At 47.8% G+C, this 143,008-nt stretch overlaps 3 protein-coding genes across 5 annotated transcripts; 1 reads left to right on the forward strand and 2 right to left on the reverse strand.

The window, feature by feature from the left end:
• Positions 1–324: 324 nt before the first annotated feature.
• On the forward strand, positions 325–46,029 carry HLF (HLF transcription factor, PAR bZIP family member). 2 transcript variants are annotated; one of them, XM_016207202.2, is made up of 4 exons: positions 325–467; positions 2,624–2,953; positions 40,609–40,829; positions 45,674–46,029. In XM_016207202.2, the coding sequence occupies exons 1-4, from the start codon at positions 353–355 to the stop codon at positions 45,890–45,892; spliced, it is 885 nt and encodes a 294-aa protein (XP_016062688.1). In that variant the 5' UTR covers positions 325–352; the 3' UTR covers positions 45,893–46,029. The 2 variants fall into 2 exon arrangements, with proteins under 2 accessions (XP_016062688.1, XP_016062689.1); XM_016207203.2 differs by having other exon boundaries at positions 45,677–46,029.
• Positions 46,030–77,919: 31,890 nt separating this feature from the next.
• Positions 77,920–99,661, reverse strand: MMD (monocyte to macrophage differentiation associated). 2 transcript variants are annotated; one of them, XM_016207204.2, is made up of 7 exons: positions 99,435–99,661; positions 91,941–92,022; positions 90,256–90,416; positions 87,044–87,118; positions 85,268–85,369; positions 83,391–83,460; positions 77,920–79,817 (listed from the first exon to the last, which is right to left on the reverse strand). In XM_016207204.2, exons 1-7 carry the CDS (start codon positions 99,458–99,460, stop codon positions 79,617–79,619), a joined length of 717 nt encoding a protein of 238 aa, XP_016062690.1. In that variant the 5' UTR covers positions 99,461–99,661; the 3' UTR covers positions 77,920–79,616. The 2 variants fall into 2 exon arrangements, with proteins under 2 accessions (XP_016062690.1, XP_087682347.1); XM_087826221.1 differs by having other exon boundaries at positions 99,456–99,466.
• Positions 99,662–141,338: 41,677 nt separating this feature from the next.
• On the reverse strand, positions 141,339–141,620 carry SMIM36 (small integral membrane protein 36). Its single transcript, XM_087825634.1, has one exon. It carries the CDS (start codon positions 141,618–141,620, stop codon positions 141,339–141,341), a length of 282 nt encoding a protein of 93 aa, XP_087681760.1.
• Between the last annotated feature and the right edge of the window lie 1,388 nt (positions 141,621–143,008).

Below are 143,008 nucleotides of genomic sequence, written 5' to 3' on the forward strand. Positions count from 1 at the left end.
CGCCGGCGCGGTGTCTTCCGCCCTTCTGCGGCCGTCTGCATATTTTGTCTTTCTTTTTTGCAATTTTGAACATTTTGCAAGACGGTGGGTTCAAGACAGGTAAGAGCATCCCGCACGTCGCCGAGGAGCCGGCGGGCCCTGGGCGCGCTCTCCGGAGACCGTCTGCACTGGAAACCTGAAAGTTTTTTTTCATTTTTTTTTTTTTTTAATGCAGATGCATTTATAAAGATATAAGTAAATTTTTTCTTCCCTTGTCTCCAAACGAGTACTTTTGGCAAAGGACGGAGGAAAAAGCTCAGCAACATTTTGGGGGGGGCTTTTTTTTTTTTAAAGAAAAAAAAATTGCATCGCGATGGAGAAAATGTCCCGACCGCTCCCCCTGAACCCCACCTTTATCCCGCCTCCCTACGGCGTGCTCAGGTCCTTGCTGGAGAACCCGCTGAAGCTCCCCCTTCATCCTGAAGACGGTGAGCGCTGCCCTCCCGCGCGTCCCGCTCTGGGAATGGACGGACGCTCCGTGGGCCCCCCGCCGCCGCAGGGCACCCCGCTAGCTAGCTCGCTCGCTGGAGCATCCATCTCCCTCAGTCCCCAGGCACCCTGGCCCTGCTTTGATGAAATAGAGGAGCTCACCCATCACCCCACCCCTCCTGGGAAAACGGGGACCCCCCCTCCCTGAGCAACGTTTAAAATAGCGCTGGGGACCCGGCCGGGCCTCGCGGGGTCCCGCTCCGGCGGCGCAGGTGGGAGCTGGAACTTGACAGGTCAGTGTTTCCCGCATCGAGGCCCCTCCGCCCGCGGGGTGAAGCCGCCTGCGCCAGGGCAGAGCTGCTCCCGCTGGGGAGGTGCAATCGGGGGGCTTGCTTTCGGAGGGGTGGGAGCTCGAAGGGGGGATCCCCCTGCCCAGGCCGGGTATTGGGGTCCTATCATTGCTTCTGTTATTAGTTAGGATTTGGCACTCGCGAGGTGTGATCGGAGACGCGCGTTCTCCGGTGAAGAGTATCTGAGAAAGGGGGGGTGCTTGCAGGAGGGGGTGTCTCTCGGCGGGAAGCCGTGCACGCCTCCAGCGCTGACACTTTCCCGGTGCGCTTTCTTGGTGGGAGGGGAGAGAGGAGCAGGCTCACGTGGAACCGCGCAGGAGCCTCCTCTGGCTCGAGCCCTTTCTTGGTAAGTCCCAGACCTTCCCCCAGGCAGCCTTGGCTGCAGCGGGACCGAGGGGCTGGACGGACGGGCCGGCGCCGCCAGGGACTTGTCCTTTGGGCTGATGCGGATTCTTGCTTTCTCTGTCACAGCAGCAAATTCGAGCCGCGGGGCTCAGAGTGCAAAGTCTTGAAGGATCCTTTGGCTACACATAGCTCGGGGAGTACTGGCATCTCCTCGCCTAGAAATGCAACCTGTTGCATTGCAAAAGTTGAGGGGTTTGGTTCTCGGCCTGCAGAGCACAGCTTTCCTTGTGACTCTCCTTTAAGGAGTAGCACTTGGGAGGAAGGTGCTGCCTGCAATCTTTTTTGCATCCGTGGGTGTTTTAAGTCACATTCTCAGGAGATGAGACTGTAGGGGATTAGAGTGGATGGCGGTGGAGGCTGTTTCTCTGGGGAAGAAACTCAGAAACCAAATTCCTTAATCCCAGATTCCACTGGCGCCTGAGCACTAGACTTGGCAAAATCCAGAGCGCTGGTTAAAGCCCTCATGGGGTGAGGCAATGCTTCCAGGTAGAAATAGCTGCGCACCTCCATCATAGGTATGTAGAGTAACTACCTTTCCCGTCAGTTGTGCTTTTAACAGGTTGCAAATGTGTATAGTGTTTGTGAACTGGGTCATACTTATGTGTTTGGGGAAAGTAGAGGAAGAAAACACTCTGTGTTTGTGTGTTTTTTTAAAAAAAAACACCTCCTTCTGTAAAATACAGCGTAGCTCAGTGGCTTTAGAAGCAAACGCCTGTGAGCTCAGGAGATGTTTTCTTCCTTACCAATATGAGGCATTAGTCAAGTTCCCTCAAGGCTCAGAGCCTCCATTTCTTCATTGTAAATGGGGATAATTGCTATTTGCAAGTTGACTGTGAGATTTTTGGAGATAACATATGGAAAGGACCAGGTATATAGTAGGTGCTCAATACATGGTTTCAAAGAAAGGTGGAGAGTCCCTGCTTTAGCAGAACTAGAATCACCAACTCACCAGCTTTCCACATCTGAACAACTTCATATTGTTACTATAATGACTTTCCTAGATGCTAAATCATGCCTGGTTATTGCCTGCTTTCTTAAAATACAAAAACCCAAACCATAGCAGTTGTATGTAATTGCAAGTGTTATTTTCCCACTGTGGATTTAAATTATTTGCCTCCTCAAATCATGCCCTGAAGACTGCTGTCTTGTTGAAAACCTAGAGCAGTCTGCAGCCCTGTCCCAAGGACTGGCACTTTCTTCCCAAAGTAAATAGGAAGATGTTGAAAAACAGGCAGAGATCCATGTCCTGCCTGAACTTTTAACTCTAGATCCACAAAGGCAGCAGCCAGACAAGCCCGGTGTTTGTGACCAGCAGCTTTGTAGCAGAGGCCAGGGGAGGTGGTGAAAAAGCGGCGCGTTTTCTTTGTTAAAGTCCAGCTCTCCCCTTTCTCTCCCTGCAGCGTTTAATAAAGACAAAGACAAGGAAAAGAAGCTGGATGATGAGGGTCACAGCCCGCCCGTCCCCCAGTCGGCGTTCTTGGGACCCACCTTGTGGGACAAAACCCTTCCCTATGACGGAGACACTTTCCAGCTGGAGTACATGGACCTGGAGGAGTTTCTGTCGGAAAACGGCATCCCCCCCAGCCCTCAGCAGGACCACAGCCCTCACCCCCCGGGGCTGCCGCCGGCCGCAGCGCCCCCCTCCGTCATGGACCTCAGCAGCCGGGCCTCTGCGCCCATCCACGCCGCCATCCCGTCCCCGACCTGCATGCAGAGCCCCATCAGACCAGGTAAAGCCTAGAAGGCTGCCCTCCGGGCGGGGGGAGGCCAACAGGAGGGCAGGATGCGGGCGGCGCAGACATCTTCACGGGGGCTCAGCTCACTCTCAGAGAGGAGCCTCGGACTGGGTGGGGAAAAAGGAGGTGCACAGTTGTTCTTGTGGGAGATGCTGCAATAATTAATAAGTAATAATAATACAAGAATAGGCTGTTCCGTGGACTCTCAACTATAAACCTACTTTTGCCCCACCCTGCGATTCGCCCACTGCGGTGGTCGTCCAGCTTCAGTGAGCATCTTTATCACCCGGAGAGTCAGCTAAATGCAGATTCTATGGACCTATCCTAGAAATGCTGATTTTTTTCAGGTCTGGGGTCAGGGCCCAGGAATATGCATTTTTAACCAGCTCCCTGGGGGATTCTGATGCAGCTGATCCAAGGACTGCAGTTTAAGAAATACCAACTTACAGTTCATGATTTAGGCAATTCAGGCATCCATCCAATCTCCTGTCTCTTTTCCACACCCCCAACTACACAGATAATAGGCTCCTGCTGAATGATTTGGGTGGACTGTCTATAAAGCTGTGGTTTACCTACATTCACTATTCTCTGGCCTAAAGGAAAAAATATGTGAGGTAGGAGTGTGGAGCAGATAGGTTTTTTATCATTTCATCTCGTGTTGTCATGGTTGAGAAATTGATTCTCAAAGCAGCTCTCATGTTAAGCGTGGCTTAGCCTTTTTCAGCAACTAGGCCCCATATTTCTCTCTTCAGTATTCCTATAAACCAAACTGTTCTTACATGTCCTTTTTTCATTTTCATCTGTCTAACACACTTAATCCACTTTTTATCAAAGCCCGCAAGACCACAAGGTCGGCTGTACATGGTGTTGAAATATTACAAAAACCATCACCCAAAATGACCAGTACTTCAAAACCCACTGCTGAATGCTGAGACATAAACACAAGTTGAGGCAGCCGTGGCTTCACGCCTTTAGCACCCTGTAGTGCAAAATGAACAGGAAGAAAGACTGTTTTATGTGCACAGGTAACCAGGAACAAAGATTCAGCCAGATAAATTGCCAGGAAGGTCGGGGAGCTGAGGGCCTTCGCTGCAGGGGAGACAGAAAGCAGGACAATGGGAGACTTGTGCTAGAGATCATTCCTGAACCTGGCGTCTTCAACGCGTGTAGAATTTCTGTGACACACAGAGCGAGATTAAAACGAAGGAAATGAGGCAAAGGAGGAAGAGCACACCCCTGCCTTGAAATATTAGTATTGGGGTTAAAGGTCTCCCATTCATATCTCTCTGTGCTGGCCCCTTCTCCAGCACCTACTCTGAATGATCACTCAGGGCTACGGGCTGGAATGGAATCAAGTCTTAACCTGTGACCACCCAGGAGGCTGCAGAAGCTTGGGGAAATACTCCTTTATGTGAACCTGAGCCCCTGTTACTAAGAACATACAGCGTCACTGTCATCTTTTTCCCCACAGCAGACAGGCAGCGAAATAACCATTCAAAGTGGGGGGAAATCAAGGAGAAGGGGACAGAGCCCCAGGGAGAAGGGACAGTTGTGCCCCAGTCATTCTGCTCTGCAGAATAGGACCTGCCGTTTTGTAGCTGCGTGACCTTACGAAGTGACAGCCTCTCAGAGCCTCAGTTTCCCTTTGTGGAGAATGGTATCATTTCTGTTTGACTGAGTTCTTGTGGAAATTAGAGGTAATAGGTATAAGTCCAATGACCAGCACACATGTTCTATTAGAGCAGCTACGATAGTTGTGATAAGTGTGTCAACTTGCATCATTTATTTCAATCCCTGTCTCCTGAAATACCTTCTTAGAGTAATTAGGTATAGTGTATAACTTCTTCTGGAGAGAAATATCAGGAGATTTGGACCAATAGTTATTGAGTTGGGGTGTTTGACCCCTAACACTTGCAGTCAGTTGAGAAATATGTCTCAGTCTTCTGCCAAATACAAGATATACCACGTTAGAGATACTGTATTTTTCCCCAAAAGGCATGAAGATATTGGGCTCCCACACTGTGGTTTCCTAGTGAGAATCAAGAACCGGGGTTTGGGGGTTGGAGGCTTCATAACAGTCATTTGTCAGAGCTCCTTAGGATCAGCATTCATCTGACTCAGGAAGGCGAGGTGCCCCAGTCAGATTTGCAGTCCATAGCGAAGGACTCTTGAATTTCAGTGTTTTGTTAGGTTGCGGAGGAAGGAAAGGCACTAGGATCAAAGGGGATCCTGGGATCTACAAACAAACTCTTCATTTACATGTCGGGTTTTTTTGTTGTTGTTTTTTTTATCATGGAAACACACTTCAAAATAATCTTTTTCTTTGAATTGAAAACTCAATGATACTCCTAACAAAAGAGGAAAAACGTGAAAGCTCATCTTCAAATACCAAACGCAGATAAAATACCCCTCTGCTGTTTACACAGTGTCGATCATCACAAAGATTATGATACAGAATAAAATTCTGGGAGGGGACTGGACCTGATGGAGGGTCTGGCACTAGCAAGCCTGGGAAAGGAGAAAGTTCCTACTGTTCTATGTAATCACAGTGGTGACCAGAATAGAAATGCCAGGTTAATCTTGAGGAAAGTAAGTCCTCAAGACTTACAGATGTAGCCTTGAGTGTTCTGGGAATTATAATCTCAGTCTAGAGCAGGATTTCTCAACCTTGGCTGTGTTGATGTTTCAGGTAAGTCTTTGTTGTGGGGACTGTCCTGTGCATTGTAGGAAGTTTAAAGACGTGTTCACACACATACACACAAACACATACAAACTCATACACACACACGCTCACACACACACTGACACACATACTCACTTTCACACACATAAACACACATACATAGTCACACTCACACACACACTTTAGCTGTGACAAGTGAAAATGAATCCGGTTGCTGCCAGATGTCCCCTGGGGGCACGATCGCCTCCTGTTGAGGACTATTGATGTAGACTGTCAGTGTGGGCAGCAAACTCGGGGCTTAATTCCAGACCCTGTCGCCCACATGGATGCTTTTGACCTCCTGGGATGCTCTGTGGCAACACTTTCGAGACTGTCAGGGGACATCAGGTTTCAAGAAATATAATGTTCATAAGAGCATAGTTATACACGTATAGTTTGTAAAACTCGGGAACTGGGTTAATCAGGAGACAATTTCAGAATAGTTCTATTAAACATTTGTTTTCAGCTATTGGGATCTTTCAAGTTATGCTCAGTGGCATCGTGTCATTAGGGCTCCCGGCCTGGCTGAAAGGAAATGAAGCCGTAAGGCGACATAGTAAGCACTTCTGGGTCTGCCCGGAACGCGTCCGGGAACGACAAGGCGCTCGTCCCTGTGACTGTACCCACCACGACTGCCCCAACCCCTTTCCTGTTCTGCGTTCCTGTCCTTACTCCTCTGACTAGGTGTCTGATCAAAAATGAGTCAAGTATCTGGAGAAATGTGCTTTTCCTTGAAGAAATAACCCAGGGGCCCGTCGGAACCTCCTGCGGCCCTGGGGTGATGCTCAGCTTTCTGGGCTGACGTCCTGATGAAGGAAGAAGGGTGCTGGTTGCCCGGTGCTCTCGCCACCTGCACGGCTTGTCAGTCATCGAGGTGCGGCATCCTGGGCGTCCCAGGCCAGCAGAGACGGCAGGAGTCGTCCTGACCACATCGGTGATTGCGTTTCAGGCGCCTTCAGAGGCAGTACTGGGAAGCGTGGGGTCCTGGAAAAGTAGAGTCTGTTTGCCCCGAGGCCTGAGCACTCGCTCTAAGGACAGCAGTCCCTTTAGGGAAAGTCGTCCATAGCAAACAAAGGCAGAGTTCTTTTTACGTCACATGCTCGTAAAGCCGGAGTTGAGGTTTTCTCTGGTGGCTTTTCTCTGAATAGCTTGGGGGTGTCCTGTACCGTTGCACCCACATCCAGCTGAGAACTGAGGAGGCTCTCTCCAGGCCCGAGCACAGCCTGGGTTAGGGTGGAGGCTGGCCACGGGTGGTGGACTGACGTGAAAACCCTCCCGTGGGGGTGGGGGGAAGGGGGGGCACAGGAGAGTGGGGAAGTCGGGGAGAACCCGGCCTACCTTTGCAAGAGGGAATCGACGTCGTCCCTGCTGACCTTCCTTGTGAGAGGGCTCTGGTGTGGAAGTAAATGCTGGCCGTGGGACCTGAGTGATGGCGGGAGTTGTGGGCTGGTGGCTCTGGGATGAGGGAGGCCCTCCCGAGGCACCAGCATTCTTTTGCTTTCCCCAAACTCATGAGACGAAGCTTCAGTTTCCCCTCCCCTCCCATGCGACGGTTCGTATGGTGTCCAGTCCAGCAGGTCGGAGCCTGCAGGCCGGGAGCGGCGTGATTGACAGCTGCGCCTCAGGAGGGGCATCGGGACCGGGGCCATCGCCGAGGGGAGACACTCAGCTTTGTTCTGGAGGCAGGCAGGCCTTCCTCTGTTTCTTCTGAGAGTTTATCCTTTCCACCGAGCCCTGCGCAGGAGGCTGGCCCTGTTCTCTCGGCTTTGTTTTGCTGTGATGCTCCCAGGATAGTAGTTCCCAGCCTTCTGGCAGGAGGTGTGTTCAGAGAGGTGTGTGAACTGCAAGTCAGGTTGGTTGTTGAGAGCATAAGGTGCGGACCCAGGGACTCGGGTTCACGTCCTGGACCCACACTGGCCTTCTGTGTAACTTTGAGTCAGTTTCTCAGTCTCTTTAAGCCTTAGTTGACTCATCAATAGAGTGAAGACCATAACTGGTCCCCCTCCCATGGGTTTCAGCAGGGCCCAATAAGATGGCACAGGACGGAGGATGGCGTGGTGTGTGGCATATGGATACCCCATGCCTGGAGTTGTTATGATGCCAGTGGCATGGGCATAGGGAAAAGATTGACTGCATTCCCAGCCTCTGCTCTTCATTTGGGATTTGTTTCATTCAGTCCCCTTCCCTCTGCAAAAATAGGACATGCATATTTTTTTTCCGGCATGCCCAGTATTCTCTGTAGCTGCTTGACTTTCCTCCTTCATTCTGGATTAGGATAAGTCACCCCTCCAGTGTTAGCCCAGCCACCTTGCTTCTGGGTTAGCACCTCCTGTCCTGCCCACGTGGAAACAGCCACTCGCTTGGTGCCCAGCCCCCCTGCCCACCCCCCCCAGCTCTCGTGAGAGCTCCAGCAGCCCTGGCTGCCTGCCCGCCTGCCCGTGTGCTGCAGGCACGTGGCTGTGCCCTGTGGAGCTCGCCCAGCTCTGGGTGGTGTGCTGGCTGCCTTCCGCCCCCCGCCCCCACGCTTGCTTCCCTTCCCAGGCGAACCGAAGCGCAGCAAGTGCCAGCGAGAAACTGTAACGCTGACCCTGGCATGAGAAAGCCGAGCTCTGTAGGGCCCTTCAGATGCCAGGGAAACCTGCTCTCTCCAGCATCCTAGCCAGACCTCAAACTTGGCCCTCTCTCCTGCCTGTCTGCCCAGAGGCCCTGTCTTCTCTGCGCCATGGTGGTGGGCAGGATTCCTGCAGGCCAGCTCCTGCCAAGGGTCTTGGCAGAGTCCTTCCAGTTCAGCACTGTGCCTACCAGACTAGAAAAATAGCAATATGAAGACAGAACTAGGTAGAGGAGAAGGAAAGGCCGGGGGGAGGCGGGAGGAATAAAGGCCTTGATAACATCCTAAAGTAGAAGCCAGGGGATGAAAAGACAGCGGTGATTTATTGGGTTTCTCAGAAACCTCGCTGCCAACCAGCACTAATCACTTTTACCCAGCAGTCATTTTTTATGTCTCAGCAGTGAGAATAGAGGGAAGAGGGAAGGCAGTAGGGGAAGTAATAAGATTTTAAAAAAAACATTGGGAAAGAATATATGAGAGAGGGCCAGGGAGGTACAGGGTCTGCATTCGATTCTGTAATGGGAATAGGTGAGCATATGTTTCATTTATTATAATACCTGGTATTGCCCCAGCAAATGTTGACCTGAAGCCACAGGGCCAGTGTTTTGGAATAAACTTAAGTTTTCTTAGGATGTAGGTGCCCGCTGGCTCACCCTTCACAGCGTCCATCGGATTGTTCTGTGTTTGAGACACAGTTTGAATATGGGCAGTGTAGCGATGTTTCAGATCCAACAAGCAAGCAAACCTGGCTGGACCCCCAACTCCACCATGCTTCCTCGTGATCTCAGGCAGGCCATTTAAATGATCCGAGCTTCTGATTCCCCATCGGGAGCTTTGGAACAATCACTGGATGTGCCTCAGGGGATTGCACACAGGAAGTGCTCAGTACCGGCATCCTCGCTCCCATCTGATCACATTTCTAGGAAGGGGGGACTAGCACCAGCCTAGCACAAGTGTCTCCATACTTTTCCCTTCCTAGCCTATTAGGGCCTTTGGTCAAGCAATTTAAACTTCTCCTCTGCTTCTCTACCTAAGTCTCGTCTGCTCCTCTTAGCCTCTGAGGCTTAGGTAACCGTGGGTTGCTAACAGTAATCTTTATTCATTCCTCCTGGCTCATGAGATTAAAAAAAATCTAAGAAACAAAATGCAATTCGAAGAAGTTCCTGATTAGAAGATCTCTCCGTGACGTATTTGCTAGTCTGTCAGTCAATCAATCAATGTTACCGTTGCATTAGTAATTATGCTTGAAGGCAATGGAATGGCCTCATGGTAAAGAAACTGTGAAGGCATGTGGTGGAGCTGGGAAAGGAGAAAGGTCTTGCTTACTAGCAAGACTTTGCATAGCATTCCAGAACAATAATTCCTCCTTCCCCCAAATGGCCCTTTATTGGGCAAGTCCTTGCTCTTTCTGAACCTCCACTTTCTCATCTGCAAAGCAGCATCTTCGCTGGGTTTATGTGAGCTTTCTAAAGCTAACGTGCACAAAGGGTCAAGGGTGGCACCTGGCACACAGTAGGCCAACCTCTGCCGCGAGTCAGTTTGCTTACTTTTCTCTAGTAAATGATATCAAGATTGGAAAATAACAGAGGAAGTTGTTGGAGCAAGGTGCCCTCTGGACGGTCCCCAGAAGTGGCTTTTGCTTTGTGTCATACCCCGGGGAAGACAGACAAGGGCACAGTTTGGCTGCTGGTCTCAAGGAGGTGGCAGTGTAGTAGAAAAAAATAGAACATTTAGGTAAAAGGATGGGTGACAGGGCAAACTAGCATGTTCCCGGCGCCAAACGATGGGTACAAGGAGGACCCCAGTACCTATTGTAAAGAGGAGAGTGAAAGAAAGTGAGTAAAAAACGTTCAAAATAAATAAGGGAGCAGTGCAGACAATAAGATCTGCCAGACCTCACAGGAAGCAGCTACTGCCCGGGGCAAGAGTGCCTGGGGCGAGGCTCCCTGGAAGAGTTGGACCTTCTGCTGGGCCTGGAGTGAGAGGCGGAGGAGCCAGAAGGGTGAGTGGGCAATGGTGCGGCCAGAGTTGTCAAAGCAGGAATGCCCACGGGGTGTTTAGGGAACAAGGTGTAGATCCAATTTGGCTGGTGCAGGAAATTCATGTGAGGGAGTCAGGGAGATGAGTCTGGAGGGGTGGGTGCCAGCCAGGCTGGCAGCCTCAGGAATGCCAGGCTCCAGCACTTGAACTCCATCCAGCAGGCGGTAGGGAGCCCTGGAAGGTTTTTTGAGTAGGGAAGTAGCATGTGGACATTTCCCCTTGGGTTCAAGGTTGGATTGGAAACATTTTTAGATACTTCACAATAGTTTCCTCTGGCAAACCGGGACTTCCTTATTATTATTGTTTTGAAAATAAATAATCAGCCCTGAACATCAAACAGCTTTTCAAAACACAATGTTCTAATGATCTAGACAAAGTAATGTGAAAACACAGGGTTTGGGTTTCACTTATGAAGCCCGTAATTTGGGCGATTGGGGGAAACACTTCTTTGGCAAGGAAATAATTTGAAGGATTTGAATGGTTCAGAATTTCAAAGTCTTATAAAAGCAGGCCTGGTGTCACAGGAGTAGAAAAATAGAGCTTAATAAACCCAAACCCACTAACGTTTATCACTTTTAAATGCTTCTGTTTTATAAAGCTCACTACGTTTGTAAACAAGAATATGGAACTGATTTCCGTGAGAGTGTGTGTGTGTGTGGTGTGTGTGTGTATGTCTGTGTGAGAGAAAGAGAAGCGAGAAAGAAGGCATTGCTGCCTCGGTGTTACAAAGAGTACTTGCCTGTGAGGATTACCTGCAGCAGGACTATCAAGCTAAAAATACTTAGCCATGTTTCCGGCCAGCTTATTAATTTTACTCCTGAGAGACAAAGGAATCATTATTGCAGTTTTGCATTCTTGAGTCCTGACCTTGTATTTGTGGCTTCCTTCTTTCCCGAAGCTGGAATTAATTGCACACGGCGCTGAGATATGGCAGCTGTGGGGGCGGGGTGCGTTGTGTGTCGGGAGTGCTGCTAGAGGAAGGAGCTTCGAGGGAGAGCGCAGGCCCTGGGGGGCAGGGATGGGAGCTGCTGAGTGGCACAAGCATGAAATGACTTGTTCAAGTACCCCTGAAGTGTGCTCTGACATCCAGCCAAGACGACAGAGAGCTGGAGGAGTTGTCATAACCCAGACGGGTTCACTCAAATAAAAAATAACAGTCAACGTGTGCAATTTCACCTCCAGCTATGGATGGTAGACAATTACAGGAGTGTTGGCAGAATCGAGTGTCTGTTGGGGGAAAAGATAGCAGCACTTGTTTCTGTTCCATTGGCTTCTGGTGGATGCGCACACTCCATGACTTCATGTGAAAATTCCTGAAACATTTTCCTTCTTTTCTGACTTTTAACAAATGATGTCATTGTCTCAACTCCCTACCCATCCAGCTCATCATGGGGATCCAGTCTCACTCTCTGTCCTGAAAAGTCACACAGTTCCCCTGCCACGCAAGGCTCCTAGAAGTTTTGTCTTGAGAAGTTTAATCTAGGATTTTGTGTTTTTCATGAATGATTTTTGGAAGCTGCTGTGGAATCTGGGGTCTTATAATCAGAGATGGCTCATGGCTAATTAAACCCCTTCCCCTCTCAAATCTTTCCCGGGAGACCCTAGATTCCTGAAAGCAATGAGTGCATGCTACAGAGAGATGCTCGAGGGAGCCACCACACTAAATCATCTGTGACAAAGTGTTCTCTCAGAAAGTGGGATTGCATAAATGGATCGGCAGAAATAAATGCTTTGGCAGAAACGCGCTGAGTGGGAAAGAGCAACGCTCTCTCCCCTAGTTAGCTCTGGGAAGCAGTGTGCTTGGGTGTCTGCTGCGAAACCCAGGCGTGGTCGGGAGAGCAGAGAAGGAAAGTCCTCGCTGCTCTGTAGGTGCGCTGCCCTTCATGGAAAGAGTTAAGCAAGGCTGTCCATTCATGCACAATAAATGCCTCTTGACTTGAACTGAATGGGAACGGCAAAGGCTTGCTTGGGGAAGGACGCCACCAGGCCCTGACCAATGGGAATCCATGCTGTAAACCAGATGAACAAGGTCCTCTGCTGTGCGGTAATCGGATTACCCAGAGTAGAGCTCACAGTACCCCAGGAGGGGCGGAGTTCTTCCAAGGAGAGTGGCCAGCAGCTAAACTCTGCCTGCCCCAGGAATTGAACAGAAGACTTCATTCACCTTAGAATGGATTCATTATGCCATGGCCTCCGTATCGCTGGAGGAGATTATGGAGGCCTTTACTAGAGAAAACTTACCAAAAAAAAAAAGTAGAATGGACATCTCAGAGCCAATCAAAATAATACTGCTTTTAAAAGACCAAAGGCCATGGAAAGATTTAGAGAGGGAAGAACAGATAATATAAAATGTAAAGATAGAAATAAAGCCCCAGTAGAGCTTCTAAGAATAGGAAAAGATAATTTTGTAGAACTGACTTTGTAAGAAATTCATAGAATTTATTTGATTCCAGCTAATTTCTTTATATTACTGTGCTTTCCCTGGGGAGATGGGTATCTTTTTTTCTTGGTAGAATATAAAGTATCTTTATTTCAAATGGCAAGTAACACCTGACTGAATTTAAAAACGTTTACATCCATGTAAAAAAAAAAAAGTTATTTTTTTTAGCATTGTAAGTGAAATTTACCCAAACCTAACAAGCCACGTACTGGTACCTGGTTGTTGAATGCCGTAGAAGTTTGAAGATGAATGACAGGAAGTTTCAGGATTATGAAAACTAGGCGTGACGAAGCGATGTGACTTGATTTATATTCCATTTCTGTTTTTACCTGCAAGCTTGCCTGGCAGTAACATGGCATTGGTTCAGATTTTGTGATCATCTGATCTTGAATCGATTACATTGAAATTATTATCTCTACATAAAGAAAGATATTGCCAAACACATTAATTATGCACACATAATTTTGGGAGGCACACTTATCTGAGTACAAAACAGGCATTAAAGCCCTAATTGTGTGCATATGAATTGATGCTGTTGTTTACAGTGTACATTACTGAACAGCAAGAGATCTTCTGTCATCTGCATGTCAGTAATTTGGGTTAGTATTCCCATGAAATTGTTGCAGCTTGTCTCCATATCTCCCCCTACTTTGCCCACCCCACTAACTTTTCATATTTAAAAAATGTTTTGTTGATTGATTCGAGAGAGAGGGAGAAAGAGAAACATCGGTTTGTTGTTCAGCTCATTTATGCATTCATTCGTTGATTCCTGCAAGCTTCAGTTTCCATATTATTATATGGAATCAAAAGAGCATTTTGGTTTATTTACCTGCCATCAGAGAGGATGCCATAGACCAGCCCCCCAGGATGCCGTCTCCTCTGCAGTTTCGCTAATGAAATAATGGCCCGTCTGAGCAGCCTCCGCTCATCCTTCCCTTCTCCCGGCGGGCAGCAGCCTGCGGGGGCTACCCCTCGGCCTCGGCTGAGACCTGGGCCCGCCGTTCACCCGCCCTGGGACCCCTCTGCCTGTTCTCTCCTCTGCGCGGGATGATACCCGCTCCGAGCACCCTGGGGAGCCGCCAGGCGCTGCGCGGACAGCCCACGAAGGGCGCTCACTAGGTGAACGGGAGCTTCATCTCTTACTCTGAGCGGCAGTTACTGCTTCGTCCCTTCCTCCGCCACACAGTCACCTGTGGATGCGTGGGTGGGAGCCCACCATGTGCTGTGGAATGATGGCCCAGGGCTGCTCCCCCCTTCCAAGCCGCTGTAGGGAAAGGGGGGGACAGAGCGGTGAGCAGCCGTGTGTTGGCCTCTGAACAGATGCCCCGCGCCTCGCGCCCCGTCCGTGGCCCTGCCTTGGGTAGCGTCGCTGAGACGCCTCTCATCTCCGTCCCCCCCACCCTCTGACTCCGCGCCCAAAAGACCTTGCGCGGCTGGGTCATGGGTGAGAGGGAACTTCTACCTTTCCTTGGGTGCGCTCAGCTTTTCCCAACATGCTATGAGATCTGTGACCAGGGTTTTTCTTTTTCCTTTTTGGTGGACCCTTCCGTCGAAGTGGAATGGAACCATGAGGAAACTGAGAAAACAGGAATAAATTATTTGGCAGACAAGTGCGGACATGGTTTTTACACGAAGGGGGAGGTTTGATTCCAGCTACAGCTCCCTCAGTGTATTTTTACATCCAATCGAATGTCTCTGAGTTTTATAAAGAGTACACCCAGTGTGCCTAAGTTAAATCAGCTAATACACATGAAACTATAGTGATACCGGTTGTGTGTTAAAGCCCGGATGGTGCTAAGCGCTCAGTGTACGAGGTTGAAGGAAATCAGCTCATATTAGAAATGATACTGGTTCTGGACTTCAGTCTGCTCCCAAGAGGATTGAATGTGTGGCTAACATTGCCAGAGTATGTTTCCTCTTTCCTTCATCAGCTCTTCCATTCTGATTACAGGCAGCTTAAAAATACATTTGGGCCTGTCTCAGTGGCCAAAAACCATGGAGATCAGAACGAAATCATTTTCAAGGCAGAAATAACAAGCTTGCATGAGATACTCAGAGACACACAGTCCTGATAGCATCAGCACGTCACTGTCAGACCCTTTAGGTGCTAAACTAAATGGAATCTGGAGTCAGAGGTCTCCAGAGAAGCCATTATACCCGGGACAAGTCACGTATATTCTGAACCCCTCGCTTTCTCACCTGGGACGCGGCAGCATGTTTCACAGGGTCGTCACGAGGGTTAAAAGACATTGAGTGAGCTAACCAGCAAACTGACCGGGACTGTGCCTGGGCAGAGTTGTCACCCAGCAAGTTTTAATTCAGAGTGGAAATCTGGTATTTAAAGATCCTTTTCTAAAACATACTTGTAGTTCGATCTTTGGAGCCTCACTTCCAGGTTTCTGAGTTGCAGGGCTGAGTCTTTGAGAGACCCCCGATGCTTCCTCAGGCCCACGGAGGGATCTCACTTATAGTCCCAGCGATGGTGTTCATTAGAAGTATAACCCTAAGTAAGTCATCAGCCTGTCTCGATTTTACATCTTCATCTGCAAGATGGGAACAGCCTGTGTCCTTCTAACTGACAAGTATGTCACAACATAAAATAAGAGAGCCAGTTAGAAATTGGCAAAGTGAAAGTCCAATCAAAGTATAAACTGGGTTAGCATTATTATTGCCATTGGGTTTCAGGTGGCAGGAGGGGAGACCCTGTAGCAACAATCGCAAGGTAGGCCATCCACAAAGAGCTCTGGGCTCTAGGGCAGGTTTGCCGGGATCAGGCTGTGTGTCACTGGACAGGTCACTGAATCTCTCAGGCCCTCTGTTTTCTTCTCTGTAAAACGTGGGCGTTGTTTTTAGCTCTGTCCTACAACTACTAGGAACTGGAAGACTAGCATTCAAATTTTGGTGCAGAACTATCAAGCCTCATAGGGCAATGATACTGCTCCCGAGCAAGTGGATGGATTCTACCTCCCATAAAGTATGACAGGGTTTAAAAACTTAAGCGAAAACTAGCTGTTTTGGCTCAGTGGTTAGAGCATCAGCCTGCAGACTGAAGGGTCTTGGGATCGATTCTGGTCAAGGGCATGTACTTCAGTTGCAGGCTTGATCCGTGCAGGAGGCAACCAGTTGATGTGTAACATCAATGTTTCGCTCGCTCGCTCACTCACTTGTGCGCGTGTGCTCTGAAAAGCAAAGGGAAAAATATCCTCAAGTGAGGATTAAAAAACACACACACAGAAACTTAAGCTGCAGAGCAAAAGACATCTGACATCTTTGGAGGGAAAAATGCAACATTAAAATCAAGTTATTTCTTTTAAAATGGCCTTCATTCTGAATAGGAGGCCACTGGTTTCCATCTGGTGTTCAGCCTTACAGACTAACCCTGAAAGCAAGTTATCTCGCTGGGATCAGTGCCCTAAGGCTTGGAATTTTTAGCAGTGGTTTGTTAGACAGAGAAAATAATTTTTAAACAAGAAAAGGAAAACCCCCAAGGCCCCCAGCTCAGTCTTCTGATGGCGGCTTTTCTGGAAGGGTGTGGCCAGCTGCGCTCCTGGGCTGCTCCCCTGGGTGGCTAGTTGCAGGACCTCCCACGGGATAGGTTTTGTCTCACCTCACAGCTGAGTCGCCAGTGGACTCGTAGGTGCCTGGAATGTCATCTTGTCAGATGGAGGCCTGGTCTGGGCTCAGTGAAGAGAGTTCTGTGATTAATTAGGATGCCTGCCATGGGCCGAGGTGGCACAGTCTTTGTGCCAGGTAATTTGCTGTCCTGACAGAGCAGGTTGGGAAGATCCTTCAGTGCTTGTCCCTCCACTGGGCACAAAGTCAAGGCCCCAGGCAGTGCTACTTCCTGTGTCCTGGAAAAGTGTTTTTCCAAGCCCCTGGCACGTCCTGTTTTGCTCTCTGAGGGAGGCTTATTCTGGTTAGCTGAACAGAGAGAATGGAAGAAGGGCAGCCTATTGATTCTGCTCCCTGGTCACAGGACAGGAATTGCGAGGTTGACGGAAGCTGTAATTCCAGCAGCCCCGTAGGATTCCCCTGGGTCCCGCGGAGCACAGGCTCGGTGCTCACTGCTTCAGCGACAAACCACAGAGCCCACCGGCTGTGGCCAGTGGTCACAGCTGCGGATTCCCTGGAAACCCTGCCGCTGGAAGGGCCAGGAGGCTGGCCCCCAGTACGGCACACCCTGTGCTCCTTGTTATTTAAGGCAGAAGTGCACTGGGGAGTTCACCAGTCTACTTAGGGTTGGGGCGACCTTCAATTACCCATGCTAATGGGACCCATGCTCTGAAGCCTGTTTCTCGTCACCTTCGGAATGTGCTTCGTGTTGATCTGCCTTCCTGGTGATATTCAAACTCTTCACATGTTTCTTTCTGTAAAGAACACTTGAGGGGGGGACTTGGTGCTCTTCACAGCTTCCCCCAATATGCTTCCCACAGCCAGCCCAATGTCCCAGAGGTCACCTGAGTTTACATCTATGAACTGCATCAGTGGGAGGTAATAGTTGCATTTTATTGATGGGCTTGCTATGTGCTCCCTGGCATCAAGGTTGCTCCTTGATGAGACAAGGAGGGGTCTAGGAGCGTGTGGGGCAGCGAGGTGCAGTGGGCTCGGGGTTAAACATTGCTACGGAGAATCTTTTACTTCCTCTGCTACTGCGATTTCCTACTGTTTCCAGTGACTGCACTTGAGCTCTGCATAAGATTAACCTTCCAATATCCTGAGGTTGGTTAACCGGTTTGCAGATTAACCATGGGGAAGGCTCACCATGGGCCTGGGAGGTGCCCCTCCACTCGGCCTGCTCGGTAATTAGCTGGTTTGGGCTGATTCCCTACCCATGGTCAGGGAGCAAAGGAGCAGTGTCTTCTAGAATCTTCCACTCCTCTCAACCAGAGGAGCCCATTGGCGCTTGAAATCCTGCAATCCCCAACATTGTCCCTGAGAGGTTCAGAAGGCCCTTGGGGTCCTGGCAGTCGGCCCCAGCCGCCTTTTGGCCCCAACACACTCTCCAACTTGGGAAGATCAGATTGGCTAGAAGGCACAATGAACTTGAAAGTCCTGGAGGTTGGTGACCTAATATGTTGAAATGAAGCCCCATGAGCAGGGCAGCTAATCATCTTTGCTTCTCAGCCTATGGAACTCCCTCACCCTCGCACCACACCCTCCTAAATGTAGATTGAGACACTGAGCACTGGATCCCTCCTGAGGTCAGAGGAGGCCAAGGCCACAGTGGCAGTGAGGCATGCATTGCCTACAAAAGCAAGCTCCTCGAGGTCCAGGCCTTCCCACAGTGACTGTTTGGGTTGCTATGAGCCCCTCCCCGTGGCTACATAGGTTCATAGAAAGTTGACTGCGTTTGCCGGGTCCTGGTGGGACGAGGGAGTAGAAATATGCGTATTTGCCACACCTCACACCAGACCAGAATACACCCAGTTTAACCTAGAGGTCAAGCTCCTGCCTTATTGGGAGTGATCTCCATTTTGCGGGGAAGGTTCCTTGGCTCCCATGTTTTCTGCAAATCCTGAGAAAGTGCATGAAGGACTTCAATCCGTGGCCTACCTACAGAGAAAGAATGAACATTTGCATGGGATCATGTTCGATGGATTATTTTTACGTCTTAAGCAGCATTCGCCTGAGCCACGGACATGTCTTTTCACCCCCTTCTCCTTTCCCCCGTTGCGTTTGGCAGGCCTGAGATGCCTGGCCCCGATACAGCCAAGTGTGCAGGCATCCGTGGTCCCTGTGCAGCCGGGGCCATGGGTTTCCTCGGGTCCTTCCCTCTGGCTCACGTTTTCCCAGGGCTGCTGGTGTGTACAGTCTATTTTATTAAAACAGAGAGATCTGCTTGGGCTGCCTGGCTCTTGCGGGCACGTGGAGAGACATGTGCTCCTTCGCTACGCCAGCCTGCAGCTCTCTGTGCAAAATACAGCCGCGAGCCAGGCACCGGGCCAAGCTTACATTTCACTCTGGAACACGCTTTCGCATCACTCCTTGGCAGAACATCCACGGTGGTGTCTATTTGGGGAGTAAGTTAGAGAAGTGTTGTTTCCCTCTGATGAGTGTCGAGAGATAGGACCTTTAGAAACACATTGACCTTTTCCCATCCCTGTTGTCTTCAAGGTGCCCAGGTAAGAAGGCGATCCAGCTAAATGTGGCCGCCTCCTCTGCAGAGATGCCTCCTCCCTCCCAGGCTCTCCCGTTTCCCTTGCTAAATCAGTAAACACACCCGGGACCGCCCGCCCGGGACAGAGAAACGTAGGCCAAGGTAATAACATCAAAACCAAAGTCCTGGAACTCTTGAGTCAACGAGTTACCCTCCCAGATAAAACAAGGTCGTTGTCCAAATCTTTGTTTCCAAAGATCTGAGACTTTTCAGATGTTGGTCGGAGGCCAACCATTGAAGGAAGGGACTTCAGCAAGCCTGGAGCGGCAAACCCTGTTAAAGTAAACAAACGGACCTCTTCCATTCAGTTTTCCCTCACTGGTCTATTTTTATTGCTTTTGCGATTTTGTAGTAGCCTCCCCTCTCCACCCCTACTCCCATCTCCCTCTCGCTTTTCTCAGGGAGCAAGCTGACTGGTTTACATTCAGTAAAACAAATATCTCATTTCAAAAAGAGGAGGTGGTGTGATTTTTTTATTTCAGCGTTCCCTCATGCTCGGTCCTCACAGGTGGCTGCCTGAAGCCGGACCCGGGTTCGGAAATAAAGTTGATTTTAGAATTTAAAAACCCTGCTTAAGAAAGGTCAGAATGGCTAGAAAACAAAGGTTTATTGGAAGAATATGACTGCTCTTTTCTCAATGAAACAGACCCCTCTTGTAAGAAACGACTGACAGACTAGTCCTTCCCCATGGATTCCATAGGGGTCTCCCAGGCGCCAGGCCTTACGCCGATTCCGGCGCCGACTGCCTTGGACAGCTGCTTTTGCTGTCAGTACGACCCAGCCGAGCAGCAACGAATCAAGACTTAGGGGAACTTTGCAGGCAAGGTGCATATACCAGGCTGCTGCTGCTCGGGCCAGGCCACCCCCGGAGGCCCCCACAGTGAGGAGGCTGCCCAGAGCCGCGGGGACCAGGGTGCTGTCTCCTGCCCATCACCTGGTGAAATTCTTGCCTACGCTGCAGAAGGGAGGTGACAGAAACCCATTCCACCCGTCTCAGAAACCTGCTGGTAATTAGCTTTAAAAATAATGCCAAGTTCTCACATAGCCGGTAGATGCACAGGCTCAGTGCGGGGTGGAAAGAGGGCTACTTCACAGCCTAATACTGTTGCAATCCCATTAATCATCCCTGGCGAGGTGAGATAAGGTTATTGGAGAGATGAGAGCCGCCCTGCTGTTTCCAAGAGGTCTCTCCTGAAAGGATTGAGAAAGGGTTGAAGTTCAGAAGCTTATTTGGAAATTTTGTTCCCCTTCCCCCTTATAAGCGAGATTGGTACTTTTTAGGCACGTTTCTTTTTTGAGGGACAGATGATCGAGATGATCTGTCGTCAGCGTCGGGTGTCCGGCCTCCACTGTACATTATCCGCTTCCCCGCGGTAAATGTGTAAGCCCTGGCTGGTGGCCATTTGCCACCCAGCCAGGAGACAACACCGCGAGGCTTGTACCCCTGCCCTCGGTTGGGGAAGAGTTCAGGGAATGTAATTCATTTTATAATTAACTGAAGCAATGCACAGTGCATTTCTTAGTGCATCATAATGTCAGGACAGTTAGCACTCAGAATGTACCGTGTCTGGCCTACTGTGAAAATCAGTAGGTTACATGGTTGGACCTGAGTTTGGACTATCCCCCTGCCAGTGTGAGTCTTTCAATCCTGCAGGATCTTTCCATTTTGCATAAAACAGGTGAAGGTATGTGAAACACACCTTCCAAACTGCCCAAGGGTTCCTGTGTCCTCTTAGTAGGTGCCTGTTGACTCTCTGCACTTTATCAGGAAGTTTCTCAGAGGCAGGGACTAAGGAGGTTTTTATCTCTAGCACCGAAGCACGTGATTTGCACCCCGGTTAGTACTCAGTCTAACAGTTTTTATTGAATGTATTGGGGTCACATTGGTTAAAATGACATAGGTTTCAGGTGTACAGTTCTATAATACGTCATCTGTATATTGTATTCTGTGTTCGCCACTCCAAGTCAAGTCTCCTTCCAGCACCATTTATCTCTCCTTTACCACCTTCTACCTCCCCCACCCCCTTTCCCTCTGGTAATCACCATTCCATTGTCTGGGTATGTGAATAATCCCCCTCCCTTCTGACAGCTGTCAGTCTGTTTTCTGTACGAGTCTTTTTCTATTTTGTTCTTTTGTTTACTTTGTTCATTAGGTTCCACATGTGAGTGAAATCATAGGTACTTGCTTTCTCTGACTGGCTTGTTTCACTTAGCACAATGCTGTCCAGGTCCATCCATACTGTTGCAGTGAATGAAATGACAAAGACCTTACTCTCATTAGTACTAATTTTAAAAGAGTTCCTGTGCCCACTTTATATCTTCAGTGATGCTGGCAGAATTCAGTTCAACACGGTGCATCTTTGCGAAGGGTCGTGATGATAGGACGAGCTTCGGGGCCGGGTGGTCTCAGGAGGCAAAGTGCAGACAGGCCCCTGCTGGCATGTGACAGGTCAGGGCTCCTCCGAGGCTTCACTGAGCTGCTCTCCTAGGTGAACCCTTTCCTGCTTTCTGATTGGTTATTTAATAGTCAGAGAGGAAGAGTGTTTTCAGACAAGAGGATTCAGGTTCTTACAAATACAGGTGGCTCCTCAGTGACGGACATAACTGGAAGTCAGTAGCTCCAGCCTACATGTTCCAAGATCACCTCTAAGTGTTCTTAAAACACATCGAGCACCTTCTTAGGGGTGATTTTAACTGAGTGAGTCGAGAAGTTGCACGTTGGGTGGGGCGCAGGGCAGAATGCCGAGGGGTGTGTATTAGGAAACACCAACTTACATTTGTTTGGCTAACAGGATGCCTCTCCGTGCGGCATGTCGGGGCGTGACTTAACTTCGAGTGGAGGCTTCCATTGGCTTATGGAATGGCGCTTCTGCCCTTAGCAGCCGGTGGCTGGGGTTACTGAGGCATTCACGGCCCTGCCGAGGAGGACAGGGGCTTCCACGGCCCCCACGGCCCACGCGTGTGCGGTCCTAGCCCACCACTGAGATGCATGCTGAGGGCAGGTCCTGCCCTCTGGCTCACTGCCCGGGCAGCAGGGCATGTGTGGGGACAGGCTGATCCTGGGATTTGTGATGTCCCCAGTTGTCCCTGGGTGGAGTTCATCCTAAGCCCCCTCCACGCTGTGTGCCCACACCAGGGAAAATGCTGTGACCCTCCCGGCGACGCCCGGAGGTTTTTGACCCTTCCCACATGCGCTGCTGTTCCCCAGCTTCCTGCGTCTCAGTTTAGCAGTCTGTAGGGGAAACCATCCCTCCTCCCAGGGCAAGATAGCAAGGGTCCCGGATAGAAGCGTGCAGGAGGTTATTCAGACAACCGAGGCATTTGAGAAATTATTTTGAGAAAGATTTAGGATATAAAAAAATAAAAATAATATATAGCAAGCACCCTTCTTCCTACCACCCAGAGTTAGCAATTTGATGAGTTTACTATATATATTCATACATAAACTTACTTGTTTATGAATTTAAAATTATAAACCAGTCGAGGTCTTGGAGAACTTTTTAAAAAAGAGAAATATGTTCATTCACTCATAAGGGTGAACGGTACTAATTCCAAGTCTGTTTTCTGAGGTCTTAATCCATCCTTGTATTAAATGCGCCTATTTTGAGTGCAGTTAAAAAACTAGGCAGCCTCGCTCGTTAGAGTGCTGCATTCCCGGTGCTTGTACTTTGTCAGAGGGCGGGCAGGTGGCTCTTTGCACAGATTCCCTGGATGTTTCTGTTGGAATGTGAAAGGAGTACTCCTTAACCGCAGGAGAAGCCAGATCACCGCAGTGATCTTTCCTCCATGCCAAAGAAAAACACACAGATGCACAAAGCCGACCTTAAAGGGGGGGCTTCATGCAGCCTGAAGGCCTCAACCGTGAGCTGTGATGCCAGCTCCCCCCAAGGACTGTGGGGTGATCGGGGCACCCATAGAATGGCCATCCTGAGTGGGGGCTGTGATGGCCAGTTACTGCTGTGTGCTTTCTCTCCCGAATGGGGAAATCCTGAGAATCGGGCACACAGCAGTGCGCACCAATTTTTCTCTGAGTATAGCATCCGTCAGCCCTGGCCGGTGCGGCTCAGTTCCCAGTCGGGACACAGGCCTGGGTTGCAGGCTCGATTCCCCAGTAGGGGGCGTGCAGGAGGCAGCCGATCAATGTTCCACTCTCACATCAGTGTTTCTCTCCCTCTCCCTTTCTCTCTAAAAAATCAGTAAAAAAATATTATATTTAAAAAAAAAAGTACGCGTGATTGTATGGACAGGCTGGCCACCAGCTCTGCACTTGGCCACCCATTGGATGAGTGAAGGGAGGTGGGGTGCTCACTCAGCGTTCACCTCTGTGCACTTTTCAGAGACTTGCTTGGTGAGAGCCCCTCGCAGATTCAAAACACGGGGAAATGCCTTCAAGGGAGCTGTGTATGTGAAGCATCGGCCCAGGGCACATGGCGGCACTTGGTAAATATTAGTTCCCTTCCCCTTCCTGCACCGGAGGCAAGTTGTGCGAGAGAAGCATCAGCAGTTTGCGATGCAAAAATAGATCGTGTGAGGATGCGGCCCCTTCTGCCGAGTGCGGACCAGATGTCGGGCTGCTGCTGAGGACTCGAGGAACGCGGCGGCTTCCTCCTGCGGGCTTCGGGGCTCCTCCCCAGACGGAGAGGCTCCCTTCCAATGCACTTCTGGGGTCTGAGAAACAAGAACACAAAAGAGGGTGGTAGAAAAATCCCAGGGTGCGAACCTTCTGTAGCCTCCCTTCAAGAAGGCATTTCTGTGTGTTGTTTTTTGGATCTCACTTTCACATCCGATGCACAGTCCTCATGTCACTGTCTTTGTTATTTAACAACAGTAAGAATTCATGGAGAGCCACAAGCAAATGGACGTTGGTTTGGGGGTGCATTCATCCGTTTTCTTACCACCAGGCATTCACCGTGGGCCAACCACATGTTTACCAGGCACTGAACTAGGTGTTGGGAATTCAGACATGAGGAAGACGTCACCCCTGGAACTGGAAGCGCTTAGGAATTGCAGAGAGGGAGATAAATAAGAGCGTTACAGGGTATGTACAAGCTGGAACCGGGAAGGCAGGGATGGTCTGACCTGAGTGAGGTGTGCAGGGAAGATCGGAGGTGATCCGTGAACTGTGTCTCAAAGAATGAGCGAAAATTATATCAATAGGAAGGATACACTTAAGTGACTCATTGGGGTCTTCCTTGTCTGATATTAAAGTTCTTTTCCATTAAATATGCACAGGGAATAATTCAGACCATAGTGTTAAGGGACATGGGACTGGAATAAATAAAGGAAAAAAGAGACTACAAAGAATATATAAGGTGATTAATCTACAAAGCAACTGACTCCCTCCTACCCAGATAAAGGAAACATCGGTGCACCGAGGGGCCTGGGCTCTGAACACCCGGGGCGGCCGAGTCACGTGTCTGAAACGTGGAGTGTTTAAAGAAGACGTTGGGAGGTTAGAGGCAGCATAATTGATGGGACTTGACAGTTACTGTGGCAACACACCCACTCCCAGAAAATCAGTGTTAGTGGGAGGGCAGGAAAATTCATGGCACTTGCCCTAGGCTGCTCTGGGCCTCACACAGCTCGTGTTGGGCCCAAGGTGTGGACAGATTCAGAACAAATGCCCCACACGGATGATTGCCGCCTGCCTTTGTGGAACTGACTCTGGAATAAGATAAGGAGAGGAGTGAACCAGAGCAAAGACAGCAGGGAAAACAGTGGAGAGCAGGAGGGGGGTCTGAGCAAGCTCTGCCAGCTCCGTTTAGGAAAACCTATACCCAGCGTTGTGTTTGAATATATTGAACGACCAGTGGGTCTCTATGAAAAAAAATATGCATATGGCATAAATATGTGTAAACTTCCCTTTCTTTATGGAAGCAATGGGAAAGAATGCGTTGGGCTAAGGAAAATTGGCCTTAGAGAAGCAAAAAGACTTGGGCTAATGAAAAGTGGGTTTTCACAAGTTTTGGCTGCGGAGCTGGGTGATTTCCTCGGGCGCGCCACCTCCTGGCAAGTTAGAGGTATGACCGTGTGAACGCTGCCCTCGGGTGTGGGGGGTGGGTTCCTTAGGAGCCCGAGTGTGCCAGCCGCTGGCACCCACAGGGGCTGTTTCCTCTAGACCACTGGTGCTCAGCTGCGACTTCACGTGAGACTCATCAGTGAATTCTCTTCCTTTTTCGAAAAACGTTACCCAGGAATAAATTACGGAAGTAATATATGATCATTTAAAAATAAAATCAGAACTGTGCCTATATCCTATTCACAGATTTACCTATTAACAGTTTCTTGGATACTCTTCCAGACATTTTCTTTGTGTTCGTAGGCACGTATATTTATAAAAATGATATATGTTTATAAAAATGCATAGTTGTGACTATTTTACAATGATCACATATACAGAGTGTATATAGAAATATGGAAACATATGAATATACACTATACGTGATGTTCTGCAACTTGCCTTGTTTTACATAATATCTTTTGGATACGTTTTCATATTAGTGCATGTAGATCTCCCAACTTCATGAAATCCTGTCTGGATGCGCCGTAATTTATTTCACAAGTGCCTTTAGCTTGTTTTCTCCCTCGGATGCCATTTGTATATTTGCATGGCACATCTAATGTTTAAATTCCCAGAAGTGGAATTCCTAGATGCCGGATCAAAGAGTGTAAGCTCTAGAAGAATTGCACTAGTTCAGACCCCCACCACAAGTGTGTGAGGAGGCTCTTTCCTCTTTCATTAAACAAACAAAAATCCAAAAAGAAAGAAAATATGGGGCCCAGGCCCCATTTTCAGAGATCCTGGTGGACAAGGGAGAGCTGCTAATCATCTGTCCGGTTAAAAAGCTCCACAGAGGAGCTGGTCTCTCACTAGGGTGGAAAACGTTGTCCTCGGAAGGAGGGGTGAAATGAAGGGACAGTGCTTCTCAATGGTGATGCCTTGGCCACGTCCTTTCAGATCCAAACAGCAAGGCTTCCCTTACCGTGGTCAGTCGGGAGAAATGGGACCCCCCGTTTCCTCTGCGGTTCCTATTAAACTGGAGATCTTTATTTAGACAGACACAAACATTAATGCCTCTGTACTTATGAAAACAGTGCGAGGTTAAAGCTACGAGAGCCAGAGAGGTAACACCTAGGTACAGTTTGATACTTTTCTCAACCCTTCTGTAACTGCTTGGTCAGAATCCGTTTCTTCTTACAGGCATGTAAGGAAGAATTATTTCGTTTCTTTGGGTGTTGCCTCGGATTCCATTAGAAGCAGGTACAGCTTGTGGATGTGAAAACTCAATACCGCTTTGTCTTATTTCAGTATGAAAAGTCCCGGGGCCGACACGCAGCTTGCCAGTTCTGGGATTAAGTGTCTCCTTTCCTTTGCTACTTTAGCCTCAGTAGATTGAGGGGGGGAGGGGAAAAAAAGGACTTTTCTTCTCCAGAAAACCTGTCCTAAGAATTACCCACCTTACGGAGTTACTCGGGTAGTTGATCTTCACGACCTGTTTCAGACAAAGTTCTCTGACCCTCAAGGTTTTCGATCCTTTCCCTTGAGGCCATCCCTTGCCCTCCTCTTCTGTGTGTCTGTCTGCTGAGCTGCTGCCAAGGACAGTGTCCCCAGCTGGTTAGCCATGTGACACCTCCGCCTGCCCCCCAGACACTCTCCATCCACCTGAAGACCATTCGTCTTCGCCTAACTTTTCCTGTTGGAGGAAGCTGAGGCCTGCCCCCGCCCAGCTCCCACCTGCCTGGCCTAGCTCCTCAGCAGGTCTCCCCGCCAGCCAACCCCTCACCCCCCGGACTAGCCGAGAGCTGCTTCCAGTAGGGAGCTTTGTGTTAGGAAGCCTGAGCCAAGGCACATGAGGATCTCAGAGGCGTTGGGATATCCTTGGTCCGCCTAAGGGTTGCAGAGCGTGCTGGGGTTTCCCTCCTCGTGCGCACTCGCAGTGGGCCCTGGCTTCAGCAGCTAAGGAGAAAGTGCGGCCAAGCTGCGATCCTGCGTAGTGCTGGATGATGGCCTGGCACCTTGCTTCTGCTTCCCCAGGAGGCCCAGACCTCACCTCGTGCCTGTGAGATACAGAGGCAGAGTCTGGTCCCAGGCGGATTTCTCCTTAGACAGCACTAGGCAAGAGCCAGATGGGCGTAGCTTGGCTAACCTCAGTGCAAGCTGGAAAATTTCAGCTTTTCCCAAATGACGCGTTTCTAAGAAATTGTCTGGTCTAGAGTGTTATTCTGGTGTATGTTAGGGAACTGGATGACCATAGGCTGGCTTAGAAACATGTCTGGAAATTTACCTGATTTCCCGCCCCCCCCCCCCCCCATCCAGTGGGGGAAGGTGGTAAGAACTAGATTTAAGAAGCCCCTCCACCTTTACTCCTGGTCTAAACCAGCGACTGGCAATTTTTTTCCTATGTGGGACCTGAATTTATTTGAGAAAACCTGAGTGTCCGCCTTTCCCCACGTCTTGGCTTGCCCGTGAACGTAAACATCAGATAGGTGCAGGCCCGTTAAATGTAAATCCAGACTGTGGCTTGCTGTAAACTCTGCACGTTGCTCTATGGCCTTCCCTTTCTCTCTGCCTAAATGACTGATGCCCGAGCTGCCACTTCTTTGTCATGTAATTCCTCCTGCGATGCCTCATCTCACAGGTACATGCCAGTCGGGCAAGACTAGCCCCGTGCAGTGAATACTTCCAGGAGCTGGAGTGCCCGGCGGCGGCCGCCAGGGCTGCGATACTAGGACATCACGCGCCTCCCCCAGATGAGGTGCTGGGGGCACAGAATCCACTGTGTTTAGTTACCAGCTGACCTGGTGGAATTAAGTTGACTTCCCCCCCAGGATCCATATCCTTGACTTAGCGTTACTCTCCCCCCCCCCCCGCCATTGCCTAGCAACACTTATTCAGTAACCTTTCCGAATGATCATTAACTGATCAGGAGACAATGTCCCTGTTCTGTGTTATCACACAGCCCATGCGCAGACATCTCTACTTGCAGGCGCTTGAGGGGATCTCTCCAGGTTTCCCCTGCACCCCGGACACTCGCCGGACAAGAACGAAAAAGTAGAAGGACGTCGTGGGAACGTGGGGTGTTGGTGCAATGGACAGCAGAGGGAATGACCCCGGTTGGGCTGGGTTGCTCAACATCTCAAGATGCAACCGTGCCTCACAGGACACTCCCACGGAGAACGGAGTGTGGGCACCCCACGTCCTGAGAAGCATGTAAGAACCCCCGGCTTCCTGCACGTGGAGAAGCCGGTGCGTGCTGCTTGCAGGAAATGGTCAGACACTAGCCGCTGGCACTAACTTTGCTGGTGGACGTGCGTGGGTAGAGTTGGAAGCACGGGAAGAACGTTGGGGCTCCGGAGTTAGCCTTCATTGGGGTGTGCTCTTCCAGCTCTTTGATCTTGAGCACGTACTTCATCTGTCCCATCGTATTTTTTTCTCTTGCTTCATGGAGGTGAGAATACAGCTCCTGGATGAGGGGCCCAGTGACTGCCCATGAGGGACTGGCAGTGTCGTCCGGAGAAACGTCTCTACAGTCAGTCCCGCTTTACCAGCTTGCCCAAGAGCTGGTCTGCCTCCCGCCTGTCTGGCCTCTTGGAGGCAGCCTCCGGGAGCACTCTCCTTCGTCTGTCCCTGAGATGCCAGTGTTCCCGGGGCCTTTCCCTTGGTCTTCTCCTTGCTCTGTGTTCTCTCCTGCGGGATCTCAAGGTTATCTGTCTCTCTAGTTAGGATTTCTCTTCTGAAGCCTGGTCAAGTATGGAGCTGAGATCCACATCCCTCCGTTTCTTACTCCAGGGCCCGGAGGTCTCCAGGCTCTGTGGGCCCACAGTCAGATGCTGCGTTTTCCTCCCAGTGTGCTCACTCCACTGGCTTCCTCCTTTCAGTGAATTTCAACATCTCCTTAACAGCTGTCCAACCCCCAAACCTAACACCTAAAAGTTTATCCTGCGGTCCCCTCCTTTCTCCCATATTGAGTTGCTAACCCACCTCATTAATAACTTGACTCTACCCAGTCCTCTGCCATGGGTGCGGGGTAGTCACCTGCCTTTTCCAGTCTCCCCTCTGATCCCTCCTCCACTTGGCTGCCATAGCAGTATTTCATCAATTACTCTCCATTCCCTTGAGAGGAAGATCTGACTATCTAAAGCCCTTTGTCTGATCACAATTCTTACTACCCCCTTCCTTATCTTCTGAGCTCCAACTATATCACCTTTCAGCTCCCTGAGTGGCCCATGAATTTTCTCACATCTTCATCCCTTCACTCTTCTAGTCCCTTCGCCTCCATCACCTCTCACCCTTTACCTATCTGGCCAATTTCACAAATCCGCCAAGATGCCACCTTCCTCTGAGAAACATTTCCTGGTGTCCCTGTACACCCTCCAAGGATCTGGATTAGTGATCGACCTTCGAACTCCAGCCTTTGGCTCCCTGGGCGAAGCTTTCTCATAGCTCTTAGCACCCGCACTATAGTTACGTCTGCTCACTGTTCCCACTTCCAGACTGTATACTCCCAGGGGTTGGATTTTATTTATATATTCTCAGAGCCCAGGCCATAGTAGGTGCTCAACAAATGTTAAACAAATGAGTTTTCATCAACAAGCCTTTGTTAATAATCTTACGTGCAGGTCATTGGCCAGGACTTTGCCTGAAAAGATTTCCCATCTAGTTTGAGAACAGATATTTCTTCAAAGTTATGGTGTCACTTAATCTGGTAAAACTTCTATGCTAAGTGCAAGATGATATAGATATTAAAGGTAAGAGAAGTTAGAGGTTGTGAACAACACTGGGACAGTCAGGAGGAGGAAGGCGTGACTTGGACCTTGATGGACAGCAGGCCCGGTGGGGCTGGAGCAGCTGTGAGGGAAGAATGCCCAGGAAATGAGGCGGACCAGCTTGGCTTGAGCAGAGAGCACAAGACGGGAGCGATACGCTTGAGAGGGGAGGTTCTCACCTGCCAGACAGAGTATGAACTGGAAGGCAGCAGGAAGCCACTGGCTACCTTTGATTGCGGTAGAGATGTCCTAGGAAGAGTCACCTGGAGGCTGTGTTGGCAGACAGGATTGCAGGGGGCAGAGAGACTAGTTTGGAAGGCATTGCAGTTGTCCAGGACCTTCCTGGAATGGCCTGTGACTGGGATCTGAACCACAAAGGAAAACCTCCCCTGAACTTCCAGGAAAATGTATTGCTAGAGCTAGAATGAGCCTTTGCTCTCATCCCAGACTGTCAGCCCATGATTTAATGGGTGGCCAGACTGAAGCCAGGCAACCTCACCAAAGTCCCCGTAATGGATGGGGCGTTTGGATTCTGATCCTCGGTTCCTGTCTCCCTCCTGCATGAGAGGCGTGTGGGCAACGGAAAGGATGGAGAAATAGTTTCCAGGCACGAGGCCACACGGAGGGGAGGCCGGTGGTCACCGGGAGGCTGGAGGATGCGCTTGGCTCAGCGATGACAGGGAGGCCGAGGCAGGGATCAGGAGCAGGGCACAGAGCCCCTGGGACTGTCCGTGAGCTGTGGTGGGAGAGGATGGCAGAGCGCGCTGGCCGGGGGCCGGGGGCCGAGGCCGGGCAGCCCCCGGAGAGCGTGTTTGCTCGCGGGCGCGCAGCTTGGAGACGCGCACAGGAAGGCGTTTTTGTGGATCTCCTTGAGAGACCGCACAACCCCAGACACACCTGAAACCTATTCATGTTCATCCGGAAGCTGGGGCTTTAAAACAATCCTGTTTTTCTTCCTATGTTTGTTTGGCTTGGTTTGGGGGTTGGGGAGAGGAGGAAGGGTGTTGCTCAGGCAGAGTGCGGGCTGTTTGTTCGCAGCTGGTTCCTGGGTTCACAGTGGACATCAGGAGCGTGTCGCTTATCTTGTGTCTCCTGCTCCACTCTCTCCCTTAAATTCAGACACAAATTTAACATCGCCCAAAGGAGAACAGTCCGTTTAATAATCTGCCGTGGCAGCACTTTAAAAACTGCAGGTTTCAAACGGCTAGACCTGCACATTCCCACCAACTCAGACAATTAAGGAGACCCCAGGGGCCCGCGTGGTGCTGATTCAGGTGGCGCACATTGTTGTTAAAAGTGGAAGGAGCTTGTGAAAATAGGCTCCAGGGATGGGTGAGCTTGTTTCCCTTCTGGAAAAGAAGGTATCCCCATCCTCGGGGTACCCAGGTGAATTGCTCAGTGGCTCAGTTTCTCCACAGGTGAGATGTACCCATTGGCGCTGCTTCTCGGGGATGTTGGAGGGCAGAGTGAGGCTGCAGGTGGGCAGCTCACAGTCCACCCAGGTCCAGGCGCAGCATGTAAATGAGAGCAGGAGCCCCTCTGCCCCTGCTCCTCTGTGGAGGTGATCGTGTCAACCCCATGCACAGGGGAGAGGGGGAGAGGGTGCTGTGTCTCGGGCAGTGGCGAGAAGGCCAGTGGGCCCACATGTGCGCTGACCACTAGCTGGAACTTCTGCTCCACCCCTGTGTAACTGACTCTAAAAGCCTGTGGTTTGGGATCCCCTGGCCTCACCTCTCAGTCAGGTCAAGGCGGTAGGTTTCTTGCTGACACCATTAGCCAGGGCAGGATGATAAATGCTCCTGGAATGAGAGGCCTTGTTAATCCAGCTCAGCTCCTGCCAAGGTAGGAGCTGCCGAGTCATGTCCGGGCGTCTTGGGCACTTCTGCACAGTCGCAGGGCAAAGTGCTTGTCCTGGATGCGGGGTCATGAGTGACGTCCCACAGGCCTCACTCAGGCTGCAGTAGAGGAGAGTGGGTGCTGGGGAGTGTTGGGGGGAGGTGTGCACCCCACACCCACGAGGGGCCCTCCCATGCACTTCCCATCCCATCTAGCCCCCTGAGGTGAGTGTTATTTCCCACTCAACAGATGAGGAAACAAGATTCTCAGTGCTGGAGCGAAGGGCCCTGGACCACAGAGCTGTTTAGGGGCAGAACCACGGTGAGTCCAAGCCCGTCTGCACTTTCTGATGGGCCATCCTGCCTCAGGACAGGTCAGAGTGGAGGGACAGAGGCCAGATCAGACCCTCAGAACAGAGTCCTAGCTGCCTTTCTTTACCCAAACCCGACCAGGCATTCATGGGCACACTGATAATGTAAGGGTATGGATATAAAACATGCCCCCCCATGAAATGTCCTTGGAAGCCTACTTCGTATCCACCTAAGATACTGTATTAGACATTCTCTCTGCCAGGAATCCTCACCCTCCTCCTAAAGAGGCATGGTCCCAGGCTATCAGAAGCTCTTTGCAGATGCCAGTGAGTGAGACGTAGTGGTGACAGGTGCCCTGGCCCTGTGGTCAGCCGTGGCACTGCCCACCGTTCAGGAAGATCGAGGCGATGGAGGAGGGGTGGGGAGAAGAGGGAGGGGGAAAAGGAAATGGGGTGGCTGGTGGCCCATAACTTCCTGGGGGCCCTTGTCCATCACAGGAAGCTATTCCTGCCTTTTGGAGGGACCTGCTGCTGCCCACGAACATGGTCTAGAGAGATGGGACCTGCAGGGTCCTCCCCTTTCTCTCTCCTGCCCCTTTGAGTAAAGTGTGAAGTGAATAGGAAAGAACATGGGCTATGGGTCCAGAGGCCTGAGACAGACTGCAGGTGACCCTCCAGCTTTCTGACCCCACCCCCATTTCCTCCTGCATAGAATGTGGGGCATGGTATCCCCCTTGTGGTGTGGGCTGATGGTTCAGTGGCATGGTCTAGGCAGGCTCCTGCCCAGGTGGTGATGCAAGACTCACTCGGCCTCACCCCCACCACTTTCGCTCGGATCGTCTGCATGATTAAGGACTGTGCCCTGGAGTCAGAAAGGCCCCGAGGTTATCTCTGCTTCATCTCCTGGCTGGGCAGCCCTGGGCAAAAGATCGCTTCTGAGCTTGTCTTAAACTGTCCGCCTGTATTCTTTTATTTCCACATCTGGAAAATGGGGATACTAATAATCGCACCTCAGAGAGCTGTTGATAGGATTAAATGAGGTAGTACGCGGGAAGGGCGTGGCGGGCAGCGAGGGCTCCACCTGGCTACCCATCGACCTGGCTCCCAGCAGCTGCTCCTCGGCTCCTGGGCTTCGTGGCATTCGCCCTGGGTACCTGGGAACAGATGACCCCCTTCCGAATGTTTCCAGAAAGGCCTGCGCGGCCTTTATTGTTTTACCCAGGTCTCTGTGGACAGCCGGTACTGTGTGGAGAGAGGGCTTGGAAAAGAGCCGCTTGGATCAAAGCGATCCTTACAGCAGGCCCTTCAGTGTGTCTGTCCGGAATCAGGGACAGCGCTCCCTGGGCACCGCGTCTGAAGTCGGCACAAAGGAGGAGCGTGTGTGTGATTTGTTGCCTTGCAGTCAGCGCACCAGCTGTGGGAGGCTGGGGACACTTGGAAAGTATCAGTGGGACAGATCCCCAGCTGCTGGGATCCAGAGGCCTTTTTATAATTTAATCTCTGTCTGTGCCACTTCTTTCCGTTGATTTCCCCTGTATGTCCTCCCCTCCCTCCCTCCCTCTCCCTTTCCTTCAGTTCTTTCACTCCTGTGGTCCTCCTTTGGTTTCTCAGTTCCTCTTCTCTCTGCTTTCTTCCTCCGCCCCCTTATGCCCTCTCTCTGGTCTCCCCTTCCTCCGCTTCCTTTCTGGGTCTTTCCTTGGCAATAGTTGACATACCTCCCCCCCAGCCCAGAGTATTATGTGCAAAGTAAGCAAAGTCCATTTTTTTGGAAAATAGTGGTTTTCTTCCTTCCAATTTTTAAAGTTAAAGATACTTGTTATAGACAATTTGCAAAATATAATAAATACAAAGAAAAAATTGCCCCTATTTCCAAAAATTGTCCTTGTTAGGATCTGGGAATGTTTATTTCTGGTTACTCAGTGGTTTATACTGAGTGTCCTCTCCATGTGGTTTCCATCTAGAAGCCGGGGATGCCACAGCAAATAGGACAAGGTCCCCGTCCCGTGGAGCTTACATGTGAGTGGAGGGAGGTGATCAACACATGTCAGACAAACACAAAAGGTCATTTTGGGTGGAGATAAATATTATAAAGAAAATGAAACGGAATGATGGAGGAAAGTCAGAGGATCAGAAGAGGTGGCACTGAGCTGGTGTCTGGATGATGCAACAGGACCAGGCAGGCAGAGAGCAGGGGAAGAGGGTTTTAGGTGGAAGGACTGCAGGGTACGGAGGCCTGGGCAGGGCCCTGCTTGGGTGTGTGCACCGGGCCAGCGTGGCTGGCACACGGAGTGAGGAGCCGCCTTAATTATCATGCGCGGCAATGGTAAACTTTGGAGAGTTTTAATATGGGGAGTGACCTGTGTGGGCTTGCAGTTTTAGAACACCTTCCCGTGGCTGCCTGAAGAGTGCATTTCAGCGACTCAAGCAGGAGGAGGGAGAGCAATTCAAAGGATGTGGCAGTAGATCAGGGGAGAGACCTTGCTGGCCTGGACAAGGGGCCATTATTTGCTTATTTGATTTTTTTTTAGAGTATCTGTAATCACATAGCTATATTTTGTGGTTGTGTTTATATTTATTGAGCACTTTCCAAGTACTGTGTGTTATGCTAAGCACTTTATTTTTATATGCATTACCTCATTCATTTTTCACACAACCCTATGAATAGTAACCTCCATTAGCAAATGAAGAAACTGGAACTCAGAGAGGTAGATAAAAAATAAAAAGGAGAAAAATCATTAAATAGTCCCCGTTCCTTAAAACAGACCATATTAAGAAACGGGTTCTGTTACTTTCTGGTCCTTTAGTCACAAATGCAGGTGGCAGACTCAGAATTCGAGCCCAAGTCTGACTCACTTCACAGCCTAACGGCTACCCTGTGCATTTAAACACGCTGCAGTCATGTCCATGTTGTTGTGTAAGCATCTCCCCCCTAGTCAGTAGCTCAGCCTGTAGATAAGTCATCTCTTGCCATGATAAAGTTTACCAAACAGTCACAAAGACTCAGTAACATCCACGAATGAGAGTATTTGTTCATCTGAAATTGCTATGGGTTAGGCAGGTGGCTTTGCTGATCTTGGCTGGACTCACGCGTCTAGGGAGCAGGCGATTTAGGCTGACCTGGGCTGGCCTGCCCCACGTGTCCTTCATGCCCCCGGTAGACTAGGCTGAGCATGCTCGCGGTGCTGGAGAGAAGCAGCAGGAGCACGCACAGCCTCTTCAGGCCCAGTCTCGAAGCTGACACGCTCACCTCTGCCACATTCTGTTGGCCAGTGCGAGTCACAAGGTCCACCCAGATTCAAGGAGTGGGGAAACAGATTGTCTAAAACTGCAGAGTCACGTGGAACAGGGCATGCGTAGATGCGAGCTTTGGCCATTAAGACATGGCTGCCTTTGCAGTGTTTGTTGGACAAGGTAATGGGGTCCTGCCACTGGAGTAGAGATCGGCTAATAGGCCCCCGAGTCCAGGAAGCCTGTATCTTTAGGATATGCTTGTAAGATTTTTATTCAGTCTCTGTACATACTGTGAGCACTTTTTATTGGCCCCTTTGTGTTCCCACAGTCTTTTGAGTTTATTGGCTCCCTGTAATGTAAGGGATTCTGAGAAGCAGGGGTGTTTTGTAGTGAAATAGGCTGTGAGCCCTGATGGTGGTTTTTTGTGTGTGTGGTGGTTTGGTTTTTTTCCTGAAAGTAATGGATGCAAAGAAGGTAAATGGTTCTATTTCAAACTCAAATAATGACTCTTTGGGGTCCAGGAGGTCATGATAAGCAAACAGACCACAAACTGGTTATGGAAGGAAGACCTTGAACCAAGATCTGGGACAGAACTTTGCATCATAAGGAATCTCATGCATCGGTTCTAAGAGAGAACCCTCTGGCCAAACCCAAATCACTTTTCTCTTTCCTCAGCCTTTCTGTACAGAGAATAACATTTGTCAGCTGGCTCCTGCTCATCTGTGAAAACACTAGGCTATGGTGTTGGTCTGGACATTACTGCAGCGAATCTAGTGCTTTATTTAACTGATGTGTTCCTGAGTGAGGAACACCTCAGAAAGGTTGGAGGTACTCCAGTTAGCCTTGAGGGTTAAATGGTAAATGCAACTATAATTTATTCCTTTGATGCTTCCATAAATCAAATAATCCTTTGACGTGAAAACAGATTAGGACACAAGACACAGATCGCTGCTGTTCCCATTCACTGATGACTTCTGGCTAATCAGCTAATTGAACAGGACATGCTCAATTCTTGTTCAAGTATGTAAGAGTAAGAAACATCCTAGGTTCAATTATAGTGGTTGGAGGCTTAGTCATGCCTAGACTGTCATGAAAATGGAGGCTAGCTTTGGGTTTGAAGGTGACATCTAATCCCCCTTCCAGATTTGAGTCCTTTGTTCCACCCTTTCCTCCAGAAATTCCCCGCGGCCCTCCTGGAGGTGACTTTCATCAGTAGGTTTTAGAGTCTGCATCATGGGGTTGATCTTGTCCACCCTGGTTCTTTCAAAGAAAGCCTTGGAGAAATATCAAGCTCAGACTTTACAAATACAGGAGAAACCCACGTGATTAACGCCACAATTTTTAAAAAGGCATTTGAGGAAGTTTAATACATCGTTTCTTATTTAAAAACAAAAACAAAACTCAGTAAAATAGGACTGGGAGGGTTGAAACTGCCTTACCTTGTCAAACTGTATCTACTAGGACTCTAGAACAGACCTTCGTACCTAAGGGTATGAAGGGTCCCAGGCTTTTTCCATTAAGGTCTGGGACAAGCAGGGATCCCTAGTCTCCTCCCTTTTACTCTTCATTTGCAGAGCCCAGCTAATGCAGTGAGATTGTCTTTTTAAAGTAGGAATTATAAACATTGAAAGGCGGTAACAACTGTCACTAGAGGCAGAAGATAAGATTATTCACCTAGAAAAACTAAGAGAAGTTGGAAATGTTAGAAGTATTAGAACTAATAGAGTAAAGTGGCTGGATCAAAAACTCAGCATTTTAAATCCAGTAGCTTCCTATATGCCAGCAATAACCAATGAGGAAGCATAATGGGGGAAATTTACACTAGGAACAACTACAAAACACTTAAGGGACAAACTTAGCAAAAATGTGAAAATTGAAATGAAGAAAACTATAAGACTTAACTTCTAGGTAGAAGAAAAAGACCAAAAAATAAAAACGGAGAATATATTCTGGTATACTCTATATTTTTAAGATATCCATTGTCCCCAAATTAACCTACGGCTTTCATGCAGTCTTCACTCAGAAATCCCAATAATAACTTTAAATGTAACTTAATATATTCTGAAATTCATCTAGAAAAGGGTATCAGAGAAAATTTTCTAAGATGAACAATGCTGAGGGGTAGAACTTGCCCTATCAAATAGCAAACCTTACCGATACAATTATATCAAGACATTTGGAAAGCATTAACTAAAGACCCTTTCTTACACTGTATACAAAAATAAAATTTAGGGGATTCAAAATTCTAAAAATATAATTCAGTTATATTTGTATTAGAGAAAAGTATGGAGTACTATACATATGTACATACATATATGTATATATATGCATGTATACATATATGTGTATATAATATAATTTGGAGGTAGAAAAGGTATGGAAGAAGCCATAAGAAGATTTAAAGATTTTACTACAATACAATGTAAGAGCTCACCAATAGTGAAAAAACAAACAGCAGTCTGGGAGAAAATATTTTCTGTACATAAAACAGATGGAAAGATTATATCCATAGTCTATAAAGAGTTCTTTCAAATGAAAAGCTACAAAATCTCTTTTAAAAGGGGGCTAAAGATATGAAGAGGTGGTACACAGAAGAAACAAATACCCAATAAAAATGTGAGATGTTCAGTCTCACTAGTAACAAGCAAAATGCAAATTAAAACAATAGTGATATTTGTTTGTATCAGGTTGGGAACATTTTAAAAAGTAATTCACTTAAGGACATGCATTTCCTTAAATGTTGGTGCAACATTTATGACAGCTTAGCAATTCGTTTAGAAACATAAAACGTACATTGCCTTCCCATGAGCAATGCCACTTCTTGGAATCTTTTCTACAAAAATACTCACATACCTAAAATTCTGTCAGTTGGAGAGTAATTAGGGGAATACTACTGAAGCTTTAACAGAACAAAATAGTTCTGTTTACACTAGCAGAGGAAATCGTACATGGTATATTGAAAACGTTATTTGAGATATATGTAGTTACATCATGTGTGTGTAGAAGGCAAGGTTTAAAAGGCTCACACAGGCAGTGAAGGGTGGTTACCTCCGAAGGGCAGCAGGATGGGTTGGAGGCCAGGGAGGGGATGGCTTGCCCACACATTTCTGCATTTGTTAAAATTCTGCAATGAACGTCTCTGGCAATTTTTAAAAATTATGTAATGATGCATTCTTAAATTGAAAATTCTTACATTCCAATTTTGCAAATCCACAGAAGGTAGGTCGAAAAGTAATGACCCTCCTCCCCATTACCCAGTGACACTTGACATTTTGGAATAAAGTCGGGGGGAATAAGTCCAGCCAAATTAATTCAGTAGAAAATATAAGTAACCAAGATGGTGTGAGGGTAGCTTTGGGGAGAAGGGGAGCCCGGCTCTGTTTCTCAGGCCCTTTGCCAGTGGCTGTTTGACCCTGGGGAAGCCGTTGGCCTCGTCTGGGGTCCAGTTAGGTCTTCCCTGTTCTGCAGGTAGGGCTGACCTACTTCCATGGGAAGAAAGAGCTGGAGAGAAAGAATGCTCGAGAAGGCTCTGCCTAAACGGGAGGTGTTATTGTTAGAAAGCCCATGAATGAGTGTTGCAGCCCAGCGTCTCCAAGGGCCACCATTAAGTGAGGAATACGCGTTGTAGAAGCTAAACTCTGATGTAGGCACCACGGTGAGGGGTGGGGCTAAAAGATAAAGTGCCAAGGACCAGGATGTCTGGCAGAGAAGGGTGTGTGTGTGTGTGTGTGTAGCTCAACATTGATAAAGCAATAAAGGCAAACATTTTAATATTTTTAATATAGCATAACAAACAGCATCCTGAGGCTCTAGGGAGGAAGTCGAAGTAACTTGGAGCAATTAGATTTAGGAATTATTAATTAAGAGGTGCTTCCAGAGGATAGGAGAAGCGTGCGTGCGCCTGTGTGAGTGTGTGTGTTGCGGGAGCTGGGGTGGAGTGGTGGTTGCAGAGATGAGGTAGCCTCGTTACTGACTTCAAAGGGAAAATAAAATCCCTGTTTGCCCCAGACATGGTTCATTTCCCGAGGCGAGGGCAAGAGGCACAAGGTCCGGCCCAGCCTGACACCGCCCGACACAGGGCTGAGCAGTGTGCAGACGCTGGAGCAGAGCTGCGCTCCCTCCTCCGCCAGCGCCTCGGGGGCCCTCGCTTCCTCTCTGGCAAACAAGAGAAAAAGAGAGCTCAAAGCAGCGTGGGGACCTAAAAGGTCACCCAGAGCATTCATCCTGCAAGCTCCCCACCAGGCCTTTCCAGAAAACGGACGCGCCTGGCTGCAGTTTTGCTGGAATGCAAGCCGGTGGCCGCGCGTCACCCGGGAGGGGGGCGGGGGGGGAGGTTAGTGGGACCTGCAGGATGCGCGCAGGCCACCCAGCCACCGGCAGCGAGCAGGAGGGGCCCGGCCAAACAGCGGAGCTGTGTCCGCTCCTGTACTCTGGGCGTGAAAGGAGCCATTGAAAACCTCAGGTGAAGCCAGAAGTGAAGACTCAGAGCTCCCCACGTAAACAGTGTGGTCTGTTCAGAAGTTCACTTTCACCAGTGAGTCGCATTACGAAACTCAGTAAACCTGTTGCCCTGGGGATGTTTGTGCGTTTCCATGGTTTGGCTTGTGGAACCCTCAAGTGGAAGTGAGATCGCCTCCATTGTGTCCTTACCGACTTGTTAAATATTTCTTGAGCTCTCCCCACTGCCAGTCGTCATGCACGCTCGGGTTATCACAACAGCCTGGGAGCTGATCTCCCTCCCCCAGCCCTGCCCCCTTCAGTCCATTCCTCACGCTGCCCAAGTCTTCCTTCCAAACCTCAGCTCTGCTCCTCACTTCGGTGCTCAGAATCCTTCACTGACGTCATCGTGGGGCCTTGCATCATATTCCCACTTCCCGATCCCATTTCTTGCACTTATACCTCCCCTCTGTCCGTCTTGTGCTCTCAGTGCTACAGCCACCAGGACTACATGTGGCTCCTCAGAAATGCAACCTTCTATCTTGTGTTTATGCCCAGATTAACTGTTTTGGCTAATTACCGTTTGTCTCAAGATGCAGCTACACCAGGTGTCATCTCTAGGAAATGTCCCCTAACCTCCTCTGTTATGTGCTGCTCCCCACACTCTGGAAGGACATGAGGTTTACATTCATCCCAGCACCGTCACTATATCCTCGCTGGCTAGTTATTGGTCTGGTTCCCTGACTTTCCTGGGAAACACCTTGAAGGTAACAGTCATGCATTTCTACCCATTGCACCTTGCACAGTGCCTGGCACATAGCTGGTGCTCCGTGGGTGTGTGACAGAAAAGAAGGAATGCAGGCATTTCTTAATTTAGTCTGCGACCACGTGTTTGTGGGTCTTGGTTGCGCACGATCTGAGTGAGGTCCTACTCAGCCTGCTGTGCTCCCAGCGACGCGGTGAGGCTGAGTAATATGAACAATGTTAGGGTCAGATGTCAGCAGTGTGAAGACTTGTCACTCATCTGGGAGCATCACCAAGTTGTGTCTGTGGGTCTGCCTGGGGTGCTGATGAATTGAAACTCCTGTGTTGTTCCAGGTCAGCTGTTGCCAGCAAACCGCAATACCCCGAGTCCCATCGATCCCGACACCATCCAGGTCCCGGTGGGCTATGAGCCAGACCCGGCAGATCTCGCCCTCTCCAGCATCCCTGGCCAGGAAATGTTTGACCCTCGCAAACGCAAGTTCTCCGAGGAAGAACTGAAGCCGCAGCCCATGATTAAGAAAGCTCGCAAAGTCTTCATCCCCGATGATCTGAAGGTAAATTGGAACTGGTAATGAGGCTGTGGGCACATAGAGAGTGCGAGGATCAAGAGGCAGGTTAAAAGGGGGACCCCAGGAAGGTCACACAAGGGGCGACCAAAGGGCTCTTGATTTCTGGTCCTATTTCTTGGTGTGTGACTCTCGGCAAGTTGCTTCCTCTTTGGGTGTCTTCTGAAACGTCTCCTTTCATGTCTTGATAATGCACAGAAATAAGGAGAAGTAAGATGTTGGCATGATTTGCAGCCCATGAAGGAGTCAAACTCCCTACTGTGTGCAAGGAAACCCATGAAAGGCTAATACAATCAAACTACAACCTTTCAAGGTTAGAAAGAGAAAGGACAGTATTGAAGAAGGGCATCCTGACCTCTTAGTCTTCCAAGGGAAATTCCCTTTGGAAATTTATTGATAATTAATTGCTGCCATTTCCCTGAAGTCCTCAGGGAACAACAGCTGGAGACAGACCCCCCTTCCACATTGCCAACTTTGGATGACCAGAGTGGGCTTTTGTTAAGGACGCTGGTGGTTTCCCTGACACTATTTATATGTAATGTTCACCCTGTACCTCAAACAATGATCACTTGACTATCTCAACAAAAGGTTAATTCCAGGTTGGTTTTTCCCTGCTGTGTTGAAGGGACACATTATCTGTACAGGAAAATAGATTTATCTTAGGAAGTCAGGTGCAGCTTAAAATTATTCTGATGCATTTAATAATACCTTGTAAGGAAATTTTTTCCAAAATGATTCCATGTCCACTGATATTAAATTAGAACCACTTTTGATTAGCTGTTGCTTAGAATTTTCTGGGTTTATGCTTTGTTCCAATCATATGGACCATGAAGATATGATTATGTATATTGAAGGTATTGGAACCAGGCGTAATTAGCCCCTTCCTCTTCTCTGACCCCCATTTTCCAGGCCTAAATATGGTTCAGATGGAAAGTTGCTCCTAGGATGGGAAAATGGGAGTTTGGGACATTGTCCTGGGACCGACTTAGACTAGCTACCTCTACTTTGCCTGTCTAGAAAGAGCACTGGAGGAAGAGTCTCTGGCAGATTTAAATCACCGTCATCATCTGTGCACCTGAGATGACCGCAAGTGATGCAGCACTGTCAGGTGTTAGAGATGAAAGGGACCTCGGAGATTCACGAGGCTAAGTAAATTATAATTTTGCAGTCGGATAGATGGAGAGGCAGAAAGGTGAAATAAGGCAAATGCTGCTCACTGCTAGGTAGAGTAAGGCTGTGCCTGGTCCCAAGTCTCCTAGCTTCCAGAAAGGCCACTGCAGGATGTTGGCCCTGACAAGGGCTACAACAGGGGCTCTTGGGTGACAGACCAGTAATGTCACCCTGGGAATCAAAAGAGGAAAGTGCACAGTAAAACACCAGAAAATCTAAACTAGGCAGTGAATTAACAGTCAGCCTGGGTGTGAAGGGGGCACCACAGGGTTAGGTCCTTGGGCGATTAGGCATCTCTTCCAGCCGGATGGCTTTTCTCATCTTGTGTTCTCAGCCGCCCTGCTGTAGTTTAGAGCTCACCTCTTACACTAAACCCAGGCCCCAGGCAGCGGATTTCCTTCTGAATGGAGGGTAGTTTGAAAGGACGCTGCTGAGTAATAGATGTGACTTCCAGCCCGACCCTCATAGGGTCTCCAGGTTTACAAGTTTAAAGCAAAGAGCAAACCTACTCAATATCCCAGGTAACCTTCGCAACAAAGGGGCCACGTGAAAACTGCCTGTGCTGGGATCATGCCTATGACTTTTGTCGTAGCCAGGCGTGACCTTTTCACACGGCAGGTGGGGAGCAGGCAGGAACACGCTCCTGCCATGTGTCCTTGGGTTTCTTCAGCTGGGAGTGAGGCCTCGGGCCACAGACCTTCAACTCGTGGGAAGCGAGAAGCAGAGCTGCAATGCCTTTCTCTGTCCGACAGAGAGCTCTGAGCTGGGCTGGGTGCGAGAGGTGCCTGTGGCCCCAGCCCTGGCTGAGCAAACCAGAGTGAAATGGGCTTCCCAGCGCTGCCTAAACGCCCTCCCTTCACCATTTGGTCAGCATGCATCCCCCGGGAGATGAAGGGGTGGCACAGCGGCATTCCTAGCTGAGAATCAGTTTAATCACTTCGATGTCTTAATACTTTTCAAAGTCCATTCATTCACTGGACAAATATTTTTCAAATGCTAGTGTGCGCCAAGCCCTGTACCAGGGGCTGGGATTCCGAGGTGAGCCAGTAAGTACTGACGTCGTTTCTTACCCTCAAGGAACTTCTAGTCTGGTGGGGGGGGCGGGAGGGGCAGGGAGGGGGCATCAAGCGTGAGGCCCTCAGGAGGAGGATGGGACAGGACTGAGAGGATCCTTGCCGGGTGGGCGAAACTGGGCAGCCAGATGGCATCTGCCCCTGGGAGGCAGAAGGGAAGGGGACAGGGGATGTAGCCCCACTGAGTATCCTGCTTTCCCCTCCCCCAACCATCCTGTGATACAGTGGGCGGCACCCTGGCTTTTCTCTGGGGGGAGAGGGGGCAGTCCTTCCATCCTTCCTGCCTTCTGTGTTTTCTATCCCATTCCTGTTCCCACGTCCCCATTCTTCCCCCTTCACAACTCGTCTGCATGTGTGGACGGATGAGGCTGGGCAGTGTACACGCCTTAGAGGCGAGAAGAGCTCTGAGACAGAGAATGCCGTTGTTAACCCCGAGGTCAGCTGGTGACTCCCTGGTCCCTACGACCCGGTCACAAACCACCAGGCCTGCACCTCCGTCTGCCACCCACCACACACACACAGCTTCTGTAATTTCCCAGAGGCTTGTTCTCATCACCCCCCGAGCTCCTGCATCATCACCTCCCGGGCTCCTGTTCCCCTGGGTGCAGGTTCTGACACATCTGAAGTCAGCCCCTCTCTCGAATGCTCTTGGAATCCACACTCCCAGGAGTAGGGTAGACTTACTGACACCCCCAGTCGAGTGGAATTGGGGCTTCCATCCAAGTAACACAGACAACTCCCGTCTCAGAACTGGAGACTTCACATGGGCCCATCCACCCCTGGGAAGTCTTTCCCGCCCCCAGCTCCCCCAGCCTCTCATCCAGCTGGCCTGGCCCCACCCCTTCCTCCAGCTCCCTGCTACCTTTTGGAAGCACAAATCCCAAATCCCACCAACAGCCACTGCACACCTGCCCCAAGCTAACACCTCTCTAAGAAGAGTTCTGGTACCAGCTATTAGGAAGATCTTTTTTATTCACTTTGTTACCTATTATTATGAAATGCATAGAAAGCTGAAAGTGCTTTGTAAATAAGAGCCCCAGCATGTGAAAGGCAGAGGGGCCTGCACACAGTTGTCTCTCTCACACTTGGTCTTTGTTTAGGAAACACGTCTGAGGGTAATGGGCGGGTATGGAGGTGGACCACTGACCTTGGACCTGGCTTGCAGCCTTGGCCCCAACCCATGTGACCTCCTCCAGTGCCAGCTGCCCCTTGGAATCCTGGGGGAGGGTGAGAACTGGCCTCACCCACGTACTCTGGGTGGCATGTGCCTGCAGGTATTAGGCTTGCCAGGATGGAAGGATTTGCTCTTGCAAGTTGTTAAAAAAAAAAAAAAAAAAAGGAGAGGTGGCAAAATTCACCAGGTGGCACCATAAATCAATTAGGAAGGTCTAAAAGAAGGCTGGCATTTCTTAGTCTTCCCAGGAAACCTCCCCTTTCTTTTGGCAGGGGGAGCAGCGATGTCGATGTCGTTAGGGGAGGGGGAAGAAGGGACTGCTTTCTTGCTGACCACAGTTAAACATTACTCAGGCTAATTAATGCGTAGAGGACAGTTAAACAGGAAACTAGAGTAAATTACTTTGATACTAGCCACCACTATGAGCATGTTGATCGGTGGCAGGCAGAAGTTTACTTTTTTAATTTCTGTTTTTAATTACCAAAGTGTACATGCCCATTATGTAATCTCCTAATAGTTAAGAAGGATATAAAATAAAAAGTTAAAGATCCTGCCTCTCTCCTTGGCCCCTCCCTTGAATTGCCCTCCTAAAGGCATCACTGTTAACAGCTTGGCATAAGTCCTTCTGGGCCTTCTCCTATGAATACGTAATATTACAATTTTTTTAACCAAAGTGGGATGAGGCCACACATACTTATCTGCAGATGGCCGGTGTGCCCCCACTCAGAGGTATGTCATGAACACCTCTCCGGTTCAGCTGGGTCATTATTTTTAACAGCTGCAGAGTAGTCTCCATGGTTATGTAGTTATTAAATCTCCGATAGATTTTCCCTCTGTTTTTTGTTTTTTTCCTATTGTAAACAGTGCTGCAGTGAAAATTCTGTGCCTGTGTCTGTGTGCACACACATGAAGATTGCTATAGGCCGAGATCTTAGAAATGGAATTGCTAGGTCAATGGTACCTGCTTTTAAACAGTTGACAGATCTCGCCAAGTGGCCTTCCAGCCACATTGTATCAACTTCTATCATAAAGCATAGGCGTGCCCATGGAAGAGAAGAGTTCATTTAAAATAAAACTTTTAGCAAAAAGAGTGGAGAAATCTGGAATGCAGTTTAGGGCGTGTGGTGCGCCTCTGGCTTTCGCTCCGCCTCCGACCTCTCCCCGTGGGGCACATGCTCCGCTGGGCAAGGAGAGTGGAGCGTGTGGTGACAGGTGGGTCCTTGCTCCAGGAAGGACACCAGGGCGCACAGACTCTCCTCCCAGACGCGCAGAGACTGTCGAGGAAGGAGAGGCGCGTGGAGACGCCTGGGCCGGGGCCCGGGCGCCACCCCGAGGCCTGCCAGCGCCCCGGCGGACCCCGGGCGCCGCTGCTGAAATCTAATATCTCGTTTCTTTTTCCTTCTGTGACTACCGAGCAGGATGACAAGTACTGGGCAAGGCGCAGAAAGAACAACATGGCAGCCAAGCGCTCCCGCGACGCGCGCCGGCTGAAGGAGAACCAGATCGCCATCCGGGCGTCCTTCCTGGAGAAGGAGAACTCGGCCCTGCGCCAGGAGGTGGCCGACCTGCGCAAGGAGCTGGGCAAGTGCAAGAACATTCTGGCCAAGTACGAGGCCCGGCACGGGCCCCTGTAGGACGGCGTGGGGGGGCGGGGGGGCTGGCTTTGGACTAGATGGACACTTCGTTTCCCGTCCCATAGCGCCGCACCCCGACATCAGCACTTTACCGGAGGCCGCCGCCAGCGCCCCGACTCCGTGGCGGGGGGGCGCGCGCGTGCATGTGCCTGCGCTCCCCGCGCGGCCGGCGGGGCGCGCGCGCGCGGGGCCCTTTGCACTTGTCGTTTCCAGGTGAACCCTCTCGCCTTTCAGCTCCAAACACAGAAAGGTGCCGTGTTTTTACTAGACTTCGGAGCCCCCTCGCGGGTGTTCCTGCCGCTCCCCCTGCTCCCCACTCGCGCGCCCTTTCCGCGTGGCTTCGTTCCTGTTCGCTCTTCACCTATCTTCCCAGGACCCTGTGCCGGGATCCACCGAAAGGGGGGCCCTGGGAGAACGAACAGCAGCTCTGAGGTTTCGGGGCGACAGCTCTTGTTTCTGTTCGGCCTGTAAGTTACGCGCGAGACCGGCGCGCAGGGTCCCGGGCACTGCTCCCCCGCGCGCCCCAGCTACAGGCCGCTTTCCTCGTTCCTGCCGTTCGGGTGGTGGAGCGTCCTCAGATTTAAAGTGCTGTTTAGGTTTGTTAGAGCCCGCATTCACTTCCCGCTCTCTACTAAGTTTCCTTTCCATTCTACCCACCCCAGATAAGTAAGTACTATTATAGAACACAGAGTGTGTTTTTTGCACCGTCTGTACCTCAAGCAATAATCCTGTTGTGCGCTAGAGCATGCTGCCTGAGTATTACTAGTGGACGTAGGGTATTTTCCCTCCCTAAGAGTTTCCGCCCTCTTTTAAAAAACAGAAGTTACAGTAATGCATTGGAGCATGCCCAGAACACCCCCAGGACAGGGAAGCAGAGGGACGTGCCAGGTCTGCGCAGGAGGGGTTCATTGATCAGTGTAGGAGCCAAAGCAAAACAAAACAAAATGCATCTTGCAACAGCTTTTGACATCCATACGTTTGGTTTTGCCCTCTCCCTTCCCCCACCCCCCACCCCCTACTTTTATAGTTAACTCTTTCCATAGCCCTCTTGATATTCAAAACAACTCAATTGCTTAAGATTCAGTTTTCCCCATTTTTTGTAATATATCTATTTTTGTGAATTATACCTTGCTGTTTTTAAAAAAAAAATCAGTTAAGTTAATGAGTTGGTGTTTTGTAAGGGCCCTCTTCCTAGTGGCGTCCTTTTCGAATGCTTCATAAATTAATGATTCTGGAGCTCACGTTTCTTATTCTCTGTTTGCTTTTGAACGTATGTGCTTTTATAAAGTGGACTTCTAAAAAAAATGAATGTAAAAGACACTGGTGTATCTCAGAAGGGGATGGTGTTGTCGCAAACTGTGGTTAATCCAATCAGTTTAAATAATGTTTACTATAGACCAAAAGGAGAGATTATGAGATTGTTTAATGTTTATACAGAGTAATTATAGGAAGTTGTTTTTTTTTGTACAGTATTTTTCAGATATAAATACTGACCATGTATTTTGGAAGACATATATTATATATAGCAAAGAGAAAAGGGTAACTATTCCATGTTTTGAAATTATATAGCAAAGATATATATTCGTCAACGATGTACAGAGAAGGGCTTGGGGGTTTTGAAGTCTTTAATATTTTAAGCCTGTCACTGACACATCAGCGTATTTTCTGCTTCGAAATTTTACGACAGTATCGAGGCTGCTGCGACGAATCCTGCTCTAAAATATGCAAGATTTCTTGTTTCCTATGAGGTCTCAGAAAGAAGTCAGTTAACGTCACCCAAAAGCACAAAATGGATGTTAACCAAATATTTATTGGATGCTACAGTGTTTTTCAGGAAAAGCATCTGCCACAAAAATGTTCCCTTCAAAATGATGACTTCCTGGAACGGAGCAGCCCGGCAAACACCCCAAACAGTTCTGTTCTCCCCGCGGGCACGGGCGTCTCCGGCGCTGTACGGTCGATATCGGTGCTATGTGTTGGCTTATAATTTGATGGATGTTCCGACTTTAAAGATTGTTCTTTCGTTTCACTAAGTTGTGTAATGTCAAGAGATTCTGCTGTTATTGCCAAGAAACATTTTGTGCTAGATTAAAATACCCTTTCACCCACGGGATTTCCTAGTTTCCTGCCTCCAGAGTATCTGATTCTTTAGGGACCTGGTGGTCTCCTTGTCAGTCCGTCAGCAGTTGTCTCATGGGTCTTGGGAAACCCGACTAGGAGGATATTCCTGCTAGGTGTTCATTTTGTCCCAAGCTACATATTACAGTGGGAGGTGGAAGAGTGTTGGAACCGAAATGCATTGCTCAGGTAAACGGCTAATAAAAGAAACAAGGCCTTTGGCAATCTCAAGCAGAACTGAAGAAGTGATACCCAGTAAGGGACACAAGTGAGCCCGGGATTGGCCTTTTGATCAGTAAAGAGGCTCATAGCAGCAGAATTGTTAAATGGCAGTATTCACAAAAGCAGAGACCAGTGATATCTTTAAGTGGAGACGCATTGAAGGGATTGTACCCTGGACCACCCAGGTTCATTGATGTATAAAACGGTAGCCAGGAAAAAGGAAAACCTGTGTTTGAGCACTGGTCTTTCTTGGAAGTAGATTGTTTGTATCCAGTGAGCATCACAAATACTTTCTGCAGAAGAAATAAAAAGGTCATAATAAAACTTACTCTTTCATGTGCCAGGAAGGGTTTCGGAAGACCTACCTCGTCTTAAAAATGTTTAAACTTTGGAGTCTGTACACGTGCCTTATATGTAGGTCATTGTCACCACACACACGTGAGCACACGCTCCTAGACTTACCGCCTTCCATCCAGGGCAGTTAACTCATGATTAAGGCAGTTCTGCTAAATGGCGTGGGAGGCCATGGCCCAGTTTGGAGTGACTCGGATCAACCAGAGTCAAATGAGTTCTGCAGACCGCAGCTATTCTAAGAGTCCTGTTGTCATTTTTCACCGTTTCATCATAAGCATCTTTCAGAGATTAATTACTTAGCCATTAAAAATGAATCCCAATCATATCGCGCCAACATCATTTAGACGCGATTTGGAACGAGTGGTCCAGGGCTTCCTGATAAGGTCACATCATCGTTTCTTTTGACCAGACTTGCAAAGAAAGGCAAGAAATGATCATCCTACCATTCTGTTCATGCTGCCTTGTGGGGGCAGGTAGGAAATGGGAAGGCTGCAGGTGATCATGTCCTTCTCTTGAAGAAGTGGCCGCCTTTTAAAACCCCACGTTGAGCAAGATTGACAGGCCTTTCATCTGCAGGAGGACCGTTTGTTCGAGGAGAGTACATATGTGATCCTGGTGTTGGCTGGGCAGGAAGCTGTACTAGAGAACCCAGAGCTTCATTTCAATTCCCTAGTCTTTTAAAGGAGCTCGAAATAATTCTAAATGTACATTGACAAGGTCTTGGATCTATTTCTGGAAGAATTTTAGGTGGATTCCTCCCCCACTGTCCCAGGGTAAAACAACAAATGTCTATAAAATATGACTTTATACTTTTTTCCAGTAATTTATCTAATTTCCCCCTGATGTTCCTTTTAGGAAAACTCAGACTTTATTAAAGTTAATCAGAGTGATTCCAAGGCTGGCCTGCTTGGTCTGCTTGCTTGTGCCGGGGGTGTGGAGGCCTAGATTTAACCCAGGGCCAGCAAGCTGCAGGGAACTGGACACTGTGTTCTCTGCCCTCCTCGAGGTAGACACCTGTTCTCCACCTGCCAGCTCCCTGCTCAGGGCACATAGGCCCCCACTGGGGAGGCCAAGGTCGCCTACAGATTTTCTCTACAATTTATAATGCCATTTAAAAAATGAGCAAAGCTTTAGCCTAGATCTTGATGGATTGAACTTGGCAACTGAAGTCAGTACATTTTGCAGAGGGCCAAATGTATGTAGGGGAGTGTGCGTGTGTGCAAATATTTAAGTCAAGACATAAAAATCTTTGATTTTGGAGCACCTTACCAAACATCACAATAATTCACCGTTATGTTTTGGGCAACACCACAAAGGTTGCATCCGCCAAACAGGTAAAAGGTCACCTGAGGTCAGTTTAATTGTGTACCATGATGTGGTTGGTGTTTATGCTGTGGAAGCAAACCTTTGTTATTCTTAATGTTTAATAAACTTCGAATTTTTTCCTTTCTTTCATGTATTTTTGTTGACATCCTGCTAGGAATTACATTCTGTTCCTCATTCAATCACCAAGAGATCATTTACAGAGATGAGTTAGATAGATGATAAAATACTGCTATATAATTAGCGATAAATAAACATCAGAGATTTATGTGCCAGACACGTTGCTAAACACTCACATGGAATATTCAGTTTAATCCCCTTTTCAACCCTATCAGGTGGGGACAATTGTTATTCCCACTTGACAGAAGACAGTAGGATTGGGGAGGTAAACCGCTGACCTAATGACTTCTCATCCATTGAATGGGTATCGTTTAGAGTTGTGGTCTCAAAAAACCAGTCCAAAGACTGTTTTCTGGTTGGATATATAAGAATCATTTGGGAACATACTATAGGACTATAGATTCGGTCCTGCTGAATCAGATCTGGGGTGGGGACCAGGAGTAACTGTTTCAAGGCTCAGCTCACTCCCATGTGTGGCCATGTACCCGGAGCCAAGGATTTATAGACTCAGCCTTGAGTTCACGACACTCGGTGGAATCCACGTAGAAGCTCCAAAGCTTCCATAATCACCTGAAAGTGCATGCAATTTTTGTGTATAACTGAATTTATATTTTTTTTCATAGAAGAGATCTATAGCTCCCCCCACCACCACCCCAAAGGTGTCTGTGATGCAAGATGGAATAAAACCCCTGATCTATAGGAAGGCTGATGTCATACAGTGGTTCCCAACCCAGGCAGCCCAGCAGAGTCACCCGGGGAACTTGAAACACCGGCACCACGGGGGCTGCAGCCCGGGCCAAGGAGCTCAGCATCTCTGGCATGAGAGACAGGTCTGTGGTGAGGAGCTCGGTGACTCAAATCTGTCACTTAGCAGGTATGTGACCTTGAGCAGCTGCTAAGCATTTTCGAAGCTAAATCTCCTCATCTGTGAGATGAAGTCATCACCTCCACCTCTGAGGGCGGTGGGGAGAAATAATGACATAACAAATGCCCAGGTGCCGGCCCATCCCGGGCCCTCAATCAGTAACGTCACCGGGAGCCCGGGAAAGAGAATGTGCACCCGGAGCACTCTGTCCAGTTCAATATTTCAGACCATTTGTTCCTTCAGAGGACACAAAACAGGTCTCCAGCTCAGAAGGGGGAGCAGGTGGCTGCTGGTGGTGTGGGAATGAGCGATGCTCTAGCCTCGATGTGGTTTCCTAACAGAGCAGAGCTTGGCACACAGATCGGTGGGCGTCCGCCTTCCAGTTCAGACCGAGCAGCTACAGCAGGGCTTCAGCTCTGTGTTCATCACCTTCTTCTTCTGTCTCAGAAGAACAGGGACAATGGCTTTAACTTAAGGTCCTCCTTGGGCAGCTGATTTTACACTGGGCACCTTCAAATCAGTTAGAGGAAATGACGGCCTGGAGAGACTTTGGACTCCACGGTGGTAGGAACTAATGTGAAGCCAAACTGTAGATGGCCTGTCACTCACCTGCCGTCAGTCCCCAGGGTCCATCGTATGCCATCCTTGTGGGATGGCTCTTCTGTTTATATTTAAATCATAACAAAGGAGCCCAACCATCAAGCCTGTCTTCGAAGCCTGTGAATTCAGTTCCCTCTTTGAAAATAATTGGCCTAGAAGTCTCTTTGGGCATTCTTAGCCAGGCATGGGGTGAGAATTGCTGAAGTTGTGCCTTAGTGCTCAGGAGATGACTTCTTGGTGATACATCAAAAGGACCTTTTGGAGGAGAAGGGCCCGAGTAAATGAAGGGAGTGTGCGGCCTCTGCCTCTCCAGGTTTTTTCAGTTTTGTTGTTGTTTTTTTAATATGTTTTTATTTTAGAGAGAGAGGAAGAGAGAAGGAGACAGAGAAACATCGGTCGGCTGCCTCCTGCACATCCCCTACTGGGAATCGAGCTTACAACCCTGGCATGTGCCCTGACCAGGAATCAAACCAGTGACCTTTCAGTTGATGGGACAACATTCAGCCAACCGAGCCACTCCAGCCAGGCTGCCTCTCTGGGCTTTGAGTCATGGAGGACATGGGTCCCAAGCCCCGTCTCTCTGACTTCTTTTCACCCCACAGAGCCTGGCACAATGCCTGGAAATAACAGGAAAAGCTAACCGTTACCGAGCCCTGAACCCCGTACCTGCCACGTCTCATTCGATTCTCAATGCTATGAAGTAGACACTATTATCATTCCCCTTCTGCACGCGAAGAAACAGGCTCGTAGAAATGAAGCGGACAGGATTGAACCCAGGCCCAAAGCCTGGACCCAGAGTTTGGGAGTTAGACCCCTCCGCCCCCTGGCTTCCTAGGAGGCGCCCAGCAAAGCAAAAGGCAACTGCTGCGGTTGGAGGGTGAGCCTGGCGCAGGCAAACCTGGCCTTGAATCCATTTCTGTTCCTCACCATCTGTGTGACGGTGGGAATTTTGCTGAATTGCGTTGAGTTTTATGTATGAAATGGGCGTAATAATACTCTATAGAATTGTTGTTAGAATTAAGTGAGAACGTGTATGTAAAACACTTAGAAGAATGCCCAGAGTGTAAGAGGAATTCGCCAGATGTTTGCTTTTTGTAATAATACTACCGAGGATCAACATACAGGGTGTGGCAGAGTAGGTTCACAGTTGCGAGTACGCGAAACAAAGCTTATTATTCTTGTGTTATTTATGAATTATATGAACACGGCTGTGTTTTGGAGACATGTCTGTTTCATGGATGGGTTCAGGCTTTGGGCTGGTTAAATCCTGCCCGCTTCATTTCCATGAGCCTGTTTCTTCACGTTCAAAAGGGGAATGATAATAGTACCTATTTCTGTATTATTTATGTATCATTTTCCATACCAACGACTGTACGCCGGCTTTTGCCCCCGCCCCCTGCACGTTGGTGGATTTGATTTCACTCCTGATGTCTTACAATCGAGTCCGTGTAGGACATTTCGGCAGATGCATTTTTTTCTTCAAATACTAGACTTAAGAGCCGCAGCCGTGTTTTGGCGACACATCTGTTTCATGGATGAGTAACCAGCGGGGAGAGGTGACACACGTTTCTGAAGTTGATTGTGGAAACACGAAACTCATGGAGCGTTCCCAATTTTAAGCCACCGCTGTCGCCTCTGATGCCGTTGGGATTTTGGAGGCCTGTGCTCAACGGTCAAGCAGCTGCCGTTTGCAGCGTGAGAAGCCCCTGTGCAGCGGGGGAGAAGTTCGGGGTGAGTCCCAAGGGCCCTGCCACTGCACCCCATTCCCAAACAGATGGCAGCCCCTAAGCCACATCTGTCTAGACTTTCTGAGGCCACTCCTGAAAATGAGTCCCAGGATGTAAAGAACTGGATGGAGCCGTCGGCAGGAGCCTGCAGTCCCGGCCAGTCGGGAACGGTGCCGTTTTCCTGCTGGGTAGACCTGGTGGGCTCCAGCCCGAGTCACGAGCTCCGCGACCATCCAGGCTTCTTCTCCAAAAATCAGTTCTGTCCTTTGTCTTGGCCGCCTCCTGGGACTGGAGAAGGGGGCGAGAGGAGGGGAGAAAAGGGCAGGTCTCCCCATGAACCTGTCGCTTGAGGATGCACTCAGGGGAGGAGAATGGTTCCCCGCCACGGGACAAGGACCCCAACTCTGGGCACCGTGGCGCAGCTGAACATTCCCTCCCCTGCTGCTCAGGCGGCCCTCTCGGCAGCCTGCGAGGTGCTCGGGGTTGGATCAAAAAGGAAACTGAGGCAAGCCTTGTCCAAATTCAGAGAGGAAGGGGAGCGGGGCTGTGTTTTGACTGCCCTGCGTTCCGACCCCAGCCCATCCCTATGTCTCCTGAATGCCCTACAAACATACCCCAACTTCCTCAGCTATCATTAATGAGCTCTGAGTACATGTGAAAAAAATAAATGCCCCTGGCTGGGCGCTGACTCCCCAGCCTGCACCCTGGGGCTTCTCTCTCCACCGCCCCAGAGATCAAAGATTACAATGTGGGGGGACGGAGCAGGGCCTAACCCATTTAATCTGAGACAGGACTGCCTTTCCCAAAAGGCATCTTCCCCACCTATAACCTCCTCTCCTTCCTAACGTTTCTGTTCACAGCTTGGAAGGCCAGGAAATGAGTGTCCTTTGACCAGGCTCCTGTGACAGCCGGAGGTGCCCCTCCCTGTCTCCAGCCCATCCCACCTCCTACGGGCAGCTTTGCAGAACCCCCATCACCCTTCCTTCAGGTCCCCGCCGGCCCCCCCCCCGCTCGCAGAACTACAGAGGAAGGAACACGACAGAAGCTTCATGAAAAGGTACCCTTAAAAGACCAAAGCGCCTTTCTTTCTTTTGAATGATGATGAATCTCAGGAATAGAGGAAAAGTAAATTGAAAGAGGAGACAGGGGTGGGAAAGCGGACAGATGAGACTTCCCTCGGTCTTACAGTTCTCCGTGGGAAGCTAGGATCTGAGCTATTTGTGCACCGAAATGGTCATGCTCTCCCCCTCCCTTCGCCCCTTCTCTCCTCGCACCCCTTCTCTCTAGTTCCTTCTCCCCTCCCCTGCTCCTTCCCTCTCTCCCTTCTGTCTGTGTTTGGGTGGAAGAGGGGGGCATGAGTTGGGGGTGTGGATGAGAGGTGGGAATACCTATAGCGGAAGTGGGGGTGGAGATCCAAGGACCGGGCACGTGGATGGGACGGGAAAAGCCCAGACTTCCCGGCCCCTGGCCCTGACCTTGGAAACACCGCAGTTGCCTCTCTGGGTCCCCATTCACCCAAGTGTGCGTGTGAGCGGGAAGCCCATTCTCAGACACCCACCCACCCCAAGGCTCTGTCAGGATCACACAACACGCTTTGCGTCAGAGGACGCCTTGGAGATATCTCATCTGATAAACCCTTTGATGTTCGGCTGAGAACACTGTGGCCTAGAGAAGGCGAGAGGTTTGCTGACCGCCCCACACAGCTCAGGGCAAGTGCGGCCACCCCTGCCCCCCAGGTGCTGTCTGACGGGGCACCCTGCCCTCTCTTTTGCTATTTCCCACTTGGACCCAAAGGGCAGAGATGCTCCAACACTTGTTTTGCAGGCAGAGAAATGGAGGCCTGAAGAGTCTCATTGCTCAGTCCACTGTCTTCCAGGCCCGAGCGTGGTCCTTAAGGATCCAATCCTACCCATTTTTTCAAGACAAATGGAAATGTCACTTTTCTTTTTAAATCTTCTCCGGTCCCCTGGTTGGAAGCAGTCACTCCCTCCCCGGAGCCCCCCCCCACTTCCAACACAAGCGCCCCATCTGTCCCCCTGCCGATGGCTAACCTCCTTCAGTGCGGTTTAGACGCGCATGTCTGCAACGCAGCCCCTCCGCAGAGATGTCCTCGGCACCCCGGAGGCACGTTAGGGACAGCACCCGAAACGAGCCCTGACTACGGAATTCAGCGTGTCCTTTATGTTTCATGCGCTTTTGTGTTCTCGTATTCGAAGATTAAAAAACAAGGAAAGGACCTAATCTTGGGACACTGAGTGGGTGCCGCCTGCCTTCGGGGGTAAGTCACCCCATGTCCCTACCTGGTGTCCCCCCCCCCCCCGCTAGTCATCTTTCCTCCCCTCCCACCCCCAGCAACCCTGGGCTTGACCTTGATTTGGGAGCAGAAACTCCCACTCTCATCCCTCTTGCCCTGTGTGCTGTCTGCCGAGCCCCTTCCCGGGCCTGCCACTGCTCTGCCCCCCTTCCCTGCGGGGTGTGGACGGTCGGATCCGCACCATCCTTCCCCCGCCGGGCTCCACAGCCCTGCTCTCCTCCCCCACGGGAGGCACAGCCAGAGGGCTGCCGGGAGAGAAACACGTTTATCAACCCGAGACAATACGTGAGATGTATTTAAAAAAAATAAGCGGTTGCAGCCAAGGCCCAGGGCCAGGTGATCCCGGAACGGGGAAAGCGCGGCCCCAGCTGCCTTCGTAGTTCCGCCCACTGTCCTCGGCGCGGAGACAGACTCCCCCCCGAAAAGCAGGCCCTCCCTCGGGAGCACGTCCCTGAACCTTTTAAACCCACGTGCTGCCTTCTCGTCCCTTCCTCCCTGTTGTCCGCCTCTCCTGCTCTCTCTGGGCCTGCTCAAGGGGGGTGTCCCTGGACAGGGGCCCCGGGTGAGCAGCAGTCGCCCGCTTGCTGTCCGGTCTTTCGCGGGGAAGCGGGAGACACAGCTGCTCTGGAAACCCGTTTCCAAGGAGAGCCACCAACACGCGGCGTCTCCCCCGCCAAAGCCAGTCCCGTGGGTTCCCCCCCAACCACCTCAAACGGCCCAGGCAAACTCCAGGGTCATTCACCAGCCCGAGGAGTTTCCAGTGGTTCCCTCCGCAGCTCCCTTTGAAAATTCACATCCTACCACCTGTTCAGAGCTATCCGTTCTGGTGGCACCTCCCACACTTACCCTACATGCAATGCACACGCATGTACACACACAAACGCACGCACACGCACCCCTCCCCTTGGGCTCTGTTGAGAAGCCTGAATGACTATAATGGAACTTCCTCTGCCAAGTGGACTCAAATAGCTCTGGCATCCCCTCCTGGATAGATTTTAATTAGGAAAGACGCAGCATTTAAATTATGCTTATTACTTTCAGTTGCTTGTACAGGCTTTGGATTTCCGAAAAGGCAACGAGAGTCATGTGCGCTGAATTTTTTAATAAGGTGGCCCTCGAAGGGGACAAGAATGCCCAGGGCATTTTAAATATCTTTCCCCCCTTCCGGGCCACCTTGCTGAGAAAGGAGGTCCAGGTCCTCACGTCATCATCATCACTAACAGTCTTTGAGTGCCAGAACCCTGGCTAACAAGCGCTTTAATATCCAATATTTTATTTAGCTAAAAGAATTAGAATTTGGCCAATAGACCTTATTAGGGACTAGGAATGGACCCTTAGCAAAAATCAGGGGTTCCTCCCTGGAGTTGTCTTGTGCCTATCACAGTGCCTGGCTGCTAACAGTACCCACGTGGTAAATCGAGGTACAAATGAATGAGTGAATGAATGTTCTGGGCGTGCTCAGAATGAACTAGACGCAGAAGAACTATGTGTGGGAACGGAACCTACCACCCATTAGGCTGAGTCCTGGCCGCAGATTTTGCTCGGCTGGACCAGATAGGTAGCATCTTGTTCCAGTGGATGGGTAACTTTCTGGTAGGACTTAAAGTTTGGAAGAATGGAGAGAATTTCTCTCCCCTGCTTTTCTCCTTCGAATCTTTATAGGTATCTCAAAGGGGGTACACTTCCAGGCCACAATTATGATTCTAGGCAAATTATTTCACTCATGTGGCTTTCTGTTTCCTCAACTGTAAAGTAATACTTACCTTGGAGAGTTTTCTTAAGATCATCCAAGATCAGACATAGAGCCGGGGACTTGGGGCTCAGATATACTAAATGATTTTATCATCATGGCTCACTCAGTCATTCAACACATAGTTGACTATTATGAGCTGAATTTATACCCTACTGTAGATGCTGAGACTACAACAGTAAATGGGACAGACAAGGCTCATTCAAAGGGCGGAGGAGACAGACAATAAATAAGATAATTTCAGATTATAATAAACACGAGAGAGTAAAAGAGAGTGAAAAAAACTGTGATGGGGGTGGGGTGGGAAAATTTTAGATGAGATCCTCAGTAAAGACTTCTCACGCACAAAGAGCACATTTTAAGCTGAGACCTGAATCCTAAGAAGACATGACTGGATCACTGAAGAGCAGTCCAGTACACAAAACGGCAAGTGCAAAGGCCCTGAGGCAGGACTGACGTTGCTGCGATGCAGAGATAGGCAAAGGTCAGGGAGCTTATTGAGTGAGGAGGACAAGGGTCCAGGATAGGCAGATCCCAGCTCATGGAAGGAGTCACAGGACTTGGCCAGGAGCTTGGATTTTATTCTAAGTGCAGCAAAAACGTGGGAAGTTTTCGCAGAGCAGTGGCACCTCTGATTTATGTTTGTGGCTGCCCTATGGGGACTGAGTTACAACGGGGCACCTGTGACAGTGAAGTGGAACAGTTGAGGGCAGATGTGGTGGCAGCCCGGACTAGGGGTACCAACATGGTGAAGGACTTGGACCCGGCTGGTACGTAAGGGAACCGAACTAGAACCCGGGCCTCTTGCAGCGTCTGCCCCTCCAGTTCACCATGTGCCGATACAAATATTCCTGCTCTTCTTTTTTTAAAGAATAGATTTACCATTGAATAGTGTTCCTTGCAGAGCCAGGGGGTTGCTGGGCACTGCTCGGGTCTACACCTGAGAGCAGCAAGCCCTGTGCCTGTAAGGTTCACCCTTCAGGAGCGCTAGACGTGACCGGGGCCCAGGGGAGCCCAGTGAGGGCTGGTGGGACCCGGGGCTCCTGCAGGACGCAGGGCTTCCTGTCCAGAAGGAGAAGGTCCGAGGAGTACACAGTAGGGCTACCGTCCAGGAAGGAGGAGGCCCACGGCCACTGTAGACCAGCAGGCACCCCGGCAGCATGAGGCAAGAGCCCCGCGCGGAGGGTGCTGGGAGGGACAGGGTCAGTGGGTGGGAGCACGCCTTGCGCTGTGCAAACCAGAAGGGGCCCCTCTCTCATTTCACCCGTTCATGCCCCGTCTGGAGGCAAAGAGGAAACGCCCACCCTTCCAGGCGCCCCGTGCTCTTCACACGCCCGGTGTGAATTTCCATCTTCTTACTTCGGACACCTAATCACAGTCCTTTGTTTGCGGGCCCATTTCCCCCGTGGGAGAGTGGTCTCCTTGGAAACTGTCTCATTTCCTGTTGCGTCCTCGGACCCTGTCAGAGGCCCTGGTACACAGCAGGCAGGCGGAGAAAACGCGCTGAAAGCCAGAGGTACGACATCCCCAGAAACGCGCAGCCAAAGAATCACTCCGAGGCGCACGACAAGAATTTATAAACCAACACGACCCTTTTGAGAAAGGAACGGCGGCCATGGACCCTTTCCCCAGAAAAATCCACACGTAAAAATTATTTTCAATATACAAATCCTTATTTTCTACACACGGGAAAATCAAGGACCAGAAAACCGAAGTGACGTATCCAAAGCCACTTGTCTGTGACAGTCCCACCTGTAACCCTGACGTCTTGACGCCTGTCCTGTGCCCCGCCCGCCAGGCCTGGACAGAGCTGCTCAGACGTGGTCCCTGTCGCAGATGTACACCGAAGGTGCCAAGGTAAGCGTCTGAGCCGTACCAGGAACTGGCCCCGGGGGGATTCTTCGAAAACGGATGACTGCAGGAATAAGAAGCTACTGCCCTGGGCTGCGGGGAGCCAAGAGCCCAGAGGGTGTTTAAGGCCCGAGACGAGTGACGACTCAGTTGTTGCCGGGAGCAAGGAAGTCAGAGCAAGTGCGGGCGCAGGAACCCAAGGCTCGTTGTCACCGGCCGGCTCATCTTCAGCCTCCTGGGCACAAACACCAGGAGGCAGCAGAGGGCTGCGTGGCGCCCGGGCTTGTTGGGGGCAGGTCCCCAGCGGGGCGGGGACCTGGCTGCTCCTGGGAGCCTGGCCCCGGGACGGCTAAAGCCCAGGAAGCGCAGGTTTCCACCGGGCCTGTCCCACTGTGTCCTGCAGAGGGAGAGGGCGAGGGCGAGGAGGAGTCAGGGGAACAGGGAGAGGGGGGAGGGAGGGAGAGGAAGACGGAGGAGGAGGGAAGGAGGAGGGAGAGCAGAGAGTGTGGCTGGGACGGCAGGAACTCGGCTCCCGAGCAACCTCACGGTCTTGTCTTCCCAGCCTCAGCCCCGCTCCGTCGGCTACGTCCCGAGTCCAGAAGACCTGGAGAAAGAGCGCCACTCTCCCTGTGCCCGTCCTGACCACTGTCCGCCCTCAAGGTCCATGAGGACGAGTCCTCGGGGAAACAGCAAAGCCAAACACTCGAAAACGGACAACCAACGTCCCCCCTGGGGATTGTCGCGAAACAGCCGACTGCGGGAGGAAGAGGCGCCACACCGACGCAGCCCTGTGGACAGCGCTTCCAGGCGGCTCCGACGGTGCAGGTCCCTGCGCCGGACACTGGAGAGCGCCGTCTCCCCCTCAAGGGCCTGCCCGAGCCTGGCTCTGGTCACCGCCGCTGCTGATGGGGATGCAGACACAGTCACGCTCTGCCCTTACGAGGTCGCCCTCCCTTCTCCAGCCCCCGGGCACCTGGCGAGTTTGCGTCCAGTTTCAGCCTGTGCTCTGTGCTTGGAGAGGACACCTCCATCTCTGCCTCCACTGGGGTTCACCCTGAGCCCCACGCCGTCCCCTCAGCCGCAGGACAGGAGCAGGGGGGCTGGCCCTCGGCCCCTCTGCGCCTCCCCAGCACTCGGAACCCTTTCACTCACCGGGCGGCCGTCCTTTGTCGCCTTGGTGCTGAGAAGCTCAAGGCCGAGTCTGTGACCCATCGCTAGCGATTACAGGCTCTAGCAGTGGGAGCCAAGGGCCTAACCTTCTCTCTCGTTTTTCCTTCACCCCGTGTTTATTACCTGCTTTAGAAAGAGAGTGAGTGGGTAACTCGAATCCCCTCCGAAATGGGCGGTGATACAAATCTAGAAGGTATCCCATAAACATCCTTGTGATTTTCAGGCTCATCCTGGCATGTTCACGGGCAGGGAAGCTCAGAGACCCTCCATAACTTACTCAAGGCCACGCGAGGTTGAAGCGGAAGAGCTACAAGTCCGATCTACGCCCCTCTGGCTCCAGAGCTCACGTTCTTGAGTCAGAAATGCTTATGCTTCGCGAGTGCTTCCCGTGTAGCCGGCTTTATGCTGAGTGTCCTCCGTGTATTATCTCCCGTATCCTCACAAGGACCCTGTGGAGCAGCGACTGTTATTATACCCATTATACAGATGGAAAAAGTGAGGTTCAGGACGACCCAGTGATCTGTCCAAGGCTGCTCAGCTCACTGAGGTTCAAACCCACGTGGCCTGAACTTCCAATTTCTGCGCTCTTTCCAGTTTCTCTCACTTGTAATAGAGATAAGCATTTAAAAAAAGAAGAAAGAAAGAACGATTCCTAATTAAATGTTTGACTTCTTTTGAAGGCCCAGCTGCCTGGTTATATATCACCAAGGCTTTTCCACTGACAAGCCCTGTTGGAGAAATGGGTGTCTGGCTAGAAGTAGGTATTTCTGAGTTTCACAGCTCTTCGTGGAGCAGATGGGTGGAAACCACAGAGTCTGCGTGCGGTGCTGGATTTAAATGCCAGCCCGAGCGCCGCCGGGAGGGAGCTAATTACCTAGCGCCCGGCGGGGAAAGAGAAGCCTTGGGAAAGGGCAGCGCTGCTCACTGGCGCCATCTGGCAGTAAAGGCGGGAAACGGCTCCGAGAATGAAACAAAGTGAAATTCCCCAATTTATTGGACTCCTTGTATGTTGAGCGCTGAATACGCATCTCTTTCCTTTCCTACCGAGCCCGCAAAGAGATATCGTTATTTTGTAAATGAGAAACTCGGAACTCAGAGTATTAAACAGCTTGGCAAGAGCTTTGATCACAGTCTGTTCAGCCTCCCTCAACGTTGATTTCCACTGTCCTACGCACACCCTCAGAGGTGGTCTTCCTGGGGAGCCCCTGCCTCCCCCAGCCCCTCACAGCTGGAACCGTGGATGCGCCCACACTCCCGACACAGGCAGAGAGATGTCAGCGGTGGGTCTAGCAGGGCTGTTGTCCTCTGTGCCCACCGCTGGCCCAATTCTCAGAAGAGGACTCCGGCCCTGGAGACTGTGTCTGCGGCTCCAGCTCTGAATTTGTCAGCTTAGCTGGGCCTTTTTATCCCATATTATTCTCATCAGCCCCCTCTCCTGGGGCGTGGGGAATGCTGGATCCTCCTCCCTCTGTCCACTCGCGTCCTTAGAGAAACGTGTGGAAATAAAAAGAAAAAAGGGAGGGGGCTAGAAATTTGAGGCTAGACCAACATCACCTCCATTTTCAAATAAGGAGGAATGATGGAGCCTTGCTATTTCACGAAGCGTAACATTCCTTGGGAGCAAATGATGTCTGAACAGTGACGAGAGAGTGAATCATAAAATTTGGGAAAATTTTCTATGAATAAATCGTGTAAAATTAAGCAACTTTTCTTTGTAGACTAAAAAGTCTTCCTGATAGATTTTGGAATGCTAGGGACCCCCGGTCTCTTGCACCATGGCCAGGGGCATCCCTGACCTGCCCCTCTTCCCAACACCCCACGCAAATAAGTCACGCTGGGTGCCTTCATTGTTACCTTACCTCCTCCCTGCTCCGGGAGACCCGTGGACTTTTTATCAGCCTCTGAACACAGGCCAAGTCCTCAGCCGAGCCTCTGGGGCCCTCTGCAATCAGAGCAGAAGGAGCAGGTGATGCCTTGTGCCCTACTATCCTTCATGCGTGGCAGACACACAGTATGTCAGTACCAACTTACTGTAGCCGGCTGTTCCTTACGGGACCCGTTGAGTCCTCCCAGCTCCTAGGAGGACACCTGTGCACAGGGATAGTGTCCCGTAAATGGAATGAGACATTCCTCTTCGGCTATCCTCGCGCATGGCTAGGCTTCCAGTTGGAAAAAGGGCCCGGTGATGTTTAGGAAGCGCCTTGACTTCCATCTTCTCTTGTCTGGGAAAATACCTACTCCTGGCTGGCCGGCCAGTCTGACCCACGGAGCTGAGCCCAATGCTCCAGTACTTCACCGGTACACCTGGCTCTTGGCGCCCCCTTGTGGCCCTCTGTCAGCGTGCACGGGGTAACCAGACGGACAGAAGGATCCTCGGTGACAGAAGGAACCAGACCAGAATGGTTACAAGAGCGAAGGGGGAAAGTATGCATGTGAAGAGAAGTGGAGATAGATGATAGATAGATGATAGATGATGATAGATAGATAGATGATAGATAGATAGATAGATGATAGATAGATGATAGATAGATAGATAGATAGATGATAGATGATGATTGATAGATGATAGATGATAGATAGATAGATAGATGATAGATAGATGATAGATAGATAGATAGATAGATGATAGATGATGATTGATAGATGATAGATGATAGATAGATAGATAGATAGATAGATGATAGATAGATGATAGATAGACAACTTGTTGAAGTCAGCACAGCACAAAAGGCAGCAGGATGGAGCTCTAGAAGGATAGGGGCCCAGAGAAGTTTTGCAGGTTTTGAGGACAGGATCTCTTGCACCATGCTCGTGTATGGATGGGTTGATCCCCTTAAGGGGGCAGCTAATGACATGCCACCGAGACAGGGCCTTGCCTTAGAGAGAGGGAAGACCAGGTGCACATGAGGAGAGTGGCCTTTGAAGGACGGGGACCCTCGGGCCTTGAACTAGGAGCGGGAGGAAAGATGGATGCCGCAGACACGAGCAGGTTTGCTGAGCTGGTCTACAAAGGTGGGCGCTTCCACACGGCAGCTTTTCCATCAACCGTCAAGTGAAAGGTAAGAGGTAAGAGTGGGAAATATGAAGAGTGAAAAACAGGTATGAAAACATCACTGGAGAGAGTAGATCAAGCTGCCCCGCGAGAGAGCTGGAACCCCAGGCATCATGAGGCCCCATTTAAAGCGAGTTGTTCATGGGGCGACAGTTTGCTCATTTTGGGGGTTTCCTGTAGCCATTTCCGGAGGTGCTGGCACAGAACATGTTCAGTTTTTAAGATGAGTGTGATGAAAGAAAGGTAAAATAGTTGAAGACAGTGGCGGGGCAGTGATGATACTGATGAATCGTGAAACGGGTCATAAAGTTGTAAGTAATGTCAAGAGAGGGCAAATGAACAAAAGAAAAAAATAATTGGGCTGATAGGTTAGGGGCCTCCACGAGGCTGAAGAATTCCCAGCAAAATAAGATGTGGTCTAAAAATCAGATTTGCAAAATCATGATTTTGGAAGGGGGTGTGGGTATTTGCAGATGACAACACCTGGAGTAGAAGCATGGGCACAGTTGAGGTCAGTGAGTGGATGCACAAGGCGTCCGGTGACCAGCTACCTGCACAGAGACAGTATTGAGCTCCATGGCATGGGCTGCAAGCGAGAAGATATAGATCAGTTTGCTGATCCCTTACTAATCCCTTGGTGGCAGAGTAGTCGGGGTTAGGAGGGAGGAAAGGAGTAAGGGGCTGGTTCCATGAGGGGAGATATATTTATATATTTACATATATATATATATATATATGCTTTTATTTTTTTTTAAATAGCATTATCATTAATGAATGTTCAATAAATTACTAAATAACATTAGCATAATTTTTAAGTGACATACACCTATATGTATATAAAAATAATCTCCTACTCCTTAATAAAATACAGAGAATCCCGCTGGCCTGGGATTTTATTTTACTTTCTTTTTCCAGCATTTTACGTGGCTTTCTCTGTTCTCGCAGACGTCTCTGGCGCTCGGTGGTGGTTTGTGGCTTTGATTCTGCTCAGCCCGGCTGGAAAACAAACCATTAGGCAATGCACTGGGGCCCCGTTCTGTGCCCAGCAGACACAGGAGAAGAGTGTCTTCTTCATTAGCGCACCAGGACGGGGGGAGAAGGGAGGGTTCTCTGGAAAGGGGAGCACAGAGGTGTGGACAGAGAGGGGCCACATGCTAACCTGACAAGCTCAGGGCAGGCCTGCGTGGTGGCCTTGCAGACTCGGAGACCTAAAAGCACCACAAAGGATGGTCTGAAATGAAAACCTTTTAACTAAAAAGCAGTTTATGTCCTAGGCCGGTATCTTCCCTGACAAAGGCCAATCTTTACCTTAACTGAGCCTGTTGTCTTTTTGCATCTATGATAACGTATCTTTGGAATGTCAAAGTAATTTTCCTTTTTCCGGACGCCTCAAAGCTCAGGTACTGCTCTGCGGAGACCACAGATCCCCTCATTGTTATTGTTGACTGTGAACTATCCTGCACCCACCTAAGTAAAAGAAGTATGTCTGTCATTTTACTTTTTACCCAATCCCAGAGGTTTCCCCGCTTTGCTTTCTCCCACCTCCCTAATCTGTCACCAACGGATTTCATGCAGCCCACTTAGGTCTCCTCTTTTGATTGTAACGTATAAATCAGGGTGCAAAACTGCCATTCCCCGGAGCATTATCTCAATCCACTGGGACTCTGCTTCCCAATGTGTGTCGACACTTTGGCTCAAATAAACTCACAAAAATTCCTCACAGGTTTGAAGGATTTCTTACGTTAACGGGATAGGAGAGCTGGCAGCCGAGCCCAGGCAGCCTTCGCACTCCGCCCCAGACCACGTCTAAATGGAAGCGGCCAGGCCAGAGGCGCTGTGAGGAGGGCGCCTGCTCTCAGGCCGGGCCAGAGGCGCTGTGAGGAGGGCGCCTGCTCTCAGGCCGGGAGGGTTTGTTTCGGGGAGACAGCGGGCAAACCAGAGGAGGGGCTGGGGCTCCAGAAGCAAAGGAGCGCAGGCGAGGGGGAGAGAGAAAACGGTTTCGGTGAATATTTTTCCCCCCTCCGGATTCTAAACTTGCAATAATCATGATCGCCGTCTTTGCAGGGGTGGAACCGCACGTGGGGTGAGTCCCCGATGATGAGACGCCCCCCCCCCCCCGTCCTGTTTTCTTAACCACGTCACGTTCCCGGAGGGAGAAGGTGCTGCCTTCTACTCTCTCTGCCTTTGCTGTGTCCTCGCGTTTGCCCCCCCAAGTCTTATGTTCTGTTGAGACCTTTCTGCGCACAGGCTGCTAGAGTCCGGGTGCGACTACGGAGCAGGAACAGCAGGGCCGGGCGCTGGGTCCGACGGCTGACGTCGCAGCCCAGGTGGGGGCTGTGAAGCTCCAATGACCCGCGGGCCGAGCCGGGCTCCGGCGCCCGCGGTCTCCCAAGAGGAAGCCTGTTGGAGGGTCGGATGAGGCAAGAAGGCAGGCGAGTGCACAGGGAAGGGGTCCCCCTCCCCGGTCAGCTTCCGAAGGGTGGGATGCGCGTGTCCCCAGAGGAGCGTGACTATCCAGGAGTAGAGGAGCCCTGTCCCGACTCTTGTCTGGGCCCGGGCAGCGCCAGGTGTTCCTCATGCCTCGCTGGCCTGCGAACGGGAGGCAGAGATTGTTATGCAGGAGGCTGAGAGCAGAGGGGCCGAAGCAGCCACGGTTTCCCCGGCTCCAGAGCAGTGGGGAGGATTCGGGTTTCCCTGTGTCCCCAAGGAGGGCCGTGAGCGTCCGCCAGCAGGTGGGTCCTGGTGGTGTCTGCGTCAGGATGAAGCCAATGGCCAGGTGACCACACCACAGGTAACCACATCTGAAGGTCAGGCGGAGGCCAGCACAATGGTCATGGGGCGTCCCCCACCTCTGACACCCACTGGGTGCTCAGGATTCTGACACCGTCCCAGGAAGTCCCAAGAGATGTAAACATGGAATTGACTGAGACAGCCTGGTATTGGCCTAAGAATTCGGCCCTGGCCGGTTTGGCTCAGTGGTTAGAGCGTCGGCCCGCGGACGGCAGGGTCCCGGGTCTGATTCAGGTCAAGGGCACCTACCTCAGTTGCAGGCTCGATCCCTGGCCCCCCAGTTGGGGCTCATGCAGGAGGCAACCAATCGATGTTTCCCTCCCTTCCATTCTCTCTAAAAAAAAAAAATCAATGGAAAAACATATCCTCAGTTGAGGATTAAAAAAAAAAAAAAATGGAATTCAGCCAGGAGGGGGCAGGGCAAATGGAGACTTTTATAGAGGTTAAGTTACAGAAAATAAAATACGGATGCCTTTCTGAGGCCCAAGAGCTATCGCACATCCTCTGTGAATAGACGTTTGTATGTTGCGATCCCTGCGGGACTGCAGATCCCCTGAGGGCATGTTTTCGGTCTCGTGTATCCCCCACGCCCCCGAGCCTGGGGTTTGCACGCTGTGGACCCACCTGAGACGCCTGTGAACGTGCTGGGGGCGAGCTGAGCTGGAGACGTGTTCCCCTGGCACACCTGGCTCCGTGCCTTCTCCACCGCTTCCCTTGAGCACCCCCTCGCCGCTGGGCCCCTAGCTTGACCTGACTCTGCATTTCTTCGGCCATAAAATGAAGGCAGCGATGGTCCACGGGCTGGGACAAGATTAAACGGTATAAGGTATTTGAAAGCTTCCTGTGACCTAGAAAGGGCCACAGTTTTATTTTGGAACGTACTTGTCTCTTGGGAGACGTGGACTCCCCCCCACCCCCACCCCGTGTCCTGTCTCCCTCCAAGCAGTGCCCTGGCTTAGTCACTCAGTTCAGTTCAACAGGCATTTGTCACGTATTATTAATAGGTCAGGGATATCCAGAGGTGCCTCACCTGGGTAATGCGTCCTGGAAATGCAAGAGGGTGAACCTCAGGTGTGTCAGCGTCCTTGCTGGCAGGGTGGTGCGTGGCTGGATGGACATGCTGCTGGGGCAGGGACTGGAACCCGCAGGAGGCAGGTGGCAGTGACGAGGCCTTTGGTTGTTGGGCATTGAAAACCTAAACTAAAAATGGCCCGACAGGCCTCGGAGTGACTGTCCAGGAGCCACGCGGTTAGGAGGAGACATTGGATGCAGACAGTCTCCGTAAGCCTGGGGTCCAGCCCACCTCGGTGCAGTGGACGGGTCAGCTAACGATTTCCTGAGCTGGAAATACGCATATACCCCTGGGGCCCAGGTGTTTAGTTCTGCATCGTTGGTTTTCCTGTTTAGAGTTGAGCTGCTCTGCATGCTTGTGTACCTATGAAATTTTCCATGATAAAAAGTTAAAAAAAAATGAAAACAATAAGGGACATTGCTTGGTCAGCCCCTGGCGGAGTCAATCAAGGGAGGGTCAGGCCCCAAGGAAGTCAGGTGACGAAGGGTTCGGGCTTCAGCACTTTAGGATTTGACTTGGCAAAAAGAAACAAGGACATTTGGGAACAAGGCATAAGGAAAATCACGTGTGAGCTCAAGCAGCGGGAAAAAAAAAGGCACAAAGGAATGAGTTGCTCCCTCTGGGTTTATAGTCTCTTGCTGGATCCTTTAATTATGCTCCTACCCTTCTTTTCCCAAATTTAATTTCCACCCCCCAGACTTAAGTAAAGAACAGACGATGCTTCATAGACGATTTGGTGGCATGCCCTTTCAGAATTTATTTTTGCCCGGGTGCAGGTCCTGGCTTGATCTCCAATTCATGGTGTGATCTTGGGTGCTTGTTTACCTCCCAGGAGGTGCACTTTCTCCAGCTGTAACGGGGGAATGAGACCATTTCCCATCCCATGGCCTCCCAAGAAAACTGGACAAGAAGGCAGGAAGGCCCTTGGGAAATTTCCAAGGCAGAATGTCTCAGCTTGGGAGATATTATTAGAGCACCCCCAGAATCACCTGGGCTGATGGGTTCCTACAGTCCAGGGCCCTCTGCTGCCCTGGAAATAAGCTGAAAGGACCTCCGGGATCCACCTGGCGGGGACCTTAGACTTTCTGAAGCTGGTGCTTTCTCTGCAGCTCCAGGAAGCCTCCAGATTGATTCCACGTGGTTTCATCCCCTAAGGTGCTATCAATTTGCTCTGATACTCCAGGGAGAGAGATGGGGTCAGTCCTTGGTTATCCATGCTAAGGGGCAGGGCATAATCCCAAAGAACAGAGACTCTCAAGGAGTGCAGATCACTTTAATTCAGCACTGCAATCATTTTTTTTTTAATTTACATCCTTAATTTTGTTTTGTTCGGGCTGAGCTTTGCCAGCTGAAAGGGAGAGGTGGCCCAGGTAGATCTGGGGTGGCGAGAGGAAGGTCACCTGGGGTTACGCCTAGCTCAAGACTTCGACTCTCTTTGCTGTCACCTTTGAAGACTTCGGGACACATGCCGATGGCTCATCTGACAGCCTGCTCTCCCGGTTTCTTGTCTTCTCAATGGGACTGAAGTTCTTTCAACAAATGCTCCCTTCAGTGCCATTGACCATCGGGGCTTCATTTGGTCATTCAGATGAGTACAATGGCGTGATTAATGACTGCGGTGGTGGAATGCCCAGTGGGGTCTGAAAAGACTTACTGGAGGAGGCGATGCTCGAACTTGGACTTCAAGGATGAGTAGGAATCTTCAGTGTGGATGGGCGAAGTGAGGGTGGGGGAAGGGAGAGTCTCCTAGGAAGAGGGTGCAGCCAGGGCAAAGGCCCGGAGCCAGGGATGGGTGGCGGCAAGCATTTCGGTTGGCTGGAGATGGAGCAGCGGGGGATGGGTCCAGACAGGTAGGCAGGCAGGTGGGTGCCGGACCCAGCCCTGGACTTTTCCTGAAGGCAAAGGGGAGCTACTTTGGAGAATCAGAGCAGATTCTCATTTTAGAGCTCGACTAGGCTGCTGCAGGTTCCGAATGGGATGTGCCTCTGTGGTGTGCAGGTTGCTCTGAGCAAAAGGCAGCATTAGCCTTGAACTCAAGAGAAACTCTGCCCCTCCTTTTACTGCCTAGTAGAACTCGAATTAGGGGTCTTGCCCAAAATAAGCTCTCCCATGCCCCAGAGAGTAACAGGTCTGCAGCTTCTTTTATGTGTTTGAAATTGAGGAGGGAACTACAGATGGTGACAAGGTGGGAGGAAGGAAGGAAGGTGGGGACTGGATTACAGGACAGTGAACAAGATTATGTGCCCTCCTTCCAGGGGCAGTGTTCTTGTATTTAAAAGGCGAGCTAACCTAGGTGCTCAATGGACAGGGCTGGTTTAAAAGCTTTCACTGAAGAATTTATAGTCCTGGAGTGTGACTACCCACCGTGACCTGCCCGGTCAGGAATTTATGACCAGGTTCCCCTGTGAGGTTACCTCCCATAGAACGTCTTTTTCCAGGGTGGCAGGTAAAAAGACAGAGAGGCCAGAAATGCACGAGGAAACCAGGAGGTAGCAGTGCCAGGGAGGCCCAGGCTGACAGGAGATGTTGTCGGGGAGAGCAGAGCATGCTGTCAGGTTCCACAGGGAGCGTAAGTATGACGGAGGCCAGAGGGGAGACGTGGCTGGTAGAGCAAGGCCCAGGGAGCTGATGGGCTTGGGGAACAGCCTTCGATAGGAACCCGGCCACCGGTCATTAACACGGGATGGGAGAAGCTGAGTAAAAATGCAGTCCGCCCTGGCTGGTGTCGCTCAGTGGTTAGAACGTCAGCCTATGGACCAGGAGGTCACAGTTCGATTCCAGGTCAGGCCTCATGCCTGGGTTGCAGGCTCGATCCCCAGGAGGGGGCGTGCGGGAGGCAGCCGATCAATGACTCTCATCAGTGTTTCCATCTCTCTCTCCCCCTTCCTTTCTCTCTGAAATCAATAAAAATATATTTAAAAAAGAGAGTTGGAAATGGAATTCAGCACCTGCCGATCGCCAGGTTCTGTGCTGGACGCGTGATGCAAACAATCTCGCTGTAGCTCTCGCAGAATCCTCTCTCTCAAGAGAAGGAAATCAAGGCTCAGCATGGCCAAGGCTAAGTCTCTGTCATCTTCACTGGTTGCCAGGTTATACCTCCCAAAGCAGATCTTTGGGAATCCACACCAGCGGCTTCACATCTGTGAAGAGCCCACCTTTTGTCTCTCACTGTGTCAAGTTCCTAAAGGTAATAAGTAAAAAAATGATAGACCTGGGCCAAATATAGGATACGATTTCTACCACTGAGGCCTCCAATGAACAAATTAAATCAATGGGCAGAAGAGAGAGAAGACACCGCACAAAGAAGCTTTCTTTTAAAGGAGCCAAGGACAGCCCTGGAGGGGTGGGGGCGGGGTGGACAGGGAGGAAGGTCAGCAGGGGTGACTTCAGCTCCTTCCCAGTTACTGGGCTGCGAATCCCAGGCCTGAACAATTAGACCGTTCAGGCTGCCTGGGAATACACTGGCCCACTTTCTATCTTTACGATTGGTGCTCATTTTTAAATTAATATTTTTATAGTGTTTCACTACCCTCAGAGGTTGGTGGTCATAGTTCTGTCGTCTTCATTTTGAAGATAAACAGACTGAGACTTGGGGACCTGCCCATGTCCTTACTGGGATCTAGGAGCCAGGACTCGACTAGGTACTCAGACGCTGGGATCTTTACCCGGGGATGGGTGATTCCATAGGGAATCTCAGCATTAGTAACAATACCCCACACATGTGCCTCATAGTGGTTGCCAGGGCCCTGTATATCCCCATTAAAAAACAATACAAAACAAAAAAACTACTGCCCTGGCCCGGTTGCTCAGTTGGTTAGAGCGTTTTCCTGATACATCAAGGCTGCAGGTTCAATCCCTAGTCAGGGCACTTGCAAGAATCAACCAATGATGCATTAATAAGTGGAACTACAAATCGATGTTTCTCTCTCTCTCTCCTTTCCTCTCAAGTCAATTTTTTTAAAAGAGAAAAAGTTATTCATGACACTTGTTAAAGATGGTAAGGCAGGCGGCCAAGGGGTGGGGGTGGGGCTACTGCATTACCACAAGGACAAGTGGGGATTCTAGCCAAGGAGCAGGGAGGGGGCAGTGGATGGAAAACTACTAAGAGGAAACGCCAGGGCGGGGTGGGGGGGATTCTTGCTGAAGGCAGGCCGGAGATACCAACCATGGGGATGAGGGACTTCATTAGCTGGCAAGGGTGGGGGAATTTTCACTAAGCTGATTTAGCGGGATTCTTGGTAAAACAACCAAACAGGCCAAGGACAGAGCCCCAGGTGAGGGACAAGTCAGAAGTTTGATCAAAGGAGAGTCTTTGTCCTCACGGCCAAGACTGCACTCCCCTGGCTCGAAACACTCAAACCAGGGCCTCCTGCCCCAGGCAGGCTCCTTCCGTCCCTTTGGGCTCACTGTGGCCTCTGCCCGAATTCCTTTCCCAGTAGGTGTCAGGGCCTCTCAGCCTCCCCTTCTCAACCCAGCCTTCCCCAAGCGGCCCATTGATGAGCTCGTCTGTCCCTCCCCCTGCCTCTTTCCTGATGACATTCTCTCCATAGCACTGATCACCACTTAACACCGTATAGGTTTTACGTATACACGGGGCTTATAGTTCTGTTCTCCCCCCCCCCCCCCAATGAAGACACCAGTTCCGGGAGGCAGGGATGTGTGTCTGTCTGTTCCCTGTTGTATCCCCAATACCTGGAAGAGCACCTGGCACATGAGGGACTCATTGTCCTTTGAATGAATGGGAGGCCTGAATGAAGGTCTCTATGAACAGCCCTCAGATCTTGATGATCTGGGTCAACAGCAAAGGTAATAATCCCCAAGGGTGGATGATCCGTCCAGCCGATCCATAATGCCCTTGACCGTCCGTTATTTCCACCTAATACAGCAACGCAGTAATGGACTCAGACGAACCTGGACACACTTGCCTCCCACATGAGTTCTATGTATTACGTGGTTATGACGGGTAAAAATGGGAAACGGAAGCCGAAAGATATTGGGACAAAAAAAACAACCCCTAGGATTCAGAGTTTGCTGTGGAAAATTTCACATGCCTACGAGGTCATGTGAGTGACCCCCCCCCAGAATAACAGATGAATTGATGCACATACATCATGCATGACAGGCCCTTCGCGGGCACTGCACCCTCGTCACTGTCATTGTCCTGTTCCCCTGCAGACAGCCCAGGCAGCATTGCCCCGTGCACCCCACGCCGTCCCTGAAACCTGCCGGCTTTCTCCTGTCCCTTGTGCTGTCCTTTCCTGCCCCGTCTTTACCCACTGCCTGTCCCCCTAATAATTCCTCGCTCACCCGTCAGTCAGGCCTCAACTGAAATGACCCCTGCAGGGAGGCCTTCTGCCGCCCCTGGGCAGAGTTAATCATTCCCTCCTCCAACACCAGCGCTGATACAAACACTGCGGTTATGTTGCATTATAATTGCTGATTTGTTCCCACCTGCAGGAGCCTGGGGGCAGAGACTAGCCTTACTAAGTATTGTACCCCCGGCCACTAACACGTGGATGACGCCCCCGGGATTGGGCTGAGGGCAGACCAGGCACTGTCCACAGAAAGGGAGACCCCTCGGCCTAGACAGGGTTCCTCACCCATCATCCCACTTCAGAGGAACCTGACCCACGTGAACAAGAGGGCGCGTCGCTCATTCCCCAGGGCAGAGTGGGCCGCGAGGTCCCTGAGCGCAGTGAGCCTCTTCAGTGCCCTCCAAAGCAAGACCGAATTCACACAGGGCTCTGCACGAAGCGAAGCCCCCCCGGTGAAAGGCCAGCTAACCCGGCATCGCCTTCCGCTGGCCTGCACACGCTGTCACGGTCACTGGCCACAGCACCTGGGTGCTGAGCAGATCAGCAAGAACGCACCAAGGCCTCAAGTCCAGGTTAAGGACTGGGGCCAGGGAGTCACCCGGCCTGAGCAACAGGCACAGCTTTTTGTCTTTTTTTTTTTTCATTAGAGCATCCCCAACGCCTAGGCCAGTCCCTGGCACATACTTGATACCCAATTAACATTTGCTGAATGAACATGTGACGAGGGGACCCTAATAAACCACTGAAGGTTGGTCTGGTGGGCGAGTCCCTCCACAGGCAAGCTCGTATAATGACAGATGGGGACCAAGGTGCTGTCCAGAGGGTGGGTCCATTCCAGCTCCCTCCTTTCCTGCCCTCTCTCCATCTGGTGCTCAGCCTCTGTCTCAGGAAATACTGAGTATTTAAAGAGCATTTGTTATAAAAGAGACAAAATGATTAGAAAGCCTGGGGTGACCACAGGCCTCAGTGCATAGCCTTAGCCGTGGTTTGATCTAGCCAGGGCCATTTTGAAGAGCTAAAAAAAATGCACAAGATTTTTTAAAATATATTTTTATTGATTTCAGAGAGAGGAAGAGAGAGAGAGAGAGAAACATCAATGATGAGTCATTGATCGGCTGCCTCCACGCCCCCGACTGGGGATGGAGCCTGAAACCCGGGCATGTGCCCTGACCAGGAATCGAACAGCCATCTCCTGGATCCTAGGTTGATGGTCAACCGCTGAGCCACACTGGCTGGGCTCACAAGATTTTTTAAAAATTGTGCTCCTAAACTGTTCCTTCAGGTTGTTTCTGTATGAAAAATCTCTGCAGGTGGGCTGTAACTGTAATGTTAAAAGCTTCACCATATGGGAAGGAAGCTAACATTTATCTAGTGCCAGTCGCAGGCCAGGATGGATACACCAGACACTGCTGGTATATTACTGAGTCCTTACGGCTGCACTGTGAGGGAGGCGCCACACCACACCCCTCTGCAGATAGGAAGTGGGGCTCAAACGTGACGAGGGACTTGCCTAACTAAGCTCACCTGCCCGTCGTGGCCCCCAGATGGGATTCAGAAAAATACTAGTGATTTTCAAGGTTCTTTTGAAATCTTTTTGCTCAATACATTTTCTCAATTTTTGCAGGGACGTTTAATCGGGTGTCCTAGTTTGGCCTGCCACAGACGGCAAGAGGACCTGAGACCTTCCCGGGAGGTAAGGTAAGGCTCCAAAGCATTTTTCCCCAAGGCCCCCTCAGGCCTGGCCGGTCTGTTTCAGCCTAACGACTTCCAACTGCAGTGAAAGTCAGAGGGAGGAGAGCTGTGTAGAAGGAGCACGTTCTGTTGTGTTGAGGAGGCTCCTAGGAGAACGGCTTAACTAGCCGCTCACAAAGCGGCCCAGTGCGCAGTGAGGCGCAGTAACACCGCCAACACATGGCGGGGGTGGGGGTGGGAATGGCTCCGAGCGTAGAGCATGTTTGCACTGTTTTTATTATTATTATTATTTGGTTAATCCTCTGCGAGGATATTTTTTCTATTGAGTTTTAGAGTGGAAGGGAAGGAGGGGGAGAGGAGAGAGAGACATTGATCAGTTACCTCTCACAGGTGCTCCGACTGGGGCCCAGGACAGAACCTGCAACCCAGGGACATGCCCTTGAGTGGGAATCGGACCCGAACCCTTTGGCACATGGGCCCACGCTCTAACCAGTGAGCCACACAGGCCAGGGCAGCAGTGTCTGTTTAAAACAGCAGAAGCGGCAGGAAGACACGAATGCAGCAATTCTAACCTTGTGAAACGGAAAACATTCCTCAGGTCCTCTGGGGACGTTTCTGTTGCTGCGGAGCAAAGAGGTGAGGCCTGGCCTTCCAGGTCGGCCTCACTGGGAGCGTGCCCGCTTCCCCTGGGCCTCCGACTCATGCGTGAAGGAGTGGACAGAACCCCAGATACCACGTAAAAGTGTGGAGGTTTGGAAGGAGCTGGGCTGCTTGTTTTTTAAAGGTCTTCCTTTGGGGAAACCTGTTAATAATAAATCTTTGACCCAGGAATTGCACTTCTGAGAATGAAAGTGGGCTCCAGGCTTCCTGGGTTCGCTCGGGCTCTGCCACTCACCTCATTCAAGGAAACACGTCCAGTGGTGCTTGTTTCCTGGTTGGGGGGATAATGAAATGACCTACCCGTCGGGTTTTTTATAAAGATTAACTGAGATAATTCATGCACACTAGCCCAGTGTCCGATAGAGGAAGCTCTCAGTGGTTTATTGTTACCTGAAAGACCCGCTCGTAAACACGGACAAGCTATGCAACAGTGTTCATGCAGCACAGTTTATAGGGGATAAAACATCCAGAACAATGTAAAATTCCAGAATTGAGCGAACGACTAAACAAAATAAGCTGTATATCCAAGTCCAGAAAGCTGATGGAGCCACTGAAAATTCTGGCTTTGAAAATGATGTAATATCTTTAAACGCTTACGATAAAATGAGTGAGAAAAAAAGCATTGTATAAAACTGCATGTGTGGCCCTGGCTGGTTTGGCTCAGGGGGGGTAGAGCGTCGGCCTGGGGACTGAAGGGTCCCAGGTTCGATTCTGGCCAAGGGCATGTACCTCGGTTGCAGGCTCCATCCCCGGCGGGGCGCGTGTGGGAGGCAACCAATCGCCGTGTCTCTCTCACATCAGTGTTTCTCTCTCTCTCTCTTCTTTCCAATGGAAAAAATATCCTCGGGCAAGGGTTTAAGATAAATAAATAAAATAAAACTGCTTGTACGTCATATTTACAACTGTATAAAATAGAAAACAAATCCCATAAAGTGGGGGAATAAATGCACAGGAAACACATGAAAAAGCCTCAGATGAGTAAACTCTGGATCATTTTTAGTTTTCTGTTCTCTATTTTCCGAAGTGTTTTATATATTTTTAGAGTAAAAGTATATGAAATATTTAAAATTATGTTTAAGTTGTTTTTTGAGCATCATCTGCCTTAAGGCTCAAGCGTTGGCAGAACTGAGTGTGGTTTATTATGTTCAGAGAAGAGGGCCAGCCAGAGGGCAGCCGGGGGGGCGAGGTCATTTTCCAGACTTACATGTTCTTGATCGTTGGCTCTCTGGAAACTTCGGTTAACGAGCTTTGTTTAGGACCCAGTAATATTTCCATATTGATTTCTCATCAACGTTCCTGTGGTCGCTGTAAATGTTCTAGCCGGGCCTCAGTGTGTGTGTGTGTGGGGGGGGGGGGAACGACACACGGGAAGCTGTAAATCCGGCCCCAGGCAGTGCAGAGAGCCTGCTAGGTGTCCACGTGCTCGGTGGTCACCGTGTCCTAAAACACTTCCTTCCCAGTCTCCCCCCTGCAACCCACCCCTCCGTTGTGCTCTGCACTCCTGCGAGCCCAGGCTGCGCTGGGCGCTGAGGACAGAGCTGGGAGCTCAGCTCCTGCCTCAGACAGCAGGCGAGCAAACTCAGTCCCCCGGGAAGAACGGTGCCGTCGAGGTAAAGAGGGCTGGGCTGGCCGTGCAGGGCCCAGGCCACCCGCGTAGCAGAAGTGGCTTCTGACGGAGGTTTGGAGGGAGCCAGCGTTTGCCAGGGTAGGAGCAGGGCTGGGGGAAGGGCATTCCAGGCCAAGGAACAACGGGTGCAAAGGCGCCGTGAGGGCATGGGGGGGGGGGGCTGTGGGGTTCAGTAAGAGGGGGGAGATCGGGAGGAGACCCTGCTAAGAAGGCTGGCTCGGGTACAGACCTCCAGCCAATGGCTGTCTTTACAGCAGGGGGACCTGCTGCGTCTCTCTTAGGAAGGTAACACGGAGAGCAGTGTGGGGCTGACGTCATCGGAGGGGTGTAACCGGTGGCAAAGGCACACGTGAGGGGGCGGCAGTCGTCTTGCAGTGACAAGGGGGGTGAGGAGCCAGGTCAGGGGTGGTGACTGGGGTGGCGCTGACAGCTCTGGCTGACCGGTTGGATCGCGTGTGTGCGACAGAAATCAAGGACGGGTGGACGGCTCTGGCCACGCCATTAACTAAGATAGGAAACTTCACAGACGTGGGCCTGGTGGGGGAATGACAAAGGGTAATGAACTCAGTTGGGGGCAGGTTGAATAAATCGTGCCAGGGACATGTGGGCGGCTGATGAGAGAGGTCTGGCCTTCAGACAAGTTTAAGGCTGGAGACGCTGATCTGGAAGGTGACAGGGACAGTGGGCGCCTGCTCTAGACATAGGCGAGGTTACCCCGATGGACCGGGGAGCAGAATTCTTGGGAAATATCATGCTTCGCGACACTCAATCCTCAAAATCAGAGCGGACGGCACGTTGCCCGAGGGTTTATCGAGGCTCCAAACTGCGTGCGTAGTGTTTTGTTTTCCACGTGTGTGCCTGATGAATTTTCACACCAAGTTTTTTGATGGGTTTGCTTGTGCTGACTGAAAATGCAATGGTGTGTGGCAACCATGAGGCTCTGGAACTGGACCGACCTGGGTCCCTGTCCCCGCCCCGACTGTTTCCTACTTGGTAGGAGTGAAAGAATCACATGTAATGCTCACAGAGTAGTCAGACCTGCAGTGCAATGTACATCTGGTTGGTGATACAAGAGCTTGTAACCTCAGCCCGGCAGTGTATTATACAAGCTAAACCAAGGCCTTTTGTTGGTAAAGATACATCATTTATAAAATTTATACTCTTTGGGTCCCGACTAGCATATTTTAAACTGAAAATGTGTGTTGGTTAATGCTGGCCCTGGCTCTCGCTTTCCAATTAATAGAAAGTGGACTAGAAAGTTCCAGATGACAGGGCACATTTGTTTTTCTTCCCACCCTGACTTTTCAAAAAAAAAAAAGCCTGGTATGTGGATAACCAACTAGACAAGCTCAACTCTCGAAAACGCACGATCGTGTTCACAGTCACATAACTCAGAGACGGTGGAACAAATCCAAGTAACAATTTTATTCTAGCCTACAGCACAAGTTCTTACATACATTTTAGTGGTTTTGACAATGTTACATGTGAGCAGACTTTAAATGAATCCACAAAAGTTAATATATTAAAAATAAAACATACACAGTAAAACAACAGGCATCCAGATGTTGGGAGTCATGCGGGTCGAGGTGGCCTGGGTGGTGTGAGGACTGGGAACCTCGCCTGTTTAAGATTCACCGGTAAGCATCAGTTCTTCTATTCTCACCCCCATATAATTCACCCAAACCAGAGACTTCTAGACACACACACACACTCAAAATAAACCTTCTTTTCAAGCCATCAGTACAAAAATTCAATGAACTAGTCTAAATATATCATCAACCGACAATTCCATTGATCAAACCCATTTCTAGAAAATAGTTGCCATCAGCACCTGATCTAAAGGCGAGGTGGTCTCATTCATTAAACACCAACAGATTAATCAACAGAGCAGCTAATATGTTAATCTTAATATAAGACACTGAGGGAAAACCAAAGGTAATATATTAAATACCACTCCACTAAGCCAGGATAGAACCCGTGAGCTACAGATACATGAGTTTTTATCTGTCAAACAACACTTTAAATATTTTTCTATCTAAAAGAAAAAAAAAAAAGTGTATCAGGAGATACAGAAGAAAGGTAGAAATGTGAATTTATGCATCTAATTCCACAGTTTAAAAATGAGTATGAAGCTGATCATACGGAGCTAAGTGACAATGACTCGACCGCCAGGCACCAAGGAGGCAACACCACTCGCGGTAATTCCGGACGCCCCCAGGAGCTTCAGCAGATAGGTGGCCCGCCCAATGACATGAGAACAGCCTGAGCGCTCGTCCACTGCTGGAAAAGACCCTGGAGAAAGCACGGCAAAGGCGCAGAGAAAAAGTGGAACCTTTTGAAAAAGTTAATGATATCAAAATACTTCTCCATCGTTAGGAAACAAAACTAGGTCAAGTACGCGGCCGAAGCAGCACGGAATTCGGAGTCAGGGCTTGGCAGAAAAAGTCTGGAAAACCGCGGTTTTTAAAAGTTGGCAATGTCTCCATGCCTCGTAAAACCACCGGAAGAGGTATCACGTTTGTTCGTCTGTGGAATGTTCGACAGGTTGCTGCAAAAATTCACATGGACGAGGAACCGTGGGAAGGTTTTTAAAAATTTACAAAAAACTGAAGTCACTGTTTAAAAAATAACCATGTCGTGCCAAGATGAAACATGGTGAAAGTAGTGTCAGTTCTACCCATGATTCTTTACGCAGCTGATGGGAAAGTGATAGAAACAATTTTCTCTTAAAAAGGAAGCTTCGCTGTCGCACTGACATTGACAACCTGACCTAGTGATTTAGAAAAAAACCACATAGTAAAGTCTGAAAAATTAAAATACAAAATCCTGGGTTGTAAACATCAGTTGGCCGAGTCTATCCAGAGTCCTGCACGATAGTGGAATGGAATGAAGAGTTAATTCACTACCTTATTTATTGGTTCTGGAACGTTCCAGAACACAGCATTTATACTTTCACAGTAATTATAGTCAAACTATATTAAGAAAGTCAGTGCAGTGATCTTTTTTTCCCCCTCCTTCTGTGCAATATTCAGCTTTTACGCCCCCCCCCTCCCAAGTGCTGTCACTGAACGAATACTGGTGTGGATACCGAGCACAGACTGGTCACAAATGTCGCATGAAGTCTGTGGGACTTCGGTAGAGATACTTCCAAATGGCATAGTAGTGCACCGCGGCTGCCGTGGCCACGAACAGGTGCCAGATGGCGTGGGCAAAGGGGATGATGCCGTCGCTCTTGAAGAACACAACGCCCAGGCAGTAAATCAGGCCCCCGCAGGCGAGTTCGGGAAGCCCATCGGTGTTGTTCTGTCAACGGAGGAAACAGATGGAAAGGTTTCAATGTTACTCTGACGCGACAGGCTGATGAGTTTCGCTGCAAACCCCCTAAGCCTCCCGATTCTCTAGACAGTGACGTAGCTCTGCACAGACAGAATCCTGATCTGTAAATTCTCTCCCGCATCAACCTGGATCACCCTTCCGGCTGAATGTCCTGATCACGCGGCAGTCAGGTTACAGGCCCACAGTAAAGAGCAGCACATCCTGCTCATCTAGGGTGTGTCTACAGACAGCAATCGCATCCGGACACCGTAGTTCATTTTATTTACTTTTAAAGATTTTTTAAATTGATTTTTAGAGAGAGAGGAAGAGAGAGGGAGAGAGTGAAACATGGATGTGAGAGCAAAACATTGATCAGCTACCTCTTGCATGCCCCCCACTGCGATCAAGCCCACAACCCGGGTATGTGCCCTGATCAGGAATCAAACCAGCAACCTTTCGGTGCACGGATGACACTCCAACTGAGCCCCTAGGATCTTCATTTATCCCACCGCCTTCAAATAGCTGCTCTTGGCCAGGCCATGCCCAGTCCTGACCTGTACCAATCAGCTTAGCATTCAGGCCAGGACTCAAGGAAACCCCTTTCTAAGTTTCTGGAGACTCTCCTCTGTGCAGCTCCCCCCTCCTCGGGACCCTGCCCCAAACTGCACCCGGCTGAGCAGCTGAAATGCAATTCCTGTTTCCTCCCCTTCTGACCCCTGCTCTCTGGCTCCACTTTCTTTTGCCGCAGTTTGGAAAGTGTCCCAAGGGAGAAAACGGGGGAATTCGAAGCTCATCTTTTGGTTTCTGTTCCCTCAAAGATCACAGTCCCATACTGTCCAATACCAAACTCTAGTTGTTTCATATACTTTTTCCAGTTTTATGGTTCTTTATGGCAGAAGGGTCAGTCTGAGGCTCCTGATTCTGACCACATGCAAGCTTTGCGTCTTTACGTCTTTACTCCTACTGTTTCCTTGCTGGTTCAGATGGCCTGAGGTTCTTTTTGGTCTGGTCTCTTGTCTAGCTCACCAGCTTTATCACAATTTACCTGCACAATTACCCATTCCCCCATGCACATATGTACTCAAACAAGTACATACACACTCATGTTCCAAACAGTGAACTATTTTCAATTCTTCAAAGATGCTAGTGCACCCCCTGCCCCAGCTGCATCCTTGACGTATACCACCTGCATAACTCCTGCTGTCTGCAGGCTCCCACTTGCCTTTCTGAATCAGTTTAAATAACATTTCCTGTAGGACATCTGACATGTGCTCCCATCGCAGCCTCTGCTTTCCCCAAATAACATTATAAACGTTATTATAGCTTCTTATTTAATATGAATTGCCTTTTCTTCTTTTGAGATAGAATTTTATTAGAGCACACTCTGCCTCTGGGGACCCATGCCCAGGCCTTTTGCCCTCTCAGGTGTGCATCTCCTAAACTCTTAGGGTCCCCATGAGACTTGGAATCCGGGGAGCAATGGGCAGTGGCAGCTTGTCCTGGGCTAACCCCCTATCTCCAAGGCCCCTTTTCTCTGACCTCTCAGTGAAGCAAAGGCGCTCTCCTGTTGCTGCTTCTGTCCTAACTCCTTTCGTGTTTTGCCGCCCTCAGCCTTAATAAATGTACTCTCAAAAAATATATATGTATTTTTACTAGAGGCACCACTTTATATAACAGTTTATTACTTCCAGAATGGTTTACTCTAAGCTGCTTATCTTTAACCTGAAAACATGTAGAAACAGAGAAAACAGAGAAGAATAAAAGAAAAACCAACCATGAAATAGTAAATGAATAGTAAATAGTAAATGAATCTTTGGCAAACGTAATGCTGTAGAAAACTACAATGTTTTTAAAAGTAAATCTACTGGGGTGACATAGGTTAATAAAATGAGGTAGGTTTCAAGTATACAGTTCTGTAATACACGATATACGTATTTCATGCTTGGTTCTAAGTGCTGTGGGGGCAAGCGTGGGGTTATCCTGTTTGCTACATTAGTCACCTGCTACTTGCCACTTGTAAAAATACCAATTAAAGATTTAGGCTAATGAAAATACTGGCTAAACCTGCTCTTATGATACCCAGAGGGAATTTACTTGAAGCTCTTCTCTTAACGATCGATGGCCTGTTTACACAGACCTTGCTTATTATATTGCTTTGGGTGTCCTCGATCGCCCTCTAACTCTACGGCCTTCAAGACAGATTCTCTCACTTCAGTCCTTCACCTCCCTCCCCTTGTCAGTCTCTTGTTGCCTTGACCAAGTAAATTATATGCATTCTTGGCACCAGGAAATTGTTCAAGCCATCATAAACCTCAATCTCAAAATGCATGTTTTATTACATTCTCTTAAGACATAGTCTCTGAAAAAAGCTTAAACCTGTAACTCCTAAACCTTTTACAGGTATTTTTGTGACCAGAGCAAGAACTATGTATAGTAAAACTGAATTGTTCTAATGTACCTGGCCCTGGCTGGGTATCTCAGTTGGTTAGAGAGTTGTCCCAATATGCCAAGGTTGTGGGTTCGATCCTTTGTCAGGGCACATATAAGAAGCAACCGATGAATGTATAAATAAGTGGAATAGCAAATCAGTGTTTCTCTTTCTCTCTCCCCCCTCCCTCTCTCCATCCCTTCCTCTCTCTCTAAAAATTAAAACAAACAAACAAACAAAAATAGCGTACCTATGAGCTCAGGAGTGAAATTAGAGGTATAGTTCTGACCATGGCAGGCTCAGGTTGAAACTGAACGCATTGTGACTTCTGTAATTAACACAGTGGCTAATGTGGAAATGTAGAGAGTAAGACACTGGGTATAGACGCTAAAGGCACAGTAACCAGCTGGATTGGATCCTGAGGTTGTGATGACATGTTTTTGCTTCAGGTTGACAGATACACATAGATTACTTTGGATTTCTCAATGGGAGTTCAAAACGTATGCATGCAACTGCCTATTGCAGGTGATGTTACACTTTTCCCATCCAACCCCCAAGTGAAATTTTCAGGCAAGGCAAAAAACAAACAAACAAACAAAAACACCCAACAAGTGAAGGGAAAAGTAAGGTGAGGAGATTTGAGAAATACCCAATAAAATGTTGAACCAAATGACCTCTTAAGGTCCTTCCAATCCTTAAGATTTAAGAAGTCGGTAATTTATATTTTCCTCATTGTAAGAAACCTCAGAACGTACCCTCTTCCATGGATCTGGGGTTAAGACACTAAGTAATTCAAGCAGAAATACCCACCTTCCCACAACATCACACATGAGTGGGGTGAAGCGAGGGATGAGGGTGGGTGAACAGAAAGGTTACTCAAAAGAAACAGACACAGAAGGTTATCATACGGGAACAAACACGCACAAATGTACAACTTTCCCAAACTGGCCAGTAGCCAGCACAAGTCCCTGGCACTTTGTAATGTATATATATTTTTTCTTTTGAGTCTCTAGTTAATGAACATAGAACTTCAGAGAGAAAAGCTACATGTTATATCTATGGGCCTATTAAGAGTCCTAGAGGTTTAAAAGGAAATAAGGTGAAACAACTAAAGTGATGAAGACATTTCTTACCATTGACGTCACCACCAAGGCTGGCGAGAAGCCCATTGTGAGATAGAAAAAGAGCTCAACCACCTTATACCTGCAGGATGGAATGCAGTTAATTTAATGTATCAATCCCCTGCAACACTTAGCCTATTTCCATTAAAAAAAGCACACACACACACAGTAAACTCAGCTATTCAAATAAAATGTATTTTCCCAGGAGGAGACCTCTAAGTGAAACACTATAGTTGAGTGACAATGAACCAGCATTTCTTTTAGGACTAAAAAGGCATCAGACTGTATACCACCTGGAAAATGTTTTCTACCAGAGCAGTTACTGTTGACTCCAACCCGCCACGCACTTTCCCCTCTCATCCCAGCGTGCCTGCCTCCATTCCCGTTCCCATCCACTGCTCTAGGAAACTGAAATTATGAAGATGGGCGGGATGCTGCTTGGGGCCCAGCTTATCAGTGACAAGGGGAGAGTAGCCACAGAGGGCACGTGTTTTTGTTTGTCTCTCTGTTTTGCATCTGCACAGAACACTCCAGTTTGTAAGACTCATCATCGCATTAGGCTACACAATGTCTGACACTTAAGAAATTGTATTGAAATTTCATTTACGTTTCTGCCTAATCAAACTAGACCTTAAGTTGCTCCAAGGCAGGGGCTGACTTTGTGTTTGGACTGCAGGGCCTAGAACAGTACCTGGCACAATGTAAGGACTCCCTAATACCTGCCAAGCCGAATGGCCAAGAGTGACTCACATCCCATTCTTAGTGTTTAGATATTCTGGGTCCCCTGTGAAGGAATCCTATCAGGGAACTGGGGAAGGGGTTCACAGGTCTGGTTTACATTAGGAGGCGTGGAATAGGAGAAATGACAGCTGTCTTACTTGACTCCCTATTTCACCCAACGGTATAAACTAGGGGTTTGAGTCCAAGAAGCAGTTTCCTTAGATTTATATATACTACATAATACTGCTCAGAATTGCTAATTATGGTGAAATAAGCATTTAAGTGAATTTCAGAGTTGGGGGGAAGTTAGCAAAACTGACCATTTTCTCCTGAAAGGGAAAACAATTTAATGCTTTGTAGTAAACAGAAATGATGTTCCGTTCTGAGAACCATTCTGCCAACCACAATAGAGAATTTAATAAAATGTCCAATGACAATGCTGTCGTGGTTGTGAGCTTCTCAAATTCAGGTGTGTGCAATGATGAGAAGAGCCTTGGATGAGGAACTAGGACACTTGGGTCCCAATTGCAGATGAGTCACTAATTAGGTACATCCTAAATGCTCGCATTTTTTAAGCATGAAACAGGAATGATGACCTTGAAGGTCTCTAGAGCTAAGATGCTCAATTTCAATAAGCTTTCCTTCTGATACTGCTTCACACTTAGGGCTAGGAGCTATGAGCAGTGAGTTAAAAAACTGTGCCCCATGGTTAGGATATAAAAGGTTCAGATGCCCTTCCAAACACCCTTCTCGAGGAATCCTAGGAACATCCTCTAGGTTCCTATCTAGGTAAGTGTTGTGCTGGGCACTTAATATCTGTTCTCTTCGATCAATATAGGAACCTTGAAAAGAGTTATTTTTCTCATGTGACAACTGTAAATCACAGAGGATAAGGCCAGTCTTTCTGAGGATGTGAAATGAGGTCCAACTGAGTCTAAAATGTCTCCCTTGTCCCCCAACTGTACCATGCCACACACGTGCCACTCAATTCTTTCCACAGCAATCTGCCTACTGGCAATGAATACCAAATGGTTCTGAGGATTTGTCTAAAACGATATATTTTCTATTTATGTATTTCTACTATTACGATGTGCAAATATAGATTGTGGCAGAGATAAAATTTAGGCAGTTAATTTAAAAACGATCACATGTAAATTATTTGCTCTTACTTTTCATGGTAGAGAAATACATAAATGGTTCCTCCAGCTGCCATGAGCCAGATAAACCAACGCATATGAGATGCCAGGGGTCCAAGTTCACGGAGATTTAACCTAAAAATGTAAACATGACAACAAAGAACAGAAGTGATCAATGAAGGGAATTCACAGAGCTATGTTTTCCTCTAGCCTTAAAGTCAGGAGAGCAGGGACAGGAATAAAACCAGGAAGGAAAAGCGCTCAATGCCCAGGGAGGCATTTGGGTAGGTTGGGCAATGTTAATAATGCAAAGATAAAGCTGTCAGTCAGCCTTAAAACTCAGAATTAGTTCCAACGTGCTTTAAAAACAGAACTTGCTAAAAGGAGATACGTAGGAGTCCCAGCACACCTGCGAGGCCCAGCTTGCCTTATTAGGCAGGCTGCTGTAACTCTGCTTGTCTTACTGTTTCTGACAATGAATTTGAGAGCAGGTTACTTACATTAATGAGAACCCTGACCAAACCCCTGAACTGGGATCACATAACCACAGCAGATACCTAATATGCATGCAGACCAAGCGTCTCCACTATCAGTCTCTCTTCCAAGAGGGAACATGAGAAGAATCAGCCCAACATCTATTATAGAAGACATTTTATTAGAATTGTACCATGGACTCTTGTCAGGCCTGAATGTTAAAATGCTGCAAATACATTTGTATGAATTTCATATTAAGGATCTATGGAAAAATACCCAATCTTATTCTGATTGGCTATTACTATAAAACTAGTATTTCCAAATGGAAAAAGTACCACCTGCACATCAAAGACGACACATGAACAGCCGTCTGCTGTAAAGGTTTGGTTCCTGAGCCTACATTTAAAATGTTTATTGACCTACTTTAAATTGAGGTGCACTTCACAAAGGCTCTGAGCAGTCTCCCTCCAACAGAATGCAGCCTGTAGCTTACTAACAGGTGCTGGGGAGAGCGCGCTTACTTTGACCTCCAACAGATAATTAGGTTTCTCTTGTGTGATGGATGCGGCATTAGTCGGGATCTAGAGGCTGCTGTTTCTAAGGGCTGCAGGAGTTGATGGCCTAATATGAATGTCTGAGTGTTTAAAACTGGACCACATCTTGATAGGGAAAACAAATGTTTCTTTAGTTACAGTTTTCAAAGCAACAAAAGATTCTATCTGATCTCTATACCAAAAGGGCGGGTAGATCAAGGAAACTGACCCGAATACTAGGTATTTTAAATAGCCAATAAGCTTTAAAAAGCCAATAAGCTCGTTCTCTCACTCATACAGCTAAAGAAATGAGAAATGCACTCCATATACAGTAGTTACTGTGCTGTGAAGTGAACTGAAGACAAACAGTATAAATTTCAAAACCGAGCTTGTTTTCCTCATACATATTTAGAGTATTTCCACTTAAACAGCTGATGTCTAAGCATTCTGCACAGCAGCAGAGGTAGAGAGACTATGGGAGGCAAACGCAATAGGCTTCAGAAGTGGGGGTGCTCCCTACACTCATGCGCACAACACTTCTCGAACAGCCCAATGCCAGATATATGTTCTGAACAGCTGCAACATTATCCCCTTAAACTCTGCAATCTGACCCAAAAAGTCAAAATGGAAGGAAAAAAAAGCGTGTGTGTGTGTGTGTGTGTGTGTGTTGGGGGGGAGAGCGGTTGGGTATGTGCATATGTGCATGGGGGCCAGACACAGGGACAGGAGGAAGGAGGAAAGAAGCACTGAGGAATTCTATGATAAAAACACTATCTTCAAAAACGCAAAGACTGTATCTCACCATGGCGCGTAAGATGCAGCAATGAAGAAATAGATGACCATTCTGTCGCACATGTGGAAACACTGCTCCACTGTCCTAAAGGGCGAGAAAGCCAGGTTAGACAAAGTTTACAGACCACTTTCAGGCTGGAAGTATGGGCTATCACTACACTATGTTGCAATTTCCACTCCTGTACTTGTTTCCCCAGGCACTTATAGCTTGGCCTTTGAAATCAAGCAGCTATTTTTAACAACAAGAAGCCACAAGTAAGAGCTCTGTATTATTTTTAAGACTGCACATACAAGAGATACTCACTATGAATGAGATGCGGGGACAGACCCCACCATCATCAGGAACTCTTAAGTGGTTCAAACAAACAAACAAACAAACAAACAAAATCTGTCTTTTTCTGATGTTTTCCAGTTTTTGAAATCCTACCTAACAGAAAAGTGAAATTCTTGAAGGGCAGGTCATCCCTCCCACCCCATCACAGTGCAGGGCATGAGGCAGTGATGCTCAGCAAACACTCCTGAAGTCACATTCTCCATATCTTTTTAGAATGTCTCTAGAGAAGCTTTTACTTAAATATCTTGGTGTAGAAAATGAGTTATAATAAAGGAAATTCAGAAACTTCTAAAAGGCACATCTGCTAAGAGGGCAACCACCTGGATTTCTATGCTAGTTCCTCCTTCCAAAACAGAACAGTCAGGAGCAATGCAAAGATGTGGCTCACTAAGGTCTGTTCACAAAATGGAACTAAACAGAATTGTCTCGAACCCATTTTCAGTGTCCAAGGGGTAGGAGCTATGATTTGGTGAAGCACCAGTATTATTTTGCCTCGCCACACACGCAGGGGCGACCAAAGCTGGCTGAGGATGTTATAGTCATGGTGGGTGTTACTTAAGAAGTGGAAATAACTGAGCTCACAGGTCTCAAAAGGCAAACAATACATTAATGCTTCTCAGAATCATGTTTCAGAATCACGTGGGGCGCTTATAACATATAGTCATGGACTCCAGTCCAGAAGATTCTAATTTAAAAGGGCCAGAGATGGGGTAGAGGATGGGGGGAAGAAGGGAGTTTGTTTGTTTTTAACTCCCAGATGACTGATTCCTAGCCAGGTTTGGCCTTTCTAATTTTGCTTTCTAGATCAGAGATTTTCGGCTGGTGTGCCGCATAACTTTTTAAAACATGCAGTATCTGACTATTTAGTCAGGAGCACTGACCTCTTTCCCCTTAGATTGTCAAATAAAAACATGACAACAGCCAACAAAATCATACCTATACCTATTTTTTGTGCATAAATGAAAATCATACCTATACCTATTTTTTGTCCAATAGACAAAAATATATTTTTTGATGTGCTGCAGAGTTTTAGTAATTAGTTTATGTGTGCCACGAGATGAAATAGGTTGAAAATTGATATTCTAGATTGTTATGTACCATGACAGCAGGTAAAGTGAAACCTACAAGTCAAAAATCCTCCACCCGCCTCTCTGACCCTCACTCTCCTCAAATGTAAAAGAGAAATAATAGCATCTCTATCATCGGGTCTGTGTGAGCATTAAATAAGGTAGCCATGTGTTTAGCACAGCACCCAGCACATAGTAGGTACTCGACAAATGATAATTCCCTGCCCTCTTTTACTTAAATTAGGCTATACTAGGATATTTTTTAAAAAAAATTTTAAAGCAGAGCAAAAATTCACATATGGATTAGGACTGTAGCAGCACTATTTCGTGGTTCAAGGGAGTCTGGCTTCTGTTACACTGTCTTCTGCCCCTGGCAGGGAGGCCCTGAATCCTGAAGTATAGGCATCTACAACTCTTTATTGATTCAGAAATCTAGACATCAGAGCCAAGGTGGCTGAAGCAACCACAAGCACTGGACTGTGCCAAGGAGATAATGAAGTGCTCTGGCCTCTGGGCTCTGTCGGTGTGTCCTGAGGAGCTGGGGCAGGTCCTGCTGCTCTCCTGTGAGTGTGTCCCACGGCTCCCTCGTGATTCAATCCTGTGGTTTTATTTTAAGCCAGGGAACTGTCACCTTACTGGCAAAGGTAGCAGACTGCATACTATCAGCAATATTGTGAAGGATGGGGTGAAAAAAAACACCTCAGGACTGGGAGCCAGAGGTCTTGGGATGATCAGATTCTGCTGGTATCACTGACTCAGGCGAGTCAACCCACGTCTCCAAGCCTCAGTTTCCCCAGGTGAAAATTAATGGGTTTGGATTAGATGATCCCTCAGGATCCATCTAGCTCTAAAACTCTGTGACTTCTATGATTCCCATGTGAGGAAACCAATATGTCAGAAATCCCAACTCCTGCTCTTAAAGAAAGCGTGTCTTTTTCGTATTAGATTGTTTGAACAGTTAGAGATATTTTTGGACATTCTGTAAAACAAAAAGGTATATTCTAATAATATTTTAAGTCACTCTAAGTCTGCTCTGAATTCTCCTTTCTGGAGAAGAGATTTTGCCCTTTGGGTCGTGCAGAATCTATTTCATAAGCAACTAAATGGTATGCTGCTCACTCTGTGTTCCCCCAAATTAACCCTTTGCAGGAGGAATGCTTTCATGTCCTTCTCATTGAGAGGCTGGGGGCCATAGGATTTTTGAAAAATGCCCGACAGCAGCAAAATAAGTGAACTGTGTCTGAATAGATCATACACAGGACCCAGTTGGGAAACTGAACTTCGCAGGACAGCGGACCCAAGCTGTGCTATACCTCCTCACATCTCACAGTCCTACAGTCTTTTGTACTTTTCAACTCACTTTCACGTGCATTGTCTCATTCAGCTGTCACAATAACCCTGTAAGGCAAAAATTATCCTCATTTTCAGGATGGAGAAACGGGCTCCATGAGATCACGTCACTTACACCAGGCTAAAGTGGCAGGGCTGGGACTCGACGCCAGCTGCTGCCTCCAAGATCAGTGCCCTCGGTCACTACCCTGCAGCGGCCGCGCTCCGACGGTATCTAGTGTGCTAACAGCACTGGCAAGTGGGGCTCAGGATTTTAGGTGTTAAGTCCTGGGGAAGCAGAGTGGTTTTGTTGGTGGTTCCTAGGTACATGTGGGAGTCCTCAAACTCTGTCCACTAAGTAATGGGACAGCCTTATAGTCTGTAAGGCAGGAAAATGTCTACTCTCTTGCTTCATTTGACCCAAACATGCCATAATTGACTCATTTGAGTCAACTTTGCTGATCTTCTGAAAGAGGGTGCAATCCGCTGTACCTTAAGTGGCTCTTCTTCCATGACACAATGTGAAATACTGTGGAAACGATGAAGAGGGCGCAGAGGCCCATTCCATAAATCCATGCTGTGATCTTCTCCCAGCAGTCGTCAGACAGCCGATGGAGGAGGGCGCTGCCCACGATGGCTGGCACGATGAGGAACTGAGGGGAGGGCGAAAAGGGAATATCCTGGTTTTTACCAAATCCAGACCTTTGTTAAAAATACGTAAGTTTATCAGGGATAATTTTTTTATGAGAGAATGTTTATTTCGAAAGTCACAGAGGTAGAAGAAATGGGCTCAGGAAACAACTTAGAGGGGCCAAAGAGGGGCCCATGGAGCTTAGGAGAGGAGAGGGCAAGGAAAATGCACCCCAGGGGAGGGCGTAGGGAAAGGCACAAGAGCCTCCATGGAGAGAGCTGCTATCAGGGATCATCTTAGAAAGGTCGCTTTACGACCAACATTTGCCTTTCCCGGGTGACCATGAGGAGGGCCAGATGAAGTAGTCAGTAGTGCTGGAAATAGGTACTGCTCCTTAGGGCCCAGGAATTTCAAGCAAATTCTATTCTAATGACATATGTACGGACCGTACATGTTGTATTAACACTGTATAAAATAGTCTGTTTTAAACACACGTCTCTAAAGGAGTAAATTGGCTTCCTTTTCTATTTCTTGTCTTCAGACTATATACCAGCCACCAGTTTTTCCCTTGAAAGTCTCACTAAATGTGACTTACAAAGGGCATAATGAAACCACGAGAAAGGGAAATTTATAATGACACAAGAAAATGCCAGTAATAGAAAAACTATGAAAATACATAGTGGCAAACACTACACACAAAATGAAGAAATGCACCAAAGTGTTTATTATTTTGGGGTAGTTTTATTTTTCTTATACATTTTTCAGTACTTTCTAAGTTTCTTATAATGAGCATGTTTTGCTTTCACAAGAAAGAAAAAAATTAAGAATTTAGAGATCAGCCCTGGCCAGTTTGGCTCAGTTGGCTAAGTGTCGTCCAGGGCACCAAAAGGTTGCCGGTTTGATTACAGGTTAGGGCACATGCCTAGGTTATGGGCTGGATGCCCGGTAGGGGGTGTGCAGAAGGCAGTCAATGTTCTGCTCTCACATCAATGTCTCTCCCTCTCTCTTTTTCCTTCTCTAAAAATCAATAAAAATATTAAATAAATAAAAAGAATTTAGAGATCTAATTAGCTTCTTCTTCAACAATAAGAAAAAGCATTTGTATTGAGGAGCATTGCCACTGTGGGGGCAGGAAAGGAGTAGCTCCCAGTTTCAGGGGATCATTTAGTAATAAAAAGCATATTTTTCAACCAATTGTGAGCTCTCCTTGCCAAATGAACACAGCTGACTGTCTGGAAAAGGCGATTCATTTCATTCCAAGGTGACAGTCTTCATAAATAGTTTTCTTATGACTAAGTTACTTCCTATTATTCTTTTTAAAGAAGTTCTTCTCAGAGGAAGCAAGTCCAGGATGGACAGAGGTGACTGTAGGCAGAGCACTGGACATGCTCAGTTTCTGGTGACATGAGCCAGCACTGATACCCTGGGTAAGGTCACAGAGATGGGTAAATCCAGCCTAGAGGGTGGAAGTTACTAGAGATAACTGCCCCTTCCTCCCTGCAAAGCCTTCTGGGAAGGATAGAAAAGGCAGAAGACGCCTACTCACTGCATGTGTGTAACAGTTAGCAGCATGTTCGTAACAAGTTGGTTTGTAGCGGCCATTGGCTGGGGCCCGGTGGTTCATGAACCTGTAGGAGCAAAAAGACATCATGTGAGAACAGCTCAGAGTGTGTGAAGAGCAGTGGGTGGCCTGCCAATGGTTGTGTGGTCTATTCTAAGTGAGAGGCGACTGCTGGAAACACCTAGTTACGGGCACAGAACCAAAGCCACTAAGCAGTTGTAAACTGAGCCCACAGCAATGATCCCAAAGCAAATGCCCTAGCTTATTCTTTCAGTTCATTCAGAAGAAAAACTTACCAACCCAAAACAAACAGAAACCACCTCCACCCCCTTCAACCAGTACCCACCACACTAAAAAAAGGCACAACCAAATCTTTACCCTTAACAGAAAACAAACCAAGGGAACTTTTCTAAACTTTACAAGTTCCAGTAAGTGCCATTAAGTGAAAGGGTTACAATGCATTTGAAGGGTTTCTGCTTCCTCTCTCAAAATTCAGAAGGCTTTATAAGTGCAGATCTTTGAATCCTGCATCCCATGATTAGCCAGCTTGCCCAACTAGTTTCTCTCTATTGTGTTATCTGTTCTGACACCAGACAGCTTAAATAAATGATGCATGGCTGCCCCTAGGCCACCTAAACAAGAGGTACGCTTTCACCTGCATCCTTCCTGAATTAAAAGTTTGCTTCAAAATCCAAATATATGACTAGTAGCTGATACGTTGGCTCTAAAATTCAAATATACACACAAATGCATGTACCCATTTTCCATACTTCCCTTGGGGCTAACTTTGTGGCAATTGCCAATAAAGTGACAAGCACGACCACTGAAGAACCTGGGGAGACCAACAGCACCCCCATTTCAGTGTGTAGGTGAGGGCCCCCAAGCCCCACCCATACCCGTGCCAGGTGTCACGAGGGATTCCGGTTTAGTCTGTCCGTTCTCTGGGGAAAAGGAGATGTAAACTCAGAAATATAAAAGAAGCAGCTGCCTGAAAGAACCAGATGCAGAGATGCAAACGGAGGTGAAAGAACCAGGCAGCACTCTGGTCTCACTGCATCAGGGCCCCGCTGCCCTCCTATGCTCAGAGCCTGTGAAAGAAACGTCAGCAGGCTTTGCACGATAAATTATCCTCTTGCTTGAGCTAGTTTGCAGGGAGGGGAGGATGGCTTTGGTTATTTGCCATTAGGGGTTCTGACTAGTCACGCCTTATTAATGAACACACCGAAAAATAGTACCAGGCTGAACCAAACGGCAGAGCCAGGTGGCCCAAAATAAGCTAAAACACATGGTTAAGCCATTCTAAACAGTGCCCAGTTTATGAACAAAAAGACTAGCACTTTCTCTCTGAATTAAGAGGGGCCACTATCCTTGGAGCAAATAAATGAAAATAAAATGGCAGTCCCTGCTGACCTAACAGAGTTCAAAAGGAAAATCCACTGGGGAATGAATTTGGGAGAGTGAAGGACCACCAACAGGTTAGCTAGCTAACTCGTGTGTAAATACACACTCATCGGATGGAATTCACCAGGTGGCTTGAAAACTGCTTAAGAGAAACATGAAGTTAACAGCTCTGGAGTTTATCCAAGCTACGTTCACACAGAACTAAATCTTTCCTCCCCTGATAAGCCTATGAATAATTTTACTAATTTCCTAAGTGATGAGAGAGTTGCTGTGCAGCCCTTATTAGTAAAAAGGAAATAGTGACACTCCTGGGGAGAATGCTTAACAGTGGCCCACCACTGAAGGACCTGCCACGTCATCACGCCAAAACACAACAACAGCTAGAAATCACACACCCTCCTAGGAACTGTAACAAAGCAAGGCCCCAGGATGGCAGAGGCTGGAGTAAAACAGTGCTCATGCAGGGCGCAGTATGAGGGTTTGTCTACCCACCACCAGGCTGCAGACTAAAATAGCAATTTATATCTCTGGCAGCCCAATCTAAAAATAGACCATTATACAGCACCAGGGATAGACTTTCACATTTTCTCCTAAAAGAGAAGAAGCTGGGTGGCCATTTGTCACAGCTTAGTCCCTGCCCACCTGGGGTCACTCAGGTTAAAAATAAACTCAGAAGTTGTGGAGATAAATAGCGCCCCCCCCCCCCCCCATGTGACTTCAGGCAGCTTCTGTGACGGGCAAAGCCAAAATTGGGCAATAGGGACAGGTAAGAGCAACTGTGCTGGGAGCAGATCTCTCGCTTCTGGGGCTCGGTGGGAAGGAGAGCACAAATGTTTTACTGCGAGATGTGCAGCGCAATGTTTCCATTTCTCCCTTATCTGCCAGGGTACAATCTAGCCCCCTGAAGAAATCACACCTAAGACCTAAGTGATGTAAAATGCAAATCACCTCCCACACACTGAGCCTATTCTCTTCCCCCAGAAAAGAACAGCTCTCAAGTGTCACAGGAAACACACCCACTCATGCAAGGCACCTCTGTTTAAGGCGGTGGAGCCCTAATGGTCACCCAGTGCTGGAGTCGAGTATCATCAGCCTGCTTTAGTGGGTTTGAGGAAAGGTGATTTAGTCCTGGGTATGGAAACCAAACCTAATAAAGCTATTATTTAGGCAGGGTTTATTTATTCATTTCCTCACTTTCTCTTTCAACTTTCTCCCTTGCTTCCCCCTGGCCAAGTTTCCTTAGGCCCACTCTACCCCCACCTCCATCAAAACTGTGGGAGAAACAGGTAGGGACCCAGGGACAATCCTTAGCACACTTTAAACTTAGCCCAAAGCACTGTGCCTTCTGAAGGTAGATCTGCGCCCCACCAGCAGATCTCAGAGGCCTAAGATCCAATCCTGGAAGGTGTCCTCAATTCCTCTGTGTCTTATTCTCCAAATGCAAGTGCTGTCAACACTACCTTCAAACTGTATTTCACACCCTGGCGGTGTGGCTTAGTTGGTTCAGCATTGTCCCCTGTACCTGTTGGATTCTGGGTCAAGGCACATGTCCAGGTTGCAGGCTTGATCCCCAGAAGGCGGTGTGGAGGAGAGGCTGCCAATCGATGTTTCTCTCTCTCTCTTTCAAATCAATGAAAACATTTTTAAAAATCTTTAAAAAAAAGTCAAGGATGACTCCTTGGTTTAATATATATGTATTTATATAGTTCACAGCAGTCCATTGCTCTATAGTTTCACAGATCCTACCTTAAATCAAGACGTTGACATCTCTGGTCTATAAAAATCGGTCTCCCTGCTTGTCCCCATACAGAATCTCTTTATATGGCAGCTGCAATAGTCTATTAAAACCAGATCATATCACAAACACCGACTCCAACTTAAAGCTTGCCTTTGGCTTCTTAAAGTGGTCCATGAGTGGTCCACAGGCCCTGGGTGGCCCAGCCCTCACTAATTTCCCAGCCTTAGGGTCCTACCTTCCTCTCATTCCCCACCTCCAGCTACACCACCTTTCTGCTCTTCAAACCACCAAGGTCTTGTCTATCTCAGGACCTTTACATTTGCTGTTCATTTCTCCCTAGAACATTCTTCTCCAGAATGCTCAGCTCTCCTCCCTCTTCAAGCTCAGCTCAAATGTCACCTGCTCAGGTTTTCCTCACCAACCTACCTAAAGTATCACTTCAGCCCTTTCCCCCCACCAGAGCCCTTATCACACTTAGTAGGATTTTAAAAACTTGTTTATTTCATCTTCCCCCACTGTAATGTGAATTCCATGAAAGCCAACTTGTCCACCATTTCATGTCTAATCCCAAGCACAATGCCCAGTTTATTGCTGGAGCTTTATAAATAGCTGTTGAATGAATGAATAGAAAGACATTGTGGCTGGACTGTTTTATCTTGACCGAGAGATATCCCACTGTTACTGGTTTCACTGGGGATGCAGCAGGTTCTGTATATAACAGAGAAACAGACTGTCTTAGAGCCAAAAGAACCCTGAATCTTGTGTAAGGAAAATTCTTAAAGGCTCAGATCATGGACATTCCAAGGGCTCCTTCAACATTACTTGATGGGGCAACATAAGCTGACCCCTGTACACAGTAAATTATGGGTTCCCCTTTAATGAACGAGCATGTTGCCAGAGGTGGTGATAGTGGGGGGGGAAATTTAAGTTAGTTATTAAATAAGGGAGAAGGCATATATAAAGACACTACTCCATGCCTATGATTCAGTGCTCTGAGAACATGTGCAAAAAAGACAACAGTCAGTCTTGGAAGACTTTCTGATGCTTTAGAATAAGGCATTTTACCTCATGTTCAATTTGAGTGGCCCCAAGGCTGGGGCTGAGGAAATGGGCATCCCTTTCCTCGGATTTTCAGTTGCAAGGCTGGAGAAATGCATATGCACCAACAAGATACAGTAGAAACTACTGTGGGTCGTAGGCCTCTACTGTACACACAGATGTTGCAGTGTGCGTGCGCAGCGAGGCAGAATGAGATGAGCTGGCACCACGGGTGATAAGAGGGATATGAAATTGAACCGTTGGCTCTGCCCTCTCCTAGCTGTGTGATTAGGGCAAGTTCCCTTTTATTCTTGAACCCCATCTGTTCTTCCAGTAAATGGGTATAAAATGTCTTCCAGGGTTATAGTTGAGGATCAGATGAGTAATATACAGGGATAGGTAGGAATAGGTTTACAGATGTGCATATGGAAAAAGATGAGTAATATACAGGGGTGGTAAAAATCATTTTACATTTGTGTGGAAAAAGACATGCAGGTTATGATTATTACAATCACTTTATTAACTCAAAAGAATGTCACTCACAACTGTGAACCTACTTTTGCCCACCCCTGTACAAATACCCAGCCACAGCCTGGCGAAAGTTGGCACTCATGTTAGCAGTTTTTCTATCAGCCAGAGATGCCAGGAGAGAATGACTGGGGGGAAGAGAGGGGAGGAGACTCAAATGTAGAAGGGATAAAGCAAATAAGGTAAAAAATGCTGTGCCCCAGTGGGGTTTTTCATATCCTAAGCTTTCTGAGAAGCCATGGATGCATAAAGTCCCCCACTTAGGATGGTGGGCTAAGTTTCCTTACAGCCCAGCCTTCCTCCACAGAAATGGCAGAACTCTGGAAGTTGATCTGAAGCTACGGTGACTGCCAAGTTTCCATTATGCACAAACCAGCAGGGTGTTCAGGTTTTCTAGTGATTTAGGCAGAGCCACAAACTATAGCCTAATGAAATGTTTTTACTGTGAATAAATACTCAATTGAGTCCTGATAAACCTATCAGAAGGAGCACATGAGTTCAAAGACAGTGTACCCTTCCCTCTGGTTCCTCTGTAATTTCCTACCGGTAACTATCCTGAATGCTCAAAAGATATGTAATGAACTCGGCTTTAAATGATGAGAGAATAGTACTCTTTAACATTTCAATGTGACTTTCAGGCTTTATTTCTAAGTTCAAACTGACCCTTAGAAATACCTTTCCAATCTAGTCTATAATACAAAAACAAGAAATTATGGGATCACTTAGTCTTCAAAAGAAAATCAGGGTAGCCCTGGCCGGGTAACTCAGCTGGTTAGAGCATCGTCCCAATATGCCAAGGTTGCAGGTTCAATCCCCGGTTAGAGCACATACAGGCATAACCAATGAACACGTCAATAAGTGGAACAACAAACTGATGTTTCTCTCTCTCTCAAAATCAATAAATTAAAAAAAGAAAAAATCAGGGTAGGTCTAGAGGTCATCAAGAAAATAACTGTTAAATAGCCATTGGTATTGTGCAGCCACTGGGAAAATGACAAAGCCTATATACCACACCAAAAGAAAATGCCTGTATTTTTCACTTTTAAATGAATACGGTAGGGCACAAAATCACATTACATCTATGATAGATTAGGGTCCAGCAAAAACAGTATATTTCAATCCGGTGAGATAGTATAATCCTAAATGAAGTGGGGTTTGTTTCCCCCCCCCATTTCTCTTAACACTGTTTTAATGTTTGTGCAACAAAGAGTAAAACAGGCCCTTTTCTTTCTAGAGTAGAATTCAAAGGACAGGAAAGAAATACAGACTCTTAATCAAATAAGGAAGGGTAATTTCACAGAGACTATTGCCACTGTTCTCTGAAAACAGGAAGAGCACAGATGTGCAGAAGTAAAAACAAATTAAACCACATGCACGGGGCTTTGCCAGTCATGCCTGAACGCATGTTACGTTCTCCATGAAAAAGCCCCCCAGTCTTCATTCCCGACTTCATGGTCTAAAAAGCCAGAGAACATCATGGTTCCTTTTTGCCTTTAGAAGCACTGATTTGCTGTTCCCACTGGGGGAACAGTGCCCGGCATTTCAACACCCTGAGCCAAATTCAGAAGTGAATCCAAGTCTTCCAACTGATGGCCCTTCTAATGGCACAGTCCACCACAACTCTTCCTACGAATGTTTGGCTTCTTTAGCCTGTGGGCCTGGGGGAAGGAATGAAATGAGCATAATGGGTGAGTGGGCACTGAGGGGTTAGGAAATTAAGAAGACAAATGCATTTAAAATTGTAAAAATAAAAGGCTGCACCTAAAACCTCCACAGGAACCTCCTTGGAAAGATTTCATGCCTGTCACTGCAACTCGGCTAGCCTGCTGGTGAGGTCTGGCCACGGGCACAGCGGCCGGATCAGACAAAGAGGCGGAGAATGACCACAGGCGCAGGGGAGGCGAACTTCCACCCACTTAAGGGACGAAGAATGAGAAAAAGGCCCGGAGCTTCCCCTCGGAACCGCGGGCCGGCCTCACCCCTGCTCCGCGGCAGCGCCCGAGCGGGACAAGGCGGCGGGCGGCCCCCGGCGCCCCCCGCGCCCCCGCAGGCGCGCAGCCCGCCATCCTTCCGGCGGCGCCGCCTCGGGTCCTCCTCCCTTCCCCACGCGGGCGCCCCAGCAGCAGGTCTCACCGACCACGGAGCGCGAACCTGGCCCCTCGCGACGGCCACAATAGCACCGCCCTGGGCGCTAAAGAAGACCCTCCAAAGCCCGGCCGGGCCAGGCAGGCTAATCAGTGCCTCGTGCCTCAGTTTCCCTGTTGCCAGGGCCGTTTATAGAGACAAAGCACCAAAAACGCCCAGCACCCCCACCTGACGACAAATCTCGCTGCAGGGCGCGGCAGCCACCCGGCCCTCCTTCCTTGAGCCCCCGGAGCCCCCCACGCTGTGGGTAAAGGGGTGGCGGCCAAAGCCAGGGTCTGAGGTCCCCGGGGGGCGGCGCCCGAGGCTGGGGTTCGGGTCTCAGAGCAGACAAGAGCCCCGCCTGGATGGGGATCGGGCGGTTAAATCGGGTGAGCAATGGGGATCTGGAAATCCGAGGTCGGCAGATCGCGAGTGGGAGCCGGATCAGGCACCAGATCCCGGTCCTCCGAGGAAGGGGATCGCCCAGCGATTGCAAGGCGGGGAATCCCCCGGGAGCTGGTCCCCGGCCAAGGCGCGGGATCCACCGAGGGATGGACCCAGGCGGAGGAGCCGGGACCCCCACGGGAGGAGGTGGGATCTGGGACCCGCTCTTGGCACGGGCGACGGCGCGGGGGCTCCATCCCTCTCACCGCTGGAATCGGTTCTGGAACCGCATTGATCCTCCGCTCCTCCTCGCGGGCCGGGAGCTCCGTCTCGTCAGCGCCGGCGGCCGGGCGCGCGGCCCTCATGAGCTTGGGCTGCTCCGGAGGCCGCCCGGGTGCCGGGAGGACCGCTCGGCAGGGCAGGGCCAGGCCGGAGTGGGTCAGGCTTGGGGTCGGGACGGGGCCGGGGCCAGACCGGGCGGCTGGGGGCGGGAGGGACGCCGCTTAAACGGCCCCGGCGCCTCCCGCCTCCCGCCTCCCGGCTTCTCCGCCCTCTGCACCCGCGCCCCGCCCGGGAGCCCGGCTCCACCCCCGTGGCTCCGCCCACCTGCGTGCTTCCCCGGCGGCCAGCGCGTCACCGCGCCGGGCGGCCAATCAGCACCCCGAGCTGCGCGGCGGCAACGCTGCCATTCATTTCGGGCGGGGGGGCGGGGCCTGGGCGGAGGGGCGGGGCCTGGCGCGGGGGTGCAGGGCTGTGGGGGAGGAGAGGAGGGCCGGCAGGGCGGCACCCTGCTAGAAAGGGTCTCCTTGGGCTGTAAACACAGGAGAGGCGGAGGGGAGGGAAAGAGAAATCATAAAGGAGGAGGTGGGCCAAGAACCTGGAAAGCAGTTGTGAAGAAAATAGCAACAAACAAGAACCTCCCCCCCGTCTGTATTCTAGCCCCCGCTTTGTCACTCATTCATTCTTCGTCGTTCATCTCTTCATGCCTCCGTTCATTTATTCCTCCAGCATTTTGAGGGCCAGCTTCTCCTAGGCTATTGTGTGAGGCTCCAGGGCAGATTTTGAAAACCTTCCCTTGGCTGGCATGTGAGGAGGTTGAGACTGACTTACTCTAAGATTCCATGAGAACGGCAAACGGGGGTATCCTCTGCAGGGACCCTTCCACGTTGTCCTCCGATTTTTAATTTTTTTTTAAAATCCAAGCATTTTCCAAATAAACCAAAAAGCAGACCTGAATCAGAATCCTGCTGCTGAACCTAAACTCAGAGGGCTTGCTGGGAGAGAGGTCCAAAGGAAAGCGAACGATGGGTGACTCCTTTCCCTTAACTGTCCTGGAATTTCGGGGTGCTCCCCCCTCCAGGTAGCCGGTGCACACCCTTTCCCCCAACCTCCAAACTGGAGACTCTCCAAGGGACATAAGGCCGGCCCATTAGGAGTGTTTACTGTGCTTGCAGCGGATGGAGCATTGCAAAGCTGGGAATTCTTTCACTCATAATTCTAATTTCCTTTCCTTCCCAGTGGCCTGCTCTAGAAGGGTGCTTTCCGTGGTTATTTCATTAATTTCCCCAGAACTCCAGGAGATAGACATTATCTTACTTATTCCACAGATAAGGAAGCTGAGAGGTTTAGAAACTTGCCAAAAGAAAAACTAGGATTTATACCTAGCTTTGTCTAACACGTAAGCCCCCAAATCCTTTCAGTACACCTGACTGCCTCACCCTAAGTTTTAAAGTACTGTAGTATATATCTCTTTAAAAAAAAACAAAAAACACTTTTTTTCCCCCCCTACACCAAGTCAGGAAAATGAGCGTGGATTCAAAGTTCACTAATCCGCTCTGTCAGGCCACTGGCAAAATGAATTGTTGGGGAAGGGAAAGGTTACAAAGGAAATAACTAGTAAAAATAGATTACAATTAATGGTATGGAAGAACATATGAAGGGTTAAAACAATAACAGTGAACCAACAGATGCCAGGTCACATCCTATCAATGATTTTTGGAATGTGCTGGGATAAGAAGCTGTCAGAGTGTGGTGGAGCTAATTAGGGGATGGGGTGCAGGAGAGAAGGAAGTCTGGAGATGGATTTTGAGAGATGATGGGCATGACTTGGCACAGCCTTTCATATGGGGAGAATGGTTTGAACAAAGATGAGAACTGGTCAGTATGGAGAAAACTTATGAAAGGCTACTTAGGTTTAGAAACACCAATGTGAATGGTATTGACCCAAGGAAAAAATGTATGAGATAAAAATCAGATTAAATTGATAGAATAAAATACATTGACCTACAGTGGCCTCTTCCATAGAAATGCAGGAATATTAACAGAAAGTGGCTTGTTTAAACAATGTGATCACAAATTCAAATCAGCCTCATTGTAGGTGAAATGCTCCCCCCAAAAGTAAAAGCAATCCTCAAAAGATAAAAATACAAAAAACAGCTTTGAATCAATTTTTTAAACACCTGCCACATTTTTAGTGAGGTGTCCTTTTTTAATCTGTTCCTGAGGAAGAGCCCCAAGTACGTTCACAGAAAAGAGGTCCTAGATTTGACTTTGAGATTAGTGTGTGCAGTGGAGCAGAAGAACGTGGACATTTTTTCAAATTAGCAGGATGTGACATTTTTGTTGAGCTCAGAGATACGGTTCTTTCTGCAAAACTGCAGACACATCTGCATGGGCACAACCTAGGCCTAGAAGAAAGGATCTGTAATGGAGCAGATGCCAGCTCAGAGTAAACTCCTAGGAGAACACCTGCCTGGTTCGCTGAGGCGCACAGAGATCCCAGGCAGGACGCTGACCACACTAGGAAGCACCTGGAACCCAGTTCTCTGGCTGTGATCGTCCAAACAGAAAGCAGCTCTGCTCCTATGATTTCAGATGCCCCAGGAAAGTTGCCTGAACTTCTGATTGCAAGTCTTGTTCTGTGGCTGGAGTTCAATTGGTCTCTTTACAAAGACGACAAAGTAAAACAATTATTAAAATGTAAGTGTTCCCAGCCTTTCCCCTTTCCTGAAAAAATAGGAATGCTGTCTTTCCCTTCTTAGTCTTTTGTCCACATTCCATGATGGTATGGTCTGAATGTTTGTGTCTCTTCCCCCCAATATTAATCTGTTGAAATGCTAATGCTCAATGTGATGATATTAGGAAGTGGGGCCTTTGGGAGGAGATTAGGGCAGCCACCATGCTCATGAATGAGAGTGATGCCCTCATATAAAAGAGGTCTGAGAGAGTTCCCTGGCCATGTGAGGACACAGGGAGAAGTCAGCAGTCTGCAACCAGAGAGCCTTCACAGAACCTGGCCACGCTGGCACTCTGATCTTGGACTTCCAGTCTCCAGAACTGTGGGAAATACATTTCTATTGTTTATAAGCCACCCAGTCTGTGATATTTTGTTATAGCAGTTTGAATAGACTAAGACACCTGACCTTTGAGGAGTACCTGTCTCTTTCATGCCTTGTTCCTGGACTTTCATGATGAAAACAATGGGAAGAAAAGGAGATCTGGAGAGAAAGGAAAGGCCTTGGTAGTTAGGCTATATTGATCTACATGATGAGGGTAAGAAAAAAAAAAACATTTCATAATCTAGGGGTCATTGATTGGTAAAGGTATTTTGTGAGGGGAAGAAATGAGCTAAGTAAGAGGATTCATGGAATTGTGAGAGATGATAATAGGAAAGGGATTGTGAGAAGTTTTGCTAAGGCTAAGAGTTGGATATCCTAATATTTTCCAAGTAACGTTTAGCTCCCCTTCTCTATAACTCTTGGCTGTTTGGTTGTATTTATTTGAAAGTGACTTCTTTCAGAGACTGGACCAGATAGAAGAGGGATGTACAGTGTTTGCAAAGATTCAACTTTTTGAGTGCCTAACATGGGCTTGAAAATTTTACATCTATTAGCACATTTTATCCTTAAGACTGTTCTGTGGGAGTAGATAATATCATGTCTATTTTATAGCTGAAGACGTGAAAGCTTAGAGAGGTTTTGTGAGTTACTAACATTTGTAAGTGTAAATAAAAACGTAAAGATTTGAGCCCAGGCTGTCTGACCCCAAGTCCAGGGCTTTCCCCCTCCGGCCCTCCCTGGAGTTGGGGTCAGACAACCTAGACTCAAATTCCTGGCACCTGCTACATGCATGTCTTCCCCCTAGCAGAAACACAAACCTAAAAGATTCTCTAAAAGCACAGGCAAGTCACGTCGACTGTTACTAAAGTTCTTGTGAATATGGAAAAGGGAATTACATTGTGCATCACTCTTAAACATCTGTGTCTCCTAAATTCTACATCCCATGTGAGCTGCCAAACAACCCATTTCCCACCCAACATTTCTTCTCCATGCCATTTGGGAAAACCCTCCACCTCCAGAAGGTCTGTCTGTACATTTTCTCACAAAAAGAAATTTGGTCTTTGACTTTTGGCTTCTGTCATTTGCATCCCAGCAATCACTCTGCTGAGCAAAACCAAGGGCCTTCATGGCGATCTATTTTCTTTAGAAGATACAGGAAGGGAAGGGGTTGAAAATAACTAATGACATATTATTTTTCTGTATCACACATTTATTCAGTGAATATTTATTGAAAGTCTCATGAGCTAGATGCAGATGTCTTATCTTCAAGGAACCTCCAGGTGGTGGGAGAGAAAAACAGTTGACCATAAATCACTGTTCAGTGTATCAAGTGCTATGATGGAATATTGCTTATGATGCTTTAGTGGCAAATAAGAATCTCTAATGATACTAAGGCGGGGCAGGGAAGGGGGACTTTGAAGATGAGGTGGCATTGGGACTTAGTACCCAGTGATTAGATGAGAGAGAGTAAATAAGTGAGTGATAAAGAAGTTGACACTTAGCCCTGGCCGGTGTGGCTTCATTGGTTGAGAGTTATCCTGTGCACCCAAAGGCCACCAGTTAGATTCCCCAGTAGGGATATGCAGGAGGCAGCCCATTGATGCTTCTCTCTCCCCTTCTCCTTTCCCCTCTTTCTCTCAAATCAATAAAAATATATTTTTTAAAAAGAGAGAGAAGAGATTTTTTTAAAAAGTTGATGTTCAGAGGAGAGAGAATACAGCATATGCAAAAGCACTACATGTTTGAAGACCTACAATTCTACATGATACAAATGGAAGTCATTTGTGAAGTGTGGCAGGTGAAGATGGAGGGGTAAGAAGGGTCCAGATTAAACAAAAAACTCATTGGATCAATATTTGGAGTTTATGCTGAAAGCAGTGGAGATGCATTGAAAAATTTAAAGCACAAATGAGGCGATCAGTTTCATATTCAGAAAGACCTCTCTGATAAACTTTGGAGAGTAGCTCGGAGAGGTGCAGAGATTCATGGTGGCCTCTATCGGCTCCGTCCAGCAGAATTTTCAATGATGATAGAAACGTTGTATGTGTGTGCTGCCCAGGCCCATAGCACCTGGCCACATAAGGCACTGAGCACTTGAAGTGTGGCCGATGTATCTAAGGGACTGCATTTTTACTCTTATTTAATTAATACATTTAAATTTAAATAGCCACATATGGCTAGTGACTACCATATTGGACAGCACCACTATATATCTTTCTCCTCTTTATCTGTACTAGTAGAAACTGCAGTTTTTAAACTGGGCACATGGCTGCCCAGAATAAAGACCACATTTTCTACTTGGCCTTATAGCTAAGTGTGGGCCGTAGGATTAAGTTCTGGGCAATGGGATGTGAGCTGATGGGAAATGTCTGAGTTACGCCTTTAAAGGTAAGTGGTGCTGTCTGCTTATCTGCATCCCTGTTCTCCACAGGCTGAAATGTGGACGTGGAAGAGATGCCTTCGGATTAGGTAGCACAGCAGAGCGCTGAGATAGAAGGAGCCTGGGCCTGATGGCTTTGGTCCAGAGCTGCCAGGCCAGTCAGACTTTTAGGTGCAAGAGAAGTAAATTTCTATTTCATTTATTTGGGACTCTGTCACATCAGGTTATCCTAACACGTACTGTGAGTGAAGCTGGAAGTAGAGTGACCAGTTAAAACATGATAATCCAGGCAACAATTGATAGAGGTGGAACTAAGGCATTGCCAGTGGGAGTGGCGCGAAAGGAACTCAGCTGGGAAGGGTGGAAGGGTTCTTTATTCAAAGCCTAAATCTGTGAAAACTCGGAGAATACAATTCCATCATGATTGCTTCTCTGAGCATTATGTGAAACTCACAATTCAGTACCATTTCAAAATAGAAATCCAATGAGTCAAGAGAAAGAAAAATAGGACTTATGCTCTTCCCCAGGCCCAGCTTAGATCTGCTGCAATACAGACATCATCACATCAACGTAGTACCCTGGCCCATTCGAAACCTGAGAAATCTTTTTATTTCAGACTAAATGAAGGGAGGGCGAGCTAAGAGCTAACGTACAGTATAAATTCCAGAATGATTTAAATAGGTGTATTTTGTGCCTGGATTTCTTGTCAACAAAAATGTGGACAAGTCTTAATAGATGTCTTAATGAAAAAATTAAGATTCATTTCAAACCACAGCATGTCCACTGTTTGCCAACAATTTCCTAAGACTTAATAATATCTTAAGCAAGCTTCAAATTCCTATTTTTACACTAAATCTGGTTGGAGACAGCTTGCTTATGAAAGATCTTATAGGATTTTGAATTAAAAAACCAAATGATTTTTTGTTTGTTTTTTTAGTTTTTCAGTTACAGTTTACTTTCAGTTTGTTTTGTAAGATTTTCAGATGTACACCATAGTGATTAGATGATCATATACTTTACAAAGTGACCCCCCCCCACCCCTCATTGTTCCAGTACCCACCTGGCACTAGACATGGTTATGGCAATATTATTGACCAGATTCCCCATGCTGTAATTTACATCCCCGTGACTGCTTTGTAACTACCAGTTTGTGACTGGGTGAAAGAAGAGAAGGGATTAATAAGACTAATGTTTCTTCATTAAGCAGAAGTTCCCCTGCCAGGCACTTTTGAAGGTTGAGACTGAAAAGAAATCTGGGCCTGGAAGGACTCTATCCAAACCTCTGCACTTGACCAGCCTTAGGCCGCGTCCCTGGGAGGACCCATCCCCCCTTTGAGTTCCTGTCCGGAAAAGGTCCAGGCTGTCAAAACAATTTCGTTTGTTCTAGCCAACACCTGACAATAGGCCCCTGACCTTCCTTTCTTCGAGCACTTACTAAAAACAACTTAGAGTTGTAACTACTTCCTCTGTCTCTTTGAGATGTATATGTATCTCCTACAACTCCAGAGGGCCTTTCTCAAAGACCTGCAAGCCATTCCTTTGAAATGTGAGCGTCAGTAACCATAGGGCCTCTGCCTCCCAGTCTCTATGGGCGGACAGAATCCTGTTTCAGCAATTTCCAGCCGGCAGACCCAGCTGGCTTCATCCCAGTTACACGAACCAAGCCTTGGGTGATTTTTCACTTCCCTTACTGTGCTGGGGCTCTGGCTCTCCCCCCCCCCCCCTCATCCTGCCTTTAAACGCCCCACCACCGCTGCACAAATCGGAATGGAGATCAGCTCTTCCCCTTATTATCAAGAGTTACTGACTAAAATCGATTTTGCCACTTTATGTAATGTCCAGCTTGGTCTCCCTTTGACAAAGGCATGAGTCAGGGCTGTTGGTCTAACAATTCTGTGATGTTGGCTTTACCGCCCCTATTTTGAAGGTGAGGAAATGGATCATCCTAGAGATTCACTAGTTCACCCAATAGCACATTTGTAGTTCATTCGTATTTGAGCCACAGAATTACATATTTATGGAACTGCAGGAAACTTTTGGGTTCATCTTGTTCTGCCTTCTCATTTTATAAAAGATTCTGAGGACCGGAATATGTAAATGTATGTTGTAAGAGTCAGAACTCGGCAGGGTTGCCAGATTTAGGAAATAAAAACATGGGACAACAGTTGAATTTGAATTTGTTAGCAACAAATAATTTTTTTTGTTAATTCTCACCCAAGGATATTTTTTTCCATTGATTTTTAGAAAGTAGAGGGGAGGGCGTGAGAGAGAGAGAGAAACATCGATGTGAGAGAGACACATCGATTGGTTGTCTCCCAAAGGCACATCGACCAGGGCCAGGGATCGAACCTGCAACCGAGGTACATGCTCTTGATTGGAAATCGAACCCACGACCCTTTGGTGCAGCCGATGCTCTAACTATCGAGCAACATTGGCTAAGGCCAACAAATAATTTTTTAGTATTTAATCTGTTTTTATAATACTTCATGGGGAAGTATATACCAAGAAATAAATAATTGGTTGTTTGTTCATGCTTTGCCTGAAATTCAAATTTAACCTGATGCTCTGTATTTTATCTGGCAACCCTATCTCAGGGCTTCTCCTTTCCGGAGTCCTTCCACTCTGTGACTTAAGAAAGCAAGCATCGACTATTTAATCATTTCTTTGTAGGAACTTTTGATCATGTCAGCGTGAGTTACAAGATAGGGAGACTATGATTCCATGAGTTCTGTGGTTTTAATGAGACACTAAACCTTTCCAAAGTTGGGAAAACCCCACAAAATAATATTTATGAGGGAGGCATGGTTCATTTATAAATAAACCCACCGGAAAGATTAAACTAAGTTTTAAACCCTCTGTGTGTTGTAAGCTTAGCTGTATCAGAGAGAATCACACAGTTGGCTGGACTCTCCAGCTGATATCTATCTGGCCCATCTCTTTGTTGCCAAGTCAGTTTCTCCCCAAACAATCCAGTTCGAGTCCCTGGGACAGAAATCACAGCCCTCGTTGGGGGTGGGGAGAAAGCATCTAGGCCCAAGTTGGCAGAGACGGTGAGGTTTGGAGAAGCAGGGTAACATGGGGAAGACTCAGAGCCAAGACCATAGTGAACCAGCCCAGGAGAGAGTTTCTGCTGATGTGAAAACAGAGCCGTAGAAAAATAGATACGTTCACTGATAAGAGACTGGTATTAGTAGAGTTGACTAATTAGTGAGAACAAAGGAATGTGAGTATTTTCTGGCAATACTTGTGACTTTGTAAACAGAGACAGAGTGAGGGAAATGCTGATAACATTACCTTTTTCTTTACTGACTGGCCTAGGGCCACTGATAAAAGCAATGGTTTACACACAAGCCCAAAGGAATGCTAAGCTTAAAAAAATGCTCCCTATTTACACAGCCAATTCACATAACTTGGTGCAGTAGCAGCCACAACTCTTGGCTGGAAGTAGGAGGCGGGGCAAATGTTTTGTTATGGGCCCTCCCCTCCCCCACACCCATTTTATAAAGCCGGGTGGGAAATGGCCCTATGGGCCGCAAAATCACTTGGTCTGGCCCTGCCAAGGCCTCACCAAAGAGAAGCAGTTCCAGCCGTCACATTGAGGGTGAGCTAATTAAATGTTTGACTAAATCTAGCAGCCTAATTTTTAAGTTGATCATTTTGTATGGCCCGAGAATGATGTTATAAATATCCAAATGGCCCTCAGCAGAAAAAAGGTTCCCCACCCAGGAAGCTGCTATTGTGCAGACACATCAGGGACCGGTTCAAGGTCAGGAGTCAGAACTCCAACAAGGAATTCTTTCCTGAGCCGCAGGGTCTGCAGCATTGGAGCTGAGCTGAGCTGAGGACCGTGCAAGGAGCGTGACTTCTGAGTCCACAAGCTGAGCATTCAGTACGGACACGCAGGCTTTGAACAGATGTGCACAGGTTCTTTTCATTGCCAAGAAACCCCACTTGGTTTAGCTCTTGCAAAGGTTAGTTTAGCATAAGCTGTCCCGTTCACAAAACCCTAAGGCAGGAAACACAGTATTGCCAAGCCCCTGGGAATTTTACAGCTGATGGGAAATGAGGCTGTGTAATCTTTTATTTATGTTTCTCTCTCTGCCCCTCCTCCTGTTGCTGCTGTGTTTTCTTCCATAGACGGGCTTCCTCCGCTCAGGCACTGGCTTGTCCGTGACCTTTAAAGGTTGCCCCCATCTCCGAGTCTTCAGGACATTCCATCCTGCCCTCTTCTGCCCTGGGGAAACAAGTATTTCAGCGCACAGGTTAAGGGCACACACTCTAGAGACAGGTTGCCTGAGTTTGACTCCTGGTTTATCACTTCACGTCTCTGGTTCCAGTTTCCTCCTCTATAAAAGGGAGCTAATTACAGCCTCCACCTCATAAGGCAGTGTGAGGGGTAAATAAAGTAAGGTCCTTAAATACTCAGCACAGTGATGTCACATACTACATGCTCAATAAATACAGCTGTGTTTTCTTTATCATTACAGCAACTCTAGTATGTATAGTTCCTGGTCGATATTTCCAAGTCCCAAAGTGAGACTCTCAGTGGAGAGAACCATGGACTGAGCTTGGCTAGTCTCGTGAGTCCATAGGTTACCAGGGTTTCTGTAAATTGGCTGCCCCGATCTAGTCAACCCAGGCTGGAAGATGGACTTTGGTAGATCGAACACAATTGACTCACCCACCATTTCATCAGGGGCTGTGAGTGTGGGGCAAGTCTTTTGGAAGCTGATATGAGTGCAGCTAGCACCTAAGAGATGCCTACTACTGTGTAAGAATTTGTTCTCAAACATTAAATATCTAATTTTAATGAATGCTTGCAGTCCCGAGATGATAGCCATCTGCTCTTTCTTGCCCAGTTTGGGCCAGAGAGGGAATTCTTCCCAATCTCCATCTCAGCTCTAGCCTTCCCTGTATCCCAGAGACCCAGGGATCTGGCCAGCACTTGTCAAATGCCTGCTACAGGGTGAAGGCATCGTGGTCTGCACAGAGCCTATTGTAAAGGTCCCGATGGTGGCGTCGGGTCAGAGGATGGGACAGTCTGACTTTCGAGAGGCTTAAAATCTGGTGGGCTTCACATGATAATCTAAACCAAGGGAGTGTATGAGAGAGATTGTAATGGAGGCATGGAGTGTGAAGCACCATAGAAAAGGGTAGATACACCCTGTCTGCTGGGGTTTTAGAGAAAGTCTTTGGAGAAAGTCATTTGGCTAAATAGTGATGATGGGAAGATACTGACCAGCAAAGGTGAGCATCGACCTAGGATCCAGGAGATCGTGGTTCGATTCCCGGTCAGGGCACATGCCCGGGCTGCGGGCTCGATCCCCAGCCGGGGGCCTGCAGGAGGCAGCCGATCAATGACTCTCTCATCATTGATGTTTCTCTCTCTCTCTCCCTCTCCCTTCCTCTCTCTGAAATCAATAAAGACATATTTTTAAAAAATTACATACAATTTAAGTAAATATCATGAGTAAGTTTTCAGAGACGAGAAGGTATAGAGCCCATGGGAACCACGGTTGAACCTCTGGTTTGGTTCAAGTGTAGATTATTTACTTAAAAGTGTTCTTGTGCAGTGGTTTGATAGGGGTTCAGGTCCACTTGTTTATGACAAAAATGAACTTGTTTGTAAGAGCAGAGTTGTTTTGATCTAAGAATGGATGTTTCTGTAAGTGAGGTTGTTTTGATATCAGAGTGAAGCTGTCATCAGGATGTACCCGTGGTTGCTGATCAGCTCGGCGGAGTTGTTGGGGGCTTATTGATAAGAACATAGGGAGCTAAGCAACTGTGGTAAGAGGACATTTAGATGGAAATACCCAGAGTGTGTGAGCCCATCGGAGAGTGTTCAGTCCAGGCAAAGCTACCCTTTGCCAACGTAAATAGCTCTCCAGAGACCTCAGGGCATTAGCTCCTGCTACGGCAAGGTGCTTCTTTACAGACAGTGGTGAAAACCACACAGTAGCCCCAAGAAGGAGATCATCTTGCCCATCAACAGTGGTGCCTTCGTTCCCTAGCAACTGTGCTCTAGCGACAGGACACTTTCACGTTTGCGTTGGCAGCTCTTGGCTAGTTAGGCTGACTCTCCTGACAACTAACTCGTGAAAAGATACAACTCAACTAAACTTGAACTCTATCCCTTTCATTTCCCCTTGCCTGGAACAATAGTGTAATTAATCTGTCATTGGTTTAGAGTATGTTATTTCCTTATTAGCTTACTAAGAAACATTATCCTGTATTTATGCTATGGGCTTGGGAAATTATTATAATTCCTGCAGTGACCCTGTGTTAAGTAAATTATTGGTAAGGACAAGTTCAGTCTCTGAGCATAAAATTGCCTCCTGTACAAGACAAATATGTTCTGTGTGTAGAGGAAACGTTGGCATCAGATCATGAAGGACTTCGATACCAAGCTAAAGAGTCGGTGCCTGATTTTATAAACAAGTAGAGCCTACAAAAGAGAAATAATAAAACTGCTGCTACCTAATTTTGTTTGTTGTATGTGCTTATTTTGTTGGTTGCAGGTGTTATAAAAATATGTCCGTTTAAGTGTACCTTTCCCCCAGCTTCTGGAAGATAGGGATTATGTAATAACTAACGTAGCCCCAGTATTCACCTTTGTACCTGCCAGGTGCTAATCTGAGCACTTGGCTTGTTTTATGTGCTCATAATAATCCTCCCAGGTAGGCATTATTACTCTCGTTTTACCAGTGATGAGGGTGGCGCTGAGCAGAAAACCACCCACCTAAGGTCACCACCTGGAAAGTGGTAGAGCTGATACCTGGGCCCAGGCATACTGCGCCCCTCGTTAGCGTGGAAATTCTTCTCCAGCTACACCTCGTGCAGCTCAGACAACAATTCTGGGCTTTGAAGAAAAGGACTTATTGCAAGTCGTACACAGGCGATGCTTTTGATAATCAAAAAGACACGAGATGGAGGAAGCCTAGTCACCTACGGCCTAGCCATCCATGGGTAGCCTGTCTCTGGATGTGAGAGATCAAAAATGCAGCCTTGACCCAGGCTTGGGATAGAGAAAAAGATCCCTGCCTCAGGGACCAGAGAGCAATTCTCTAAAGGACTTCAAGCCCTGAATAATTGATGCAGTGACTCCTTCGCCTCTTGCATGAAGCTTTTACTTTCAAACCACAAGGAGCACAGGTGTTTTCTTAGAATCACCGAGCAGCAGAGCCGGGAGGACTTTTCACCGCTGTTCGTCTTCTCTCCAAATTCAGCTCCTGGTTCGCTCACCACCACGTTACCATCTGTCTCAGCAGTTCGCAGCCCCTTTGTTCCCACTGCCCCACACTCGGTGGGTAATGCTCGAGCGTCAGAGAGGCGACCTCTGCTGACGAGATGAGTCCGTTGGTGGGCTGTGCTCAATTCCTGGCACACCAGCTGTGCCATGCCTTTTTCTTCCACTCAAGCGAATCAATAATGCAAATAATTAGGAGGGATGCTGTTACAGAGGCTTGATTGTGTTCTAAAGAGTATTTTAAAAGCCAGTCATGTGCAAAGGTTGGCAGTTAATTAATAGCCAAAATGGCTAGTATCACCCCCTCTGCTGTCCTCTATAGGTAACTTTGGTGAGTGAAAAGTGCCGACTTCACCAGTGGGTGAAATCACCCAGTGGCTGGGCGCTCACCATTTCCATCCATGGTCACTCTGGACAGTTTTACTGCCAGCAGAGTCTTCCCTTTATTCAGCGGGGAAATGTCTCCAGCGGGAACTGCTCCATGATAGCGCTGGGATGTGCATTTGTCCCCTGTGCTGTCCCTTCTCATGTTCTTAGAACCTATCCTGAAACTTCACAGTTTTCTTCAAGTCCCTCACTCTACTTCCATTTCCCATGCTCAGCAGAGGACCGACCCTGGGACATGCTGAATACTCAGAAATTGTTCACTGGTTGAATATCTCGTTCTGTACAAAACAGTTGATGTGAATGACCCAAGTTTTAAATTCTATCCTACCAATATCTTTATTTATTTATTTATTTTTGAGAAGGTAAAGGCAATTTTATTAGGGCATCTGCTGCCAATATCTTATGTTGGTCTTCTGGCCCCAATCTCAGAGCAAGGGGCTCGTCCCATCTATAAGGCTTATTTGTCCACTTGGGCTCCACATCTAGTCTTCTTTGGCTAATTCATGGGCATGATTACTTTACACATAAGAAGTGTCATTCTTCTTAGGCAGAAATAATTTTCCATCCTCAAAGGATAATTCACTCTGAGCAAACGTGCCATTTTAGAAATTTGAGTAGCGAATCTCATCATCATCAAGGAAACTCCTGAGTCTTTCACTCATCTGCTCTGTTGTATTCTTAATTGTAGCTGCAGATCAGAAATACCTGGGAGCTTTGAAAAATCCTGGTGCTCAGGCCACATCAGTGAACTCAGAATTCCAGGGTGTGGAGGCAGGAGTCAGGCAGCAGTATTTTTAAAGCTCCCCAGGTGACTCCAGGGTGCGTCCGAGGTTGGGAACTATAGGTCTAAATTCAGTCCTCGCTGCCCAGGCCACCACCATCATCATCATTATATGGGAGCTGCTTAAAAATGTAGCATCTCAGGCCCCATCCATTGAATCAGAATCTGCATTTTAACAAGACATACTGGTGTTTCTTATGCACATTAAAATTCTAGAGGCAGTGATCTGGACCAGACTCTAGAGCAGCAGCCAGCATACTAAAGTAGGCCAGATCCAGCTCCCTGCCTGCTTTTGCAAGTCAAGTTTGATTAAACAAGTCACGCCCCTCACTTACATGCTGTCTATGGCGGCTTTTGTGCTACCGTGGCAGAGCCAAGCAGTTGTAACAGAGCCCCTTTAGCCAACAAAGCCTACAATTTTGCTATCTGGCCTTTACAGAAAAAGTTTGCCAACCATTGAGGATGGAGTGATTAAGTCCAACCAAGAAAGCATGTCTGGCTTTTGTCAGGGTAGAGGACAAAGTGATCTTCCCATAAGGGACCGTTCTTCTGAACAGGCCTTTTATATTCACGTATATCAGGGTTCTGCCAAATGAGCCTGTTTCTAACAGGATTCATTCTGGATATATTCTCCAGAGAAACAGATGGGCCAGAACAAATCCGCCCTCACATTCATGCTCACACACAAGCAGACATTTTTATGTCATTTAAATGATGTTGCAGAATCATTTGACTAATGCAATATTGCAAAGTCTCTACTGGAAAAACAGGACTGCATGAATCAGGAAGATGAGTTCCGCCTGGCAATCAAAATAATCTCTTACATTCTACTTCCCCTCAAAAAGAAGAAGGTTTCTATTTTTTTCTTCTCTATGTATCAGCTTGACTGTTTTTAATAAAATGTGTGCCTTTTATATGAATAAAGCACTGGCCCCCAGCTAGAAAATCATAATTCACTTGGTTTGCCCAGTAAAGGAGCGCATGGAGCTGAGCTGCTCCACTTTTGCAAGAGAGCTGGCACAGCCCAGGTTTCAGTCTTTCCTCTGTAATCATAGAACAAAGAGAAGCTAACCAGCTCCTGGCGATATTGATCTGTGATCTTGCTCCAGTGGATACTTACTTTATAGCATTCCTTCTCAAACTCAAACTGACTAGACAATTACCTGGCCATCGCGTTAAACTGCAGCTTCTGATTTCAGTAATTCTAGGGCTGGGGCTGAGATTTGGCATTTTCTGGGAGGGTCCAAGGTGATGTTGATGATCTCAGAACCATGCCTTGAAAAGTAAGGGTCTAAGGCAAGGGTTGGCAAAGGATGGCCTATGGTCACATCCGACCACTGCTTGTTTTTATAAATAAAGTTTTATTGGAAGAAAGCTATGCTCATTTGTCTCCCACATTGTCTGTGGTTGCTTTCATGCTACAAAAACAGAGTGGAGTAGTTGTGACAGAAACTATATGGCCTGTCAAGCCTAAAATATTTATTATCTGTCCCTTACAGAGAAAGTTTGCAACACCGATCTTCCAAGGGTGGCCCAAGGACGGCCTGCATTAGAATCGTTTGAAGGGTTTGTTACAAATGTTGATTCCCAGTATCATCCCAGACCTACTCCTAAGACAGTCTGGGGTTGGGCCTGGCAAGCCCCATTGTTTCTAAGCTTCTCAAGTGATGCCGATGGACCTCACTTTGAGGAGCAAGCCCATACCTGTCTTCCTGAGGGAACATGTCAGAGTCATTGATGGGGGGCCCACTGTCCTGGCTTGGGATGCATTTAAGGAACTCACGCTTCCTTAGATGCATACGTCTGGGTCTGCTGAGGCCCTCTGAGCCGTGCATGCCTCTCTTTTCTGCCATCAAAGTCCCAATGAGAGGTAGGTTCTTAGAATCACAGTGGTGCCTGCTGGGTCCCCAGGAGGCTGGCTCTGAGGTAGAAATTTTTGTGCAGGAGGTTTATTAGGGAGTCCTTTTGGATTAACACCTGTTGAAAGGAAGGGAGGGAAGTAAGACTTCAGGGGGAGGGGGCTTTCCAAAAATAGGCTACAGTACAGTTACAAGGCAGGTCTTAGCCAACCCCATGGAAAGCTCTGGAACTGAGATAAACCTTTATACTTGTTCCCACATGGGGCTAGAGTCAGACCTCTGTTCCCTCCAGAACTGTCCTAAGGATGGGGCATGTCCTTGGGCGAGGCAACTTTCAACTCCTGAAGAGGGCTGAGAGCTGTGGGCTGTCTTCAAGCATTCCCAGCAGCTGGGGAAATAATTCCAGAAAGGGGATCTGGAAGGGGCCTCCCAGCCTTCATTCCAGGAGGTGTCATTTTTATAAATGGCAGTCACCATTTCCCAGGCTCCCAACAGGTATCTGGCAATATCCTCGGGTATTTCATTCTCACAGTACCCCGATGAGGTAGGAACTATTAGCTTACTTTTAAAGATGGCAAAACAGAGGCTCAGAGAGGGTAAATAAATTTCCCAAGGCCCCACAGCAAGGAAGTGAGTCCAATCTAGACTTGCTAGCACCTAAGGTCATGATTTTCCATTAAACCAGCATTTCCCAATTTGTATTCCTCAGAACAAATGTTCATAGGTGTTACATGAAAGAGAGCAAAAAGACTTTCTAAAAAAGCTATTTGTATGGTCAAATAGCTTTAGGAAATCTTGCATTAAACGTAAACAGGTTTCTTTGCAGCAGGCTTTCTCAGAACCTTGAACACGCCAACGAGCACTGAGAATTTCCGAGAGAGTCATTCATATGCATGACTCCCCATTTTAAAATGGAACCTTATTTTAAAATGGAACTGTTTGTAGCAGAAAGTACATGGACCACATTTTGGGACATGACGCATTACCCTCACCAGTCTTCTTTCTAAACACACCGCTGGCAGCTCCCCCACACTCCTTCACTTTCTCTCTTGCCAAGAAGGGAACTTGCATAGCGCTTTCTTGCAGAAGGAAAGGAATGTAGAGTTTATACTTTATTGCCTTTTGCCCTGATTTAGAAATAGTGGTGCCAGATGTCTTGGATGGAGGGAGGGAGGTTAGCCTTTAAAATTATTCAAAGCATGTGTATGCATGTTTGGGGGGACACCCTATATATTTAAAACTCCAGTGACAGCCAACAATACCGACAACCTAAAATCCCTTCCAAAAGAAGTTCGAAATGCCTCCACTTAAAAACTTTTTTAGTGTTTGTGTAAAATAAAGGCAAAAAAAAAAAAAAAATCAATCTCCATGCACAGCTCTCCTCGGGGGAGCTAGGTGGGGCTGTGGTCGCAAGATAAACAGCAGGTGGGCAGGTGGGTGGGCCAGGGCGCGGGGGGGGGGGGGGGGGGGTGCAGCCTCCGGCCTCGACGCTCCTCTCGTGGCCGGGTTCTGGCCAGGTCACCCGTGTTGCAGTCTGCTTCCAGGTTTCCACATGAGATATGGGGCTAATCACACACCCACATGCAGCTTGTAGAAATCAAGCCCAAGACCCATTTCCACAATTCAGTTAGAGGATTAGAATCCGTGTTATCCCTAACATCTCAGAGGAGTTGGCCTTGGTCACTCTCGCTGAGCTGAAGATGAAAAGGCTCTTTGGCTGGTACAGTTCTGGAGACTAAACAGAGTTTAGCAGAATTCTTGTGCATTCCGCTCACCGATCTGTTTTTCACCTGTAGGTAGTTTGAGGTTTACATGTGCATTTGCTCCCATTGGTGGGATAGGACATGGAGGGAGTGAGGTGGCTGAGACTTGAACTTAGCATGCCAGCCCCTTTCTGACCTGAGGGCCAGACTTGCAACTTAAAATCCCCCCAACACGTCCCACTCTTCAAACCTTGACTCTCTTGCCTCAGGTCCCAAGGGGGTCTCTGACCTTGTTATTAAATAGACAGACCAATGGGGTGTAAAACAGGCCAGGGCATGGCCACGGAGAACACTTTTAAAACAGAACCATAAAACTTTAGAAGTGATTTGTCCAGTTGTGAGCAGCTTTCTTAAAAAATTTTCATAATTCAGTGACATAGAAGAGAGAGTGTAGTTGTGCTACTGATTATTCGAAACTCTGGTGACAGCGAGATGAGGTTGGAAAGAATCTTACACTTTTTATTGGCAAACTCTTCATTTCTCAAGAGAAGGGCTAGAGAGGTAAAATTATACCTTCTAGGTCCCAGAGCTGTTAGGTGCTGAGCCCCCTTGACTGTTTCCCCTTCCTGCTTTCAAAACTGAATGAGTTAGCCCCTAGATTAAAGATTGAACAATCTTCTGGCAGGACTGAGGTCATTTTATTGCACAATTTCCTAAGGGATGGAGCTTAAGCACTATCAGTAGCCGCATTAGTAAATGTTTAAGGGGTAAAAATGGAAGACATGCGTTCCTAGGGTCAGGAGAGCACTGAATAAACTGGAATGCGGGTGGGGATTTCCATCTGAGCTTGCATCACATCATGTTTGCTTTTGGCCTTTATGGTAAGTGGAAGAATTCATGTTAGAACTGTCAGGAATTGGCCTTGGAATGGCTCCATGTTCTCTCTTCAAAAGATCTGTGCTATATAATTGAGTATATTCCTCACCACTAACGTGAGAATATTAGTATCCATCTCCTAGAGCTGCTGTAGAGATCAAATGCGCGGTTCACATCAACTCTTAGAACATCGCTTGGCACTTAACACACTCAGTAAACATCAGCTGTTTTGTTGTTGTCATTTTTTAAATTTTTTTACATAAATTTTAATTTGGGCCCTGGCCGGTTTGGCTCAGTATTTAGAGCGTCAGCACGCAGACTGGAGGGTCCGGGGTTCGATTCCTGCCAAGGGCATGCACCTCTGTTGCAGGCTCGATCCCCACAGCCCTGGTCAGGGTGTGTGCTGGGGGCAGCCAGTTGGTGTGTGTCTCTCACACTGATATTTCTCTCTCTCTCTCTCTTTCTTCCACTTACTCTGAAAAGCAATGGAAAAAATGTCCCCCAGTGAGGATGAAAAAAAATAAATTAAAAAACCAATAAATGTACTGTTTTTGTGCATGGTTGGGAGTTCATAGATATGAAACTGTATACATCGATCTACAACATTTTATATAGGGGACCTGAACATCCATGAATTTTGGTACCTGCAGGAGATCCTAGAACCAATCCCTCAGGGATACCGAGGGGCAACTAAGTTTTTGGGGAGTCAAAAGTTAAATTTTAACTGTGCAGAATTGGGGGTTGGTGCCGCTAACTCCCATGCTGTTCAAGGGTCAATCATTTACTCTCATTAAGGCTAATTTGTAGGGTTTAGGTGCCATATTTATTTATTTTGTTCTTTAATTATTGTCAAAGTTCAAACAGAGGTGGAACCAGGGGGTAACACAGCAGACAAGGCCATCCGCAGAAGAGTCTTATGAGGATGTGGTTAGGTAATATTCAGGGAGAGCTGTATTTACATTTTTTCTACTCACCAACTCTTTATCTGAGAAACCACCACAGGAAGTTAGCTTGGAGTAGACATGAGAGGCTAATGTTTATTCAACAGTTTCTGCTTTGCCTGGAGATCAGTATTATCGCTATCTACTGACTTTTCCCCCTCCACATGATAATTTATCACATGTCACACAGATAGGGTCAAACCCTGGCTTCTCCTCATGATAGCCATGGGCTTTGGACAATTAATCTCACAGTTTCCATATCCTTTTTAAAAGTTGTAATAAAATATACATGATATAAATTTTACCATTTTAACCATTTTTAACTGTGCAGTTTAGGGGCATTAAGCACATTCACAGTATGGTCTAACCATCACCACTATTTTCAAGTCTTTTTTAGCATCCCAGACAGAAAGTCCATACCCATTAAAACATAACTCCCCCTTTCTCCTTCCCCTCAACCCCTGGTAACCTCTATTCTATTTTCTGTCTCTATGGCCTTGCCTAGCCTAGGTACTTCATGTAAGCATTGAGTACAAAAAAAGATCATAAATTCCTAACTGGGCAGGTAGGTCATGGTGGGTAGCCACCCCCTAGGCCTACTTCTTTAGTGAAAGGTTTTAGGCCGGCCCTGTCCATTTTTCTTGTGCATCTAGGTCAACACACCTTTGAAATACCAGAAGTAATACCCCCTCGAAGAGGGTATTGACCCTCAGGAGAGCACATAATCTCGGTACCTATCCTGTAACCCGATTTCCTGCCTTGCATTTCCCCATCTCGATGTCGTCTTCCACACTTAAGTTCAAATGCATAAAAGAAGCCGTAAAACTGTATTCTCCACAGCATTTGAGGTCTTGCTGCCTGGCACATGTTGTCACTTTGACTCAAACTCTCATAAAAATTCTCTACAGATTTGGGTGTTTCTTATGCTCATAGTGGAATCGTGTGTTTGTCCTTTTGTGCTTGACTTATTTCATTTAGCATAACATGTTAATGTCTTACCCATGTTGGAGCATGTATCAGAACCACACTCCTTTTTTAAGGCTGAATAATCTTTCAGTGTTAAGTAGGGACCACATTTTGTTTATCCATTCACCTGGGGGTGGAGATTTTGGCTATTGTGTCCATATCTTTTAAAGGGCTTGATAACATCTAATTCACAGGGTGGTTGTGCAGAGAACTAAAAATAAAGGGCTGGGGCATAGAAGGTGCTCAGTTAATGTGATTTCCTTCCTTTCTCCCTAGTGCAAAAGCTCATGCATTTCCTTCAGAACTTAAGGGGCTGTGATGACGAGGGCATGATCAGCCTTTTGGGATCCTCTCTTACAGTTTCTTTAATTAATAGCTTGGCTCTTTAAATTATTTAGGGGAGGAAGTTTTCCTGAAGATAGGCTGGGGTGTGGGAAGGGGGTCCCCAGGGGGACAGGATGAGGGTCGGACAGAAACATGCATTCAGTTGGTTATATGTTGCTTAAGCCTAAGAACATTTGTTAGCTGAGGATTTTCTAACTTTTTCCAAAACAGCAATGGAGCTTCAGAGAGATAGTGATCTTTGAAACCCGAGCCTCCTCATTGCAAAAGCCTCAAGTGTTCAGATCTGGGCCATCAGGACTTGGAGATGAAGATTAATCTGCTTTGCCCTTTCCTTCTTTCTGGGGCAGATGCTCCCCTGCACCCCCACACTGCAGGGGGAAAGGGCAAAGGCTATGTGTTCCTTCTGGAACTTAGAAGAAATATGTGTTTCAAAGGATCCCCAGAAAGAACATAGTGAATCTTGAATCTGCAGGGGTTCAGAGTACGCCACTCCACAATGTGCTGCTCTGCCATAAGGATTATTTTAAGCTAATGGCAATTGAGAAAAAACAGACCCAAGGAAAACTCTCTGCCCTCCCCCCTCTACCAGGAAGGACAGGATGATCCTTAATCAACAGAGACAACGCCAGACTCCCACCAGCTCCTAGCTGACTCCAGAGGTACCTATGGAACAGATTTCTCTAACCAGCCTTTATTTTCCATTGTTTCTCCCATATAGTTCTACCTTTCCACAATTTGCTGCCCCTAAAAACTCAGTCTTCTGCCTTTGTCTTGTCACTTCTCTACAAAGCTATTGTTCTCTTGTGAAGATGCTACGTAGGCCCAAATTTTAACCATTGTTTGGGCTACTTATCATTGAATATTCCCTCGTGCATGCGTGGCGCCCATGTTTACAAACTTCTGTTTGTTTTTCTCCTGTTAATCTGTCTTTGTCAGTCTCCTGTTCATGGCCCCAACCAATGAACCTAAGATGGATAGAGGAAAATAATTTCTTTCTTGTGTGCATTGTGTTAATTTTTGCTTCTCTCTTGAATATACCAAGAAGGCCCATTGAATATTTGTTCCTGTGAATCATGTTCAAACAGTGAGGTGGTAAGACTAAAATAATTATGTTAAGTTGACGCCTTGGGGCTTAAGGATAAATTTCACTACGTTCTAGCCACCTTTGGTATTAAATCTCCACTCATATCAATACATTAAAATGTCAAGCTGAGAGGCTTTGGGAACACACTTGAGCAAACCATGACCTTTGGTCTTGTAGGCACCACTAAACATCAAGTATTTTAGTCAATTCCGTATAGCAGTTTGTGATTTCAGATTTCCCCAGTCAGAGGACTGCAGATCAGTAAGCAGTTATAATGTAATGTTATTCCTCCAACACAAGGACACAGACTTTTAAGAGATTAATTCATGGGGTAGGAGTAGATTGGGAGAGGATTACCCAGGCAGTTTTCCAATAAGCCTAGATTATTACAAAATGCATACATGAAGAACAGTGTTCATATACGCTTCTGTTTAAAAATAAATCTTAGCAGTTCTCAAGATCTTTATCTGGCTCCCTCACTGAAGGGGAAGATATTTGTCTATGAGTAAACCCACAGGGCAGTGCTCGTTCTTGAAACTAACAGGATGGGTGAGAGCTGTGTGTGCCTGTTTTCTGAACATCCACACTTGGGTATGTGCTCCGTTTTTATTTTTCTATTTTATTTTTTAAATATGTTTGTATTGATTTTAGAGAGAAAGCAAGGGAGGGAGAGAGAAACATTGATGAGAGAGAAACATTGACCAGCTGACTCCCGCACGCCCCCTACTGGGGATCGAGCCCGAAACCCAGGGCATGTGCCCTGACCGGGAACAGAACCAGCTACCTCCCAGTACATGGGCCGACGCTCACCCAACTGAGCCGCACTGGCCAGGTTGGGTAAGTGCTCCCTGCTTTTAGATTGTGCATTTCTCTCTTTTGTTCCTCCTTCTGACTATATGAAATTGAAATTCATGCGGTGTGATCTGCTTAGTCAGTTTGAGGGCATCAGCCTTGTTTTGATCGTGGCCTTTTTTTCTCTGGGTGCAAATCAGTACTAAAGCTGAGAGCGATGACTCGATCTTGCGTCTGGGCGTGCTGTCCCCGTCTCTAACTGCTCCCCCAGCCAAGCAGAGTCCCAATGCATGGTCACTGGCGTCTAACGGATGTTTCTTCTGGTGATGCTGCTGTGCTGCTGATGACACCCACTTGCATGAGGTCAGAAGTTGACTCACTCCGTCAACTGTTTCAATGAGCTGTGTAGCTCTAACTCATGTGCATGTCACCTGGGTTTGACTCATCTCTCCGAAGCAGTCATTGGACCCAGTTTTCTGTAGCTCAGTCCTAGATTTCTTCTGTTTGAACTTACCCTTCTGGGAAAAAAAAAGCAAAACTCATCTGGTAAATGCACAGTACACTGGTTTATAAGGGTCTTTTATGAGTCTGAGCTCAAGGGATGGAAAGTTGGCATAAGTGTCCCCGGTTCGGAAAGCTGTCCCTGAGTCTCAAGATAAGGTTAGGCCTTCCTGTTAGAAACTCTCATCCCACTTAGTGCTTTACAATTTTAGGGTTATTGCAACCATATTTACATGGTTAATTATGCATTATTTGTTTACTCTATTTCTCCACAAAGAACTGTGTCTTTTTGTTTCAATTTCAAATAAGTCATTTAATTATCCAAAGATATTTCATTCATTTTTTTTTTATAGTTTACAATTTTATTTTGTTAGTTTCAGGTGTACAGCATAGTGTTTAGGCAGTCATATACTTTACAAAGTGGTCCCCCTGATGTCTCCAGTACCCACCCAGCACCATACACAGTTATTGCAATATTATTGACTATATTCCCTAAGCTGTACTATACATCCCCATGATTATTTTGTAACTACCCATTTGTACTTCTTAATCCCTTCACCTTTCTCACCCAGTCCCCCAACCCCTCCCCTCTGGCAACCATCTGTCTAAAGAACTGTGTTTTTTACAAAATTATTTTGCTATATGCAGGGTTTTGAAAAGTGCCTAGACTATAGTAGGTGCTCAAAAGGATTTCTTGAATAAATACTATTATTACTAATAATATACCATGATTATTACTACTAGTAGTAAAGATTTGTAGAGTTCTTGACAGTTTACAAAGCACTTCACGTGAACTCGTCATGGATAGGTCTTAAAAACATAGTGCTGGGTGCAAAAGCAATAGTGCAAGCTCTATGCCGCAATACATTTACATACATTTAAAACACACAAATACACAGATCAGCATCATACAGACTTTCAGGATCACTCTATGCTTAAGCACATGTAATGAACACATGAGAGAGCCTTGGATGAGAAGAGCAGTGGTGTAAAGAACAAACTGAGAAACTTAATAAAGTTAAGCAGTAGTGAGGCCTCACACAGACTAAGGGTATTAGGACACTGGGAACAGAGAAATAGGATCATCTCAACTCTGATCTAAGGCCACAGAGAGAGAGAAGGGAAAGGTTTTCTAGACTAAATTTTGGAAAAATCTAAAGTAATTATTTTTACCGTATTTTGAGTGCATTTAATTTCTCAAATACCTGATTCTTGACTCAACATCACTGTACTCCTCTAAAACCTATCCCCCCTTTTTTCTGCCTCATACACTCTCAAGACATCTTTATCAAAAGCAACGCTTATCCACACAGCAACATGGATGAATCTCAAAGCATAACATTGCTAAGTGAAAAAAGCCAGACTCAAAGGGCTCCATCCTGTGTGATTCCATTTGTCTGACCTTCTGGAAAGGTGAAATGATGGGAACAGAAATCAGGTGGTTGCCAGTGACTGGAGTCAGCGAAGAGGGCTGACTACAAAGAGAGAACATTCTGGAATGATGACCATTTCTGTATCTTGAGTATGATGGTGGATACACAATTGTAATTGTAGGCTAGGGCTGCTGTGACAAAGTACCACAGCCAGTGCAGTTTAAACAACAGAAATTTAATTTTCTGTTAGGCTCGAAGTCCAAGATCAAGGTGCTGGCAGGGGTGGTTTCTGTTGAGGCTGCTTGTCCTGGCTTGTGGATGGCCCCCTTCTCGCTGCGTCCTTGCATGGCCTTTCCTCTGTGCGTGCCCACTCCTCTCTTTTCTTCTTATGTGGACACCAGTCCTGTCGCATTAGAGTCCCACCCTTTCTGAACTCATTTAACTGTAGTTACCTCCTGAGAGGCCCTATCTCCAAATGCAGCCATATTGAGGGTTAGGACGTTGGGAGTTCACAATTTAGATAATAATAACAAGTGTGTAATAAAAATCCATAGAATTGTGTACCTTAAAAGGGTGCCTTTAACTCAATGTTAATTATACCACAATAAACAAAACAAATAAAAAAATATTCCTTTATGTAAAAATTGTACTGTGCAGTGCAGTGGTTGGTTAGCTCAGCTGGTCAGAGCATGATGCTCATAAAACTATACTTTCCATTTAAAAACAGGGAATAATATATTTCTATGGGTATCCAGGAAAATATAACTTGTCTATGTTATGATCCTTATTTCTTTTCTTTTCTTTTTTAAAATATATCTTTATTGATCTGAGAGAGAGGGAAGGAGAGGGAGAGAGAGAGAGAAACATCAATGATGAGAGAGCCATTGATCGGCTGCCTCCTGCACGCCCCCGACTGGGGATTGAGCCTGCAACTCGGGCATGTGCCCTGACCAGGAATCGAACCCCGATCGCCTGGATACTAGGTCGATGCTCAACCGCTGAGCCACACCAGCCGGGCAGATCCTTATTTCTGTAATGAAAAAAGAAACCCTAGACACCTCCCTGGCTGTGATAGTACTGAATGAGTTAAATGTATTCTTGAAGTCACGTTGTTTTTGATTGTGGACTATGGTTAAGTAAACAGAACAATTCAAGGCAGAGAGTTCTTGCAGAAGGCTGCAAACACAGGCTGCATTAGAAATCCACGGGGAGTGCTGTCTGGAGTAGCAGATGGGCAAGGCTGCACATAGCGGGTAGCTAAATTCATATTTTTTTGGGTAGCTTGTTTAGGGCTAGTTGAGGTCAAACTTAAAATAATTTAGGACAGATTTTGGGGCAAGCAGTCTGGTGTTGCAGAAAATGCATGGCCTCGAGTTAAATCTTGGATTTAGATGGATAGACGTGGATTTCAATCTTGACTTCTCCATATATTACCTTGGAAACATTGTTTGATCCCTTTGGATCTTTATTTCCTCATCAGGAAAATGGGCTAATAAAAGCTAGCATGCAGGGTTGGCATGAGGATTTGATATAAAGAATGTGAAACCCCAGGATGGGAAGCTGGCACTTGGTAGGCACTCAGCAATCTACAGCATTTAATACTCAGCATGCTCAGGCCTGGGGGCCATGGACCTCTGATGTGGTCTCGTACCCTGGAGAGTTACTTTGGGGGCCAGTTGCTATGTCTAAGGAATGATGGAAGACTTTTTGCCCCTTCCTCGTAAGACCCCAGAGCTACTTTCTGGAACTCCCTGTTAAAATTATTTCCCTCTTATGAAGACAGATTGAGTACCTAAGGAGCTGGGAATTTATCTTCATTCACCCAGGAGTATTTGGCCTCTGAGTCAGAAAGAAAAAGTGTTTCTTCTACCTTAATTGAGGATTCCCCCAGGATCCCTGAGGCTAGATAATAGTAGCACAATTATGGGTCGGGTAATATAATAGAGAGTGTTGATTAGTAAGTCCATTGCTTGGTGGGGTGGAAAGTGTTAGCAAATAGCCTGGGCCATTGATCTGGTTGTGTGTTTTTTTGTTGTTGTTTTTTCCCCTAAGTAGGTGACTTGAAGTAAATAATTATTCCTCTTTGGGTCTCATTTTCTGATTCTATGAAGGGAAGATGTTGAGTTAAATGACTTTTAAGGTCCTTGCCAGCTAGGGTATTCTAATAGTCTATGGTTTGAAACTGCAGAAGGACCTTAATTAATTGATTGATTCCTGCAAGGCCTGATGTAGCCTTCGCTCCGTGTTGAGTCCTGTGCTATGTTCTGGGGAGTCCGTGACCAACAAGCCAGACACTGGCTTTCCCAGCCGGAGCTCGTGTCTCTGCGGCAGTGCTACCTATCCAAGGTCACTTCCCACATAACTCTTCCAGTGACATGGCAGGAATGTTAATTCCATTTGTGCAAGGGTCAGAGCTGGGAGTATTGGCATCATAGAATTTGCTTCTTACAGAATCATGTTAAACAACAAAATAAAATACTTTTATTTAAAAAAAAAATTTCTTATTGATTTTGAGGGAAGGGGTAGGGGGGAGAGAGATGTCAATTTGTTGTTCCACTTATTTTTACATTTATTGATTGATTCTTGTATGTGCCCTGATCAGGGACCGAACCTGCAACCTTGGCCTATAGGGACGACACTCCAACCAACTGAGCTACCTGGCCAGAGCCAAAATAAAAAACTTCTAAAGTTTGGAAAGATGGAGCCACTCTCACTAAATAAATACATAAGATACAATAAGTACAAATAGAAGGAAAACCCTTAACTCGGGTTTAAAATAAATTAAATTTACAGGTACAGGAGAAGACATATAGAGTTGGTAAGCATCTGACCGGCCCTTCTGCTCAGCCAACAGGGATTGATAGTTGCAAAGTAACATTAGTCACAGAGTTGGAAAAGAATTGAGTCTCCCTAAGATCTCTCCACCTGACAGTGTCATCATGCCAATGATATTGTTGGGAACCAGTGACATCATCTCTAGCACTCAGCACTCTCCCCTCCCTTTCCTTTCATTTTCCCCTTTGAGAGCAGGGTGTGCCTTATCTAACATTGAATCCAATCCTGTATCCATAGTCCATAGTTCTTTGAATTGCACATGATAGGCAATAAATAAAATATAAATAATACCTGACTTTACAGCAGTCCCTGTGAAAGTAGACCAGGAGTTTTCATTGGTATTAGCCAACCACGTGATGGAGTTGCCAGGAAATACCAAAACTGTCTTGGGCTGTGTTAACAGAAGCGCGTAGTGGGCTCTAAGAGAACTCTGCACTCCGTGCTGGGCAAACACGTTCAACAAACATTGTGTCCCATTCTGGATATCACATTTAATGAGAGATATTAAAGCTGGAGACTGTCCAAAGAAGAGTCCAAAGAACTGTCCAAAGAAGGATGGTAGTATAGCAAAGGGGTTAAGGCCATCCACTTTAAAGTTAGATGGAGTCACTCAGGTCCAAGCCCTGATACTGTGTGACCTTGGGAAAGTTACTTAACCTCCGACACTCTCAGTTTCCTCATCTATACGGTAGAAATAATGAACAGCACCCCTCTCATGGAGTTATGGCAAGGATTATGATTAGCACGATAAACTGTGATTTACAGTTGAAGGAATTAGAGTTGTTTAGCCAAAAAATTTGAAGACTTAGGAGTGAGGGGGAGCTGTGAGGGAAGTGAATGGGAGGTGATATCCATCTTTAGATATTTGAACAACTGCTATTGGGAAGAGGCATTGGACTTATTTTGGGCAGATTCATATAATTAGTATTAGGTCCAAAAGTAGGATTTGCCAAGAAGATGATATTGCCTTGACATGTGGCAGAAATTTTGACAATCAGCATTGTTTAAAAATGGAATTCAAGACCACAGACGGTGTTCAAGCAGATGCTGATGTCCACGTCTTAGGATGGTTCAGAGGAAAGTCCTGCATTTGGTGAAGGAGTTTGGGCTCTCAGGGCTTCTCAAACTTGGCTGTGCCTCAGAATCATCTGGGAGTAGAGTTCAGGAATCTCTGATAGGCACCTGAGGTGGTTCTGATAAAACCTGCCTTGCATAGGCAATTCAGACCCACTGGACTAGAGGATGGGTCCCCTTCACCCTTATTAGGCTGTGATGGGATTCTGGTGGGAAGGCGCTTCAAGCAAGGAGATGCAAAGATAAGAAAGTACAAAATATATTTTGGAGACATTTGGTTAGAATCGTTAAAGAGAAAAACCACAGGCTCAAAATGGTGTCACTTGTGCTAAAAGCTCATGATACCAAACCTAGATTTAATACCTAACCTCTTTGCTGTTTCAGCCTCTCCCAGAAATGTGATCTTAACCAACCAGTCTGAAATTTTCTGGTCAACCATCAGTACAGTCATCTGTTACATGGGCCCTTTCCATCCCCTAAAGAAAGAAGAGGCAATTTGCATGATGAAAACTTTTGCCTTGCTCTTCTCCCCCAAAAAGGTGATGTCCCCGGGGCCAAATATAATCCCTTCTTTTCTTTTGTTAATAGTTCCGTCGCCCTACCCTCTTCATATAAAAACCTTCCATTTGTACAGCCCATTAGAGCACCCTTCTAGTTGCGAGGTGGGATGCTGCCTTATTTATTAATTGCTTAATAAACCCAATTAGATCTTCAGACTTACTCAATTGAATTTTGTTTTTTTAATAGATTGGAGGTATGAAGTTGAAGAGTAGTTGGGAGTCTAATTGGAAAAAGTTAGGGCCATTTTGTGGAGAGCTCTAGATGCTAGGTACGAGAGTCTGGAGGTTACCAAGCACGGTTCCATGATAAATGAACAGAATGAGCTAAATGGTGACTAAAGGCAATTCCGGACACAATAGTCCTTCCCTCTTGGAGTTCACCATCTTGGAACCTGTGACATGAATCATCACCTTCCGTTTGCTTCATTCCAGAGCTACTCTTAGTTAGACAATGTACAGTGCCTAGTTGATCCATGACACTGATGTTCCTTTCCAGCCCCAGCACGTGGAAAGCAAAGGAGGGCTTTCACTTCCATGGTTCTCCCCCTAAGCCCAGCCCACTGAATTCCTTAACGTCAGCGCTTCTGTTCTCATCTCAAGGCAATTCTTTCATTCGTGGCAGCTCTCCCCTCTGCCGCATTAGAGCCCGCAATAAGAGGAGGGGGAAATGAGGCCACTGGGGAGAAGCAGCTATGTTCTGAGACAGCAGAGCCAGGGACTGCAACTGGTCACACGGACCAGGACCAATTTAAGTCTCAAAAAAAAACCAAGTCTAAAACCAAAACCTATTCCCAAATCCTCAGAGAGCCAATGGCACGCAGATGCGCACAACACGAGGCAAACACTGTCCTTACACAGTGTTCTGTCTAGTGTCTGCCCACATCCTGAGGCAATGTCCCTGAAAATAGCTTCCTGTGGGAATAAATCACAGGAGGCAGAAAAGACAATGGGCCTGTGCGAAGCTGTAGGTTTCCAGGCTTGCTTTTCTTTCTCAGCGGTGGGATTTGGGGCCAGTCAGTTCCATCAGCCGCAGGACGAGAGCAGAGACGCCAACCTCGCAGGGTGTTGGGAGCCTTGCGTGTGAAGCCCCTGACGGTTCTTTGAGTTTGATAAATGCAGGTGGAGTTTGTGATGGTCTCCCCTGCAACCTGGCTCTCGGGCTGGGCTCACACACAATTTGCATGGTCCTACTTTTGTGCCTTCATGAAGACACCCACTGTTGTCTAGGATGGTCTTTGCTATTCCAGTAGGATTCCTAGTCAAAGGTATCTAAATCTGCATCTTTTCAGGGAGGCATTATGAAAATGGACTGAAGAGTTTGGGAGTTGGATGGATTTCCTAGGGCTGCTGTAACAAAGTGCCTAAAACTGGGTGGCTTCAAACAACAGAAAGTAATTATTGTATAGTTCTGGAGGCTAGATGTCTGAAATCAAGGTGTCAGCAGGGCTGTGGTCACTATGATAGCTGTAGGGAAGGGTCCTTCTTTGTCTCTTCTGACTTCTGCTGCTTTTCCTCAATCCTTGGCATTCTCTGGCTTATGGATGCCTCACTCCAGTCCCATGGCCATCTTCTCCCCGTGTGTCTCCGTATCATCTTCTCTCTGTGCATGTCTATCTCTGTGTCCAAATTTCCCCATTTTATAAGGATGCCAGTCATGATGGATCAGGGCCCATCCTAATGACCTTATTTTAGCTTATCACTGTAGAGACCCAATGTCCAAATAAGGTCCCGTTCTGAGGGGATTAGGATCTCAACATATCTTGTCAGGGGTACACAATTCAATCCATAACAAGAGTTATACAGATCTGGGTTCAGATCTTGGCCTTACCAGTTGCTAGACATGATCTTGGTCTAGTTATTTACCTCTCTAAGCCTCAGTTTCCTCATGTCTAAAATAAGGGCCATATTATTAACCACCTCACGGGGTGGTTATGAGACTAAAAGGAGATAGTGTTTGCCAAGTGTCTGGCAAATGATGAAGGAGAGGGCATTTTCATAGACATCTCTCTCTCCGTCTCTCTCTCTGCCTCTTCCTTCCTTCTTTCAGAAACATGACCATTGCGAAAAAGCCTCAAACTTCCCTAAGGGGAGGCCCTGGCTGGTCAGAATGCCCTGTAGTAACCTCATCACCACTTTCCAGCCCAGCACCCCAAGCAGAGGTAGAGCAGAAAGCAATTGGGTGGGATCTCATGCATGCCCAAGTATCCTGGTCTTTTGGCACAGGCGTGGGAGAAGTACACAGTGAACTGAACAGGAGAGGCAGGGGCAGGAAGAAAGGTGTGCTCTGAAAAAGACCAGTGACCTTCAGACTACCCAAAACCCTAGGTCTTGAGCACTAAATGGTTGGGAGCACAAAGACAATTCGGGTTTGTCCTAAAGTCGAACCTGGTGTGGGAACTGTTGTAGTTAAGGTGGAGTTGGATGCTTAAGTATTTAAACAAAATTTCTTCTTATCTTTGATTTTCCTATGCTTCCTCATTTCTCTAGGCAAACTATAGACGGTCACCTTTTACTTATCTTGAACTTAGATGTCACATGCTCACAGTAAGAAAACCAGAAGGGAAAAGCACATAGTGATTTACATGTGCCCACATATGCGGACATACATTCTCTTCCCCCTTACACACACACACAAACACACACACACACACACACACACACACACACACACACACACACACACCTTTAATTAAACAGCCAAACAGCCAGACCAGATGGCACTACCTCTCAAGATACTTCACCCGTAGGCAATCCTCTTAGACCCTTACTCAGAGCTTACACTCTTATTTCATGTATAATTCTAGCAGAACTTGTTTCTCTAACTTCCAAGCCTCATGTAAAATAGAAGCACCAAACGGACAAAACAAATATGGGATAAAGGAGGTAGATATGCCGAGAACACGAAAATCTGAGTGCTGAATGCCTAGCAACAAGGCTGAAGGGAAAAAAAAAAAGAAAAAATTTGAACAGAGCAATCTGGGGCCACTGAATTTAGAGATAAGCGATTGCTGGGGCCTCCACGGACCTGACTGGCTGTGACGCAGGACAGTCTGATCCCTTCTGTTTCCAGGATGACTCCGAATCACCAGGGAGGCTACATTATGTTCTGTCTCTTCTGTTTAGAAAGCATGGACATGGGCACTCTAGCTAAGGAAGATTTATATCTAAAATGTTAAAAACTTTCCAACAAGATTTGGCTTCTGAGAATCAGAGTTGGAAAGCACTGAATCACAATGAAATTATAATTTATGGAGCAGGTATTTGACAATAACTTTGTCCACTGAGCTGACCGACCAGATGTGGCCTTCCGCTGCCCTTTAGTTGAAGTTGGCGAGCTAGAGAGAGGAGGTCTTTTTGCCATCCCAGTGTTAGATGCATCTTAACATTCTTTCCAAAAGTGTAAAAAGAAGTTAGGGGGAAAGAAGATAGTTTATGAGTTGCCACAGTAAGCACACATCCGAACATTCTTCCTACTTCTCCCTTTCAAAGAAGTGCCTGTATTTCCCACAGTAGCTGCAACGTTCCCTGCCCATTCCGTCTGTTCCGTCCTGCCCCACGGCACAGGCCCAAATCTCCTCCTCTTCAGTCTGGCTCAGCGCCACCCTTCCAAGGAGCTATGTGGAACCTTCAGTCGAAAGCGATCCCTCCTCTAAACTTCCATGGAATGTTACTGATCCCTCTCACTGTACCTTCAATTTCTATGCTGTATTACAGGGGTTTCCTTCTCTTTTTCTTTAAATTATGGCTTCTTTCTCTTAATCTATAGATTGCTTGTGGGCAGAATCTGGATTTGATTCATTTCTGTGTCCCCAATAGCCCCTGGCATTGTATCTTATACTTAATGGGTGTTTGATAAATGCTTATTGAATGGCTAAATGAGGGAATCCAGCCAGCCAGTTAGTTGTCCTTTGCATTTGCCAAGGCTATATTGTTGACACAGAGAATTTGGGGACTCTGGGAGAGACATGAATTATAGATGGAGGCATTCATGTGGAAAATTAGCACGCTGATTCTTTTTCCCTGAGGGCAGTAACAACTTTCCCTCTTCTTAAAACGTGGGGCCCAAGAGTGATGGCCCCTCTCTTTCTCTCTGTATGTGTATGTGTGCATACATATACATACATGCACACATTCCATTGGTTCTGGTTCTCTTGAGAACCCTGACTAATCCAGATAGCTCCTAATTAATTAGGCTACTTTGTTTTATAAGTGTATTTACACTTAACATATAAGAACTCAATGAATCCATAATGATATCAAACTTTTCTAAAAAGAAAAAAGAGAAATCTCCCCACCAACGAACAAGAAAACAGAGACTTCAAAGACAAACAAACAAACAGACAAACAGAACCCTAGACACCACTGAAGATAATAAGTAGGGTTTCAAGTCCTTACTTTGAAAATTGACCATTAAGAGGGAAGAGTTAAGCATTTATTCTGTCCTTCCTATATAAATGACACTGAGAGTAACTGAGCCCTAATTATGAGAGACATTCCTCTCTATGAAAGAATTCCAGCCAATAAATGTAGAAGAAATGATAGAGCTGAAACTCTTTTCTAACTTCTAATGCAATAATTCAGGCAATGACCAACAGTGGGAGAAAACACGAGACGAAAAGTCGATAAAGGACTTTAGGATGGCTTGATCACCACCATCACCATCACCACCATCACCGTCACCATCACCACCACCACCACCATCACCATCACTACCACCATCACCACCATCACCACCACCACCACCACCATCATCACCATCACCACCACAGTCACCACCATCACCACCATCACCATCACCACCACCATCACCATCACCATCACCATCACCACCATCACCATCACCATCACCACCACCATCACCACCACCATCATCATCACCATCACTATCACCATCATCATAATTATCATCATCACCATTGCACCATCACCATCATCATCATCGCTGCCACAGCTAATATTTATGGAGCTCTTAGTATGTGCCTGGCAAAGTTCTAAGCATTTTATACATAGCAACTTAATTAATTGTCACAACTCCTCTGTGGTAGACACAATGATTATTTAAAATGTATGATAGGGAACCTGATTATACATGATTCTATTTAGAGAAAAAACAGAAGTATAAGTTAAAAAGTAAAGAAAAAGTTATTGCCCCAATTTAAAAATCCCACTCTATTAAATAGCCACTGTTAATAGTTTGGATGTATTTTTCTAGATATTTTCTATGCATAATACAATATGAAAGTATATGAATGGATTTTTTTTTAAACATAGAAGGGATCATAGTTCATATACCATTAAAGTCCTCTGCAATCAGCATTTTCTTCTAACAATACATCCTGGCCATCTCTCCATCAGAGTTCATGCAGATTTGCCTCCTTCCCTTTTATAGTTGAATGACATTCCATTTTATGAATATTGGCTCATGTGTCTCTCACTCCTCAACCAGGCTGCCCATTTTGTGAATCTACAGCACATCCCTACGGCACTTATCAAAGTCTGAGCTCACAGCAAGTGAACACTAAATAGGAAAGGTTACTTTCTGTAGAGTGCATATTTTCTCTGAAAATCTGGGTATATTCAATGGAATTGCCAATCTGAGAAATGCAACCCCAGGTTATATATCTCTCGGCTTCAGTTAATGCCTTTAGCAACTGCCTACAGTTGGTTGTGTGTATTTTTTGGAGTCATAACGCCTTTGAAGGTTATCAGTCAGCTACAGCATCTCAAGTAGGGCGGGAAATCACCAGGAAGGTCCTTGGAGAGCCTGCCTTCTGGTACTGACCACGCCAGCTGTGACCCTGAGCAAGGTGCTCTTCCTCTCTGCTTCTCTTTGCTGTTGCATTAGGGGCTGGGACTGGGGGCGGGGGGCATGAGGGTCCTGTCCAGCTTTGAGATCATATAAATTTACAAGTCAGAGCAAAATCCACCTCTGAGAGCCATGTGGTAAGAACGGGCGCGACAGCTAGTGTTCCCTGAAGAATCAGTTTAACTCTTGGCATGAATGCTTGGCATTTTTAAGATGGAAAAATACGGAAAGGAGAGCATATGATACAGGCTTAGAGTGAGAGTGAGAAGTGAGCCAAATCTGCCGTATGGCCTCGCAAAAGCAGAGCAGGAGAAAACCAGTTCACGCGATTCGTTCTCTGCTGCTTGAAGCCCCCTCCAGCCTTGCAACCATGATTTGGAATGCAGGGATATACTAGGTAGGGTCATATGTACATTCACTTATTTTATTTAGAAAGTGAAAAAAAGCTACCAACTTACACATACACTATGATTATTAATATGTAAAATACACATTAAATTGTTAGGAAATGCAACAACATCATATGGTGACTGTCTCTGATAATAGTATTATGGGTGATTCCTATTTTCTTTGCTCAATGTTTCCCCAATGGATAGGAATCCCTTTTATAATCAGAAAAATACAATCGGAAAAATATTTATGAATATTAATTAAAAAAACAAGCATGTAATTACACTAAATGCTATTAGAAATCACTTTGGGTAGTTAAAATCATCATCATCATTTCTTTCTTTTCTTTTTCATAGTTTTCAAGTTTATCTTAACAAACGTGTATTCATATTGGAAAGAAAACCAATCCACAACTGGCCTACCACAAATTCATTCTCTCCCTTTTTCTTTCTAATGAAACCCTGATCTTGGGCGGAGCGGGGAATGTCAGTGTACCAGCAAAATTTTGCACCTTCCATGCTTCCTTGCAGATGGGGGTAGAGTGGACATTTGATTAAGTTCTAGCCAGTTGTTGAGTGGGCCTCTCAGCTGACTTGACTGGCATGTGCCCTCGTATTCCTTTCCCTGCCTGGAACTTAGATGTGAGGTTCAGAGCTGCAGCAGCCCTCTTGTAATGAGAGGACACCCTCATGAGGTAAAGGCGGCAGAGCAGAAATAAAAGTGCCTGGGACACTTGGGAGTCACTGCACCAGGCTAATCCATCTCGCTCCCAACTTCAGGCTGCAGGAGAGAGAACAAATTCCCATCATGCTTTAGCCACTGTATTTAGTGTCTTTTGTTAGTCAAGCACAATTTCTAACTAATACACAACTTAAAAACAAACAAACAACTTTTTAATTCCTAATCACTGCGACCATCTCACAACAAGGTTTTAGGGGGAAGTCACTTGAAATTCACCGAGGATGGAAATAAAAGGCAATGTTGTGCTAAAAATTAAGGATGGTCTCGAAGGCTCCGATAAATCAAATCTGTTTCACATGGCCGACGTTCCATGCACAGTAGTACATTCATTGATTTTACATTTGGGGACAATAAGTTTTTAATAGATCCCAGCAGCTAGGAAACCAATGCATCACCATATGCCTGAACTGAGACTATTTGTCATGGCTGATGCTCTTTCCAAAGAGCGCAAAACAGACCTGACATGGAGAAGCACCAGCGTGGGGACAGTTACTTGAAATGTCAGATGGAAAACATCAGGAAATGGGGTACGCGCAAGCCTCTGTCACAGAGACAGACTCACCCCTCTGTAAGCTTCCTTTTTCAGCTCCCCGATCAACAACGATGCCACAACCACAGCAGTTTTTCAGGACAAATCCTCCTGTCACTCAGTGCTTCATTCTAAAGGGCCAGGGTGGGGGGAGAGAGGAAAGGTCAGGAAAAAGGGAGGGTACAAGGTCAAAAATGCCAGAGCCAGAAGGGCCTCGGAGGGTTCTTAATAAGCTTCAAGGCTTTCTTTTGGTGGAGGAACAGGAGACACCTAATGCCTCCCAGGGGCTAGTGACGAGGTTACCATTAGAACCCGGAGCAGCAGCCTCCAGGCTGCTGAGCCAAGTCACACGCAGCATGAGGAACGTGCACAGGGACCAAGCGCAGAGTCTCGGGGCTCAGAGCCATCGGCGGTACCACCAAGTCAGGAGGGTCTTGCGGGCGTCCTGACGGTTCAGTAGAGACGTCTCCACAGAGGAGAAAGTACAGAGGAGAAGAGGAGGTCAGGGTGACCTGAGTGGCGCGGGGCCAGAGGGGGTAGGGAGGCCGAAGGATTAATTTCTGCTGATCCAGCTTCTCGGCCCTCCCCCTCGCTGTGCCTGTGGAGTCAGCTGAGTGACACCCCTGGGACAAGGTCTGCACACAGTAGGTGCTTTACAGTATCTGCCGAATGGACGGATGGTGGTCCATAGGTACACGCAGTCGCTTCCACGTTGACGTAACTCCACCTGTATCTGGGCTGCACCAGCAACAACAGCGCAGGACATGGAAGTGATAATGGCATCGTGATTTACGCCCTATATAAAAACGGGTAAATCATTCACAAACGCAGGTGATTTATTTTTAGTAACAAATGACTTGCAGCATGCCTCACAACTAACGGTGATCCTCTAACACACTGTCCACCGTGCAGGGGTATGAGGCCCCAGATGCAGCCAAGGGGCCTGAACCTACTGTTATTACCAAACTTAACCACACCTCGTGATGTAATTGGACGGGATTCTTCCACGAGGCCTGTTTATACAAATCACTATGTAAACACCACTTCTTTATAAAACCCGAAAGGGGAAATGGAGAGAAAATGGATGCAAAGTATACGAGCAGAAGAGAGCTGGGTTAAAGAAAGGGAGACCTTCTTAATGATGAGGGGCGTTCAATTCAGTCTTGTTGCCATTTCAGAATCCGTTTGTTTCCTCGCTTGGATCTGTTTGTCCTTCTGAGCGTGGGTATAATGACTTGTTTTTCATACAAGCTCTTCTCCAAAATTCTATCACAATATTAGCTTTTCTCCCTCCCAACATGGCAAGCAAATGTCACTGATACATTTCCACGCTGAGAATGTCCTTATCAATTCTGACCAGCGGTTCAGACTCCAAATTCCACTGCCACGTTTCTCCCGCGGAGCCGCTCTTGGGCAATTCTAAGCCCTCCCTGGGAGCAGCATGCTTTCCTCGCTCCTGGTCCCCTTTATCTTTCCAAACCACGTCCTCATCTTTCTGGGATCTTCAGAGCTTTGCAGGCCTGTCAAGCTCAGACTGCAGCTGAGGCCACCAGGCCGTAGCTGTGCCGAAAAGCAGCGGCAGATGCCAGCGTATGGCCGGTGGTTAGTTCCGTAACAGTTGAGAACAGAGAACCCCTGAGCAAGAAATAAACGTGGGTGGCCAACTTCCCACTCTCTTGGGAGGAAGTGAATAGCTACGATCTTTCTTAATCCTGGTGTCCCAAAAACCTTATCTGAAAGCCAAGAGCCCAAGAAGGCCAGAGAGTAAGTGAGCTGTTACAATAGAGGGAGATGATAAATGTTCTCTTACTTTCTCTAGTTTGACCACCACTGTTCTCAGGGGAGATGGAGTAATGAGGGGATGGCTGTCTTGATGCTCTTGAGTGACACTGGACTGTGTCTCCCCTCTGGTTCTCAGGGAAGTGTGCCCTCATCGAGGGGATTGTGTTATCCGGTGCTCCCCCAAAGTTAAGGCCGCGAGAGACAAACCACAAATGCGTGGGCTTTGTGCCTCCAGCGTGCAGAATCACTCTGTGGCTGCGTGGATTCTGGGAGGCCACGGAATTAAAGGGCGAACTCGGGACTAAGTCAGAATCTCTAGGTTCTGCTAATCAGGTTCTGCCCACCTGAAGGGTTTGTGCAGGACAAGCCGAAACTCGCCTTACGCATTTTCAGGCGGATGAAATGATGAGCCCTGCGCTCACTAAGTGGCTTTTGAAGTATCTGTGGGCTCTCTGGAGGGACTTGGATTTTTTTAGGGCTAGTTCTGAGGGGTTTTTTGGCTTCAACCCCATAGGTTTGCACTTGGACTCCATGGCATCTTTTCTTTGCAACTTAGCCTTATGCTTCTTTATAGAACTAGGAGTTTTTCACTCCGGCTCCTTGCAATTATCTTTTACCTATTATCTTAAAAAACAACAAAAAGCTGTTTTCCTCCTAAAGATGTTTACACTCTAGTCCATCATCTTTGAAAATACAACAAATGGTTACTCTGCTCGTGCAGGATCTGTAACCGAGGCAACTCTGATAAAGCTTGCGCTTCCAGCTTCTGTCCAGGGCCCCAAGTCCGCAAGCCATCACATCCAAAAGGATCGGGTCGCTGCCCCAGAAAGGGCCTTGAAATGTTAAGCGTCCCACCAACGCTCTAGGCATCCCCTTTAGACACTGTATTAGTTTGCTGGATTGTCCTGACCAAGTTCAACAAACTGAGTGGCTTAAACAACAAGAATGTATCGTCTCAGACTTCTGGAGGCTGGAAGCCTGGGATGAAGGTGCTGGCAGGGCCGTGCTCCCTCTGAAGGGCCCAGGAAGGGTCTGCTCCGGGCCTCTCTCCCACCTTCTGGTAGTTCCTTGGCAACTGGTCACACAACTCCAATCTTCACATGGCCTTGTTGTGTCTGTGTCAAGATTTCCCCTTTTTGCCTTCCTCTTTCTAGAGCCCTATCTCTTACCTGCCTGTATTTTAAAACTTCGTGATTTTTTTCTTGTTTGTGAAATAAAGCTTTGTTTCCCAATGGGATTATTAGCTGCACAGCTGTGGCATTCGAACCAACATTTTAAAACCTGGTGGAATGCCTTGACAGTGAGAAGCAAGGCGTTCCTTTGAACGTTCAAATACTGCCTATTTCCGCTTCCTTAGGGACGTGGGATACCCTGTTTCACCTTTTAGTTCATCATTCTTCCATCAGGCACAATTGTTCTTAAAGCAAATGCAGCGTTTGGCCTAATTTGGGTGACAGCCGTGGGAAGGACACAAACCAACCGCTTCCCAGGCGAGGGAAGGAAGGGCGAGACGGAGATTTATCAGGAGTGTGCTACATGTCAGACGCTTTCTATTCCTATCTCATTTAACCCTCCCTCGCCTATGAGGTAGACACAATTCAGACTAGTTTACCGATGCAGAAATGGAAGCTCAGGGAAGCTCTGGAGTTGGCGCCAGACCACACAGCTGGTCCACGTGGGAGGCAGGATTTGAAGTCAGTTCAAGACGGGCCGCCTTCTGCTCTCAGGTTTTTTCCCCACAGCTGTTCAAGAGCAGTCGCAGACACGTGTTTGTTCCACCCCCACCTCTCTCCCGTGCTAGAATCGCATAACCCGGCAGCTGCTCCGTCATGTCTGTTAAATAATCAACTGGTCTTTCCGATTTTCTCCTCTGAATAAAGTGACCATGAGTTCCAGCAGGAAAAAAATAAATGAATTGTAATTTGGCCAGAATAGTGTCTTCTGGTGTCCCATAAGACGCTGGGGTGGAGTGGGCCACGGCAGGGCTTTCCACCAGAAATGCCAGCTCAAATCTCCTTCTGTCACTACCTGCTACTGAGGCTTTTATAAATCACTTAACTTCCCAAGTCTTTTTCTTCAGCTTAAAACTGAGTATCATGTTAATGCGGGTGAGGTTTAGAATACTATACATAAAGTGTCTTGCATCTAGGATTTCAACAATACGAAAGCCACTGTTATTCTCTCGGCAGATGCAATGAAATAAGTAGGGGCCTCATCACCTGGAGGCCAGAGATTGCTCGGGCAGGTCCAGGTCGTTTATGGGAGTGTTGAGAAGTCTGAGGTTGGAGACCTGCCACATGCAGTCGAAATTTGGAAAGAGGAGAGCGTACATTGAATTGTGTCCCCCCAGAATCCATATGTGGGAGTCTTTGCCCCCAGTACTTCAGAGTGGGAACTTATTTTGAAATGGGACTATCATGGTGTAATTAAGACGAGGTCATACTGGAGTGAGGACCTCTACCATTTCTGCTACCAAGCTCTGTTTATGCTGTTTCTTCTAAGATGCCATCTCCTGTCCTACACTCCACGCCCCCAACACACTTTTGTCTTTATACAAAATAGCTGCTCATCTTCCAAGACGAAGCATCTTATCTTTGAGGCCCGAGTCTAAGATGAAATCATCATTCAAACGTCCCTTGAGTGCCTCCTGCAGGCTGGGCACTGGTGTCTCCGTGGACTCTCGCACTCCGTGTGGAATCGAGCAGAGCACCTGCCACGCTTTCTTGTCCTTCATGGTCTGAGTCATGCCAGACTCCTCTCTCCCTGTTAGGCAGCAAAGGCAGGGGTCAAGGTCATGGCACACTCATTCCTTTGTATTTCTACACAAGGCCTCCTTGGAAGAAAGGCTCAGTAAATCACCGTGCGAGCCCATAAAGGTGCCCTAAGCTCGGGGAAGAGAGGATTGACAGAAACATGTACGGAATGGAGAAACTAATTCAAAGTTGTGGAAATAGATGAATGAACAGGGAAGCACATTAATTAGTTAATAGCAACAAGGAAAGGGAGGGGGAAGCGTAAGCAGCGCTCAGGGGTGGGGTGGGGGACACTGACACTCAATGAGTCGTCAGTAACTCTGCACTGGACAAGGTCTGTTTTGAGGCCTGGAGCTTAAGCTTCTTGATGAGCAATCATCGTAACAGCTAATCCTATCTATGCACCAGGCACCGTCTCTAGTGCTTTCAGTGAGCTAACTCGCTTAAAATAACCCAAACCGCCTGCAGGTCTTACCACTAGCCCTGAGCCACAAAGCAGTGAGCCTGGTCACACAGCCAGTATCCTGGCCTGTGGCACAGCTAGTAAGGACGAGGAGGCCGGGTTTGCACGCAGGCTCCAGGCTTGGTGCATTAACCACAAGGCTCTCCAGTTCCTGTGTTCCCACACCGACTCACAGGGGGCACAATGTGAGGAGCTGGGGTGTATAGAAATACAGGAGCTGGGGTGTATAGAAATACAGGAGCTGGTGTGTATAGAAATACAAGAGCTGGTGTGTATAGAAATACAGGAGCTGGTGTGTGTAGAAATACAGATTCCAGCTAGTCTCATTTCCCCCCCCCCCCCCCCCCCCCACACACACACACAGACACTCACACTATTGCACTCTCTTCTCACCCCCCTACTCAAATGCCTATCTCCCCTGGAAGTTGCATCATTGGGCAGGTCCCAGTAACCAGCTTCGCCGGGGAACCTGACCAAAACGCTACGCTGGCTTTCTTACCTCCAACAGTTGCTTTCTCCATAGAGGGTGCCGAGGAAGCCGATGGTAGACGGGGCTCCCGCCTACGTGGCCGAGCAGGACCTGGGTGCCCAGAGGCCCGCGGCCCCCCGCAGAATGGTGTGGACCGACTGCCCCGTGCTCTCTCCCCAGGATCCCTCTGCCAGCCTCACACCAGCGTGCTTTTCTTGGCCGGTGGGGCGGGATTTCCTGCATGAAGGCCGGGCCCCCTGGCCCAGCGGGCACCCAGCTCGCCCGGGGGCATCACCAGCAGGCGCAGGGAGGCCTGGGCGTCCCGCGGGGCCGGGGGCGCGCCCTCCCTGCCGGGGTCCCTGCCTCGGCAGTCGTACAGCGCGCAGGAGACCAGGAAGACCAGGAGCAGGATGACGTAGCTCGCCACCAGGATGATCAGGTTCAAGGTGACAGGGTCGACCTCCAAGTAAAACCCCATGACGGCTCTCGCGGCTGGGAAGTGGGTCTAGAGCAAAAGGCAGCGGGGCCAGTTTGGGGGTGGCGGGGGAGCACCCTTTAGCTCGTTGGAATAGCTGCGTTGGCTCTGGGGTAAAAATAACGTTAATCCCCAGGGCTCCAGGAGACCTCCCAGAATAAAGCTGCTCGGTTTAATAACTTAAGCTCCTGCCGTTAATACTGCAGCCACCAAAACACAAAAGCTGTCTCTCCTCAGTTCAGCTCTGCAGAGGAAAAGAGGGAGAAAGGTGAGCCAAGGGTTACCAAAGCGTGGTGTCCATGCAGTTTACCCTAAAATGGGCAGCGTCGTGAGCAAAAGTGGGTGCTGTTAATAGGCACACCACCACTGAAAAAGTGGATTGTCCTGGAAAATTTGGGAAGTCCGGTTGGAATGCCACGCATGCACATGTGGAGGGATTGGGCAATCAGGGCCAGGGGCTTTGGGAGCAAATGAGTTTCTTTACTAAGGGGAGCACACCTAGGGCCTGCCACTTTCATTCTTTCTTTCTTGTTTGTTTTTTTAAATGCACTCATTCACAAGTACTTTTTGAGCCCCTCCTATGTTCCAGGCACTGTGCTAAGCGATAATAAGAGAAGCGTTTATTCTAGCAGGGAAGAGAGATGTTATACAAATAATAGCACGGCCACCGATTAAGAACAGTGGGCATAAGTTTGTTAAGGACAAGAAGAGTGTCCAAGGTGGGTCAGAGAAAGCTTCCATTGAGGAAGAGACATCTGACCTGTGACCTGAGGGATGAGCAGAAGTTAGCTAGGTTGGGACAGGGAGGGAGATTCTTCTGGCCACACAGAACAGCGTTTGTGAAAGATCTGAGCAGAAAGAAGTCTGGAAAATGGGAGGCGTTGAAACAAGGACAGTGTGATGGGAGGAGAGTTAGAATGAGGTGCCTGAGGGGAGAGAGGTAGGTAGGGGTCAGATTGGAGGGGAGAGAGGTAGGTAGGGGTCCGATCAGAAAGGAACTGGTGGGCTCTAGTAAGCCCATGAGCCCAGAGCAATGGGAGGCCATTGAATCATTTTATGCAGAGGAGTGATGTGGTCAGATTTGCATTTTAAAAAGATCACCTTGATTTATAAATCATCGTCCCACCTCAGTTGCAGCCCTGGCCCATAGTCCTGGATAGAACCAACTTCATGCCGGTTGCACCCGGCTCGGTGCTCTGAAGGGCCCCACACCTGGGTTAATACTCTGCTGTCACCATCTTGCAGTTTTTCAGAAGCTTTGTTTGTTTGTTTTTGCACTGGCCTCACAAGTTATATACCTGTACTTGGTCTCATATATGCATTTTTGGCCAGACAGGGCCATTTCTCCAAGAGCTAATGGGACTCTTTTGATTGATTAAAGGCCAGAGCTC

Source organism: Miniopterus natalensis, chromosome 17 (assembly GCF_054644295.1).
Source record: "Miniopterus natalensis isolate mMinNat1 chromosome 17, mMinNat1.hap1, whole genome shotgun sequence".
In the NCBI taxonomy this organism is placed as follows: Eukaryota; Metazoa; Chordata; class Mammalia; order Chiroptera; family Miniopteridae; genus Miniopterus; species Miniopterus natalensis.

Coding starts and splice junctions, on each gene's coding strand:
- HLF (XM_016207202.2), top strand. CDS start 353: ATGGAGAAAATGTCCCGACCGCTCCCCCTGAACCCCACCTTTATCCCG. Junction 468..2,623: donor CCCCCTTCATCCTGAAGACG/GTGAGCGCTGCC, acceptor CTCTCCCTGCAG/CGTTTAATAAAGACAAAGAC. Junction 2,954..40,608: donor GCAGAGCCCCATCAGACCAG/GTAAAGCCTAGA, acceptor GTGTTGTTCCAG/GTCAGCTGTTGCCAGCAAAC.
- MMD (XM_016207204.2), bottom strand. CDS start 99,460: ATGCGGTTCCAGAACCGATTCCAGCG. Junction 90,417..91,940: donor CTAACTGTTACACACATGCA/GTGAGTAGGCGT, acceptor CCCTCCCCTCAG/TTCCTCATCGTGCCAGCCAT. Junction 83,461..85,267: donor GTATTTCTCTACCATGAAAA/GTAAGAGCAAAT, acceptor TCCATCCTGCAG/GTATAAGGTGGTTGAGCTCT.
- SMIM36 (XM_087825634.1), bottom strand. CDS start 141,620: ATGGGGTTTTACTTGGAGGTCGACCCTGTCACCTTGAACCTGATCATC.